The sequence below is a fragment of the Dermacentor albipictus genome, chromosome 8 (assembly GCF_038994185.2).
Source record: "Dermacentor albipictus isolate Rhodes 1998 colony chromosome 8, USDA_Dalb.pri_finalv2, whole genome shotgun sequence".
NCBI classification, from domain to species: domain Eukaryota; kingdom Metazoa; phylum Arthropoda; class Arachnida; order Ixodida; family Ixodidae; genus Dermacentor; species Dermacentor albipictus.
Genome location: NC_091828.1, coordinates 57,383,761 through 57,527,939, shown reverse-complemented (window position 1 = coordinate 57,527,939; position 144,179 = coordinate 57,383,761). Strand labels below are relative to the sequence as shown.

At 46.7% G+C, this 144,179-nt stretch overlaps 2 protein-coding genes and 1 pseudogene across 3 annotated transcripts in view; 1 reads left to right on the top strand and 2 right to left on the bottom strand.

The window, feature by feature from the left end:
* LOC139048442 (sodium/iodide cotransporter-like) overlaps window positions 1–62,864 on the top strand; it is a 77,820-nt gene extending 14,956 nt beyond the window's left edge. For both annotated transcript variants that reach the window (XM_070522829.1, XM_070522830.1), the window contains 12 exons: window positions 2,304–2,371; window positions 14,331–14,488; window positions 15,587–15,727; window positions 31,239–31,368; window positions 35,653–35,741; window positions 42,588–42,697; window positions 43,151–43,218; window positions 44,225–44,311; window positions 45,442–45,623; window positions 53,541–53,644; window positions 62,520–62,620; window positions 62,713–62,864. In XM_070522829.1, the coding sequence (XP_070378930.1) occupies window positions 2,304–2,371; window positions 14,331–14,488; window positions 15,587–15,727; window positions 31,239–31,368; window positions 35,653–35,741; window positions 42,588–42,697; window positions 43,151–43,218; window positions 44,225–44,311; window positions 45,442–45,623; window positions 53,541–53,644; window positions 62,520–62,620; window positions 62,713–62,799 (1,325 nt within the window). In that variant the 3' untranslated portion in view covers window positions 62,800–62,864. The remainder of the gene's footprint in view (window positions 1–2,303; window positions 2,372–14,330; window positions 14,489–15,586; window positions 15,728–31,238; window positions 31,369–35,652; window positions 35,742–42,587; window positions 42,698–43,150; window positions 43,219–44,224; window positions 44,312–45,441; window positions 45,624–53,540; window positions 53,645–62,519; window positions 62,621–62,712) is intronic.
* On the bottom strand, window positions 3,753–4,927 carry LOC139048686 (uncharacterized; annotated as a pseudogene).
* A 10,295-nt stretch (window positions 62,865–73,159) lies between the features above and the next one.
* On the bottom strand, window positions 73,160–120,052 carry LOC139048443 (sodium-dependent multivitamin transporter-like). The gene is made up of 9 exons (XM_070522831.1): window positions 119,941–120,052; window positions 112,397–112,506; window positions 112,217–112,320; window positions 111,876–111,943; window positions 110,057–110,143; window positions 103,044–103,225; window positions 89,477–89,580; window positions 73,395–73,495; window positions 73,160–73,302 (listed from the first exon to the last, which is right to left on the bottom strand). The coding sequence occupies exons 4-9, from the start codon at window positions 111,921–111,923 to the stop codon at window positions 73,216–73,218; spliced, it is 609 nt and encodes a 202-aa protein (XP_070378932.1). The 5' UTR covers window positions 111,924–111,943; window positions 112,217–112,320; window positions 112,397–112,506; window positions 119,941–120,052; the 3' UTR covers window positions 73,160–73,215.
* Window positions 120,053–144,179: the final 24,127 nt, after the last annotated feature.

The following is a 144,179-nucleotide window of genomic DNA, read 5'->3' as shown; positions in this document are numbered from 1 at the left end:
AAGTTGGGGTGACAATGATAGCACGAGCACGATGGCACAAGGACGACGTTCTGGCATTGGAGGCATGATAGCGGCGGTCTGGCGATGACAGCAAGAAAAGGGTAGCATAATCATGATTACACTGCAGTATGATTACAATGCAATGGCGAAGGTTGACGTCAAAGGAAAGATGAAGGCGGTGTGGCGTCGACTGCATGACGACGGCGGGATGACATTACTGAAGTGACTCCAATAATTAAACGACAACGTGATGGCGACGGCATGACGAGCCGGATGACAAAGCTGAAATGACGATGACGCAACGAGTACGGCAGCATCACGGCCCCAAGTACATACGAGTACCTAGTGGCCTAAGCTATTAGAGAACTAGGACCACTCGGTCGGAGTAGCAAGACTGACGACGGACGCATAAGCAGAATAGAGCCACTAAGCTGGAATCACGACTATTGAACGACCATCACTGTATAACTATGTTAGTGTAACAACAAATTTTCGCCAACTGTATGACGACGATGGAATGCGACCACGGCATGACGAGTGTCGGATGACAAAGCTGGAACGATGGCGATGCAATGACCGCGAAGGCATCACGACCACAAGCGGACCACAGGCCCAGTGGTCCAAGCATTTGAATAACTTGGGGAATCTAGAATGGTGACAATGAAACGACTATGATGCATCACGACCCCGAGCACGTACCTAGTGGCCCGAGCCGGTAGGCTACTTGGGTCACTGGGTGGGCATAACAGCATGGGCTCAAACCGGATAAGTGGGCAAATAATGCTATTTATATTAATGTTCGAAAAGGAAGTGAATCACAATCTTAATGCATTACATTCTGTGGGTACATCAAGCACTTTTCGGGGGGTCTGTCTGTCTGTCTGTCTGTCTGTCTGTCTGTCTGTCTGTCTCTGTCTGTCTGTCTGTCTGTCTGTCTGTCTGTCTGTCTGTCTGTCTGTCTGTCTGTCTGTCTGTCTGTCTGTCTGTGTAGTTGAGTGAAGAAACTTTGTTACAGGTCTGGCGAGGACGCGAACTCGTTGCACACGCGGCTGGTCCCACGTCGGGACCGGCAAATCTAGCCCGCTCTAGTCTGGCTGTCCGGCCCGGTCGAGGGCACGCCGGACAGCCAGAATTTGCTTTTCTAGAGCGGGGCTAAGCAGAAGCGTGTCCCCCTTCTCCTTGATTAACTTGGGGTATGTCGACCGGCACTCCCAGAGCGTGTGCGTGGTCCGATCGGTACAGCACATCGGGCTGCTGGACTGAGGTAACAGGGCTTGATGCCAACCATCGGACGCAACTTGCCTCACTGAGTATGTCGCAATGTATGCACACTGCCGCTCTTCGGTGAACCTCTTGTACCCCGACCAGTGTCACTGTAGATGGGAGACTGGGTACGTACTGCTGTTCGAAGAGACTCTGCGACGCTTACTTGGAGCACTGGGCATGCACCACGCGGCCATTGCTGTCCTTCAATGAATCCCCTTCACGTCAGCTTGGGTCACTGGTCATGTGGCATCAGGTGCGTGCTTGTCCTCAATGAATGTCTGTGACGCGAATTTGGGTAACTAGCTATGTGCCACTGGAAATGTGCCGATCTACAATGATGAAAAAGATCCGTTAAACCCAAGTCACAAGGGTTCCCGAAGGATAGCAGTCCGACGCAATTGCTGGCTGTGCCGAAATTCCACTGAGTATGTGCCGGTTTTAGAATGAATGCCTTTCATGCCGACGTTTCAGTGAGCTGCGCCATGAATGCACTGGGTATGTGCCCCTCTTCATCGACCGTTTCACCAAGATATGGCACTGTGTTCGGGCCACTGAATGTGCGACAAGCGAGTGAACAGATTTCAGCGTTCGCAGGCACCGTAACGCAAGGCTTGTCCTCTCACAGGCCCTGCGCGGACTTATCATCAGCGCCACTAGTGTGTCCAGAAAGAAGCGCGAGAGAAGAAACCGGTTGTCGCATGACGTGTTTGTTTGCGTTCGCACGCACCGGCGCGCCGTGCATGCCGGAGGTCACGCGCAGGCTGCGCGGCGGCGGCGCTTGATAGCACCGAGTGTTTTAAGGGAAGTGAGTAGTCCCGCTGCTGTACATGCCTCATGCATAGCTGGTTTCCACGAGAGAATTACATTTAGTCGCGATATTGAGTTTATCCTAACGCATTACTGTCCAGTCATCGCGAGATGCGTTCCGGTCTAAGTTTTTCTTTTCCGATGGTGATTTCGTAAGTACCAGACTGTGTGGTCATCGCACTGCACAACTTTCGCTGCTCTTACTGAATTGCATTCCAACTATTTTTCAGTGTTCCATGCACCTGTCCTCTGGTGCAACATCGCAATCGGATTATCAGGAACTGTTTATACAGCACTGGTAAGACCTCCGTGGACTGGTTCTACCAGAATAGATTTATAGCTCTGCTGAATAACAGTGACATAGCAGTAGTGCATTTCCTTCTTTAGCATATTAGATGCTAGCAAACAGAAGAGTTAGCTGTATCAACGTACACATGAATTTTGGGCTTCCTAACTGGGCTGACGTGTTTAGCACGTAAATATTTATGCGCCAATAAATAAGACTCCTATTTAAACGCAATCTTCTGGCGCACAAAAGAAGTAACCATATTGCTCATTTGATGGAAAGCAGTTACAGATAAAAAATCAACGGAGACGGCAAAATGCTTGCCGGTATGCTTTTTTTGTGAAGAGTTCTGTGCCTTATTTGTTTACTGTGCATGTCCCTGTCTTCCGATCTATTCGGAAACTGAGTACCGATAAAAAAGAAGAGGATCAACATGGAACAACATAAGGCGATAACCTTGAACTGCTTATTTCGAGAAACGTACCCATTTTTTATACGAATCTAATTGAAATGTTAATAATTTTGATTTGGATGTTTGTTTATTATAATCGAAAGGGGAAGCGAAGGCAAAGGGAGCTAGGCCTGACTGGGCCTTGGCTCCCTCTTACCGACAGTAGTACACACATCCTGTGCATATATAATAAAATACGCGTGTATACCAAATGCACATCTTGATATAAAATTAAATACACTAGTTCTGTGCATAGAAAACAACTATGACAAGGCGTCGATACATTCACTGAATATACATAGAAAATATCACACAAAAAACTCGTCCTACAGCATCTTCAATACTACAGTACTACATGAAGGTATATATTATTGAAGATGGCGTGCGTACATTGCCATTCCATAAAACCAGTTTTGTTGCAAACAGGGATACCAACAGCAGTACTCACTGTCTGCTAAATGATGTATGTTTACTGCTTCAATAGGTGATGTCTAAACATTGCAGGCTCCACAATCGCTTTCAGAGAATGCAGCTGGCAAGAGCATAATTTTCGATATCCGTTTTAGTTCGAAAACGTGAAATGCCCCATTACGCGAAAATACGGCGTCGTAGTCGACGGTGATCATCACCGAATGATAGTACCGAAAATGACCTACGTCGCAAAGAGCAAAAACAAAAATGCTCAGATTGACGTAAATTTTCGCAGGGAGGTTCCTGTAAATAAAGAATGGCTTTGAAAGGAAAGTTGCTGAATTGGGTTGTGGGTGGGAATCGAACCAGGGCCTCCGGGGCGCGAGACGCGCTCGCTTCACCGACGCCACTGCGGCTTTTTTTCTTTCTTTATTGCATGGAATTTTCGGTAGTGTCAAACCAATGCAGTTACATAAGATATGAACGTACATACGAAACAAATTCACACATAGTATGCAGTGCAATGAGAGTTCAAAATTCTGGCAAACAGACACAAGTGTCCAGACGCGAAATCCATTCAAGTATGGGATCATATGTAGCCACCACACTACGGACTTGAGCAGTCTCTTCTCGGAAGATAGACCTTGTCTAGCGAAGTGGCTCGGCATGTCTGTCGATCATTCGGCTTCTCCATAATGAATAAAGTCCTAATAACATAAACAAATCATATGGTGTATTGCTGGCTGTCTTCTTGAAAGTAAGGAACCCGATACCATAATATGTGAAAGGAAAGTCTTTTGTGATAGTTCTTTGTAAGATATCCCAAAAATGAAATGCATCACGACAATGTTAAAGCAATGTTCTATTGTCTCGGGTTGATTGCAAAGACTACAATTTGTATTCCAGGGTATGTACAGCCCTTTTTCCTGAAGCCATGTTTTAACTGGCTGTGTGGAAGTGTGCAGCTTAAAGAAAAACGTTTTCGCTGCTGGCGCAATGCACATTCTACGGACACGGCAAAGAACATCTTGACCAAATAGAGAGAGATACGGCTTTCGGTACAGAGGTTCAGGGAAAAGGTTATCTATAAGTGCTACATTTAGCGACGTGCGATTAACGGTAAACAAATATTCAAGGGTGAAGCTGGATTTTAAGAATGAAATAGTGTCGACAAGTTCCTTTAGGAAGCCCCATACCGCTAGTTCTTAAACTAAGTTTGTCGTGACAAACAGAAAAGGGAGGTGTGACGCAAGACGTGCCCGATTAACTGCGAGAAGGAATGGATGACGGAAAGTTTTAAGGTAAAATAAGCACATGACCAAATGTCGCACAAACAAATGCACAAGACCCAGGCCTTCCTTTTAAAGCGGGAGAAAAAGGTTGTCCCATCTGATGGCTTCCCATGATGAATGCCAAATAAAATACGCAAATATTCTAAGAAATGCCTTGACGTGGACACGTGAGCAGTGGAAGACCTGCAGAACATCAAGAAGCTTAGAAGCGAGAAATGTATTGCCTGCCTTAGCTCTCGCAAAAATGGAGAGATTACGTCCCTGCCAGGCTGTCACCTTTCGACGGATAGTGGTTATCGTGGACGTCCAATGAGGTCGACTATTACGGAAGTTATCGAGAGGTACTCGAAGATATCGCAATGAAGACTGATTCCAACGAATATTCGCGAATACAGAGGGAGTGAGCGCGCACATGCCTAGCCAAAAGCCTCTACTTTTGTCAAAATATACAGTAGCTCCTGCAGACTCACAGAAACGCAGGGTAGCATTTATTGCCTTGGTAATGCTTGGCTTATCGACGCAAAAGACGGCAATATCATCTGCATAAGCTAGCACTTTAATTTCCTCATCGGCATACCTGTATCTTTTAATGCTCGAGGCGCAAAGTACGCTTAAGCAAAGCGGTTCTAAGTATATGGCGAAGATTAAAGGCGAGAGCGGCCAACCCTGACGAACGGATGACTGTACCTGTATTATATCTGAGAGGGTACGGTTCACAATTAACTTTGTAGTACAATGTTTTTAGTACAATGTAGGCAAAAAGCAGGCTGGAGACAAGGCAGTGGGGGAATATGGCATAGGCACTAGGAATAGCAGGGGAGAGTTATCAGTAGAGTTTGCGGAGCAGAATAATATGAGGATAATGAACACCTTCTTCCGCAAGCGGGATAGCCGAAAGTGGACGTGGAGGAGCCCGAACGGCGACACTAGAAATGAAATAGACTTCATACTCTGCGCTAACCCTGGCATCATACAAGATGTGGACGTGCTCGTCAAGGTGCGCTGCAGTGACCACAGGATGGTAAGAAATCGAATTAGCCTAGGCCTGAGGAGGGAACGAAAGAAACTGGTACATAAGAAGCCGAATAATGAGTTAGCGGTAAGAGGGAAAATAGAGGAATTCCAGATCAAGCTACAGAACAGGTATTCGGCTTTAACTCAGGAAGAGGACCTTAGTGTTGAAGCAATGAACGACAATCTTGAGGGCATCATTATGGAGTGTGCAATGGAAGTCGGTGGTAACTCCGTTAGGCAGGATACCTGCAAACTATCGCAGGAGACGAAAGATCTGATCAAGAAACTCCAATGCATGAAAGCATCTAACCCTACAGCTTGAATAGAACTGGCAGAACTTTCGAAGTTAATCAACAAGCGTAAGACAGCTGACATAAGGAAGTATAATATGGTTAGAATTGAACATGCTCTCAGGAACGGAGGAAGCCTAAAAACAGTGAAGAAGAAACTAGGAATTGGCAAGAATCACATGTATGCGTTAAGAGAGAATGCCAGCAGTATCATTACTAATATGGACGAAATAGTTGAAGTGGCTGAGGAGTTCTATAGAGATTTATACAGTACCAGTGGCACCCACGAAGATAATGGAAGAGAACATAGTCTAGACGAATTCGAAATCCCAAAGGTAACGCCGGAAGAAGTAAGGAAAGCCTTGGGAGATATGCAAAGGGGAAAGGCAGGCAGCTGGGGAGGATCAGGTAACCGCAGATTTGTTGAAGGATGGTGGACAGATTGTTCTAGAGAAACTGGCCACCCTGTATACGCTATGCCTCATGACTTCGAGCGTACCGGATTCTTGGAAGAACGCTAACATAATACTAATCCATAAGAAAGGGGACGCCAAAGACTTGAAAAATTATAGACCGATCAGCTTACTGTCCGTTGCGTACAAACTATTTACTAAGGTAATCGCAAATAGAATCAGGAGCACCTTAGACTTCAGTCAAGCAAAGGACCAGGCAGGATTCCGTAAAGCCTACTCAACAATAGATCATATTCACACTATCAATCAGGTGATAGAGAAATGTGCGGAATATAACCAACCCTTATATATAGCTTTCATTGATTACGAGAAAGCGTTTGATTCTGTCGAAACCTCAGCAGTCATGGAGGCATTACGGAATCAGGGTGTAGACGAGCCGTATGTAAAAATTTTGAAAGATATCTATAGCGGCTCCACAGCCACCGTAGTCCTCCATAAAGCAAGCAACAAAATCCCAATAAAGAAAGGCGTCAGGCAGGGAGATACGATATCTCCAATGCTATTCACAGCGTGTTTACAGGAGGTATTCAGAGACCTGGATTGGGAAGAATTGGGGATAAAAGTTAATGGAGAATACCTTAGTTACTTGTGATTCGCTGATGACATTGCCTTGCTTAGTAACTGAGGGGACCAATTGCAATGCATGCTCACTGACCTGGAGAGGCAAAGCAGAAGAGTGGGTCTAAAAATTAATCTGCAGAAAACTAATGTAATGCTTAACAGTCTCGGGAGAGAACAGCAATCTACAATAGGCAGCGAGGCACTGGAAGTCGTAAGGGAATACATTTACTTAGGGCAGGTAGTGACGGCGGATCCGGATCATGAGACGGAAATAATCAGAAGAATAAGAATGGGCTGGGGTGCATTTGGCAGGCATTCTCAGATCATGAACAGCAGGTTGCCATTATCTCTCAAGAGAAAAGTATATAATAGCTGTGTCTTACCAGTACTCACCTACGGGGCAGAAACCTGGAGGCTTACAAAAAGGATTCTACTCAAATTGAGGACGACGCAACGAGCTATGGAAAGAAGAATGATAGGTGTAACGTTAAGGGATAAGAAAATGACAGATTGGGTGAGGGAACAAACGCGAGTTAATGACATCTTAGTTGAAATCAAGAAAAAGAAATGGGCATGGGCAGGACATGTAATGAGGAGGGAAGATATCCGATGGTCATTAAGGGTTACGGACTGGATCCCAAGGGAAGGGAAGCGTAGCAGGGGGCGGCAGAAAGTTAGGTGGGCGGATGAGATTAAGAAGTTTTGCAGGCATGACATGGCCACAATTAGTACATGACCGGGGTTGTTGGAGATGTATGGGAGAGGCCTTTGCCCTGCAGTGGGCGTAACCAGGCTGATGATGATGATGATGACAGTGTTTTTAACAAAGTGTTGTACCATTGTATAATACATCCCCTAACTGAAGATGTCGCAGTAGTTGGAACAAAAATTCGTGTTGAACCTTATCAAAGGCTTTGCCGAGGTCAATCTGGAGAAGAGCTACTTGATCCGTACTACCCTCTATGCACTCAAGGACTGAACGTGCGATGTGAATATTTGTCTACAAAGAGCGGCCTCGAATTCCGCATGTTTGATGATCACCTACTGATTTAGTAATGACTGTCTGCAATCTATTTGTCAGTACTTTTGCAAATATATTGTAATCCACGTTACATACCAATATCGGCCTATATCCGTTTACCCCCTTTATTATTTCATCATCAGTGCTCTTTGGTATTAAGGTTGTGTGGCCCTGACAGAGAAATGGAGGGAGCTCACCATATTGATAGGCTTCCTCGAAAAGCCGCTCAAGAAAAGGACACAGGAATTCCTGAAATTTTATATAAAATTCAGAACGAAGGCCATCAGGACCAGGCGTCTTGTTCTTCTGCATCGTTTAGACGGCAAAATTATTTTCTTCTCTAGTTATTGGCCCATCAATGCTGAGTCGATCATCTTCTTCTAAGTGTGACATAAGCGAAATAAACTGATCAGCTTTTTCTTCGCATCCATTCTGAGGCTTAACTGCAGCGAAAATATCTTTAGAATGACCTTCAAGTAGGCTTATTGTTTGGGACGTTTCTGTGAATATCGACCCACAAGACTCAATTTCCAATATTTGCTTGGAAAGCGCGTATCTCTTTTAATCACCGAGAGCCCTTCTTGTGGGCTGCTCCTCTGTGAAGCGAGTTGTACGTGAACGCAGCATCGATCCTTTGTACACTTCCGTCTCATATTTGTGTATTTGTGCACGAACTGTATTTATTTCATCGCTATACAACCCTGTTTCCTGGCTTTCGAAAGCTTGCAGCTTGTGAAGTAGATTATGAAGGTAATGCTTTTCAGCTTTTTTTTCTTTGAGACAGCTCACATGAAATGGCAATCGCCTCATGTTTTACTCTATTTTTGAACATTTCCCATTGAGCAAACAATGGAAGCTGTTGACATTGTGTTATTTCTAGCTATAATTCTTTCACTCTGTTTACAAAACTTCCCTCCCGTAAAAGTTGTGTATTAAGTTTCCATAACTCCCAGTTTGGAGCAAACTTGCGAAATTTTCGGGGACCCCATGAAACAGCTACTAAACAGTGCTCTGTAAAAAATACAGGCTTCACGGCGTAGTTGTGAATGTAAGACCAGATATTCGTCGAAACATACACACGATCAAGTCGAGCATGGGAGGCTCCTTGAAAGTGCGTGAACCGCACCCAAGATGGTGTGTAGGCGCCCACGTCTATTAGATTGTAATCTTGCGTTAACTAATGCAGGAATGTAGCACTTGCATCATAACGATTAGTTAGGTACGGGTGATCTCTGGAATGACAAACACAGTTGAAGTCTCCCAAAAGTACCAAATCTCTGTCAGTATCTAGAAGCGGAGCAAGTGAGAGCAAGAAAGCCTTCCTCTCACTCACTTTTGAGGTAGCATAAAGCAAATAAGCAGCCAATTACGGGAATGAAAAGAGCGGTCACAGCATATGAGGCGGCCTTCCCCATCAACACGTACCGACAATGAAGAATGATTTAACTGCTTTCTGACTAACAAAAAGCATCCAGCGGAAGCCCCACATGCTTGGCTAATACACACCTCATAATCAGGTTGAAACGTTTGCAGCGGAAGGTTCACATCACCAGCAGACGATATCTTTGTCTCTTGCAGTGCACCAACATCAACTTCATGCTGCCTAAGCACGTGGAGTAACTGCTGCTGACGCCTTATATTCCTCAGCCGACGTACGTTGAGTGTCGCTACATATAAGGGGAGGGTGAACGTGGTAACCATATTGCTCACCTAAAGCTTTTGTGTTTCATCGCCCTTGGCCACAGCTAAATCTGTGGTCTTGCTGCCTTTGGACTTCTTTGTGGTACTCTCCTGACTACGCTGATAAAACCGGTGTAGCACATTATCACCAGTAGAGGGAGTTCGCTGAGCACTAGAAGACACTTTCTCGGGCGCCTGTAGTGCACTTTCTTTTGCTTCGTCGTTGCATGGTGCCGGACGTTTCCTTGCCTGACTTATGTCCATCGCCTCTTCCGCTTCTTGCTTATCATCCGGGGGCTTTTCTTTAAGGCTTACTAGGCCAGGTGTGCAAACTGAGTCATCCTCGCCTATAGCTTCGCTAGTAATACTTGCGCTGTTGTGACTGCTTGGCATTGGCTTCAAGGACTCTTGGTCTTCATCTCTAATGCCACCTGTAGTCTCTCCGGTGGCATATACCACCTCTGTAGAATCCATAAGATGGGCCAGTTGTGGCTCGTCTACGGGACATTGCCCAAAACCAAGCTTATTGGCGTAGGTGGACACGCAGGTGTTCGCTGAGTGACCAAACCGGTGGCACTGTAAGCATCTCAATGTTCTGCATTGCCGCCGAACGCTTCCAACGAAAGCGCAGCGGAGGCCTACTGGGGATAAGTACGAGGCACAGGTGTCCATAAATGGACATAATGTGCGGTATTGAGCTTACGGTGATAGTGCCCTTGAGCACCAAGGAAACCTCCTGGTTTGTTGTCACCCACTGTTCCATTCCAGTGCATCTCCATACTTCTCTCTCCACCGACTTCACCTGACCATAGGCCTGGAACGCCTCTTCATGCATCGTGATTCAAGGTGAGGTGGAAGACATAGTAATTTAAGCTTCTAGCTTTTTTAAGTTTTTAGTCTCCGGATCTATCACCATGCACTTCAGGCCTCTGACACGGAGCTCACCGCAGGCGACGAGAGCCTAATTTGCCGCACTACTAGCGCAACTAACCATCCATACATGGCTGATGTGATACTGTCCGACACCTACAATATCGGAAGTATTCACAACCTCAAGCAGAGCGTCTCGGTAGTCAGGAGCACGGTATGGTCTGCCACTCAAGTCCGCGTGAAGGAAAATAGAATTCAAAACATCGTTACCGGTTGCTAGATGCGGGAGGACAACTTTGTAACTTACATCTTCGTTCAAAAACGGGGTCGACGATCCTCGGCCTGGGGCCGATACGCTGTTTCCAGCTGAGAGCATTTTCGAGCACAGTCGTTCCACACGACTTCTTCTTCTTCCACCCCACCGCGGCTTTTCAATTTTTTTATCTGCAGTTTGATTACAAACCTCAGAAGAGTTTGTGATCACAGATCATACTCGTTTTATATGGGTTAAAGTATCAAGCAAGACGAATGACTGTGATGAAGCTATGGTGTCAACGCCACAGCAGTTACGCGGTTCCCGATGTGTACAGGTGTGCCCAGTACCTGCGTCATTGTACCCGTCAGGTAGCAGACATCTGCCTGACTAAAGGTGAGGCAGATGTCTGTGCGTAATGGTCAGGTGCGTCACTGGACACGGTACGTGAGGGGGCGCGACGTCATGCGTGTATAAAATTAGTGTATAAAATGAAGAATTGGAAGTGGCTTAGCTCGGCTATGCCAGGACATACGTAGCGAAAGCTAAGGCATAGCATGGTTAGCCTTGGTTAATCTTGATTCCAAGCCCAGGTTGTTCTGGCTGTGTAGCTATGTTGCAGCGTTTAGCTAGTCGTTCGGCACGCTGTTCATCTGTTTCCTGGGCGATTCGTTTCCTCTTCACCTCGTTCCGATGTCGATTCCAGGCCTCCTCCTGCTTATCAGGATTGTCGCCGTCCATACTGCCGCCTCAACTGTGCTTGCGGCGCACGCGAGCTCTCCTTTTCAATCCTCCGACAAGCTATCAGGCATGTGACGCAGCTGGCGAGGCGAGTGGAGTAGAGCGCAATGCCGAGGAACGTTGTGTGACGAGGAACGCGGTTTGACGTCTTGTGCCTCCTTGGAGCACGGCTTTCGCTTTAAGAAATGGCCAGGCTTAGCTTGGTTAAGCCAAGAATGCGTTGCATATTGCGCGAGTTGGGGCCCAGCTTTTCCTCCGGCTGTCGTGACGTCACGTCACGTGGTTGCGCTAAAGGTCAATGGTGGCTGCCCGGCCGCGCCCAAGGGCTTAATTGAGTGATTGCAATATGCAACGCATAAAATGGCTCATACCCTCAATGGTGGCTGCCCGGCCGCGCCCAAGGGCTGAACTGAGTGATTGCAATATGCAACGCATAATGGCTCATACCCTAAATGGTGGCTGCCCGGCCGCGCCCGAGGGCTGAACTGAGTGATTGCAATATGCAACGCATAAAAGCATTAATGTCCAATTGAACGGCGCAGAGTGGTCCTTCTATTTATGGACTCCGCGCGGGCGAGCGAGCGCGTTGAGACGCTTGGTGCATTTTCATTTGGCCTTACCAAGGCATAGTTAGAAGACAGGCTAGAGCTTGCGCGGACAAGGAATGCGCGGAAAAAGACATATCACAAAAGGGACTAAATGGTTCTGCATACCCACACGTAAGCAGACTTAAGTGCTTCTGCCAATTGTTTTTTCTTGCGAAAGCAATTATATGGACACAGCAAGCGCATTTTTGCCGTCGTCGTGACGTTCCGTATGAAGTCCCAAGGCGATTACACCGTCACTGCGCGTCGTTTGCTGTACGTGCGAGTGAAAGGACGTGAAGGAAACCTACGATCGCGGCTGAGCCTGGCGCACGCGAAGGAGAAAGCGGAGAGCAAACGCGCTGTCTTCCGTCGCGCGATAAACCATGGCGGGACGGGAGGAAGGGCGGGTGTTCGGCGTTGCGCTCCGGCAGCAACTGCGTATTTCGCGGTCGGGCGCAAAAGGACTTGACGATCGCGGCTCAATCTCGCGCGCCATATATGGAAGAAAGTGGGGAGGCAGCTAGGGAAGAGGGGGCGGGGGGGGGTCTTCGACTCCGCCAACAAGTGCGTACATTGGGTGGCAGCGCGCGGACGCGCGCGCCGCGTGTTGAAAGAGTTTTGCACACGGCTCATATCTTTGTGCGCGCTATGTTCTCGCCGCTTTTGAGGTGTGGCGATAGACCGCACGAAGGTCGCTTTGTTCGCTGGTACTGCCGCACTTGCTCATACCAGCGTCCAGCACATTGCAGAGAATGTCCGCGCTCACGGAGTGTGCTGCGTTCATGTTTGCTTGTGGCCGCTGGTACTATGATTGTGAATTAAATTTTTAGGCTAATGTTTTCAAGTTTATTCGGCATGAAACTACAATCTTTACCTCGTAAAGCTGTCTAATAATTTGCCATCGCAAACTTTTGGGAGGAACTGCAACCTTTCTTGTTACGCAGAGTCGACAAAGCGTGGATTATAACACAACCAATTCACTCACGTGTTAGCATTCATGGAGCAGAGTTTCTCCTCAAACGAATAGTTGGAAAGTCGCGCCTTTTTTGTGAGCATTAGCGTGTCCGCCTTTGTTTTTCTTTAGTATGACAAATCAACTAGCCCGAAATAATGCACTCGTGAACTTCCTGCCCATGTCGGATTGTCCCAAGCCCGCGCGCGCCGTCCCGAATTGGAAGACATGCTATTGAACGAGTTCCGAGCGTTGGTGCAATGCTTGCCAATGACATGCACGTGTGATACCTGTGGCACAAAACAGTGAGAGCTGTTGATTGCGCATTCATGAACTGGCGGGCGATCTTCAAGTGAGCGCTTCGGGAACGAGAGAAGGTCGGCCGTGGTTGCAGGAGTTGAGTAGACCTTGCGGATGTACCGGTGAAATGCCGACGCAATAAAATACTCGAACTGAAATTCATAATGAAATTTTCAATGAAGCTTGGAACAGTCAGGAGGCGCCAAGTAACCAGCCGAGATATTTCTTGATGGTTGTAACGGTTTTCACGTGTTCTGGTGGGGCACGGGATCTCTTCGAAGGTTTAACAAAACTGCGAATAATTACATGTGCGACGTTATATATATATATATATATATATATATATATATATATATATATATATATATATATATATATATATATATATATAATGTGTTATTCTTCGTACTTTCTTCATATCTTCATTTTTAATAAGCGAATTTTAGTACTTCTGCATTACAACACCGTAGATTTGCTTCAGTATCGCAAGGAATGGTTGTTACTATTTATGCCGAATATACGCCTTAGATTTTATGATAACCACTGGCTACACAAAGGGCGTTTCTTCATACTGGATTGAATTACAGCCCTTCCATTCCTAAGCGGAAATGTTTATGAGTAAGTTCAAAAATTTTACGTTCCTATGAAAGTGCGATACTCTTGATCTATTAAACTTTCATAGAATGTTTTTCTGCACCCGGCACCGCCACTTTTAATATTGGCGAGTGCTAAAGCAGATGTAGGCGTTACGATTTTCATGTGTGGGCTTAAATGCGTAGAAACTTTAGGCCATTCATTATAAAATGCTATTAAGTGACTGCGATATCATTAGGAGATCGCTATATCACGATGATATTGGTAAAATCTTGTACGGTATTTAGCTACTCACCAGGCTACCTTTCCGTTATTCTTTTTGTCACAGCTACTTTACCTAATAAAACGTACATCTGTATCCTTAAGCACCGTACCACTGACGCGATTAGAATGTTTTTAAGAGTTAACGATAACGTCGCCTCTAAGAAACGAAAAACAAAATCGATACTATTTTTACACTGCACGATTGCTTTCTTTCAAGGGTGGACTTCGAGGTGTCGTTTGGACCGACTGTGTGCAGCTCCTGATGATCCTTTGTGCCCCAACAACCATTATCGCTAAGGTAATAATTGATTTCATGCCACCAGGTGCCGCAACTCATCCGCTCAATGACCTGGACATCAGGAAATACATCGCAGAGTAAGTGCACAAAAAATTGATACAACACCATCTATAATAGCCCACTTCGACTTGTACCTGGTTCTGAATCCCACCTTCTGTGTATAAAACGAACTCGGAGCACTTGCATTCTCACCATGCAAAACTTGCGTCTTGCAAAAGAGATTCATTCTATGCGCCTTTTCAAACTCGGTAGGGCTATTCCCTTACAGCTTCGTAGCTAGGTCACCGAAATGTAGAAAGACGAAACAGTTCAGTGGCACTGCGTCAGTGTTCAGAAATACTGCAGTTTTAGAAAGACATGTCTCTCGTGACGCAATAGACTTTGATCGAAATAAATCAAAAGTTCGCCACTTTGTCGGAAGGGCGACGAAATTGCAGCCATATGCGCGTTTCGCGTTTTGTTTAAACTCCTCGGATGGTGTTGTATTTCTATGCGGGTGCTACAAATTTCGAAGCAGCACGCAAGGCAACTTCCCCTGGACATGAGAAACAGCGCCCTGACAGCTACCAGGCGTCTGAGAATGCTAGCGTCATAAGCCGTGTCAGTGGCGTTTCATGCGGTGCACCTCGGTGCTGCACGAGCGGAGACTGGACGAGACTGACAGGAAGCTGTCGAAATTGGTCAGCGCCCAGTGAAATACCAGGGGCCCGATTCACAAAGCTTTTCATTCGCAAGTGTGCTTTACAATTGGCCGGCCAACTTACCTAATAATATGTCAAGCATCAGGATTGCTGTGTATTTCCTCTTACGAACAATTCTAGGAAAGAGAGTTTTCTGAATAGTGCCCTCGATTCGTAAACAGCACTGACCAGTGATCTTTCAATAATGGTTTAGACTAAAATGCCTCCTCTGTAAACGAAATGCATTGTGGCCTTTCTTTGCGCTCTCCTATTGCGAAAATTCTGAGGAATCAACCACTCAGGGCTATAGAATTTGATTATGAAACTTTGGTGTTTCGATAATACAGTGTCTATCTTTCATGTGGAACAATTCATATGGACAACGTGCACCTCGACGGTGGCAAAAATTCGCGAGCCGTGTCCGTATAGTTGCTATCACAATAAAAAGAGGCAGCCATTCTGAGCCATGACTTAGAAATCTGCTTGCCTCAACAGATACAGCCTGGACTTTACCAGCGAAGAAAATGTATGGAGTTATATTTTCGGTGCCGCAGCTCCAACAATGTGCCGCTTGTGCTTTGACCAAGTTGTTGCACAGAGGTTGCTAGCATCCAGAACACTCAAAGATGCCAAAAGGTAAAATTGCATGCCCAATATTTTCCTTAGTTTAAATAACTGCATAAACCAGAATATAGGTATATATATATATATCTTATTGAAGAAAGGGAGCTGAATTCACCGCTAGTCTAATATAGTGGTCTTTAGCAGAGTGTAAGTAGATGACTGACCACCTGTTAAGTGCATGTTGGCGAGTGCATAGTCCATGCCCAAATGTGACTACTGGCTATTTTTTCGTTGTTGTTGTTGCTTTTGTTTGTGCTCTTTCGATCGAGTTCGTGTGTGATTTCTTTTTTGTTTTTGTCTGGAGAGCGAGGAGTAGCGGCACACGGAGAAACTTTGGATAGGCTTTGAAGATAGCACTTTTAATTCCTACGTTTCTGTATTTGCCTAATGATTTTGAAACGAAGTTGCGACACATGAAAAAGTTATGACGCTACTATTTGCAGCTGGACAGCTGGCACGTCTTACTGCCAGTTCAACTCAATAAAAAAAGTTACGTGAAAGCTAAAGCTCGCTGGTTGTCACGCAAAAATGGACTCTTTTATTACGAACCGCTATTATGGATCATGTGTTTCGAAATCAGAATCTTAAAATGAGATACAACTAAATAGTTTTGACGTCAGCAGAGGGTTGCGGAAGGTAGGGCTTATGACTAATTAGATACTCCACAGTATTTAATTATACGGGTGAATTCAGCATGGGGAACTTGGAATGTATCAGAAAATAGACGACGGCAAACTTTTGCAGAGCTTCATTTTAGGATTCACAAACACGTACTGGTAAATTTGGTTGCAGTGTTGTGGGACTATGCCATAATATTTAACCCATTTAGACAGCGTTGCGCCAATGCCGATTAAACGACAAATACTAACAAAAATAAAAAAGTTGCGTGTAAACAGAGTTATAATTAGTAACCGGTATTTAGTTTGAATTGCATGAGTATAATCCCCGATATGGGCGTCTTGCCCTGGAGTTTGAGGTATAGCAGCGGCGCCTCGTGGCGCCGCGCGATATGTTATCTAGGTAGTACCAGCTTGGGTAGTATTGAGCGCTGGCTGTACCGAAGCGCGTTTCTAGCCCGAGCTTTGCATCGATTCGCCCTTTTTTTTTGCCCTGTTGCGAGTGCGAAAAAGCTCGTCACCTCTCACAGAGGTGCAGGCTGCGAGTTCGCCGCAGCCTATAGCTAAACGAAAACGGACTCTATGCATGTATGTATGTATGTATGTATGTATGTATGTATGTATGTATGTATGTATGTATGTATGTATGTATGTATGTATGTATGTATGTATGTATGTATGTATGTATGTATGTATGTATGTATGTATGTATGTGTGCTTTATTTCCACAAAACTAAATACAGCTTTGCGGGGGTAAAGTGGGGAATAAAGCTGCTCGTAGCAGCCTGACCACCCCCAAATACTCTTACCACAAGAAAAGAAGGGAGCAGCGGAGCGGGAATGCAGTTTCCGAAGTACTTACACATTCAAGCACTACAACATATCATGCATACTCATCGCAAATCAGGCAAGGAAGAACATACAACAAAAGCAAGATGTGAGTAAGCAAGCGAAAACACAAAATCACCCTGCACTTCAAAAGCATATAGGCATTGTACAAATCACATATGAGAGAGAAATCAAGAATATCAGGAGGAGAACAAGTTGAAATATCTATTTTATTAACAATACGATCGTTTAATAAGCGAGGTAGCCTAGAGCACAGCATTTGTGATCCATAGTTTGTGTGCGATTTTGGTACGTGCCAGTACTCTGGCTTTCTTGTGCTGTATGGAGTCTCGTGTAGTTTTAAGTTAGCCATAGAAGTAATGTAGTTTATGTTCTTTTTTGTTCGTTTTAATACGCAATACTAAACGATACTTTAAAAGGGCCTGTACTTTCGGTGTGTTAAGCTTATGAAATAAATGAGCTGAAGGGGAATCGTATGGTTTATTACAAATAGCGCGAAGAGCCTTCTTTTGCAGTATATACAGCCTGTTGATATTTGTTTCAGAAGTGGTAGCCCACACAGAACAACAATAATTTAAATGGCTCAGAAAAAGTGAATTATATAACAAGCACTTAATAGAGTGAGGAAGATAGTTCAAGGAATAAAAAATTCCAGCGATTTATGAAAGCTTACTAGCAAGAAAATCTATATGGCTCTGCCACGTCATAGTATGATCAAAAATACACCTAGTGGTTTTACTGAATGTACAAGCTCAATTTTAGACTTGTTCATTAGCAAATCTTCCTCTAGGGTAATTTGCGTGTTCTTAGCGCGAAGTAACACCGCCTTAGTTTTTTGCGAATTAATAGTCAAACCGTTGTCAAATCACCATGTGTATAGTTCATTCAAAGCTGCATTAGCTCCTATAATCAATTCGGCAGGGCGGTTAGATGGAAAGAATAGCGTACTTTCATCAGCATAGACTAAATAACGTGTATCAACATCAATGTTTACTAAATCCCTATTAAAGATATTAAAGAGGAGGGGCCCTTAAATACTGCCCTGGGCAACACCTACATTGACCGATCGAACTTCAGATTTAAAGCTATTTACTTGTACAAATTGATTTCTATGAACAAGATGCGACCTAATGATGTGAAGTGCATTACCGCGTATACCGTAGTGGTTTAGGTTACTAAGCAAGAGAGCCAGAGTGGTTTAACTTACTAAGCAAGAAATATATACTGTGGCGAGGAAAGCATATCTCGCCTTGAAGAAGACAAGTCCACTTGTCGGAACGTTGGCTCCTGCATTCACCTTGTTTTGCCCATCGTCTTGAATTTCCATCTCCCGCATTCCCCGTCTTTTTTTCTGGATAAGCAAGAAATCGTGATTTATAGAATCGAAGGCTTTTGAAATGTCTACAAATAATCCCAACGGTAGCAAAAGTTCCTCAAAATTATTTAGAATTAATTCTTTCTGTTCAAGCAAAGCTAGCTGTGTTGAGATATTTTTCCGGAAAGCGTACTGATGCTTAGTTATCAAGTTCTGCTTGTCCAGAAAGTCTGATATTCAGCAAGAAATAATTTTTTCCACGCACTTCGATATTATAGGGCGAATAGATACAGATCTATAATTAGGTAAGGCAGTTTTGTCACCTTTCTTGAACAGTGCAACTACTTTTGCCGCCTGCATTTTATACGGGAACACACCGGTAGAAAGGCAGATATTATAAATATGGGCTAGTACTGGAGCGATTATATCTATTACAAATTTCACAGGCTTGATTTTAATGTTATCAGCATCGCAGGAATTGCTATTGTTTAGTACTATTGCGTTCAAAGATACCTGACTGTTTCCAGCATTACGTGAGACGTAATGCTGGCAGCAGAAGGAATCGGGGACGCCGATCCAGAAAGACCTAGCTCATGAGCTGCAGCATTGAAAAAGCGTCGCCGTCGTTACTGCTGCGTCGTAGGCTGCCATGAACAAGAAGACCCGCCGTGGTTGCTCAGTGGCTATGGTGTTGGGCTGCTGAGCACGAGGTCGCGGGATCGAATCCCGGCCACGGCGGCCGCATTTCGATGGGGGCGAAATGCGAAAACACCCGTGTGCTTAGATTTAGGCGCACGTTAAAGAACCCCAGGTGGTCAAAATTTCCGGAGTCCTCCACTACGGCGTGCCTCATAATCAGAAAGTGGTTTTGGCACGTAAAACCCCAAATATTATTATTATGAACAAGAAGGCTTGAATCTGAACATCAGATTCTACCGTTTTCCTCGAAGGCCTCACGGAGCGGAGCGTCGGGCGCCCTGGCTAGCTGCAGTTTGTCGCGCTGGTTAAGCGATACTTCGCGCCATGCTGACTGCTTAGCCTGTTTTGAAGCTTGCTTATCTGCGTTCTAAAATTCGGTCTTGTGCGACTACAGTCCCGACGGCAGAGCGGCATAGCAGCAGGCTACGCTGGTGATTCACGATTCAAGACCGTTGAGCACGTTGAGGCAGCGCAGCAAAGTACTATTGATTGCCGCACACCGGCGTTCTAGCACTGTCATTAAAAGATACATCAAGAGAGTAGCGCACGAGCTCGCGCTGCAGCGCGATTCGCACGTACGTTACTGAGAGCTCATTTGCATTGCATCAGTGATTTATCTGTTGCTAAAGGGAGAGAGGGCCGCTACTGCAGTGCAGGCATAACTACGTCTCTAGCAGCATGCTATCAGCAAAGATTGCAGGAGGCCCACCGTTTTGTGGCATGTCGAAAGACCACTGCCGTCGCGGCGCGTACCGTCGTGCGCTCGAGCAGTTCCGTACACATGCCGTCTGCTTATCGCTGCTGTGAATTCATTTATAGCAAGCATTTCCTCGCGTTTGTGCGCCTGAATTTAGCAGCGTGCCAACATTGCCTGAAGCTCAACTTCGTACGCGACTCGCTTCACTTGCGATTGACACCGCGCTTCGCCGCGTATTTCTTGAGCGGCGTACACGTATGCGGCGTTGCATAATTTATTGAGTTTGCGCAGCGTGCCACCCGTGAAAAAATCTTCGGCGCCCGATATTCGCCGCAAGCCCTGGTACAATAAAACCGAAATTGGCGGGTCCATATTGGAAACGTGCTTTCCGAAGCAGACGACCGAGCTTGGTACTACCCAGTTCAGGATAGGGCGCTTTTTAGCACCATTTTCGCAACGCCCCCTGGGCAATGCAAGAGCCCCATAGTTGAAACGAGGAAACGTTCAAAACAAGCAAGTAATTTCACCGCCTTTAAAGTAGCGTTACCTTTCGACAAACTCTGAGACCCGCAAGCTGGTATCTATTTACTAACGCGCCCAACTGTCGTTTGGTAACTTACCTATTTTTTCAATGTTGCTAGTTCAGGCTTTTTCCTTCAGGGATCACTACTTGCAAGATTTACATCATGGCGGTAGCACGCGCGCTGGTCATTCTTCTTTCCAAGGTTTCTTTTGCTTACTCTTTTTATGTGCATACTACAGCTGCACGGATTCTAAAAAAACTTGGAGGACGCTTAAGCATCGCCTTTAAGTGTGGAACTCGATAGCATTCAAAGATACCTGACTGTTTCTCACGCTTCCCGGAAAGTGGGGTGCATGGAACTGTAATGTTTACCAGCAAACGCTGGCCATGAACGCTTTGCACGGAGGCGGGCTTTCTCGTAGAAACGTGGGCTCTTGTGTAGGCCGCGATGTGACGGAGGCGAGTGCCAGCTCAAGGTATTGCAAGGAACCGGGCGCGCCGCTCCGTGGCCCCCGAGACACCCGCGCGCCGGCGCGCGCTAATGGCGCACGACGCGGCTGGTCTGTGAATGGTAGAAACGCAGAAAAAGGGGCTTACTTGAGTTTGTGCTTAATGGAATTATGTTTTCTCGTATAGCCAAATTCCAATCCGACTGCTACCATGTTTGTAGGTTGCGCGCAAGTTTACGATTTTTTCCATGTATTTTCGCCTGGGTATGCGTGTTTCGAAAATATTTTCGGAAACGGCGCCGGACGCTGGACAACAACGCTGGATCTTCTGCGACACGGGCTCCTTAACGATCTCGCTTTAATATGCACATATGTAGCAATAACAGATGCATACATAATCATTACTTTCAGATGTTGCCATTATGTTCTTGAAGAATTCAATTTGTGGTCGTGACCATATCCTAACATGGCCCAAGTGTAGGTAACTGTGGCGAAACTCAACGACGACGACGACGACAGTGCCGACCTGTGCGTCGCGTCGCGCACAAAAAGAGGGCACGAGGGTGCGGCGGCATGGAAAGAAAAGAAAAGAGGAGGTGGCAGGCTCAAGCGCAGTAGACGCAGGGAATGAAGACTGGTTCTGCAAGGTGTTCGAGCAGCCGGGGTTGGACAGGGCTACCCGGGTGATCCGCTGGGCGGCCTTATGCCAGTTTACTCTCCTGCGGATGTCGGTGTCCAGTTCGGCTACCAGCGAGCCGCGACTGTTCCCGGCTAGTACTGTTCCTGGTCGACTTGATCTATTGCCGTTCCGGAACGTTCGGTCCGCCGCCACCGCTCACGCAGCAGTTCGGCATGTCGAAGGGCTACGATATGCTCAGCGACAAAATCATGCCGCCACGGGCGCAACCTTCTGAAGACGACGAGTACGTGAGCGCAAGCAAGCACTTGTAGCGTAGGGACAGCCAGAACGTGTAACATGTATTTGACTTAATTTGTGACATGGGCATCGTTCAGTTTGTATAGTGTATGATGTAGTACTTAGTCGCAGCATATGTTATTCACCAACCTAAGCGTCCACAGCTCTATCTTTCACCGCACCGCACGTGAGCAAACGTGACTGTCCGCTATCTCTACACTACAGTAACATTCGGCCTTTTTTGTCAGAGGTATTAAGCCGACATTGCTTTAGAGGTTCAGGTTTACCGAAGAGGGTTACCGAATCAATTTCCGAGAGGCCAAACCCGATAATGGGGAAATAGGGTGTCAATTTGCAGGTAGACTGCTTGGTTATTTTGATCATTGGCAACAGCTGGCCAAAACCGAAAGGACATATGACGCTTTGAAAGACAGGGTCGTCTCGGAATAATTTTTGCGTTGATTCAACCAGAAGCTTGCGGTATTTTTGGAGGAGCGAAGTTGTAAGGATGTGGGCAGTTTAGCCGCAACAGTGGATCATTATCTTGAAGTCCAAGGCTTTACACGTGTGGCTAGAGGCACATATGGCTAAAGTGGGGCGGCGCCAAAAGAGCCAACAAGCGCTCAAGGAAAGCCCCATTGCTTCACAGGCAATAAACGGGGCCACAAGCCATCTGTTTGTTGGTTTGGAGCCACAGGAAGTCGATCCGTGAGCAATGTGAAAAGGCAGAAACCGCACAGCTTTCCCAAAAACACGAAGGACCGCAACGAGGCTTTGTGTTCCGGTTATGAACGTGGCCAAACAACGCAAGAAAGCACTCTGCGCGAACACTGCCGAATTGCAACAGACATCGAAGACACCAGATGTGACAAGATTGGTTTGACTGTGGAAAGCCCCGTCGGCCCGAAGGTTCGAACAGAAGGAATGCCGACAGGGCCAGGCTGTCTGGAAGGTGAACCTGTGACCGTTCTCAGAGGTTTAGGTTGCGATACTGTCATCGTAGAAGGCGCTCTAGTTCCATCCGGGAAGCTTACTGGGGAATCACAGACTGTTTATTTATTAGACAGTTCCGCTCAATACCTTCTGGAAGCAGAAGTTGATATTGACTGCCCGTTCTTCAAGGACCCAGTACTTGTCATATGCATGTAGCGGCCACTGTATGATGTTGTGTTTGGCAATATCAACGGCGTCTGCCCCTCTTTCGAGTTGCTTGGAAGCGAAGCCGTACTAAAGCCTGAAGAACGTACAGATGCCTGTCTGCAATGTAAGGACAACACCGATCCTGTTTGCGACGACGCTGTGGCGGCCGTATCACGATTCAGTGGCAAATGATCCCCAAAGTTGACAGTAGACATGCCAAGCCCGTTGGATGTTGGTTCCGACAGATTGACGGCAATGCAAAAGGAGCATCGAAGCCTCAGCGGTTGCTTCGCTGAAGTGGGCAAGACTAAAACGACATGACCGACCACTGCCACATTCGTAAGCATCAATGGACTTCTATATCGGTGTTACAAGCCCGTGACACAGAGAGAAGTGGAACAGATGGTTGTTCCGAAGGACCTTCGAGCATCCGTCCTGAAGACCGCGCACGAAGGCATACTTTCCGGTCACCAAGGGACAAAGAGGACGGCGGATAGGGTTTCAGAATTCGACTGGCCTAGTGTTCAAGCAGGAATCACGCGGTTTCTGAAGTCTTGCGACATTTGTCAGAGGGCCGTCCCAAAATATATTGTAGGTCGTGTACCTCTTAGAAACATGCCAATCATAAATACGCATTTCCAGCGTGTCACTATCGATATCATTGGACCTCTTTCACCCACATCGGCAAGTGCTAACCAATATGTCCTAAGTATGGTGGATTTCGCAACCCGCTATGTAGATGCGGTTGCGTTGCCAGGCATCGCCACTGAAAGAATTGCCTACGCATTGCTTGAGACGTTTTCCAGGGTCGAAATCCCACGAGAAATAGTAACCGACCGAGGTTCACGATTCACCTCAAAACTAATAAAAGAGTTAAGCCGTCTGCTTTCTTTTAAACAGCTACCGACCATGCCTTACCATCCGATGGAGAATGGTCTAGTGGAACGCTTCAACGGAACGTTGAAGTAAATGATGCGGAGAATGTTTCAAGAAAGCCTGAAAAACTGGGGCCCATATTTATCCCCTCAGTTATTTGTATACAGGGAAGGCCCGCAGACAAGCTTGTGTTTCTCGCCCTCTGATCCGCTATATGGTCGCTACATAGGTGGACTAATCCTGAAGGAGCTATGATCATTGAAGTCAACTACATGACGAGACAAAAAGAGCGTACAGCTACGTTGTGGAGCGGCAAGAACGGTTACAGCGAACATGCGAACTTGCCCATGAGGTGTTTCGAAGGTTGAAGGCTACCCACAAACAATATTATGACAGAAAGGCGAAGGTTCAACACCTTGCCATGAGAGACAGAGTGATAGTTCTGCTTCCATCCGACAACAACAAATTAATACTGACCTGGAAGGGGCCTTTTACTATTACTGACAAGAGAAGCGACATCGACTTCGTCGTAGACTTAGCGACACGAGCACGTATCTTCCACATCAGTCTCCTGAAAAAGCATGAGAAGCGGGAGTCATTAGCAAAGGCAGAACACCAAGCTGCTGCCGCGGTCAACCCCCACGAAGGTGTTGAAAATAGCTACCCTCCATTTATTGCACTCAAGCAGAAAGAAACGTACGAGAAGGAAAAAATTGCCACGGACTTGCCAGTAGAGCAAGGCGATCAAGCAAAATATACGATGCGTGCATTTGAAGACATTCTCCGATGTCCCTGGCAAGATGCATCTCGTTGAGTGGCAACTAGGACTGACCACAGAAGCGCCAGTGCACGTGCGCCAATATCTGGTAGCTTTTGCAGTGAAACGGCAATCGAAGACGAAATAGAGGAAATGCTGAAACAAGGCATCACCCAGCCTTCGCACTCACCATACCAGTCACCGGTGGTAGTAAAGAAGAAAGACGGCAGCATGCGTCTGTGCATTGATTTCAGGCAACTAAATCGAGTGCTCATTCCAGAGCATGAACCCATTCCACAGGTTGACATGATGTTCTTCAAGCTAAGAAAGAGTCGCTACTTTTCAAAGTTTAATTTCGCAAAAGGACATTGGCAGGTACCAATGCAACCAGAGAGGAAGCAGACGACCGCCTTCCAGTCAGCATCGGGCCTGTGCCTGTTCCGATTCATGCCATTCGGCATCAAGACCACGCCAGCTGTCTTCACGTGGCTGATGAGTAAGGTAGTGCACGACATCCCAAATATTTACCGCTATCTAGACGACGTGCTAATTGCTACAGAAACACGGGAACAACACGTTCACACTCTCACACGTTTTTTCCAACAAGTGAAGAGCGGTGCCCTGATCATCAAACCCTCCAAAAGTGAAGTTGGGTTCACTTAGGTCGAGCTTGTAGGACATGTTGTAGGCCATGGTGCCTTACGTCCACAGACGGAGACACTTGAGAAAATAGAAGCCGCCACGAGGCCGATCATTGAAAAGGAGGTCCTCTCATTTCTTGGCTTTACCGGTTATTACCGAGACTGTGCCAAATTATCCCGAAGTGTCAGCAACCTTCCCAGAGCTGACTCGTAAACTGGCATCAGGGACGCGCATTAGGCAGCCTTTGATGAAATTTGGCACTTGCTTTCTGTGCAGCCGATCTCTGGTCCCGAGATTTAGAACAGCCATTTATACTACGTACAGACGCCTCATCAAGAAGCCTCGGCGCTGTCCTACTGCAACGTCACCAGGGGTCTTGTCTTACACTCGGTTACATATGCAATGCGGAAGCTACTACCCAGAGAGACACGCTACTCCACCATAGAACGGGAAGTCTTCGGCCTTGTATGGGCCATTCGAATGTTCCACGTGTTCCTCTACGGGAAGCATTTTATTTTGGAAACTGACCACGACCCACTTTCATACATTAATTCCGCAAAGCATGTGAACAACAGAGTGCTCCGCTGGAGTTTGCTCGTAATGGAGTATGACTTCGCTGTAGAGTATATCAAAGGCAGTGATAACATTGGCGCCGACTACCTCAGTGGGGTCTCGTGGATCTCAAATATGATACCGACTATTCTTTCTCTATATGCTGATGTTAATGCTTGTGTGTATTGTGTGTGTGCGCTTCCGAAATGCGTGAACAGTGCGAAAGACTGATATTTCACATGTGTGCGATAAGTGCCAGTGAAACCATTGCTTTTTCTGCAAGCCCTCTCCTCAGAGGAAAGTTCAGAGCAACCCCCACCCAGGAATGTTCAGAGCAACTTTCCTTCAGAATGCTGGAAGAAGGACCACCACAACCACGACCCGCTGTCCCGGTGACTACCGTGGTCTGCCCCAGCCCATTGCGGCAACGCGACCCACCCATCTTCAGTGGTACCGAAGACCATGATGTAGAAGACTGGCTCGCTGACTACGACCGGGTGAGCATCCACAACCACTGGGACAACACCAAAAAACTTAATTACGTGTCGTTTTATTTGAGCGGTGTCGCCAGCGTGTGGCACCGCAACCACGAACGTGATCTGACGACGTGGACGGCCTTCAAGACTAACGTGACAGAGGTATTTGGGCGCCTCGCGGTTCGCAAGTTTCGCGCCGAGCAACCTTTGCGTGGCCGCGCGCAACAGTGCGCGGAGACATTTACCAGCTATATAGAAGATGTTGTCGACCTCTGCAACCACGTTGACGTCGCAATGGCTGATGCTGAGAAGATCCGCCATATCTTAAAAGGCATTGAAGACGACGCCTTCCAGACGCTGTTGGCAAAAAATTCCTCGACAGTCTCTGAACTGGCCAGTCTCTGCCAAAGCTTCGATGAACTCCGCAAACATTGCATAGCCACCCGCCAATGTCCTCCTCAGGAGACTTCGATGTCGAGCTTGGCTGTTTCCCGGGATAACACGTCGCTACTGCTACAGATCAAGGAGTTCGTCCGTGGAGAGGTGGCTCGTCAGCGTTCTCTGATTCTCCTTACACAGGGCCAGTCGAATTTTCCGTTGGCGCCCTCTCTCCAATCTGTCATCAAGGAGCAGGTAGCCGACCACATACCACCTTCTCTCCAGTAGACTCCGGTTGCCGCTCCCCTACGTACGCCGAAGTCACATCGAGGCCTGCACCACTGACCTGCGGTCGCCTTCGCCCGGCTTTGTGCCCGCCCGTATCCGCTCTAGTCTGGCCACTAGTGCAGTATGCATGACCTCAAGATCATTCGCGCACGGAAGACAATCGCCCGATTTGTTTTTATTGTGGCTGTGCTGGACACGTAGCACGTCACTGTCGCCTCCTTACACCAAACGTCCCCAACAATGTGCATCCATATGCTCCACGTTTCCAACAACGCGTCAACAACATCCGGCGCCTGCACTGCTCGTGTCGTAATTCAGGAGGTCCTCTATAGCACAGAATTCATCATGTTGCCATCATGTTCACACGACGTCATATTACGTTGGTACTTTCTCTCCACACATCATGCGATCATTGACTGCGCCCGTGCCGAAATCGAGCTGTTTCAGTTTTCGACCGATATTATCACTGAACATCAGGACCATTGTCGCAAAATCTCCGTTCCAGAAGACACCGTTATACCTGCCTTGTCTTCCACTCTTGTCAGTATCTCTGTGACTATGTAGATGACGGCACAGTACTCTTCGCTCCGTCTGAACTCTTAGTTCGCCGCCGTTCACTACCACTGCCGTTCGCCATCCTCGAGTTCAAAGCTGGGGCCTCTCTCATGTGCGCCTCAAACCCATCGGCTGAACCAATTACTTTACGCCGTTGTGAAAGCCTTGGCAGAGCAGAGCGACTGACCTCATCCTCCATATTTGACACGATGGACGACTCCACTTATAGTGCTGCTCTCGAGGCATCGCATCCTCAGTCACTGCCGCGTTCTTTTACGCCAGTTATTGCCAATGACCTTACGATGACGCAGCGCGACGAACTTCTTCGCTTGCTCCAAGGCTTATCTTCCTTTTTTGATTGCCAAGCAACATCACTCGGCCGCACAACGACTGTTTCGCACACTATCGACACTGGGAGCCATGCACCAATTCGACAGCGTCCCTACCGAGTATCGGCGACAGAAAGACGCGCTATCAATGACCAGGTGAACGATATGCTCAATAGCGGTGTCATGCAGCCTTCTAGTAGTCCTTGGGCCTCACCAGTCGTCATGGTTAACAAAAGACGGCACCGTACAATTTTGCGTCGACTATCGAAGGCTTAACAAGATTACCCGAAAGGATGTATACGCGTTGCCACGTATTGACGACGTACTTGACTGTTTGCAAGGAGCGGAGTTTTTTTCCTCCTTAGATCTCCGCTCTGGCTACTGGCAGGTGCCCATGGCTGACGCTGACTGTTCGAAAACGTAACACCAGACGGCTTGTATGAATTCACTGTAATGCCGTCCGGTCTGTGCAATGCACCCGCCACCTTCGAACGCATGATGGACGGCATCTTACGCGGCCTGAAGTGGCATACTTGCCTCAGCTACCTCGACGACGTTGTCGTCTCTTCCCCTGATTTTCCGATCCATCTTCGGCGTTTACATCAAGTTTTGACCTGTCTCCGGAATGCTGGTCTCCAGCTTAATTTAAGAAAGTGCCGATTTGCAGCTCGAAAACTGACTATATTAGGCCACGTTGTCACCAAAGAAGGCATTCTTCCTGATCCTGATAAACTTCGCGGCGTATCCGAATTTCCGAAGCCCCCTAACTTGAAAACACTACGCAGCTTCATCCGCCTATGCTCTTATTTTCGATGTTTCGTTCGCAATTTCGCTACTGTGATCGCACCACTTAACCAACTTCTCCAAGGCGACAATGCACTTTCTGCTTGGTCCGAAGCCTCTGATCATGCCTTTACGGCTCTTCGTCACCTACTCACGTCCCCGCCAGTTTTGCGTCATTTTGATCCAAGCACACCTACAGAATTTCACACTGACGCCAGTGGTGTCGGCCTTGGTGCCGTGCTCGCACAACGCAAGAACACTAATGCTGAATACGTAGTCACTTATGCCAGTCGTGCCCTCACGAAACCTGAGGCCAATTACTCAGTCACAGAAAAAGAGTGCCTGGCTATCGTATGGGTTCTTCAAAAATTTCGGCCATATCACTACGGTCGACGATTTGACGTGGTGATGGATCATCACGCTCTTTGCTGGTTGTCCTACCTAAAAGACCCGTCGGGCCGCCTCGCTCGGTGGGCCCTCCGAATCCAGGAATATGACAGCCGTGTCGTCTATCGTTCTGGACGCACTTTGACGCCGATGTCCTCTCGCGCTCCCCAGTTCAGACAGCAGGACTTTTACCTACAGACATGACATCTCACCACTTGACATCCTGGACATGGCATCGGAGCAACGAAAAGACCCATGAATCGTCATGATACTCGACTTTTCGTCAAATCCTCCGGCAACTTCGGCACGTCGAGCGTTACGCCGACAGGCGCCGCATTTAACAATCCGCGACGGACTTTTATACCACCGCAACTACAACAATGACGGCCGAAAATGGCTCTTAGTAGTGCCTCACCACCTACGACAAGAGTTCTGCTCCGCTTTTCATTCTGACCCGCATTGTGGTCACGGCGGAGTGCCAAAAACGTACACACGGCTTCGCCTACGATATTATTGGCGAGGGGTGTACACCTTCGTCCACAAATACGTACGCTCCTGCATTGCCTGCCAGCGACGCAAATGTGTCCCGCATCTCTCCACCGCACCTCTCCAACCACTTCCTTGCCCAGCTCAGCCATACGACCGTGTCGGCATTGATACATACGGGCCTCTTCCATCTACAGGCGCTGGCAACCGATGGATTGTCGTCGCCGTAGATCATTTGACACGGTATGCTTAAACCGCCACCTTGCCTCGTTCAACACCGCCTCGTTCATTCCAAACAACTTCGTTCTTCGCCATGGCACCCCTCGTGAACTGTTGAGCGATCGGGGCCGCGTATTCCTCTCGCACGTCGTGCAGTCACTCCTATCTGAATGCCAAATCATTCACCGCACTACTACTGCTTATCATCCACAGACCAATGGCTTAAAAGAACGATTTAACAGTACTCTTGGTGACATGCTATCAATGTATGTTGCATCTGACCACTCCAACTGGGATCTTGTACATCCGTTCGTCACTTACGCATATAACACTGCCTCTCAAGCCACTACCGGATTCTCACCGTTCTTTCTGCTTTACGGCCGTCATACCTCCAGCCCCATTGATACTGTTCTCCCGTACCGGCCGGACCCTGCTGAATGCTCACCTGTTTCTGCGATTGCTCAGCACGCCGAGAAATGGCGACAACTGGCTCAACAGTGCCGCCAAAAAGAGCGCCATCACCTCAATCCTCCACCTCACCCCTTCCCCGTCGACTCACTCGTGTGGCTTTGGGTCCCGCCTGTTGCTGCTCCTGGCCTTTCGTCCAACCTCCTCCCGAAGTACCACGGGCCCTACCGCGTGGTTGCACAAACATCACCAGTGAACTACGCGGTCGAACCCGTATCGCCATCTCCCGATCTGCGTCGTCGGCGGCGAAAGACTGCGCACATTGACCGGCTGAAGCAGTATTACGATCCACCCACCTCTTCGTAAGTCGCCAGGATCGCTACTATTCAATTCCAGGGGTGATTGTGAAGAAGATCGGCAGGCTAAAAAGCCCCGTTGCCATCGCGTGGCTCGTACTCAGCTCGTTCGCTGGCTGCGTCCTACTGCTGTTGCCGCGTTGGTCGCTGTTTCTCTACGACCCGAATAAACCCCTTTTACACAAGCATGTTTATTCTCTCTTTCTCTCTCTCTGTCACCGTCTTTGCAGCAAGTCTGTCACTCCGCCCATCATCACCACTTGGTGTCTCTCCTTCATTTTCGATATGGCTTTCCTAATCGGTTTCCCCGAAACGTGATAATCTGCACTCGTACGCCTGCACCTACGATTTCTGTAATCACCGGTTCTACCTAACGCATGTTTGAATCACAAACAAAGACAACTCGACGCTCTCCTTCCTCCTCTCTCGCTGCAGAAAGTTGCACCTGCACCTTATTTCTCGTTTATTTCTCGAATAAATTAAGGCGTTCTTGCACAATCAGGTAAAAGTGCTTTAGTAGGCGCAATGAGCTACTGAATTTTTTAGAAAGTTATTTTCTCAGTATGTGACCCTGAGGGTTAAAAATTCACTAGGCGTAAGAAAATGAGTATGAAATATTCTAGCTTCATGTTCTACAAGGAAGGAGCGATATGCTGCCCCCATTTGTCAATTACTGTAATGATGCAAATATAGGAATCAAATCGATTTTGCTAAGCACGAGACTTTTGGCACGTACTGGTGAAGAATAAAAGTTTACGCATGCCACCTTCAAAGCAAGCTTCATAGAAGGTAAAGCTCTGACGCGCTTCCTATGTGTGCTTTACAGGAATGCGATTACCAGTTCAGTCCTTTTATTTTTGGTTTTTGTACCACTCTTTTCAATGGGCGTGGCACTGACGATATGGTTTCGAGGTTGCGATCCAGTCTTACTGGGCGCGGTTGATCGCATTGACCAAGTGAGTATTTTTCGCATTTTCTTTGAGAATATTTGTCATTTTAATGCGCGATACGGCACTGGGCCAGTTTGTCAACTGCATAAGCGTCCATACTAACCGTTTGTCAATGAATAATTATCCTTGTGTTGAGGCGGCAAGGCACCTCTAGGTGTGGCAATATATAACCACATGACACTCACACCGGCATGGATTCACGTAAATGAAAATTTCGCTTATATTCCGTAAATATCAAACAACCATGTTTTAAACATTTCCATTTGGTGCGCGCGAACAAAAATTCCATGGCCGCTATGCGTACTTGGCTTGCCTCACATCTTCGAGCCAGCAAACTTTCGCGGTTTGCACCACGTTTCGCTGCGTAGCAAAGACGCTCCTGTTCCGCGCGATGCTTATCTCGGGCCAGGGTGTCTTCGACGCTGAGTGCACGCTTTGGAGCCATTTCGGTGGCGTGTGTATGCGCGCTCGTTATGCATACGTGGCCAGCATGCTGTTGAGAAAGCAGCTCCAAACGCTCTCTTCAGTATATGACGATTGTAACGCTTACATATAACAGCCCAGCACGCGACCTCCACAGCCCAGCGCGAGCATTTCTGTCGCATAGCAAAGCAAGAACAGCACGTGCGATAGGCATAAACTGTGAACGCTGCCGCAGCGGCGCACGCCGGCATGCGCGGCGGCGAGCGCCATCTCGGGGTCTTGCAAGAAACCCAGCGGCGCTTGCGACCAAGACCATAAGAGCAGCAGCAGTGTTCCGAAACGTGGGAGAAGAAGCACAAAATGCTTCGCTTTAAAAATGATAGCTTTTCAAGTGTCCGCGGAAATCCAAATGAACATCATTTACAGTTATCACTTCTTTCTGTACTGAACTCGTGATTTTTGGCACTTGTTTAGCAGGCGACAAGCGAGGGCATTGAAGCGCGAAGATAATTTTTGCTTTTTAACTGGAGGGCTCTCCGAAAGTTCACCTTGGCAGATTGATACACGAAGTATGCCTAGGCTTTAATTAGTGGTTTGTAATAGGTGTGACTGAAGAATGTTAGCCGTTGACCTTTTCCTGTTTTGTCAATAAATAAAAAAAATGCGCTGCATCGTGGGCGTAGATTTTCCTCGACTGTGAGTGATGGCACGGTAGCTGCTTTGGCTATGGAAAGCCGTTTTTCCCTTCGGTGATTAACTTTGGGCTCACAACCTCCAAAGATGGGTCGCAAGAAGTAAATAAATGAATTAAAGCACACGAGGAGCTTACATTGTAGTCCGTACCTATTATTTCAATGCCGGCAGTGCTTGGTGGACGGAAGATATTGCCCTTGCACAACTTAATCAAAGCCAGCGGTCACATCAGCTCCAGCAAGCCATCCCTCTCATATTGGGAACTACGATAGCGCTAGAAAGAAAGCGACATACGTGGAAGTGACAGCATGCGGCGCTAATTTCTAACAGTAGGAAGTTAGTGCCGTGTGTTGTCATTTCTGTGCCTGCCCCTTTCTTTTTAGCGCGATTGAGGTTCCTAGTATGACAAACAAAGTAGTACAAATAAATGCCTGCCTCCAATAACAGCGCGCAAAACGGGGGACGAACATACAAGAGCGATGCGCAGCTCCTTTGCCTGTGCTCGTCACTCGTTTTACATGCTGATATTGTTTGAATTTCACTACAATCCTTATTTAAGACAGCCGCTATCCAGGAGCCTGGGGCTAAACACATCATATCTGCTTGACGTAATCCCTCGCCCCTATCGACAATCTTGCGATAGAAATCGAGAAACACCCAAGGTGACATACCGCAGCAGTGGTAATAGCGTGGCTATATGTCAGAAATCAACACGTTCTTAATAAGAGTACGCAGATACACAGGAAGAGACTGTGGTAACAAGTGTTACAGTAATAAATAATAAACAAGTAAATATGCACAATAATTAAACAGATAACTATGAATAACCTACTATCACGAATGTCTTTTCTATTGGCGGCGAGGAGTTACGGAGCCGCCATCTGTCAGAAGCGCCTCCCTTGCGTATGAGGGATCACGCGGAGTGCTCCTCATAGATTTTGCTTACGGCGCTCAATAAGAACACCACGCGTTAACCCTCCTGGACCTTTATATAGGTACTCTCAATAAGAGGGAAGTTTTTGACTGTCGATCTAATAATCTTGGGCTAACTGAAAGCGGAAAATTGCTTACAGACGCTATCTCTTTACCGAATACGTACAGTGAACGTCACTGTGCGCGGCCGCCGCGATGGAGTCTCCCAAAAGGGCGTCTTGCGTGAAAGGTAGCCAAACGCTGAGAGCGAACTATGTGATATGTGTTCCTATAGTGTGCTGTCTGTATAACGGAATGGGGCATAACAGAATGAAGCCTCAATCTAGCGATGACACGGCTCGCAGCGACCGACTGCGCGTCTGCATGCATGTCCGCGCACAATGTTTTGGTTTCGCTGTGAGCGCGTTTTCGCACCGTGCCGTGAACTTTGGGCCGTAGCATTTGACATTACACTCGAGCAACCATTGTTGCATGGACGCTATCAGAACTGTTCAAAAATAATTCCGTTATACAGGCTTCGACGCCTACGGTGACTGTGATGTGCCGTCGCGACGATTCAATCTTTTTTGTCTTCTAAATTCTTTGACACTTCAATATTATTTCTCAAGTTTCGTCACAGTGTATGTTTATCGGTCTTCTCAGCGTGCGATTTGCCTCTGCTTCTTTTTCGTAATTCACTGCATTAATTCGTAACGTAAACGTGACCATATGCGGTGCCTTTTTTTAATGTGCGTCTTGCAGCTCCCTTTCCGTTCCAGTGACCTTGACAGTATCTAGCATCAACAAGTTCATAGACCAAACCATCATGGCATTAGCCGGGCAGCGGGCGCGGGCGAGCGTCTCAGTGCGCGTTTTCTGCTACTCACCGAACATCGCGGAGTGCCGGCGCCGTAGCAGAAATGTTCCTCGCGTCTGTGCTTGCTGCATACCCGAGTGGTAGCCGATGGCTGTCTGCCGGTTCTAAGTTTCGGCAGCCAAGCTTCGCGCAACTCCTTGCCCTGCGGCTACGTGTGAATAAGGCTGATACCGGGCTCCGTTGCGTACGTCCAGCACTGCGGCACCGAGAAGTAGCCTACCATGCTGCACGCCTCCAAAGGCAGCCACTACCTATTATAACACTTTCAAATGTTGTCAAGCAGACACCCAAGGCCGTAAAGCCTCACCACTTAATCAGAACCGCGGCGCAGGTGGGACTTTAAAGTTTCGTTTTCTGCTCGCTTCGGTGCTTCCGAAGCAGCCGACGCGGCCGCTGTGTCCACGTGATCTCTAATGCCACGTCACGCTGACGGTAGCGCAGCATGTCCAGTGTTGGAGCTCGTCCCCAATACTGAAGTCCTCGCACGACGTCCCGTCCTTGGGCAGTTTTTTCACAATAATACACGTGCTAACCAGCGCAGGTGAACACAATCTTGAACCCAATTGTGGGTTACCGTAGTACAAAGGCCTTGCTCTCTCAGAAATCTCCAGTTGTCTCTGTCTGACGCTATTGATTCATTTGGTTTACCGCCTCAAAGCAGCGCATGGCTAGAGAGAGAGAGAGGCGCAGTGGTGAATCCTGGATAAAATTTGAGCACCTGGGGTTTTTCGTCGGGCACGAACATCTGGTTGTGCAAGCTTCCTTTTAGCAGCTTCCATCGGAATGTGGTCTATTTCTAGACATTATATCAGTGATGGTTGACTGTAGTTCATAAAGAAAAGAAAGTTAAAAAAAGTAAACTTTTTCTATGCTTATTGGAAACGTTCGCCAAAGTGTTCACACGTATATAGCGTAATAAACAAATACAGTGAACCATTCAAAGCGGAGCTCTTGCTGCGTTTACTCATCGAGACAACTATCTTGATAATGCGAATGATGACTGAAACTGAAGGTCACCTTGTGCAAGCACGCATCTGTGGGCGAAATGTTGACGTTACTTCAAGTAATCAATTGTAGACAAAAAATATTGTTTTCGAGTTCCGCCATACTGTGCCATATACTTCGAGTTCTGCCATACTGTGTTTAATAATCGACTACTATTTACCACGATACATTTATTGATGTTAAACAACATCCATTAGACAAATTAAGTGAAACGTTTAAAGAAAAGCTGTTGATATTTTTAATCTTCAAACTTGCCGTGACGACCAAAAATGAAGCAAGGTATGTTAAAACACACAGCTGCGCTCTGTTGAAGTGAATTCAAGAATTAATTTGTGACGACGAAATCGCTTCGTTCTTTCATTTCTCGAGCCTGTTTTCAGATTTTGCCGTACTACATTACCACTCATCTTGTGCAAGTTCCTGGACTTGTTGGTATTTTTCTCGCGGGTGTCGTCTGCGCTGCAACCAGGTAATACTGAAAATTGTTCATGTGCTGATATTGCGTGCGCACTAAGGCCCGAGTTAAAAATGAGACAAAGATATGCATCGTTGCAGATAGAAATACTAGCGCACAGAAAGAGCTGTGCTATGGACAATATTATTGCTAACGTTTTTCTTGGATAATCAGCGCTATCACCTTCCTTACCACGATCCACAGTGTGCTCCTTAGAAAGCTAATTTGTCTGCAAAATCTCAACCCACATGAGCTTCTGAAGCTTCACTCACAGAGCTTTTCTGGGGTATGAATTTCAATGATGCCAAAATTGACAGCACCACAAATGTCGTCCTAAGGCTTGTTTCAAAAGTTATGTCAAGCCTAAGTCACCGCGAATGACTCACATCATTGCCTGTAATGCTTGAAAGTTGCTCACTCACTGACTATACATGAGCTTTATACATTTTAAAAAAGAAAAAAACATTAAATATGCATATCGTTGACACTACAGAAAAAAGAATTAGACGCTGAAGTTTAACGCTTATTGTAACGCTCGACACACGATGCTCAAACTTCCAAACGGAATGTAACTTAGATTAGGGACATGAAACAGAAAAATCTAGTGAGTTGTATTAGTAAGCAAATCATCTACAGTAGCAAAAATGGCACTCTTATTGTGGAAGGACTCTTCATTAGCCAGAAATGACGTAAAAGAGGAATGGAAAGTGGCTCCGCCACCTTTAAACTTGCCGCACCACATTTGGCTCAGTTCATATTCTACGGATAAAGATGGACGACTTTGTACTCTAAAGGAGACAAATACTGAGCTTAGCAAGTTTAGTGTATCTATATTGCATCAATTTGGCCTCAATACTCGAAGATACTTTGCATTCTCTGACCTGACGCTGACGTAACGGGGCTAGAGTTCGGGAGTGAGAGAGGGAAATAAACGTTATTTAAAGAGCAGTTACCGATGGTCGTTCCCAAGTGGACGAAAGCTCTGCTTTCATTTTCTTAATTGTTAATCAAGATTTTCGAGCAAGCCTTATAAATAATAGAGTTCCGGTAGAGTGCTTTATCAGTCTGAAATGTTCTGGGACTTTTATTTATTGTCACTTTAAAAAACGTCTTAAGAGGAAGCTTTAGCTGGGGCCCAACTCCGACGCGGCCTATTCCAATACATGTAAAACGCAAAAAACACTTTTCTGAGAACACCTGAACCGATTTTAATGAAATTTGTTGCATTTGAGTCAAGTTGTAGTCACTGTCGAAAGCGGATTTCCAATTTAGGGACTGAATTGTGTTACGAAAATTTTCAAAAATTCCAAAGTTTGGAAGAATAGAAGCACAACGTTCAAAAATAATGGCTTTGCATCAAGAACCGATGTCGTGGTTCTGTAAACAGCATCCTTTAGATAATTAAAAGCACACAAATTCGATATCGCATATTATTTCTTACGTGAATTTGTTACATTTTGTACGAGGGCTCTGCAAAAGCTGTATTTCCATGTAGGTAATTTTTTTAGATTCGTCTGTAGCATAAAAATTTTGTATGGTTTAGATGTGCTATTATTCGCAATTCACAAAATTGTGGTATCATTTCGCATTGTTGAGTTAGAGACTTGTAAACTTGAATGTTCTGTATTCTGAAAATTTTTCGAATTTTCGATGAAGAGAAGTTGACCTAGTCACTAGATTTCTGGTTTTTGTTTTAAATACAACAAGCCTCGCCAAATTTGGCGCTGTGGTTGGTGAGAAAAACGAATTCTCCTTTACATGTATTTAAATGGGAACACACGAGCTAAAGCTTCCTTTTAAAATGAATGCGAAGTGCCGTCGCATACGGCCACATATTAAAAAAAAATTCGACTGCTCTATGATTTAGCCTTGCCGCTTCTTGCTATCACGATCGTTGTAAACAGTGCAGTTTTTTAACCGCGACAATCAACCCTCATGTTGTTACTATTTCTTTTATCATAGCTTGGCTATTTCTTTCTGGCTGTCAAGCGGCAGCAGGCGCTAGAGCCCGGAACTGTGGCAGAACTGCAATGCGGTTTAGAAGTAATGGCGTATTATCTCTATTCCCTCTTTCTTTCTGCAAGTACAATTTCATAACTTGATCGAACTTCGCAAAGGAAAGGGATTGTTGAGTTACATTTGAGTGCTTGTGATTGTGGACAATTTAGCTCGATGCATTGGTCTCTGACGTTGAAACAGCTATGTTCGAGATCTCGACCATTTGCAGCCATTAATCGAACATTTCCTGCCTGAAATCAAACCACTAACGAGGCGAAAGTCCTGCTGTGTTTTTTTAACCTAGAACATCATCTATGTCATTGCATAAATCACTGACATATTTCAGAATTTACATCTAACATATGAAGTTGTAACGCAATGTAGCGCAATAAAACACAATCAGATAGGAGAGTGATTATACCGAAATACTTTTGAAAAAAAATGTTTACAATAATTCCCATTTTTTTGTAATGCCTTTGCGCCTTGATAGTACTAGCCAAACAACTCAATGAATCTTGAAAGTCATTCCAATTATTCACTCACGAGTGTACTTTGAGGTAAAGAACTAAGCGAACCTGTGAACCTTAGGCGAGACTTGGACCACATTAAGTGGCCATAGGATGGTAAGAACTCGAATTAGCCTAGACTTGAGGAGGAAACGGAAGAAACTTGTACATAAGAAGCCGATCAATGATTTAGCGGTAACAGGGAAAATAGAGGAATTCCGGATCAAGCTACAGAAGAAGTACTCCGCTTTAACACAGGAAGAGGACCTTAGTGCTGAAGCAATGAACGACAATCTTATGGGCATCATTAGGGAGTCTGCAATAGAAGTCGGTCGCAACTCCGTTAGACAGGATACCAGTAGGCTATCGTAGGAGACGAAAGATCTGATCAAGAAACGCCAATGAGTGAAAGCCTCTAACCCTACAGCTAAACAGAACTGGCAGAACTTTCGAAGTTAATCAAGAAGCGTAAGACAGCTGACATAAGGAAGTATATTATGGATAGAATTTAACGTGGTCTCAGGAACGGAGGAAGCCTAAAAGGAGTGAAACAAAACTATGAATAGGCAAGAATCAGATGTATGCGTTAAGAGACAAAGCCGGCAATACCATTACTAATATGGATGAGATCGTTCAAGTGGCTTAGGAGTTCTACAGAGATTTATACAGTACCAGTGGCACCCACGACGATAATGGAAGAGAGAATAATCTAGAGGAATACGAAATCCCACAAGTAACGCCGGAAGAAGTAGAGAAAGCCTTGGGAGGTATGGGAGGTATGCAAAGGGGGAAGGCAGCTGGGGAGGATGAGGTAACAGCAGATTTGTTGAACGATGGTGGGCAGATTGTTCTAGAAAAACTGGCCACCCTGTATACGCAATGCCTCATGAATTTGAGCGTACCGGAATCTTGGAAAAACGCTAACGTAATCCTAATCCATAAGAAAGGGGACGCCAATGACTTGAAAAATTATAGACCGATCAGCTTACTGTGCGTTGCCTATAAAGTATTTACTAAAATATTTGCAAATAGAATCAGGAACACCTTAGACTTCCGTCAACCAAAAGACCAGGCAGCATTCCGTAAAGGCTACTCAACAATAGACCATATTCACACTATCAATAAGGTGAGTAATAACAACAAGTTCTTAGTTATATTATTCAGAGCATCTTTGTTAAGCGCGAAAGTGCCTGAAGATTGGAAGATGGCTCGAGTTGTTGCGGTCTCTAAGAAAGGCGACCGATTATTGCTTGTTGCTTGAGAATTACCGTCCCATATCATTAACGTCATCTTGCTGCAAACTTTTCGAGCACATAATTGCAACTCGCATTAATGAATTTTTAGATGGACACTCCATACTAACAAGGGCTCAACATGGATTCAGAAAAGGTTGTTCCACTACCACACAATTAGTAACAATAATTGATTCAATTGCTAAAGCTTTGGATGCCAACGGTCAAATTGATGCAGTATTTTTGGACTTCAGTAAAGCATTCGATAGGGTAATTCACCGAAAGCTAATTTTAGAATTAAGGAACATTTTTCTTCCGGACACCATAATTACCTGGATTACAGACTATCTGGTTAATCGCCAACTGTATGTGTCAGCTGATGATCACACCTCCGGATATCTACCAGTCACTTCAGGTGTTCGCCAGGGCAGTGTCCTGGGTCCATTGCTCTTTCTTCTATATATTAATGACATTGTTACCGTCGTCAAACTAGGAACACAAATAAGGCTGTTTGCAGATGAGTGCGTTGTATTCCGTACTATTAAGTCCGTGGATGATCAGAAGGAACTTAACCCTAGCTTGAATAATATATTTTTGTGGTGCGAAGAATGGGGGCATGACTGCAAACATAGATAAAAGTGTCTCTCTTCGCATAACGCATAAAAAGAATCCCCTGGAATACACGTATCAAATGGGATCTGTTTCATGAAAGCAAGTTGAGAGTTACAAGTACCTTGGCGTAACGTTCACTAATAAATTTTCTTGGAGCCTTCACATTGACAACACATGTTCTTCCGCCTTTCGGAAGATAACCTATCTGCGACACAAACTATGAAATGCCCCTTCAAACGTTAAGCTACTCCCTTACCTAACCTATATCCTGCCAAAACTTGAATATGCTGGCGTTGCATGAGATCCCTATACTAAAGTCAATGTTAACAAACTTGAGAGAATACAGAGAAAATCTGTTCGTTTTATTTATTTTAGGTTCAAAAGTTCCAATTACCCGTCAGAGTTGATGTTGGCTAAAGATATTCCTTCGCTTGAGCAAAGAAAACAAACACAGGCTAGAATTTTTACATAATCTAATTAATCACAAATTGGCTCTGGACCCTTCACTATATGTAAGTCATCTCTCCACTAGGTATACACGACACCTATCTATGCTAGGACAGACAGCTATAAGTTCTCCTTCTTTCCCCGAACTATTCCTGAATGGAATTCGCTGCCCGCCCCTTACAACATGTGACTGTGTTTTATGTAAGTTTTTATTGTCTTGCTTTTTCGGTATAGAATGTGTTCTATACTGAATTAGCGGGGCAGGTCCTCGGCTCTCAAGCTCCGTTGCCTTTGGTGTGCAATTCCCTTGCCTTTTGTTTTACATCGTTCTGTTTGCTACAATAATTGATTTAGGTATTGCGTTTTGATCTTTTTACTAAATGTTTCTGTGAGCAATATACCATTGTAAAGTCTATATATTTTATGAATGTATACGAACGTATCTTGTATATGTCTTGTACTCAATGTCTGCCCGTCCTGCAAGGAGCATAATGTGGTCTTCAGTATGTACTAAATAAATAAAATAAATAAATAGAGAAATGGGCGGAATATAACCGACCCTTATATATATATATATAGCTTTCTTTGATTGTGAGAAAGCACTTGATTCAGTCCAAACCTCAGCAGTCATGGAAGCATTGCGGAATCAGGGTGTAGACGAGCCGTATGTAAAAATACTGAAAGATATCTATAGCGGCTCCACAGCCACCGTAGTCCCCCATAAAGATAGCAACAAAATACAAATAAAGAAAGGCGTCAGGGAGAAAGATACGATCGCTCCAATGCTATTCACAGCGTGTTCACAGGAGGTATTCAGAGACCTGGAATGGGAAGAATTGGGCATAAGAGATAATAGTGAATACCTTAGTAACTTGCGATTTGCTGATGATATTGTCTTGCTTAGTAACTCAGGGGACCAACTGCAATCCATGCTCACTGAGCTGGAGAGGCAAAGCGGAAGGGTGGGTCTAAAAATTAATATGCACAAAACTAAAGCAACGTTTAACAGTCTCGGAAGAGAACGGCAGTTTACGATAAGCAGCGAGGCACTGGAAGTTATAAGGTAATACATCTACTTAAGACAGGTAGTGACTGCGGATCCGGATCATGAGACTGAAATAATCAGAAGAATAAGAATGGGCTGGGGTGCGTTTGGCAGGCATTCTCAGATCATGAACAGCAGGTTACCGTTATCCCCCAAGAGAAAAGTATATAACAGGTGTGCTTTACCAGTACTCACGCATGGGGCAGAAACCTGGAGGCTTACGAAAAGAGTTCTACTTAAATTGATGACGACGCAACGAGCTATGAAAAGAAGAATGATAGGTTTAACGTTAAGGGATAAGAAAAGAGCAGATTGGGTGAGGGAACAAACGTGAGTGAATGACATCCTAGTTGAAATCAAGAAAAAGAAATGAGCATGCGCAGGACATGTAATGAGGAGGGAAGTTAATCGATGGTCATTAAGCGTTACGGATTGGATTCCAAGGGAAGGGAAGCGTAGCAGAGGGCGGCAGAAAGTTAGGTGGGCGGATAAGATTAAGTTTGCAGGGACAACATGGCCACAATTATTGCATGACCGGGGCAGTTGGAGAAGTATGGTAGAGGCCTTTGCCCTGCAGTGGGCGTAACCAGGATGATGATGATGATGATGATGATGATGATGATGATGATGATGTGGCCAGCGGGTGGAATAAAGCGCCTGGCATTATATCTGCAACGGTATGAAATTACACGATTATAAGTGTTGTGCGTTCCGATTTTCAAAGACACAAGAGAACGTGCCTGCATCTTGAGCCTCTCGCCATTCCGGCTTGAAAACCTCTAGCCATTCCGGCTACAATGCAAAACACACTTTCTAATAAAAAAAAATTATGAAAGTGTCTCACTTTTTGCTACTTCTTCCTGTTCGGCTTTGTGTACACAACATCCGCAGTATAGAACATATGCAATTCTGTGCTCCTGAGTCGATTAGCCACTGACCAAACGTTCACTAAATAAAATAATGAGCACGTTAGTTGCCCAAGACAGATAGCAATGTTTTTTTTTTCTTTCTTGTTTTTCAGTACGACATCATCCACGATTAATTCGCAAGGAGCCATTCTCTACGTGGATGTGATTGCGCCTCGGTGGAAGGATTCCACACGTCACGTACTCTTGATTACACGCTGCATGGGTAACAGTGCTTTGCACACGGCCGACTAAACCATTTGTCAGGCAAACAGCTTCTGTATGAAGAAATGTTTTTAAGACATCTGGGAAATCACTGCGACAACACTGTTTTATATTTATTTAATGTGAAGCCAGCAGCTAAGTCTGAAGCTGCGCGTCATTTTTAACCAGTGCGTGTATTGCGCTGGTTAGTATTTTTGTGTGGAAATCTGTTTAGACCACAGTTTAGCCTATATTTGGCGTATAAATCGAGAATGCCGAAAAACTACCGTAGCTTATTGTGCTACAAAACGAATGGCGCTGCTTTCCCACATTTTGAACCTTTTAGCGGCACTGGCACTTCTTTAACGTCAATGACTTGGAATACCTCTTGCACCGTATATAATATGAGAAGCCTAAATATATTATTTACAAAAATATTGGTGTAAGCATAATAAGTATTTTTAATTTTTTTCAGCACTAGGTTTAGGCATAACCATGACAGTGTACAGTATGGTATGCGCATATATGGGATCATTGTGTAGGGTGAGTATGTCTCGATAGAATTTACGTCTTCTATGATCATCATGCACTGAGTACCTTGCTCTGATCAGCTTAAATTTATCCTTGGACTCAAAATGGCGTAGTAAGTTCCCCAAAATCATGTACTGCTAGGAGCCATTACACACGTGCATTATCGTGTGGCATAATCACTACCAATGAATTGTATTATATTGAGAATAATGGTCGCCAAAATTTTTAAAAAAATTTCGGGCGCTTCATTAACCGAAACCGCGACGTGATATCTTGTGGCACACCGTAATTTTGATCACCTAGGGTACTTGAACGTGCACCGAATGCACGGCATGACTGCTTTTGTCATGAGTGAAACAATTTGTCAGCAAGCTGCTTGCGTCAGCGCTGACGGCTTTTGCGTTTGGAGCTTAGAAGTTGAGGTTTAACGCCATTAGAAGATGTGAATACTCGAACCATGGCAAAAGTTCAGTTTTGTCTGGATAAACAGATGAGTTCCAAACGAGCATCTATGTTTAATTCTGACGAAAAATTTCATTTTACGGACGACTCAGAGCAGCAGAAAAAACGCATGACAATTGTGCGAGAAAATGATTATTTTCAATGACAAAAATAGAGCCAAGCTCTTTCATCCTGGAGCACACTTTCTTCGGAACAAGCGAAAATCTTATACCGCTGCCGAAGGAAAAACAAGCGACTGTAGTTCAAAACTCCATTTCGAAAAGATTGCGTTTGAGTAGCACTACACCAACGTTAATGTCACAGTTAGCTAGCAGGTTCAGCCAAAGGTAATAAAAACTCGAGAAGAAACAGAGGACCAACTCAAAAACAAAGGTATCACTGTATCAGAAGCCCACAGGCTTGTAGAATCATTATTTCCTGTCGCGAAATTAACGATTGCTTCAAAACAGTGTTTTATATAAAAAGCTTTCTCAGAAAAAATGATGCCTCACAAGCGCAATTATGATTTTGACCGCCTTGCGAGGACCATTTAAATGTGCTTGTTTCTTCTCAATAGGTATTCCTGATGATGTACACATGCCTAACTTCGCCTTATGTAGGATTATGTCTACTGGCCGTGCTATTTCCTTTCGTCCACTCCAAAGTAAGTAGCTGTTATAGGGACATAACAAGTTGCCACCCTTATCTGCATCCAGAAATAATTACGTTATTTGCGATACTGGAAGTTTAAACAAGGAGCAAACGGGAGTCATTGAATGTTTTGGGTAATACCTCCTACACGTAGTGTAATGTAGGCGTCTCAATGAAAAATAAAAGAAAGCGTGACATAACATCGAGACGATACAGGGTGTCCGAGCTACGACGCGTCGTGTTTGATATAAAAAAGAGGCGGGCAATCTTACGTGAAGATGACGAAGATGAAGTTGTTTACCGTCCAGTAGAGCAGTGGCCACTAACTTTTTGTCGATTCCATTTGATTTAATAAATTATGTCAATTAGCTAACTTTTCACTTACTACTATTACTTTTATTAGGCTGAGAAGAATATGTGACAAAGTTAGGTACCTGTCGGAATAATATAGCAGCCATTAAAATTGCGGTATTGGAGTGATGCTCATCGGAATATTGTATTTTTATATTGGTTACTGGTGCTATACACTATTATCTTGGGACTAAAAGGTGAATTTCTGACGTCATTGCTATTCAACACAAGCTAGATACATAGTCCAGTTGAGAAAATACATAGGCAATATAACGCTGAAATGCACGTATAAAGCCTATTCAAAATCCTGAATATTGTTATCGACAACAAAGTTCGGTAGTGCATTCCACATTTTTATCATATTTTGAAAATTGAGTAAGGAAAGCGATTCTTATGAGAAATAAGATTGAGGGGTTCTACTTAACTTTTTCGCACATTCGTTCTTGCCGCATCTAGAATATGCTCGTTTTTATTTTTACACCTGAGCGTTTACATTGTTCGCTTCCGATTGTATGAGCTGATTTACTGTGCGGTGCAATAAGAAGAAGAAGAAGAAGAAGAAGAAGAAGAAGAAGAAGAAACTTTAATAAAACTACTGTTTTTAATTTAGATGTTATGTTTACCAGCATGACCTTGTCGTATTTGATCCGGCGAAATCGCCCTGACAGGATTCGGTCGGCTTTTTTAGGGAAGGGGGGAGGGGGGCGGGGGCATGGAATTCTCACACACCAAAGTACTTAGAGGTCTATCAATATATTCGGCTCACCAATGATGCTGCCTTTTTATTTTCAGGGTGCAGGCGTAGGCACGATTGTCACGGTTATCTTCCAGTTATGGCACATCACAAACTCGATGCAGAAAGGCAGAACACCACCCAAGATGCCGGTTTCCTTGGATTACTGCCCTGCAAATGTTACATTCCATACTTCAACGTCGAAGGCATTCAACATAAGCAGGTCCTTCGAGGCTCCAGGGTAATGGCGTAATTATTTGATTTTGCTTCCCTGCTTCCGAGCCAAAATTTTGGGTGTAGGATCTTCTTCATTTAGGAGTTGGTGCAGACAAGGAAAATTATACATCTTGTTCTTCTAAGACAAAGTATCACCATACACGCTCATTGATAAGTGGGAACGTTTGGAAACAACTGAAAGTTCATGAAAGCGTTCGTTTAGAAAAAGCCCAATGTTAAGCAAATTGCAATGCACACGAGAAAAAAAAGATAATGCTTATACCTACATTTCCAGATGACAGGAAACGTGTATGGCATACTGCATGCTTTTGAGGACTACTATTTATTTTACCTACCTTTCCGCGCATAGCTACGCAAGCTGTTCCTTTCATTTTGTGTGTTTAAAACCACAGCGCACACATTATCCCACCGTAAACGCTCTGCAGAAACTTCAGCTATATACTTCTACCGATGAATGAATGAATGAAGCCAGCAACAAATAATCAATCAATTAGTATTTAATACTAATATAACAGTAGTGATACGTAGCAAAATATTCATAAGGACATCTAAAGTGACAAACACTAGGTCGGGCCTTCTTTATCATTAAAGCAATATTAATAAACCAAACAAATATTACAGTGTAAAAGCCATATTTCAGTAGTTACAATTACAGCATGAAAAACTGTAGTGGCTACCTCGAAAATAACCATCACACGCAAAGAGGTAAAGAGTGTTATGTGCGTGGCGGAATTTAAGGAATAGCTAGACTGTTCTTGCATTTCCTCGAATTTGCATTAGGGAAACGCATGACAAAAGACTGTTTTAGCTCTGTCTGTGTAATTAGCGTGAAGCTATTCAAAAAAGGCTTTCGAAAATAAAAATCAGATCTGCAAAGGCAACGAGTCTACAAGAAGATCAGGAACGCGGAGTTCACAAAGGGAACTGACGAAAAAATCTTTCGTAAGAAAGACCTTACGAAAAAGTGCAACCACAAGACTAAACGTGTTCGTAACATCAGCAACCTTGCGCTGTCTGCCACTGCAGAAACGAGCGCTGTAGTCGATAAAATACGTATATTTAAGGGTAGCACAGAGGTGAAGTTTAGCACTTCCACCAATAGCAAGCGTAAGTCGACTCACAAAACCTTAACCGCCGTCCGGAAGATGACTTCAGAAGAAATTTCAACAATAGGGGTGTAGCGGTCTTACGAACATAATCATGTCTATTTGCGCCATTCGAGCTGACGCGGGTAACCATCGTAACGCGCCGTTGCGGATGATTGGCCAGGGGCCAGAACTGATAGCTGAGGATGGCGCGTGCTTATATCTTTCTGACATGCTGCGATTTGTCATCTCAAAGTTTGCTGAGATGTTTCAGTGCACTTCTGGCGTGCACTTCTGGCGAAAGCAGTAACATTAACGATGCGTAGTGAACTGCTGCATAATGAGCTGCGTTTCTGTGTGTGCGCAAAGCCGAAATTTTCATACCCGTCATGACACTCTATTGAGTGTTACCAAATAGAAGTGTAGTGTCTGTCCCTAGCAACTATAAAGTCTGTTATTGATGTGTTTTGGGCACTTCTATCGTGTTTTTTGTCTTGTTTGAGCTTTCTATTGCTCATAGGGCTGCGGATGATTATATTTTTCCAACGCTTTGGGGGCTATAACTTTCCATGCGATAGGAAAGAATAAAAAAATCGTTCTAATTATCATAACTTGTTGCTGTTGCACAATTCGCTGTCGTCTGTACGTACGTCACGGTGGCGGGCATTGTACTGACGCTGCTGAGTGCTTTGCGAGGCCGTCAGTCGAGAACGGGCAAGCTGGTGTGCATGGTCCGCGAGGGCGATGGCGTCGCGCGCATACTCGCTTGTTGTGATCGCAGCAGGAGGAAGTGCCGTGTCAAGGGGCAAGGTCGGTTCGCGACCGTACAGTAGGTAACATGGCGAAAAGCCGGCGGTGTCTTGCTAGGAAGAATTGTACGCAAAGGTGACGTAAGGAAGGGCAATGGTAGTCAATGGCAGTCGTGGTGGTCCTTGGAAACGTACTTGGTGAGCATATCTGTAAGAGTACGGTTTAACCGCTCTGTCAGGCCATTGGTTTGAGGATGGTATGAGGTAAGTGAGCTTGTGTTAAGTGGAGCAGGAACGCACAATGTCGGGAATAACTTTAGGTAGGAAATTACACCCACGTTCAGTAAGCAGCTGTGGCGGGGTGCCATGAAGTAAGATAATGTCACGCAAGAGAAAGTCCGCGACGTCAGTGGCGCAACTGGTAGGGAGAGCCCTCGTGATAGCATATCGGGTGGCGTAATCAGTTGCGACGGCTACCCATTTGTTCCAAGAGGATGACGTGGGAAAGGGACCGAGGAGGTCTAATCCAACACGAAAGAACGGTTCCACAGGGACGGTGATCGGCTGGAGATGACCGGCGAGTAGCACCTGTGGTGTTTTCCGACGCTGGCAGGGATCACACACAGCAACCTAGCGTCGGACGGAGGGAGCGAAACCAGGCCAATAGAAGCGGCGGCGGACGTGGTCGTACGTGCCGGTTACCCCAAGATGTCCTGCAGTGGATGCGTTATGCATCTCAAAGAGCACAGTCAGCTGTAGAAGTTATGGTGCGGCAAGAAGAACATCAGATTCGTCAGGGAGGAAGTTCCTTCGGTACAGAATGCCACCCTGAAGGACATATCGGTGAACGGATGCGTCGGTAGGTGTAGAGCGCACATACTCGATGAGTGCTCGCAGCGATAGGTCTCGGTACTACTCATCGGCGATGTTAGCGAAGGCAGACAAAGAAAATGCCGCTGGCGGTACTACTATCGGCATCGTCAGGCTCGTCTACCGGGTAGCGAGACAGGTAGTCAGCCTCCTTGTGCAGTCGGCCAGATTTGTAGGTGACAGTACACGAATATTCTTGGAGGTGTAAGGCCCAGCGACCATGTCTTCCTGCAAGATCTTTCAGTGAGCATAACCAGCAAAGCGCGTGATGATCTGTGACAACGGAAAAGAGTCGGCCATATAAGTATGGGTGGAACTTCGCAATCGCCTAAACTAGGGCCAGACACTCACGCTCAGTGATGGAATAGCTGCGCTCCGAGGGTAACAGGAGCCTGCTGGCGTAAGCGATAACACGGTCGTTGCCACGCTGGCGTTGGGCCAGTGCTGCGCCAATTCTGTGACCGCTGGCATCAGTACGGGCTTCGGTAGGTGCAGAGGGATCGAAATGGGACAGAACAGAAGGCGTGGGAAGGTCGATTAGATGCGAGAATGCAGAGGGCTCGTTATAGCCCCACTGGAAAGGGGCGTCTTTTTTCAAAAGCTCAGTTAGTGGTCGTGCTATGGCTGCAAAATTTTTCACGAAAGGGCGGAAGCACGAACAAAGGCTCATGAAGCTGCGCACATCGTTGACACACTTCGAGACAGGGAAGTGCGTAACAGCATGGATCTTGCCTGGGTCCGGTTGCACTCCGTTCGCGTCAACGAGATGCCCATGGACGGTAATCTGGCGATGGCCCAATTGGCACTTCAATGCGTTCAGTTGCAGACCGACTCGACGATAAACGCCCAGGACTGCTGAGAGGCACTCGAGGTGCGTAGGGAACGTTGGGGAGAATACTATAACATCGTCCAAATAGCACAGGCACGTCAAGCATTTGAAACCGTGAAGAAGGGAGTCCATCATGCGTTCAAAAGAGGCAGGACAGTTACCGAACGGCATCAATTTGAATTGATAAAGACCGTCTGGTGTTACAAAAGCAGTCTTCTCGCGGTCGAGATCGTCCACGGCAATCTGCCAGTAGCCGGAGCGAAGGTCAATAGAGAAGTAGCGAGCACCGTGGAGGCAATCAAGGACGTCATCGATCCGAGGTAGGGGATACACGTCCTTTTTGGTAACCCTGTTAAGGTGCCGATAATCCACGCAAAAGCGCCATGAGCCATCCTTCTTTTTTGCCAGTACAACAGGTGACGCCGATGGACTACATGATGTTTCAGTAATGTTCTTTGCAAGCATTTTGCGAACTTCTGCGTGAATGACTTGACGCTCAGCCGGTGACAACCGATACGGGGGGCGATGAATAGGAGGGGCATCGCCTGGTATTAGTGCGATGTTTAACAGCTGTAGTTTGGGCCAAGGGACGATCGTTAAAGTAAAAAAAAATATCGTGGTAGGAAAACAGAACGCGGTAGAGCTCACGAGCATGGTCGGATGGCGTGTCGGGCGCAATCATTTTTTGTAAGTCGGCGATGGTACGATTTGCCGACTACGATGGTAGAGGAGGATGAGATGAATTATCGTCTACTGCAATAGATGCTACTGAGTGATCCTCGAATGAGCAAAGCTGGGCCAGAGACATCCGGCGTGGCAGCACTTGATTCGTCAAGCCAAAATTGACCACTGGCAGGCAGACGCGATTGGCCGTGTTATATAAAACTGTATTATGTACTGCGATCCCGTATGTAAGTAGGACGTCTTGCATAGGAGCCGGGATGTAGTGACCGTCGGGCACTGGTGGGGATGACACTAAGTTAACGTAAGTCAGTGCCGAAGGTAGCAAGCGAATGAAGTCGACGGAATTGAGGCGACTGGGGTGTGGTTCAGGGGATCCAGAACGGGCAAGTCATGGCGGAGAGTACTGGCGGAACAATCGGTGAGAGTAGAATGTGCGGAGAGGAAGTCTAAGCCAAGGGTGATGTCATGGGGACAGTGGGCGATGACTGTAAATAGCACGATAGTGGAGCGATCGGTGCAGGAGACGCGGGCGGCACACGTACCAAGTACAGGGGCTGTTCTGCCTTTGGCGACATGGACAACAGGCGTCGTGGCAGGCGTGATTATTTTCTTCAGGCGGTTGCGAAGGTCAGCGCTCATTACCGACAAATGCGCCCCAGTGTCTATAAGAGCAGATGCTGAAACACCGTCGACTTGCACGTCAAGAAGGCTCAGATGAGTGGGCAACGTCAGTACAGGATTTGGCGGCCTAGGGAGCAATGCAGCGTCACGTCGAGGCGCTGCATCATCTAGTTTTCCGTCTGGGAGCGCCGTCCGAAGGGAGTCGGCGAAAAAGAACGACGGGGCTGGGGAGAGCGAGATTGTCGTCGTTTGGGCGAAGGCGAACGAGAATAGGGGTGGTGAGGCGCAGGAGAAGCAGTGGCAGCATTACCGGAGCGTGCGACATAGGGGCGAGAAGAGCCACCTGGGGGGCGAGAGTAGTCAGTATAAGCAGACCGGGTCGGGGAAGTCCAGCGACTACGACAGTGCCGAGAAATGTGCCCGATTCGACGGCAGTGAAAACAAATGAGCGTGTCGTCAGCAGTGCGCCATTCAAATGGGTTGCTGAAACATGGTGCGTAATAAGATGCGGGACGTGGCGGAATCGATGAAGCAGGGTGGTTATCAGGGCGACGGGCCGAGCAGATGGTTTGAAGACCCATGTTTGCGAATTCCTGGCGGACAACTGCCTGGATCAGGGAAACCGTGACTGCAGGTGCGTTGGAGGGGCTGGAGTCGAAGGCAGTCGGATAGGCGGCCTCGATCTCACGCCGGACGATCCGGGTAAGATCGCCAGTGTTGGTGGGACGAGGAGCGTCGGCACAGGAAGATGTCGCTGGGGTGTCGGGCAGACGGGCAAACTGCTGGTCAATACGTCGGCTTTTAGCGAGTTCCACGGGGCGGCACTCTTTTATAACTGCATCCACCGTCGCCACGTTGTTAAAAACGAGCAAGTGTAAGGTGTCATCGGCAATGCCTTTGAGGAGGTGGGAGTCCTTGTCGGACTCAGTCATGTGTGCGTCAACTTTAAGGCACAGAGCCATGACGTCCTGAATGTACGGGACGTAGGGCTCCGTTGACGTCTGCACGCGGCCGGATAAAGCCTTCTGCGCGGCAAGCTGGTGACCGTATGGGTTGCCGAACAAGTCTCGGAGCATTTGCTTAAGCGAATCCCAACTGGTGAGCTCATCTTCGTGCGTCCGAAACCAAACTCGAGGGGTACCACCGAGGTAAAAGACCACGTTGCCCAGTGAGATAGTATAGTCCCACCGGTTACTGCGGCTGACGTGTTCGTATAGGCTGATCCAGTCATCGACATCTTCCTTATCTTTGCCCGAGAATACGCCAGGATCACGGGGAGCGGGGAGAGTGATATAGGTCATCGAAGTGGCAGCAGGTGTCGGAGCCGGCGGAGTCGAGTTGTCGTCGCTGGGAGCCATGAAGGAAGGCTCGATGTACCGTCCACTGCGAAGCTCCGTGACGAGGTACAAGGAACGTCCACCTCCACTAGATATGTTACGTAGGAAGACGCCGACAAAAAGCTATATACAAGTAGATTTACAAGGCAATATGGCGCACTTGGTCAAGACGCAACAGCCCGTGCTAGCCTCTAATCGTCGTCCTCGTCTTGCCCCTGCTGGCCTCTTCGTCATTCTAAACACTGTTCCGTAGCAATGTATCCATCTATTTCTCCGAACACAAAGCTTCTTTCATGACAATCAAGAACTGGGAATGCAGTGTTCCTTGAAGAAGGAATATGTGTGAAGAATAAAAAGTTGTCTGTAACTGTATATACATGTCTTGCTCGAATTTTTTGCCTCAATGTATCGAAAAGGCGAAACAGCTGAAAACCTGCGCTCGAATTTCGCATTAGGAAGTAACTTAATCGTCGGCAATTTTTATACGTTTCTTTCCATACTTGATGTACACCATTATCTAAAAATGTGGTATATATATGCGCCTGAAAGCCACTATTATCGCTATTATTATTTACTTGAATATTGATGGCCCCTTTCTGTAGAAACGTAAGCAGTAGAATCAAATAGCTAGATATAAGATCTGAGCGGACACACCGCACGGTAGCACAGTGGATAATGGCGGTGCAGAGCTGAGCTCTAGCTCAAGCGTTCAAACCCGGCCTCACCGGCCCCATATCGATTTAGGTGGAGCGCAAAAACCTTAGTGTGCGATGCATTGGATGCACTTTAAAGGAATCCAGGGTGGTCAAAATGAAATGAATTCGACCCATATCTGGCTACCACTGCAGTGTAAGAGGAAACACAGCAACAGATCTGCATTCACGTACAGGCCTTTCTGCCAGTTTATCACTTCTGAGCCCAAAGTATCAGTTTTGTTAAGCTTATTTTGATATCGTTAAACTCTGATTTAAGCGTCAGAACGTCAACGCCCACAGTTAGCGCTTTTGGTATCCTAGCTTTCATTTGTGTGTAGTTCAGGCAAATTATTACTTAGTAAATAATTGCTATACTATTAATTTTAGCTCGAACACGATTTCACTGTTTCTTTTGCGCATGTACTCTCCATAGCCAGATGCTATGATAAAGAACTCATTATAGTTTTATTCCGTAGCGCCTCATGTTATCGTCCACTGTTCATTGAAAAATATATTGTCTGCGGAGAAGCCAGCGATGTCATAGCTGCCAACATTTCCCATTTCATTTAAATAAGTTTCTCGCTCCTTCTGCAGTTTCAAGACGTGGAGTGGTGTTTCTGCTTTGTGAGATTAAGTAGGTGCCGCCGCATGACAAAGGATTAGTGCCTCGGTGCGATCTAAAACGTATATATCATGTCGCGTTTCCCTGTTGCTGTAGGCGAGACTATTTTCGGCTTTTCCACCTTTTAGTCTTTCTGTGGTGGTATTGCTACCGGCGGGGTTAGCCTGGTAGATCTTGCCCGCAACCACTCCCCCCTTAGTGTTCTTTCCCGTTCAAAATTTCTCATCACGTGTTTATCAGCCCTATCTGTCAAAAAAATTTGAGAATAACGCAGGACACTTCCTTGCTCGCTATCCACGCTCCTTCCGGTACGACTAAGTGTTTGACAAGTTCATCAGTGAAGCCCCGTCTCACGCGACCTAGAAGCAACCCAGTTTTACGACAGAAGAGCTTGTACTGTGACATGAAATGTTCTATTTCTTCTTTCAGATCCGAAGAGTCGTTTTACTTATTGCGGATGTCATACCATTGGAGCAGCTTCTTCGGCGTTTTCGCAACAATTGCCATTGGTGTATTGGTTAGCGCCTTGACAGGTAATGTTTATATTCGTTTGATCTCAACGAGTAAATGTGTTTTGCTTTCATACGTCCAGGAACTTGTTTGGAACAGGGAGTTAAGCAAGGCTCACCTTATCTCTACTCAACTCGTGTATACACATAGTCCCTAAAAAAGTCCACCTAACGAACCAACTTTTAGAGTGTGTTTATTGCAGCACACTATATGAAAATAATTGCCAACGTTTTGCTGATGTCCCTTTAATTCTGAATATAGCGAGGGGAAAGAAATGCCCACCGATATTAGTTTCAGCGCGTCCGATGTTCGGGTAAACGAAAGCGGATGGGGCGTTTCACCGGATCAGTGGAGGCGCAAACGTGAATTCCGTGGACGGGGCAGCCCCCTGGTGGCGGAGAGGTCAACTAGACAGATAGCTAATGTTCCAGTAAACAAATGTATTCTATTTCATTGCTGGTGTAAATTTTTGGCAGCGGCGTAATCGTGTTGCTGCCGAAAATTTGCACCAGCAGTGAAGTATAACGCATTGGGTTACTGCAGTGTTAGCTCTGTCTTTGATGATGATGATGATGGATTACTGACATCCCTTTTGAAACGGGGATGGGAGAAATCGCCACCAAGACTTCTTCAATTACTCAGGTATGCTGTCAAGACTTTTCCTTCGAGAATTCTTGAACACATTTCTTTATTTTTCTGTATCAACAATGTACCGCTGCCTACTGCTGTAATGATCCGCTCGTACCAGTCTCTTCGCTGCTTTTTTTCCACGAATACCCTAACGTATCTTCCTTACTTCTGCTACAGACCAGTTGATACTTCCACCAGCTTTCAATCCAACTGCTTCTGGAACTTGTGCGTTACTGGGTGAATCCCTTCTCATTCCATTAAAATGTGCACTGTGGATTTTGAGTGCAGCATATGCATACCTCATCTAATTGCGAATATTTGCTCCGGTTTGTTTTTGTCCTTAAGCAACCAGCTCGAGCATCATATAGGAATGCATTTCCCTTAGGGCTATCGTACAGCTTTTTCCCTCGAATTTCTCTTTTCTCATTCTTGTCAACATCTATGGTCTTGTTCGTCTTAATTTTTTTTTGCATCCTATTTGCTGTATATGTTTTTCTCACTTTCTTTCTGCTTACCTTCTAGTTGCCTCTCTACACTTTCAATTACCCTATACATGATTGTCAACTTTCGTGACCGCTTCCTACATTCTGTGTCCACGCTTTTTTAGCTACAGATACTTGTGCACTTAAGCTGCTCATTTATTTAGATCCATGTTCCTGATTCTTTCTTCAAAACTGATCTTGATCTGCGCTTCTGTGACTTCAAATGAGGCCCAGCGCACGTCCCCTTGCACTGCCTCATTTGCGGCTTTGCCGTGGGCTCTCAAAGCCAACCGGCGCATCCATATTTAATTAACTTCCAACCCCGGCAATGTATCCAATTTTATGGACAGAATGGCATTTGCGAACGTCAGCGCTGGCACCATGACTCCTTTTCAGATTCCATGAACCACGTCGTATATATTGCGGCCCCAAAGTACCCCATAATTCATTTTTGCTGCATTCCGCTTCCCTTTCATTTTCAGATTATTTTGGTGGGTGCTTGCGTAAGCCTTTCTTTCGTATATGTATACTCCGACGCATTTATAATCCTTGACTGGGTAAGACTGGCTGTTGAATCGACACCACGTAGCTACTCGACTGTTGATTAAAGACCACATGCGCGATTTCTTGGTCCTAAATATAAGGCCTATATTTGCCGTTGTGTTGCCACTATATGGCCAGTGTCAGTGAATCCCTTGCATTGTCCGCCAGTAACACTGTGTCATACCCATACATCAGTGCAGAGATGTTCTGTTGCACCATTTGCCCATCACGCGTTTATCATAACTGAAATCCTAATTGACTGTTTTCCAGTTGTCTTTCTATGCCCTTAGCATAAAGCGTGCACAACGATGGAGACAAAGGGCATCATTGCTCCACTATTTGGTGAATTTCCAGAACTTCATTAAAGTTTCGACCTTCCCGTGTAATTTTGACTCAGTTGTCTCTATATATGTCCATCAGCAGCTCCAACAAATCACCATCTATTCTTTTGTGCTTGAGAATATCTCATAGCAATACCTGTCTACGTTGTCGTACGTTCCCTTAAATATATAGAAATACTATACATAAAGCTCTATTCTGGGCTACTGGAATCTCTGTACGCTGAGCTAGCACAAGAATATTATCTGCTAAGCGTCTGCCTGCTCTGAATCCATTCTGTTTTTCCTCCAGTTCATAATTTGTTTCCGTGAATCTTGACCGCTCTTGTTTTATGGCTTGCATTGTCATTCTAAATAGTACTGACGTTACTGCAACTGGCCTTTACGAGCTCGTCCTATCCTTATCACCATTGTCTTTGCGTAGGAGGTTTATCTTGCTTTACATTATACAACTGGAACTTTCTTCGTTTTAGTCACTTGATCAATGACATTAGTCAGCAGTGCCTTGCTGTTTGGACCGCGGTTTTTGATGAGGTGTATTGGGATTTCATCGGGGCCTGCGGTGGTGTTATTAGGGACATTTTCTTCTCCTTTTTTCCTGTATATCTTTTCTCTGGTGACATTTGATTTCTGAGGCTTCTTTGCTGATGCTAGATCTGTTTGGGTTTGAACTATTCTTTCCTATTGTGCCGAAGTTAGCCCTAACCGTGTCTGACATGTACCGCAGCGCATTATCTCCTCCGAAGATGTTACCGTCTTCAACCTTTATAAGGGTCTGAAAAATATTTATTTGGAGCTCAGGTTGCTCTTACGTGGTTTCTGAATCTTTTTCGTGTGCCTTTGTCTATTGGGAAAAGTTATGCACCTAACGTTCACTGGTGTATTCAATTTTCTCTTTTATGGACTCACTCGCCACCCTTTCCTTTTCTCAGTATTTATTCCATGTAAGGAGCACCTCGTCCTCCGCTAATCCAAACTTTTTGACTTTGCGATGACCCCTAGAGGCCCGCTTACGCCCTTCTGTTGCTTGCTTTATTTCTTTGTTTCGACCACTTACGTGGTTACCTCTTTTCAATCCGACAGTTTTTTCCTTATCTGTCTTATATCCTTCTGCATAACGTCTACCGGTTCCCTATATACATATCCAAACGCCTCCATTTTCTTCTCCATGTTTTTTGCAATCTCTGTTATTTCCTTTTCATTCATTTTCAGAATTTGTGATCTGATTGTTTCTTGTTTTGCATCAGTATCTCTCCAACATGTTCAGGGCAAACGTTTATGATCACAACCCAGGCTATCTTTTCCGTTTTCACCTACCATCATTTGTTCCGGTCTTTCATAAGCCGTTTCTGAGACTAAGGCGTAGTCTATGCATGACTGTCAGTTTCCGCAGTGCCAGGCTACTTGTCCCTGACACGTATTCTCCCGGTCAACTGCTGTAAGTTAACTGCGAAGTTCTTGTTCTGAGAAACGCGTATTGGGTTCCTTTGTAACTTGGAGCTACAGTCGGGTGGATGACAATTGTTATTGAAAATATGACCTTTGTTACTGAGTTTCATTCCTGGTTCTTAAAGCCTTGATTCATGGAAAAACTGACAGTATTTGTTTTCCACGAGCGTGCGCTGCAAATCTAGGGTAACTGAGCATTCTTTTTTAGTGTACTTAAAATGAAGTAGACTGGAGCATATGTGGCGTCGAACCGGATTATGCTATGCTTCGTTGGATGTCCAAGTATTAGTGAAAGCTTGCGAATTTTGGTATAGAGAAGTGCGTCTCGCTTGAATCGTTGTGTTACGCAATTCGTGCTGTGTTAAGCTGCTATTAAGCTGCTGTTAAGCTTTTGTGACAATTCTTTGTTAGCCGATCTTACACATCCCTGGCACGCGCAGGCCTCTGCGAGCCCCAACCCACGGATCAGTCCAGGTTGCAGCTTTGGTATCCCCGTTGCCGCTTTAGTGTCCTGGAGGCGCCACCAATAATGAGAAATAATGATACCTTGTTAGAATTAGTAAAAAAAAACACGATTGAGTAAATATAATTACACCAAGGCGCCAATTCGTGACGCTAAGTTCAGCAAAAGCGCACCCCACGACTTCTGCAGTATCAGTCAGAACTTCGCCCTTGAAGGTACGTACATCCATTTACATCGGACACACTTTCTCACGCGTGCGTCGCTGGTGCTGAGTCAAGTCATCGTCAATGGCGGCATTTGAGTCATTTGCGTTCACCCGCGGTTGTTAAGGGGCTCTGCCTTTGCAATGTATGCAGCCCGCGCTCTACTACAGTCGCTTCTGCTCCCGCTGAAACCTCTGATGTTATTTACAAGGTACGTCGCCGTAAGGCGCGAGAAAACTATGATCCGTCACGATTGACTTAGCACGAGCGCCGCAGGTGCGAGACTTTCCATCGGACACAGCGGTCGCCAAATCGGCCGTCACTGCCCGCTGCTTCAACTATTTTACAGCGCCGGCAGCTAGCGTCCGTGCGTAAACTTGATCCAACTCCGAACCACTTAGACTAGAAGAAGGCCTCCGCACTCGCCTGGACCTATCCTCTGACGTCACCCCATTCTTCCCTAGCAGAACCACCTAGACTATTCTCCTAGTCTAGGTGGTTCTGCCCCACTCCGCAATGCCGGCACGTCTAGGGACAAACGCCTACATAGAAGCCTCCTTCGTAGAGCCTAGGCAGACTCACATATTGAAGGATCGAAATTCCCCAGATTTTCTCTCTCGCGCCCGCTCCTATTCGCGACTGGCGATCCCTCAAACAGCTGGCCATCCCTCAAATGAACGTCTCGTGGTCGTGCCTAAATCCCCTCCAGCCACGCGCCACCGCCGCTGTCGTGCCAAGCCTCAGCTAGTTGGCACCCTTCACTACAGATGGCGGTAGTTGTCTGGTCGGTCTGATGGGTGCTTTCAGCGTGCCAGGCAACGGCCGGCGAAGTCGGATACGTGATAACGAAGGCACTAAGATCGCTAAAAATTTATCCTCCGCTTTAAACGTGACCTGCACCAGTGCAGCGACCACTTGTTGCTGCAGCGCTGATGGTCAATTGCGCGGTGAGCGAGCGCTTATTTGTTTGTCGAAGGCGCAAGCGCAACGCGCTCGCTTCAGCGAACGCGAACACCATGCTGCTGGTCAGCCTAAAGCCCCTGCATCTACGCGCCACCGCCGCTCTCTTTAGTAGCGCCAACCTTTGTGTGCGCCGCCTTTTCCCCTTACACCAAATCCGGTTCCGGCATTTCCGCTTCCGGTATTTCCGGTTCCGGCGTTTCCGCTTCCTGGAGTTGCGCTGCCAGAATTTCCGCTCCCATTGCAGACGATGGTGAGGCGCCCGTGCTGAGCAACCGGTGCAAATCTGAGTTGCTCGCACTAGCCATTCCACCAAGCGTCATTCGCGTGCATCTACGCGCTTGTTTGCGTACGTTGCGCCCACACGCTTCACGCCGGAAGCTAAGGGGGTGAGAAGAGAGGAGCGTGGAGGAGGAGGGTAGGTTGGCGGTACTTAGCTTGGCCGGCGGTGGCGCGTAGATGTAGGGGCTTTAGGTCAGCCAAGCTAGCGCGCGATGCACCCTGTTCCAGTTGCTGCGGCCTGCGATAGGACATCTGCTATTCCCGCGCCAACCACACAAAACTGCAGAGCGTCCAATTTTCGCCAATTTAGCGTAACTGCGAGACGCGTTAGACTTGGCCACCCCAATACGTTCTTTTTCGAGCACAGGCAGAACGCATCGAGGCCCTACTGTCGAACGTAGACAACCAGATATAGACAACCGGCTGGACTCGGAGAATACTTCGCATTAAAAGAACATCGCGGAAGCGCAACAACCTTGCCACACCGCACTGCAGGACTCGTTCATTGATACACCTGTACGAAATACAGGCAAGGAAAGCAAAGAGCACAGGCGCTGGTTCTCTACATTCTTCACTGTACGTCACTTCCGCCGCGTCGTTTTTTTTTTAGTTTCGGTATGAAAAACTTCGATTTTTGCGAGCTCTTTGTGACGGATTGAGCTGCATTTCAAGCGTAAGATTTTGCACAGAAGCTACTGTATGTCTAAATTATCTGAAGCTAGGCTTTTTACGCGGTGGAGAACTTCGTCGCTGTTGGCCTTGAAAGGCTGATATGGGGTAAAACCCCTCCATCCACGCACCACCACCACTTTCTTAAGTAGCGACAATTTTTGATATGCGCCGCCTTTTCCCCTCACACCAAATCTGGTTCCAGCATTTCCAGTTTCAAAATTTCCGGTTCCGGCGTTTCCGCTTCATGCATTTCAGCTGCGGGAATTTCCGCCTTGACTGCCGATGGGGAGACGCCCACACGTGCTTAGCAGCCGGCGCTAATCTGAGTAGGTCGCTCCAGCCCATGGTGCAAGATCTTACACCATGCTCTAGGCACTTCACCAAGCGTCATCCGTGTGCATCGGCGCGCTTGTTGTGCGTACGCTGCGCCCGCACGCTTTGCCTGTCGTCTCCTGTCGCTGACAAAGCGCGGAGAGCCGTAGGCCGGGTCTGCATCATCGGCTGCTGCATGTGTCCGGGGTGTCGGAAATCGCCCGCCCCGATGCCTCTCCGCGTTAACGACCTGGAAAGTATCACCTGTCCGGAGGAAATCGAGGAGATTCCCGTTCCACTGTACGTTGTGTCCCGTGGCACAACCCGTCGCATGTGGACGCGTAGCAGCGAACAGGACCATATCGCCGATTACAATAGGCGGTGGTTCTTGGATGGAATCGCATTAACGGTTTAAACCGCAGCTGGTGCAATTAATTCCTCTTCATCGACGCGAAATAAACAACGCTAAAAAACATAGCATCACTTCCAGTCGGAACAGGAAGCTGAAGTACTTAAGATCCGCTTGACGCGGGAAGCTAAGGGGAGTGAGTGGGATGAGTGGGGATGAATGGGGGTGAGCAAATGCAGTCTGGCGCTGGGCCAACTTGAAGTTTTGGGGTTGGCCGACGGAAATTTGAGAAACAAAAGCAAACCCTAGCAGCCAAGCCAAATATTGCTACTCATTAGGAAAAAAAACTGATTTTGTGCAGCTTTTTTCGTTATTACATGTGAGCAGGATGAGCAATGCAAGAAAAACAACACACCACAAAATGTTAAGATGAATGAAAATACATTCAAAGGTAAGACAAGCACGCGCAAGTGTCCAATAAAGACATCAATAAAGTCTAGCCCAGCGCAAGAAATACCGCCAGCCTGGGCTGAGCACCCACACGCGCAGACGTGAATATATCTGAACCATACGAACGTCTGCTACCGCGTTGCCTGGGTTCACGCGCAACTTAAACAGATAAGAAGTCAATGAGTTGATGAGTAACAGTGAGGGGTTATATGGGTGTTATCGCGGTTGATAAAGGTTAGACGTTGATGGATGAGGAGCTAAATAGCGACCAGCGCTTAAGGTTGATGAGAACCGATAAAGGTTAATCAGGATTGGATCATGTCCGATAAGTTTTATAAGGATAGGTTGGTAAGGTATGCAACGTCGCCTTATCCCTTTAAGGGTGATAACGACCGATAAGGCTTGATAATATTAGAGTCGAGTTCGGTAAGGTTGATAACAATCGACAGGGGCTCATATGGGTCGGATAATGTCGGATAAGTTTCATGAGGGCAGATAAAATTGATGCGGGTTTGAGCGATTGCGGTAGGGCTGATAACGACAGATAACGGCTGATAAGGGATGAATCAAGTCGGGTAAAGTTGATCACGACCGATAACCGCTGGGTTGAGTCCGATATAAGTTTGGTAACGACTGATGAGCGTCGATAAGGGTTTGTAAAGGTAACATCAGGAGCCAAAACAGAATTCAAGGCCAATAAAGCATACGTTTATTGAACCGTCTGCTGCTTCGTCAATTGCGGTAAAGAGAGGAGCAAGTGGCACAATGCCTACACATACTTCGACAACTCCACTGGAGTTTCTGCATATTTTCCGCCGCGACAGCCATCACCACTCAATGGTGCCATGGCAGCTCACGCTGTTTTCGCACGTCTGCTCACCTTTGATGATCTGTATGGGTGCTAGCGAGTCATACCGTGGGAGCGCTAACGACGTACTTTCGTCACATAAGCACTCACCGTCGGATCAGGCATATTTATGACGCCTCCAAGCTTGAGGGTTCTGTTTACACTGCGCAGCAGGACAGGGCTCGCGTTCTTGGTATAGACGTCGTTGTTTCACTGTTGGAGCGAAACAATTATTAATAAAAGACCGTGTGCATTGTGGTCTTGTGTTTGGAAATGTACAATAAAGCAGAAGCCGCTTTAAGAATACACATTTCGCTGTCGTGTTTTGATGAATTTCATTGCAAGATGGATCCAATGGTGTCTGTCTATGTATAAGAAGCAGATTAGTGACCTCATCAGTGGTATGTGTGTCGTCGTAAATTCCTCTTTTTTTGCCAGTAATATAAGTGATTGTGCACGGTGGTGTGCCTCACTTGCCATGTTTATTACCGGGTGTCGAACAACTTAAAGCCACCTTTTGCAACGCTTCATTGTGAAGTTTCTTTTCCTTCATTTCTTATCGGAAACAAATTTCAATTTGGAAACCTAGCTATGATGATGGTTAGGCTGGTTTGTGTTCTACGTTGTCGTTGATGCTTTTGCGCCGCGAAGCATAACTTAAATTGATGATAAAAGACAGAACAACTGCTTTCCCTGCTTCATTTGGGATTCTCAATTCTGCATTGTTTAAGTAAAACATTAACGTAGATACAAGCATGAGCGCTATTGTTTCAGGGTAGGGAAGAGTGAAATACTATTACATGTTTTATAAAATAAACTTGTAATAGCCAGTGATTAGCAACGTGCTGCAGGATCCGCTTGTAGCGTTTGCAGAAACATAGAGAGAATTTACGGGGTACGAATGCTTTATTATTCTAGGAGAAATGTGGAATAAAAAGGAGCAGCCGGAGTTATGCAGTGATTTGCTTGTCAAAATATGGCGGAAACGAACGCACCTCCGTGATGGATCGGAACTCGAGGTAGCTATTCTTGCTGCATGTACTACTCCAAGAAATGAACTATGTTTTGGTCAGACAATTCAAGTTCCCTCACAACGGTTCTGTTCTTTCAGGAAAAGAGGACATCGAAGATCGATGAGCACAATTCTAACGCAGAAACTCTGGACCTCCTGACGGTTAAAGCAGAGAGCCATGTTTAGGTAAAATATTTACGTTAAAGAAGCTCTTCGAAAGACAAATAAAAATAAAAGTGTTATTTCGTCCATTCGAAGACTTCCCATGAGAACCAGGCGCTTGCTTAAATATGAGTGAGTGAGTGAGTGAGTGAGTGAGTGAGTGAGTGAGTGAGTGAGTGAGTGAGTGAGTGAGTGAGTGAGTGAGTGAGTGAGTGAGTGAGTGAGTGAGTGAGTGAGTGAGTGAGTGAGTGAGTGAGTGAGTGAGTGAGTGAGTGAGTGAGTGAGTGAACTTTTAATTCGGCCCAGAGGAGATGCAGGGGCGACCCCGCGCCACCCGGCTAGTCCCACGTAGGGACCGCCAAGCTGAATACGGCCCTATTGCGGGCAAACTGGACGGCCAGGGTTTGGTCGTTGAGTTCGGGGCTGCCCAAGAGCGCAGCCCACCTATCATCGGTGAAGGTAGATCCGATCGCTTGACACTCCCACAGCACACGGTCCAATGTTTCCGTTTGTGCACAGGCAGGGTGTTCTGAACGGGGATATTTTTCAGGGTATATAGCATGAAGTACCGCAAGGTGAGGATTCTCACGGCCTTGTAAAAGTCGAAGGGTCACCACCCGCGCCCTGCATAAGGCGCAGTGCGGGAGGGTGAATGCCCCTCTTTAATGCCCGCGACGATCTCACTCAACGTGAGCAAGGGTTCCCCGCGGAGTTGGGCGACTGTGGAGGCGGCACGGTCAGTGAGAAATGGGGAATATTAATTTTAAAGACTGATACGCGACCTTTCCTGAGGGTGAAAACACGGAATGAGCCCCTACATTTCACAGTGAACACCTGTTTAAGGCCAAAAGACTGCAGTAACACCGCCGCCAGAGGCCCGCTTTCAATGACCGCGGACATAAAAGGTTATTGAAATTCGCGAACACCAATTGCTTCTTTGTGCGAGCTTTCACAAAAGAGCCAATGCAGATTTCACAGGCCTGCGGCTTAAGTTGTCATCGAAGGCTAGGGTGTGAGTGTTACATTGGAAGGGTATATAACGCGAAGTGGCAAAAAGAAGACGAGAGAAGATTTATGTGGAAACGCGGGTGTTCATAAACATTAGCAATAAATTGTACAGCATAATGGACGTGTCAAGAAATCGGTCTTTCAAGGAAGAAAACTGACGCAATAATGTGCGAGATAATAAAAAAGAAATATATATGGAAGCGCAGGGGAAATTGTATGCAAAATAATTGCAATAGCTAAAGGCACACGCCAGCACCTCACTTTTCGCGATAGGGACACAGGTGACTACTAACACGAGCACACATTTGCATAATTGATTCAAACACAATGGCATCTCAACTAACCCAATCTGGCACACGAGTAGGGTGAGCGCCATGCTCTCGTCGTGTAGAGAAATTTTTTAGCCTGGTTATATGCTCAGAACATTGAGGCGTAATATTCATATCTTATTACTCGTGCCGACATTTGAAAGTTCATAATCCCACCGCATGCACATCATCTTGTTCAGAATTCGCACGGAGCCGAATTATCGAGCAGTGCATTGTTTCTACGTCGACCAAGTCGCAGCACTCTTGTCTCACTCTCTTGTATTGCTGTGCTGCAGAGTGTACAGCACCAGAGCGACGCTTAGCCAGAAGTTTTCCTTACCTCAAAACTGTCCTTACCTCAAACTTACCTTCCTTACCTCAAACTTATTTATTTATTGATACTGCGGCCCTGTTTCCAGGACCTTATCAGGGTGCATACAAAGTGAAATTGAAAAAATCTAAGTACGAAATGCAGCGATACATAACATAGGTCACTCGCGATGTGCAAATGCAAACAGTGACTGGACAACACACAGTAAATCACTCGCTACATAAACATAGGTGCGACTCAAATAATGGCAGTGAGCATTGGGTTACAACGTCATCAGTAAGATTATTCCATTTACAGATAGTTCTGGGGAAAAAGGAAAATTTGAAGCAATTCTTTTTAGTAATTACAGGTGTTATTGTCTGTGAGTGTGGATGACCTGTAGCATAACCGGTAGAGAAAGCGATAAAGCGTGATGTATCAATGTTGTAATGCCCTTTTATGAGCTGAAATAAAACTTTTAAACGGCATGTTCGGTTAATTTGTGTCACAGTTGGCAATCCACTTTTCATGAGAAGCTCTGTAGCTGAAGTGCGGCGAAACTTTTTCTAGTTTAGTGATGTTTCTTTTATTAAAGGGATCCCATATGACAATCGCGTATTCCAACATTGGTCGAATGATGGAATTGTAAGAAAGAAAACGCACAGGAGGTTTAGCGAATTTTAGAGAGCGTCTTAGTAAAAATAGTTTTCGAAGGCAGTTTCCCGTGACAACGTCAACATGTTTGTTCCACGAGAGGGTGTTAGTAATCCAGAGGCCAAGGTATTTATATGCGGTTATCTCAGAAAGCATGATGTTTTTGGCATTGTAGTTATACAATAAAGGCTTATTTTTTAACGATATTCTCATAAAGACAGTTTTATAGAAGTTAATTTCCATTTGCCAATCATTGCACCATGTTACTATGATTTTAAAGGCATCATTTAGTCTAATTTGATTGTCAACAGAGGAAATGTTTTCGTACAGAACAGAGTCATCAGCGTGCAGCCTAATACCCACAGAAATCTGATCCACACAATGTAATTTATGTAAAGTAAAAACAGAAGCGGACCAAGAACTGATCCTTAGGGGACGCCAGAATCAACGGTCACCTTATCTGAACTGGCTGAATTTAGTGTTACAAACTGACGTCGGTTAGTAAAATAATGCTTTATTCAGGCGAGTAGTTTGTTATTTTGCAGAATGTAGCTTAGATTATGCAGCAATTTGTTATGCGAGCCTTTATCAAACGCCTTACGGAAATCCATGACAATTACGCCTGTTTGTTTACCTTCGTTTATGGCTGCTGCAAAGTCATGAATGGTTTCTACAAGTTGGGTATTAGTTGAAAACCCTCGCCTAAAGCCGTGCTGCATACAGGTTAGTAGCTTATTTTGTTCTTCAATAAAAGCAGTTATATGTTTGTGAACAATATGCTGTAACATCTTACAAGCTGTTGAGGTTAGCGAAATTGGACGGTAATTCTGAATGAGTGTTTTGTCACCAGATTTGTGCAAAGGCACGATTCTGGCATCCCGCTAATCATCAGGTACAGCAGCTTCGTTTAAACAGCTTGTGTACAGAGCATGTAAGTATTTTGCACACCACTCAGCATAATGTTTCAAGAAAGCATTTGGGATATTGTCTGGTCCAGTAGATATTTTAGAGCGCAGCTCTTTGGCGTCAGTTCCTGGGTTTCGCGTCGTCGTCGTCGTCGGCGTTGTCGTCGGCCTCGTAACCAGCTCGCCGACGAATCTGCTCCGCCGCCGCGCATGCCCGGCTCGCTCCCCATCATCCTCCCTCGCCCGGCTCTCCGGGCGAGGGAGGATGATGGAAGGGAGGAGGAGAGACTGTGGAGGAGGGCTGGCTACACAAATGGCTCTTTGGCGTCCGTTGCTCGGTTTCGCGTCGTCGTCGGCGTTGTCGTCGGCCTCGTAACCAGCTCCGCCCCCCTTTCATCCCCCCAGCGCTAGCAGCGACCGACTGATACCGCTTTCGTGAGTCCGCTACCGCACTCACGAAAGATGTCGTGCACTTCCTGCAACTCGCATTAACCGTCCATCGATCCACACCGATGTTAGTAGTGGGGGACTTTAATGTTGACGTAAAGACAAACAGCAATTTCCTAACACTTATGCGGGAGAACATCCCGTTCCTCTCGCTCGTAACGCGTCCCACGGCTGTGACAACCTCGCGATGCACTTGTATAGATCTCGTCTTTGAGAATCAAGCATTGGTGTACCAAGTCGAACATATATCAGTCTATTTCTCCGACCACAAAGCTTCCTTCATGACTGTCAAGAACTGTTAGTGGAGTCTTTGTTAAAGGAATACGTGTGAAAAATAAAAAAAAATTCTGTGATAGCACATACATGTGTTGCTCGATTTCTTTGCCTCAATCTATCGAAAAGGTGAAACAGCTTATTTGCTGCGCTCAAATTTCGCATTAGGAAGTAACGTAATCGTCGGTAATTTTTTACCTCAAGGTTCAACAGCAGATTTAAAATGCCATGTTCACTTATTACGACATCAGGAATAGGAGGTACGGACACTTCAAAAGGCGCAAGATGGCCTTCATCTTGCGTAAATATGTCTTTGACATTTTTATTGAATGCCGTCAAAGCCCCTGCATCATCTTGCACGCAACCACCATAGACTACACGTCCGTCGTTAGAGCGCGACTACACGTCCGTCGTTAGAGCGAGACGCAGTGTGCTGCGCGCGCTAATGTGTGCGGCGTCCTTCGCGCTAATTGTGATGTCCCTATAGTGTCGTTATCGAAGTCTGCCTATCTCTGGCTACAATTCGTGAAATCTGCGACTGCGCCAAAGCTGGTCACATCTCATCACGTGAACGTTCGAGACGGCATAAAAGGCTTCGACGCAGCTACTGCAACCAGTGGGCATGGCAGTGGCCCATCAGACATGTTGACGAACCTTTTTCGCTACGCTGTGCAGGTTGCTGTTTACTTGCCTACACAAGGCTACCGTAGTGATGACCACTTGTTGGTGTTGCTGCCGTGCCTACCCGATATTGGAGATTTCTTTTCATGTATTTTGTCATTTAAACAGAATCTTTTGCTATGTGCTGACGTTGAGGCCAAACCAGGCCCAACTGAGCGTGAAATGTTCATGGAACTTCTTATGGGGCAGAGAAGCATTACTGCATCTATCAATGATGTTCTGGCAAAACATGGGATAATGGAAGCTGACTTGCAAGCGTGTCCGAGAGAATCAGTGGTTAAGAAGCACAGATGAACGTAATAGCTGAACTAACGGCAGCAATGAAGGAATTGAAATCTACGGTAGTAGAACTTGAAAGTAACGTGTCATTCTTGACGTTCAAGGTCGACCAACTAGAGAACAGAAGTCGAAGGAACAATTTAGTTATATTTGGCATACAAGAAGAAACCACTGAAAACCCTGATGAACTTACAAATACAATAAGACACGACATTTTTTTGGCGAAGCTCGGCCTCACTGTTAACAATATTGAAAGGTGTCATAGAATTGGTAAAAAGAAGGGAAAGACTCGTCCAGTTATATTCAAGCTGCTCGACCACCGAGACAAAGTGTCGATACTGAACGCTTGTCCGAAGCTAAAAAGGAAGTGAGTATTCAATATCAGAGGATTTTTCGAAAAACTTGCGCGAAGCAAGAAAGAAACTTTTGCTGAGCTCAGCAGAAGAACGAGCAGAAGGCTCGAAAGTTAAGCTGTTCTTTGACAAGCTCATCGTAAATGGCACATTGTACGGGTGGAATGACGAGAATGGAGGGCGTTTCAATATAGCAAAAAATAAGACGTGACCTATAATATTAGATAGGCGGAACATCACCATCCATAATCTTAACTGCCGCAGCATCGTGAATAAAATCGAGTCCCTCGAAGCGCTGTTGGTCTGCCACGATCCTGATTTAGTTGAGCTCACAGAAACGTGGCTGAACGAAGAGATTTTTGACAGTGAGTACGTTCCAAGAAACTACAACATTTTTCGAAAAGATCGTGATCGAAGAGGAAGAGGTGCAGTGGTTCTTTCCATATCTTCATTACATGTTATAGCAATGCCTGACGTAACAGGCGAGGAAAGCCTATTTTGCAAACTTTACATAAACAAAGTGTGCTACCTTTTAGGAGCAGTTTACGGGCCTCCGAATTCATCTGCCACAATATTTGAAGAGCTTAACGAGTATATGCATCTCCGCATGAAGCCTGATCTGCTCTGGAACACCTTTTCGATAACTAGTGCCAAAAGTGTGGAGAATGAAATGTTAAACATTGTGTTCTATTTCGACCTCTTGCAAGTTGTAAATGAGGCAACCAGAATTCCAAACGGTTCTGAGTCAATCCTTGATCTGTTCCTTATAAGTGGGAATATTAAAGACAAAGTGATCTGCAGCGTCACCTCCGACATCTCAGATCACAAAGCAGTAGTCTTGACGTTAGAAGGCGTCGCATTGGAACGGCGAGGCGATGTCAAGTTGTTTTCTAATTTTTCTAATGCAGAAGACGAGTCCATTCTTGATGCTCTCAGTTTTAATTATGAATCTTTCAGAAACAACACTTGTTCAGTGAATGATTTGTGGCTTTTTTGTAAGGGGGTAATTCACAAATGCATTCAGCGTTTCGTGCTAAGGATAGCTAAAAAACATAACTTTCGAAATCCATGGAGAAGTCGAGTAGCGCTGCAGTTGCAGAGAAAATTAAAACGCCTAAAGAAGAGAGCGAGAGCGACAAACATGTCTGACTTGAAACTAATGATCGCACAGATATCGGAAGAGGTGAAGAACAAGATTGCGTATGATAAGAAGAACTATTTCGATATAACACTGCCATCCATTATCAAAACGTCATCCGAAAAATTTTGGAGATTGGTGAGACCGAAGTCTCGCTCTAACGACGGACGTGTAGTCTATGGTGGTTGCGTGTAGGATGGTGAAGGGGCTTCGACGGCATTCAATAAAAATTTCAAAGACATAATTACGCAAGATGAAGGCCGCCTTCCACCTTTTAAAATGTCCGTACGTCCTATTCGTAATGCCGTAATAAGTGAGCATGGCATTTTAAACCTGCTGTTGAACCTTGAGGTAAAAAAATCTCCTGGACCAGACAATATCCCAAATGCTTCCTTGAAACGTTATGCTGAGTGGTGAGCAAAAATACTTACATGTTCTGTACACTAGGTGTTTAAAGGAAGCTGCAGTACCTGATGATTGGCGGGACGCCAGAATCGTGCCTTTGCACAAATCTGGTGACAAAACACTCATTCAGAATTACCGTCCAATTTCGATAGCCTCAACAGCTTGTAAATTGTTAGAGCATATTATTCACAAACATACAACTGCTTTTACTGAAGAACATAAGCCACTTACCTGTATGCAGCACGGCTTTAGGCGAGGGTTTTCAACTAATATACCCAACTTGTAGAAATCATTCATGACTTTCCGGCAGCCATAAACGAAGGTAAACAAACAGACGTAATTTTCAAGAATTTCGGTAAGGCGTTTGATAAGGTCTCGCATAACTAATTGCTGCATAAACTAAGCTGCATTCTTCAAAATAACAAACTGCTCGCCTGGATAAAGAGTTACTTGACTAGCCGACGTCAGTTTGTAACACTGAATTCAGCCAGTTCTGATAAGGTGCCCGTTGATTCTGGCGTCCCCCAAGGATCAGTTCTTGGTCCGCCTTTGTTTTTATTTTACATAAATGACATTGTGGATCAGATTTCTGTAGGTATTAGGCTGTACGCTGATGACTGTGTTCTGTACGAAAAAAATTCTGTTAACAATCAAATTAGACTGAATGATGCCTTTAAAAGAATGAGTAACATGGTGCAATCATTGGCAAATGGAAATTAACTTCCATAAAACTTTCTTTATGAGAATGTCGTTAAAATAAGCCTTTATTGTACAACTACAATGCCGAAAACATCATGCTTTCTGAGATAACCACGTATAAATACCTTCGCCTTTGGATTACTAACACTCTCTCGTGGAACAAACATGTTGACGTTGTCACGGCAAACTGCCTTCGAAAACTATGTTTCCTAAGACGCTCTCTGAAATTCGCTACACCTCCTGTGCGTTTTCTTTGTTGCAATGTCATCATTCGACCAATGTTGGAATACGCGATTGTCATATGGGATCCCTTTACTAAAAGAAACATTACTAAACAAGAAAAAGTTTCATATATTCATATATAATTCGTGTCGCTGCACTTCAGCTACGGAGCTTCTCAAGAGAAGTGGATTGCCATCTGTGACACAAAGGAACCGAACCAGCCGTTTAAAAATTTTATTTCAGCTTATAAAAGGGCATTACAACATTCATACATCACGCTTGATCGCTTTCTCTACTGGTTATGCTACACGTCATCGACACTCACAGACAATAACATCGTTAATTACTAAAAAGAATTGCTTCAAATTTTCCTTTTTCCCCAGAACTATTGTTCAATGGAATAATCTTACTGATGACGTTGTAGCCCAATGCTCACTGCCATTATTTGAGTCGCACCTATGTTTATGTAGCGAGTGATTTACTGTGTGTTGTCCAGTCACTTCTTGCATTTGCACATCGCGAGTGACCTATGCTATGTATCGCTGTATTTCGTACTTGGATTTTTTCAACTTTACTTTGTATGCACCCTGCTAAGGTCCTGGAAACAGGATCGCAGTATCAATAACTAAATAAACAGATAAATAAATAAACAAACAAATAAATAAATGAATAAGTAAATAAAATATGTGCCTTCAAGTAATTCATTGAGAAGTTAATGATTTTTTCTTCAATAGCTGAATATGTGTTTTGATTTCTCGTGCTAGTAATATCCTTCTCTTCGGACAATGCAGCTCAAGGAGAAGGATTGCGCTATCTGCCACAGGCCCTTTTTCAAAATTCCGCAAGACACGAAAATGAGCACCCCGTATAACAGCCCGTTTTAGCGTGGCCTGCATTGTCTGCAGCATGAGTGCAGTGTCAGTGGTTGTCTTACATTCTTTTTTTTTTGGCGCCCTGTGGTGAACGTAACGCTAAGCATTCATGACGTGGTCTGACGATGACACGATAACCGCGACGACTTGACGATGACGACGATGTTCACCGTAAGCGTAAAGGAAAGGACGGACCGATAATGTAAACTGTTGGGACGAGTTTCTCTTTTCTGTCACGGTATCAAAAAAATATATTACAAATTTTGGGGTAAGGGAAACTTACGGGTAAACGTCGCTCTGGCGCTATACACTCTGCAGCACAGCAATACAAGATAGTGAGGTAAGAGCGCTGCGACTTGATGAATGTGGAAACATTGCACTGCTCAATAATTCGGCTGCGCGCGAATTCTGAACGAGATGGTGTGCAGGCGGTCGGATTATGAACTTTCTGATGTCGGAATGAGTGATAAAATATGAATAATATGTCTCAATGTTGTGCGCATGTCACCAGGCTAAGAAACTAACATTTCTCTACGCGACGAGAGCATCGCGCACACCCTAAAGGTGTGCCAGATTGGGTTAGTTGACATGTCATTATGTTTCATTCAACTATGCAAGTGTGTGCTCGTGTTAGTAGTCACCTGTGTCCTTATCGCGAAAAGTGAGGTGCTGGCGTGCGCCTTTAGCTATTGCAATTGTTTAGATACAATTTCCCCTGCACTTGCATAAATATGTATTTTTGCTGTTATCTCGCACATCATTGCGTCGGTTTTCTTGCTTGAAACACCGATTTCTCGACACGTCCATTATGCTGTACAATTTATTGGTAATGTATATGAACACCCGTATTTCCACATGTATCTTCTTTCGTCGTCTTCTTGCCACTTCGCGTTATATACCCTTCCAATGTACCACTCACACACTGGCCTTCGATGACAACTTAAGCCACAGGCCTGTGAAATCTGCGTGGCTAATTGGCTCACTTGTGAAAGCTCGCACAAAGAAGCAATTGGTGTTCGCGAATTTCAATAACCTTTTATGTCAGCGGTCATTGAAAGCGGGCCTCTGGCTGTGGTGTGACTGCATTCTTTTAGCCTTAAACAGGTGTTCACTGTGAAATGTAGGGCCTCATTCCTTGTTTTCACCCTCAAAAAAGGTCGCGGAGTCTGTCTTTAAAAATAATATTTCCTATTTCTCACTGACCGTGCCGCCTCCACAGTCGCCCAACTCCGCGGGGAACCCTTGCTCACGTTGAGTAAGATGATCGCGGGCATTGAAGACGGGCATTCAGCTTCCCGCACCGTGCCTTATGCAGGGCGCGGGCGGTTACCCATCGACTTTTACAAGACCGTGCGTATCGTCACCTTGTGGTTCTTCATGCTATATACCCTGAAAAATATCCCCGTTCAGAATACCCTGCCTGTGGACTAACGGAAACATTGGACCTTGTGCTGTGGGAGTGTCAATCGATCGGATCAACCTTCACCGAGGATAGGTAGGCTGCGCTTTGGGGCAGCCGGGAACTCAACGACCAAACCCTGGCCGTCCAGAGTGCCCGCAATAGGGCCGTCAAGTTCGGCTTGGCGGTCCCTACGTGGGACTAGCCGGGTGGCGCGGGGTCGCCCCTGCGTCTCCTCTGGGCCGAATTAAAGTTCACTCACTCACTCACTCACTCACTCACTCACTCACTCACTCACTCACTCACTCACTCACTCACTCACTCACTCACTCACTCACTCACTCACTCACTCACTCACTCACTCACTCACTCACGCACTCATTTTTAAGTAAGCGCCGGGTTCTCATGGGAAGCTTTTGTATGGACGAATTAACACTTTTATTTTTATTTGTCTTTCAAAGAGCTTCTTTAACATAAATAATTTTACCTATACATGGCTCTCTGCTTTAACCGTCAGGAGGTCCAGAGCTTCTGGATTAGAATTGTGCTCATCGATCTTCGATGTCCTCCTTTCCTGAAAAAACAGAACCGTTGTGAGGGAACTTGAATTGTCTGGCCAAAATATAGTTCATTTCTTGGAGCAGTACACGCAGCAGGAATAGTTACCTCGAGTTGCGATCCGTTACGGAGGTGCGTTCGTTTCCGCCATATTTTGACAAGCAAATCACTGCATAACTCCGGCTGCTCCTTTTTATTCCACATTTCTCCTAGAATAATAAAGCATTAGTACCCCGTGAATTCTCCCAATGTTTCTACAAACGCTACAAGCGGATCCTGCAGCATGTTGATAATCGCTGGCTATTACAACTTTAATTTATAAATCATGTAATAGTAATTCACTCTTCCCTACCCTGAAACAATAGCGCCTATGCTTACATCTACGTTAATGTTTTACTTAAACAATGCAGAAATGGGAATCCCAAATGAAGCAGGGAAAGCAGTTCTGTCTTTTATCAACAATTTCAGTTATGCTTTCAGTTATTTCAGTTAAACATCAACGACGACGTAAAACACCAACCAGCCTAACCGTCATCATAGCTAGGTTTCCACATTGAAATTTGTTTCCGATAAGAAATGAAGGAAAAGAAACTTCACAATGAAGCGTTGCAAAAGGTGGCTTTAAGGTGTTCGACGCCCGGTAATAAACATGGCAAGTGAGGCACACCACCGTGCACAAGCACTTATATTACTGGCAAAAAAGAGGAATTTAAGGCGACACACATAACACTGATAATGTCACTAATCTGCTTCTTATACATAGACAAACACTATTGGATCCATCTTGCAATGGAATTCATCAAAACACGACTGCGAAATGTGTATTGTTAAATCGGTTTCTGCTTTATTGCATATTTCCAAACACAAGACAACAATGCGCACAGTCTTTCATTAATTATTGTTTTGTTTCAACAGTGGAACAACGACGCCTATACCAAGAACGCGAGCCCTGTCCTGCTGCGCAGCGTAAACAGCACCCTCAAGCTACCAGGCGTCCTAAACATGCCTGATGCGACGGTGAGTGCTTATGTGGCGAAAGTACGTTGTTAGCGCTCTCACGGTATCGCTCGCAAGCGCCCATACAGAGCATCAAAGGTGAGCAGATGCATGAAAACAGCGTGAGCTGCCATGGCGCCATCGAGTGGTGATTGTTGTCGCGGCGGAAAATATGCAGAAAATCCGGTAGAGTTGTCGAAGTATGTGTAGGCATTGTGCGCGTTGCTCTTCGTTTTACGGCGATTGACGAAGCAGTAGACGGTTCAATAAACGTATGCTTTATTGGCCTTGAATTCTGTTTTGGCTGTTGATCTTACCTGCATAAACCCTTATCAACCCTCACCAGTCGTCACCAACGTTATATCGGTCTCAATCCAGCGGGTATCGCTCGTTATCAACTTTACCCAACTCGATTCAACCCTTATAAGCCATTATCTGTTGTTATCAGCCCTACCGCAGTTGCTCAAACCCCTATCAATTATTGTCTGTCCTTATCAAACTTATCCGACATGATCCGACCCCTATCAACCCCTGTCGATTGTTATGAACGTTACCGAACTTCACCCTAACATTATCAAGGCCTATTGCTCGTTACCAACCTTAACGGAATAAAAGCGACGCCTAATTACATACCTTACCAACCTATCCTAGTAAAACTTATCGGACATGATCCAATCCTGGTTAATATTGAACGGTTCTCATCAACCTTATCAGAGTTGATCCGACCTACATCAATGCTTATCAGTCCTGATCAACCTTATCAAAACCACTCTGACAATCATGAACCCTGATCGCTATTTAGCACCTCATCCATCAACGTCTAACCATTATCAACCGCGATCACACCCATATAACCCCTCATCATTCCTTCTTATCTGTCTAGGGACTTCTTATCTGTCAAGGTTGCGCGCGAACCCAAGCAACGCGGGAGGAGGCATTCGGACGGTTCAGATATACTTACGTCTGCGCGTGTGGGTGTTTAGCCCAGTCTGGCGGTATTTCTTGTGCTAGGCTAGACTTTATTGATGTCTTTATTGGACACTTGCGCATGCTTGTCTTACCTGTGAATGTATTTTCATTCACCTTAACATTTTGTGGTGTGTTGTTTTTCTTGTATTACTGATCATCCTGCTCTCATGTAATACCGAAAAAAGCTACACAAATTCACAGTTTTCTCCTAATGAGTGGCATTCTTTGGCTTGTCTGCTAGGGTTTGCTTTTGTTTCTCAAATTTCCGTCTGCCAACCCCAAAAATTTGAGTTTGCCCAGCCCCAGATTGTACTTGGCTCACCCCCATATTAAAGCCCCTCCATACACATTCCGCCCACCAGGTTCAGTACCACCAACCTACCCTCCTCCTCCACGTTCCTCTCCCACTCAGCCCCTTAGCTTCCGGCGTCAAGCGGAACTTGAGTAATTCAGCTTCCTGTTCCGAGTGGAAGTGACGCTATGTGTTTTAGTGCTGCTTACTTTCGCGTCGATGGAGAGGCTTTATTTGCACCAGCTGCGGTTTAAACTGTTAATGCGATTCCTTCCAAGAACCACTGCCTATTGTAATCGGCGATCTGGTCGTGTTCGCTGCTTCGTGTCAACCTGCGACGGGTTGTGCCACGAGACACAACGCACAGTGGAATGTAATGTCGCGGGAATCTCCTCGACTTGCTCCGGACAGGTGACACATTCCAGGTCGTTATCGCCGAGAGGCGCCGGGGCGGGCGATTTCCGACACCCGGAACACATACAGCAGCCGATAATGCAGCCCCGGCCCATGGCTCTCCCCGCATTGTCAGCGAAAAGAGACGACATGCAAAGCGTGAGGGCGCAGCGTACGCACTGCAAGCGCGCAGATGCACACGGATGACGCTTGGTGGAGTGGCTAGAGCATGGTGCATGATCTTACACCATGGGCTAGAGCGAGCTACTCGGATTAGCCCCGTCTGCTAAGCACGCGCGGGCGTCTCACCATCGGCAGTCAAAGCGGAAATTTCCGCAGTTCAACTCCAGGGAGCGGAAACGCCGCTTCCGTAAATATTGAAACTGGAAATGCCGGAACCGCATTTGGTGTGAGGGGAAAAGGCGGCGCACATCAAAGGTTGTCGCTACTTAAGAAAGCAGCGTTAGCGCGTGGATGAAGGGGAGTTACCCCATATCAGCCTTTGAAGGCCAACAGCAACGAAGTTCTCGACCGCGTGAAAAGCCTAGTTTCAGATAACTTAGACATACATTAGCCTCTGTGCAAAACCTTACACTTGAATCGCAGCTCAATCCGTCACGAAGAGCTCGCAAAAATCGAAGTTTTTCATACCAAAACTGAAAAAGAAACGACGCGGCGGACGTGACGTCACCCGGCGGAAATGACGTACAGTGAAGAATATAGAGAACAAGCGCTTGTGCGCTCTGCTTTCCTTGCTTGTATTCCGTCCAGGTGTATCAGTGAACAGGTCTTGCAGTGCGCTGTGACAAGGTTGTTGCGTGCCCGCGAAGTTCTTTTAACGCGAAGTATTCTCCGAGTTCAGCCGGTTGTCTATATCTGGTTGTCTACGTTCGACAGTACGGCCTGGATGCGTTCTGCCAGTGCTCGAAGAAGAACGCATTGGGGTGGCCAAGGCTAACGCGTGGCGCAGTTACGCTAAATTGGGGAAAATTTGACGATCTGCAGTCTTTTGTGGTTGGCGCGGGAATTGCAGATGTCCTATCGCATGCCGCAGCAACTGGAATAGGGTGCATTGCGCGCTAGCTTAGCTGACCAGCAGCATGGTGTTCGGGTTCGCTGAAGCGAGTGTGTTGCGCTTGAGCCTTCGGCAAACAAATAAGCGCTCGCTCTCCGCGCACTTGTCCACTAGCGCTGCGGCAACAAGTGATCGCCGCGCTGCTGCAGGTTGTTACGACATCCAACCGGTGCCACCAGTGTTACGAACTTGCACCGCTGCACCACGATTACGGCTTTGTGGTCCCGTAGCGCTCTTCACCCGTTTCGTGACAGAGCGTTGGTAGCGAAGACTCCGAGCCTGGCGTCGATGAGAATAACAAAAGGGACTTTATACATTATATACAGGTTATCATACAGGACATAAACGGATCGGCACTGGGGCCGAGAGCTCACACAAACGCGACTGTTCTCGCACGACGGCGTCCGGCGAAAACGCGTGACACATCTCACCCCAGTCGGGAGCGACCCTCTCTCCAGGTGGGGTCGGCGGATCCTGTTTTCGAGCGGCGTGTCGCTGCTTTTATAATCCCCGAGGCCCATTGTCACTCAAACGGCCCAATACAAAGTCAGCACACGACGGTCGTCCGAGGGGTCCAACCAGCGACCGCGCTGGCCACTCGGTTCAAAGTTCGCGCGCGCGGTGACCTCCCGGCAAGGGAGGTGCGGCGCCGGGCCGTCGGGCACACGCGGACACGTCAAAACACGCTGCTCCGCCGAGGCTTCTCCCGCACGAAGGCGCAGCATCTTGACTTGTGAAGGGAGAATTATGGCGCTCGCAGGATAGATTCTGCATCTTGCAGATTCGGGATCCGGGCTTGTGGTAATGGCACAACAGCATCCCCGCCCTCAGATAAGGCGCCGGGAAGACGAGCTGCCTCCACGTGGCTCGGATGCCAGGCGCGCACGTTCGTCAGGCTCGTCCAAGTTCACGTCCAGTGTCGGGACGCCAGGTAACCTCACGTGCCCAGGTCCGACTCGCCAGGACAGGAGCTCTGCTCACCACGTCGTCGCCAAGGCACCTTGACCAGCTCCGCTCGGGTCGTTCCTAAGACCTTGCTTCTCGCCACTGGTCCCGCTTGGTCGTTCTGCAGCTTGCAAAATCGACCGGCAAAAGGCAACACCCAACACGAACAAGTGCCCTCTGTCTCCCGTCAAACACCAGACAAAGCCATAATTCAAATCAACCTAATTAATCGCTATCCCCTTTTGCTCCCGCTGCAACAAGAGGCAGGTGTACGATCTAGCACACAAGGCTCAAACAATCAGTTTTCAAATCAACAACACAACAAAATAGAAACAATTAATAATCAGCAATAATAATTACAAATAGAATGGTCCCCTTGAAATCGCTTTGGACCGAAAACATACTTCTGAGGAAGCAAATGAGGTCATTCATTTTTCCCGGCGATATTTTCGCGGAATCTGAAGCTGCTTATATTTGCGACCCTGCTTATCCGTGTAGCGGCGGTACAATAAGCCAGGTTCCTTGCCAAATGAAACCCCCTTTTTTTCCACTCCCCGTTTGACGCTCTTCCTCAGATCGGCTAATGAACAATCTTCCTGTTGCTCGCGAATGAGACTTTTTCTTTCAACTGCAGCCTGCTCCTGCCGGCTGGCGGAAACCGGAGCGAGTGCGGAGCCCGCGTCGCCTAATTGCGGCGTCGAGTCTATATCGCGGCTAGCACTGCACGCGTCACTCCCACTCACTTCCAGGACCCGCTCGTCTAGGCCAGCCTCCGAGCTCTGCCTCTCCCGTGACTGCTCGCCACTCAAGTTACCGTGATCGGTCCGTGTGCCGCACCGCTGTTCGCTCACCGACGCTAAGTCAAGTTCCCTCGACAGCGGGCGCGCTTTGGATCGCGTGGGGGCCATGTACGCCACGTCGGCAAAGAATGATTTGCCGTGATCCCTCAGCAACTGCTCCGAGCTATTTGAGAAGAGGTAGGAAAATTGCTCCGGGAGGGCGGCTGACACAGCGGCTTCGGTGTTAAGTTTCCCAAATTCTCCTTCAATGCTAACCGTTGCGATCGGTAAACAGACACTCTCCTTCTCGGCCACTTGCCGTATCCTAACGCACTCTCCCGTAAAATCACTCGAGGAGACGAAAGACGGGTGAACAACGTCCATAGTTGCTGCAGAGTCCCGCAGTGCTCGGCACTTCTTGCCGTTTACCTTAATTTCCTGCACATAGGGCTCCAATAGACGTATGTTCTTGTGAGTTTCCTGTATCGTTGCAAAAGCAATTCTCTCTGGGCAGCTTGCAGCGATGTGCCCTTGCTTTTTGCAATTGTAGCAAGTTAACGGCTTCCGTTTTTCAAAAGAACGCGTCGTATCGTTTCGCTGCTTGGGACCATCGTTAGCATTCTGAGATGCATTCTGTCCTTCCCTTACAGTTTCTTTGGTAAGAGACTCATCTTTCCGAAACTCGCGACGCGTGATTTGCTTCCGTTCGTCGGACTTCCCGGAAAACACATCTCTTCTATCAGCTTTTTCTACGCGCACCGCCTTGCTGTGCAAGCTGCGGCGGGTGTAATACTCTTCCGCTAACTCTGCTGCCTTGTTTAGCTTAACCTCCTTTAGCCTATCTTGCAGCCAGAGCCGGACATCCTCATCAATGCAACGGTAGAACTGCTCCAACGCGATGCATTCGACAATTTTGTCGCGGTCGTCGTAAACCTCTTCGCCCTTCAGCCATTCCACCAAGTCGGCTTTTAGACGAAACGCGAAGTCAACATTCGACTCCTTACCCTTTTTTGCATACCGGAACCTCTGCCGGAAAGCTTCGGGCGACAATTTGTACTTCCGCAGTAGCGCTTCCTTCACATCACTGTAGCTCTCAAACGCCTCTTTCGATAAGCAAGTTATTACGTCTGATGCCTCCCCAGGAAGCAACGCTAACAGATTCTGTGCCCAAAGGGATCGCTCAATGCTATTCCGTTCGCAGACGTGCTCAAATTTCACGAGGTATTTGGCCATATCCTCTCCGACGACAAAGGGTGGAAGTTGATCGCGTATTCTTGGAACGTTAGAAGTGAGACTAGGCGCAGGCGAGCTATTTCGGGTCTCCAACTCTTTCATTTTAAGCTCGTGCTCACGAATCTCTCTCCTTTCCTCCTCGCGACGTTGCTGTTCTCTCCTTTCCTCTTCGCGACGTTCCTGTTCTCTCCTTTCCTGCTCGCAACGTTCCTTCTCCTCCCTTTCCCGACGTTCATTGATACCCGCCCAGGCCTCAGCGGCTTCCTCAGCCGTTACGTCCCCAGTCCTCATGACCTCAAGGATCGCATTCTTTCTTTTGGTTGAGCCCAACTCAATGCCCAACTCCTCACAAATTTCGAGAAGTTCCTTCACCTTGTACTTCTCCATCGTTCACACTGTCCTCCTGCTGTTTACCCTTTTTGAATATACCTGCCGTACGCTACTATAACACTACTAGTAAGACGTATGCAAGTATTTCACACACTGCCCTGTTTACCCCCTCAGCATCCCCTGGTTTTCAAAACACTCTTACTAGGCTTGAAACACACAAGGTTATCACAATGCAACACCAAATCCTTCCCTAAGCTACTATAACCTGTGTCAGAGAAAGTCTGGTGTTTGAGGTAAACTTCAGGCACTCACCGCGCCGAGGTAGCTGATGCCGGTCAATCCCGTAGCTGCCATCCGTGTTACGACATCCAACCGGTGCCACCAGTGTTACGAACTTGCACCGCTGCACCACGATTACGGCTTTGTGGTCCCGTAGCGCTCTTCACCCGTTTCGTGACAGAGCGTTGGTAGCGAAGACTCCGAGCCTGGCGTCGATGAGAATAACAAAAGGGACTTTATACATTATATACAGGTTATCATACAGGACATAAACGGATCGGCACTAGGGCCGAGAGCTCACACAAACGCGACTGTTCTCGCACGACGGCGTCCGGCGAAAACGCGTGACACATCTCACCCCAGTCGGGAGCGACCCTCTCTCCAGGTGGGGTCGGCGGATCCTGTTTTCGAGCGGCGTGTCGCTGCTTTTATAATCCCCGAGGCCCATTGTCACTCAAACGGCCCAATACAAAGTCAGCACACGACGGTCGTCCGAGGGGTCCAACCAGCGACCGCGCTGGCCACTCGGTTCAAAGTTCGCGCGCGCGGTGACCTCCCGGCAAGGGAGGTGCGGCGCCGGGCCGTCGGGCACACGCGGACACGTCAAAACACGCTGCTCCGCCGAGGCTTCTCCCGCACGAAGGCGCAGCATCTTGACTTGTGAAGGGAGAATTATGGCGCTCGCAGGATAGATTCTGCATCTTGCAGATTCGGGATCCGGGCTTGTGGTAATGGCACAACAAGGTGACGTTTAAAGCGGAGGAAAAATTTTACCCATCTTAGCGTCTCCGCCATCACGTATCCTACTTCGCTGGCCGTTGCCTGGCGCGCTGAAAGCACCGATCAGACCGACCAGACTTTTTTTGACTACCGCCATCTGTAGTGAAGGGTGCTAACTAGCTGAGGCTTGGCCCGACAGCGGCGCTGGCGCGTGGACAGGGGATTTAGGAACGACTGCGTTACATTTCGACAATTGCTAGTAGGTACAGCGGGGCGTGGCGTTTCGTGCGGCGCTCGACGTTTCTGCGCAGGTGCGAGTAAGGCGAGTGTGAGAGAGAGAATCTTGGGGCTTTGTTCGTGGAATATGTGACTCTGCCTAGGCACTACGGAGGTTTCTGAGCGCATTTTGTATGCGTTTGTCTCCTAGACATATCAGCATTGCGGAGTGGCATCAAATTTGTTCCCGCTCCGCCGCTGGCTGCCCGCGCGGTGAGGCAGTGGGCACGGACGCCCCAATTGGTGATCGCTGTATCTGAAGCAGCAAGGCTCTGACTGGTGTTGTATAAGTCGCATGTCGCTTTTTTCGTCGCGACCATATACTGCATTTTTTACAAGCACTGCTCCAGGAGGGCACATGTTACAGGCAAACGGAGACCTCAGGAGAGCACCTGAGGTTATAGTAAAGCAGGCGGCGCAGGATCTGCAGGGCACCCAATGGGTAGCGCGGGGATCAAAGCTGGAAGCGGGGAGGCCTGTGCGTTGGGGAAGCGGAGGCCAAAGCAATGCTTGACATGCTGGGCATTGACCCTACTTGCTAGGAGTGCTAAAGAAATCCAAGAACCAACCAACTGTTGTTTTTTAGGGAAAGTTTTCATTATGAACTTCACGGCAGATGTTTAATTACTGTACTGACGAAGACTCACCCGAGAGTAAATCCACGTGCATGCCGTATAATTTGCAACAATATATAGCTGGTAATATATTGCAAACTTTCGCGTATGATCTTGAACATTAATCACAACTATGCTCTTTGTCTCGGCGCTGTATATGCCACCATACAGGTTTTCTTTTTCTTATACCTGTATTATATGAGTTAGAGCGTCTTATTTCTGTGGATACTGTCATTGTTTGTTGTCCCTTCTGTGGTGGGCTATTGAAAATTGCTGCTCTAACGTGCGGGGTTGAGAATCCGTCAAGCTGCGTCATAGGCAGATCTTTCTTTTCACGCCTTCACGTACAGCAATGTGTAAATACATTTATTAGTTGGTTGGTTGATTGATTGAAAAGAACAAACGTTTCAGCCAACCTCAGTGGCGCGCATAGGTGTTATGAGAAAATGGTGCAACCTAACAGAGAATTTTAACAAAAGATTAACAGCAGCTTAATACCAGCTTAACACGGCACAGATTTATAACGCGACTCAAGTGAGACACACTTGAGACGCAAAGCATAGAATGATCACGTTCGACGTCATATATGTTCAAGCCTACTTCATTATCAGTACACTGAAAAAGAATGCTTAGTTATCCTAGATTTGCAGTGCATGCTCGTAGAAAACAAATACTGTCAGTTTTTGCACAAATCAAGGCTTTAGGAACCAGGAATAAAACTCAGTAACAAAGGTCATATTTTCAATAACAATTGTCATCCACCCGACTGTAGCTTGAAGTTACAAAGGAACCCAATACGTGTTTCTCGAAACAAAAACTTCGCAGTTAAAGAAAAGTTCGACCTGCTCCGGCGATTGAATCTATCGCCAGCACCCCGCTGGGTTGATTGCTCTACCATCTGAGCTAACGATGAGGCTAGTAGATCACTGCGCGAGGGCAACATAATCAGCCTATAAAGAAATGCAGAGAGTTTAGGATGAGAACTTTGCAGCAGTTGACCTGGAGAATACGTGTCAGGGACAAGTAGCCTAGCACTGCGGAAACAGGCAGTCATGCATAGACAACGCCTTAGTCTCAGAAACGGCTTACGAACGACTGGATCATACGATGGTATGTCAACACGGAAAAGATAGCCTAGGCTGTCATCATAAACATTTAACCTAAAAATATTGGAGAGATAGTGATGCAAAACAAGAAGCAATTGGATAGAATTTCTGAAAATGAGTGAAAAGCAAATAACAGAGATTGCAAAAGACATAGAGAAGAAAATGGAGGCGGTTGGAAATGGATATACGGAATCGGTAGACGTTATGCAGGAGGATATAAGACATAAGAAAAAAAACTGTCGGATTGAAGAGAGGTAACCACTTAAGTGGTCGAACAAAGAAATAATGCAAGCAACAGAAGAGCGTAAGCTGGCCTCTAAGAATCATAGCGAAGTCAAAAGGTTAGGATTACGCGAGGACGAGGTGCTTCTTACGTGGAATAAATTTACTCAGAAAAGAAAAGGGTGGCGACTGAGTCCGTGAAAGAGAAAATTGAATACACAAGTGAACGTTAGGTGCACAACATTTCTCATATAGACAAAAGCTCACCAAAAAGATTCAAAAACCACGTAAGAGCACTCGGAGCTCCAAATAAATATTGGCAGACGGCTATAAAGGTTGAAGACAGTAACATCTTCGGAGGAGATAGTGCCCTGCGGTACATGACAGACACTGTTAGGGTTAACTTCGGCACAAAAGGAAAGAATAGCTCAGACCCAAGCAGATCCAGCATCAGCAAAGAAGCCTCAGAGATGAAAATTCGCCAGAGAAAAGATATACAAGAAAAAAAGGAGAAGGAAGTGTCCCTAATAACACCGCCGCAGGACCCGATGAAATCATAGTACATCTCATCAGAAACCTCGGTCCAAAGACCAAGGCACTGCTGACAAATGTCATTGATCAAGTGATTAAAACGAAGTTCCATTTGGATAATATAAAGCAAGATAGACCTCCTATTCTAAGGCGATGGCGATAAAGATAGGACGAGCTCGTAAAGGGCAGTTGCAGTAACGTCAGTGCTATATAGAATGACAATGCATGCCATAAAACACGAGCTGTGAAGATTAACGGAAAGAAATTGTGTACTGGAGGAACTACAGAATGGTCTCAGACCAGGCAGACGCTTAGCAGAGAACGTTTTTGTGCTAACTGAGTGTACAGAGATTCCAGTAGCCCAGAAGTCAGCTTTATGTATAGTATTTCTGTATATAAAAGGGAACGTACGACAACGTAGACAGGTATTGCTATGAGATATTCTCAAGCACGAAGGCATGGGTGACCATTTCTTGGAGCTGCTGAGGTACATATGTAGAGGCAAGCGAGTCAAAATTGTACGGGAAGGCCGAAATTTTAATGAAGTTTTGGAAATTAACCAAAGAGAGGAGCAATGATTCCCTTTGTCTCCATCGTTGTGCACGCTTTATGCTAAGGGCATAGAAAGACAACTAGAAAACAATCAATTATTGTTTGATTTATGATAAACGCGTGATGGGCAAGTGGTGCAACAGAACGTCTCTGCACTGATGTATGCTGATGGCACAGTGTTACTAGCGGACAATGCAAGGGATTCACAGACACTGGCCATATAGTGGCAACACAACGGCAAATATAGGCCTTATATTTAGGGCCAAGAAATCGCGAATGTTGTCTTTAGTGACGAGTCGCGTAGCTACGTGGCGTCGATTCAACAGCCAGTCTTACCCACATTCAGGGATTATAAATGCGTCGGAGTATACAAAAACGAATGAAAGGCTTGCTCAAGCACCCACCAAAATAATCTGAAACTAAAAGGGAAGCGGAATGCAGCAAAAAAGAAACATGGGGAACTTTGGGGCCAAAAGAAGTATGACGTGGTTCGTGGAATCGGAAAAGGAGTCACGGTGCCAGCGCTGACGTTCGCAAATGCTATTCTGTCCATAAAATTGGATACATTGCCCGGGTTGGAAGTTAAGCAAATATCGTAAAAAAAACACTAGTAAAACAAGTGTAAACAACAAGTGTAAACACTTTTACACTTCGGAAAAAACACTTGGTCAGTCTCTGAACTACACTTGCCTTTAGACCATGCCGAAACTGTTACTCTCCGCTTATCTAATCATCGATTTTCATTGGCCTTGCTTTCTGAGCACGACTCCACGTTATCACGTTTAGGAACTGATGAATGTATTTGCCTGACAGGTGACATTAACATAGATACGTTACGTGCAACAGTAGGAATAGCTGCTGATTATTTAGATACACTATCTAAATGGGGAATTGAAATGACAATCCATGCAGCAACTCGCGAAGAATTCCTATCTCAACGTCTTGTTTCATCCTGCATTGATCATGTAAATGTTAGAGCCCATAATCTGGAAGTAAATCCTACCATTGCACAGGTTAAGCTTTCTGACCACTACTTCGTCTGCTGTTCACTGAAACAGACTGTGAATCCTTTGTTATCGGAGGCTATTAACTCTGTCAAACAGATTTGTATAATGTACCCAAGGCTTTTTATAAACTAGTCCAGAAAAATGATTGGGATAATTTTTATGCACTGTGTCACCGGAAAACATGTACCGCGAAATTGTAGCTGTGTTTGATGCTTTTAGGCAGGCGGCAACTCGCATTGTCAAAGTCAGGCAACGTAACCTGAGCCAGAAATGGATGACCAGCGAAATCCTAGCTGCTATAAAGGAAAAAGATTTGTTGTGGAACAAGGCCAAGCGGTCGTCAAACTGCAACGACACGCGCTTAAGATATAAATGTGCCAGAAACAAGGTGAATGCAATGATCAGACTTGCGAAGCGCGTTTATTTTAGAAAGAAATTTCAAGAAGCTCGATCTGACATAAAGAAAACATGGTCCCTAATCAATAACATTAGAGGCGGCAACATTTCAACGCCTAAACAGCGCCTTTCATCTTATTTTTCTGCAGACGACGAAACTGTGGCAAACTTATTTAATCAGTTCTTTTCAACTAAGTGTCTCGGGATCGAGGACACGGCAACCATCGGCGTTTACTTTAACAGATAGCTTGCTAGATTCCGCATATCTTCCTTTACTATCGCTTGAAGAATTAAAGTCCATTGTCTTCAATATTAAGACGAACAAATCACCTGGCTTCGACAAAATTTCTGTCAGTGAACTTCAGAGAAATTTTGACGCAATTAAACATGTATTGCTATCCCTTTTAAACTTTGTTTTGGATGGTGGTGTGATTGCAGTTGATATGAAAACCGCAATTGTAATTCCGCTTCACAAGCAAGGTGCACGCTATAGTATTCAAAATTACCGACCTATTTCGATAATTTCCTGTATAGCTCAAATATTAGAAAAAACATGTGGCCCTCACGGTAACACAGTTTCTAGATAAGCATAGTGTTTTGTCATCACATCACTATGGATTTGTACAGGGGAAGGGTACACAAACACTGTTAGAAGCTTTCTCTGATCTTTTAAACGTGACACTAGACCGTAACCGGGTAGCATGTGCCCTCTTTATGGATGCCTCTAAGGCATTTGACAGTGTCTGTCATGAGATTTTGTTGCAGAAATTGTCTCTCCTAGGCCTTCGTGGGTCATTCTTGAATTTACTAACTAACTTTCTGCAGAATAGATGACAGCACGTAAAGGTGGGAAATATTTTAAGTGTTTTCACCAGTATTCATTCTGGAGTCCCTCACGGCTCAATATTAAGCCCCCTGCTTTTTAACATTTATGTGACTGATTTGTCCAATGTAGTAGGTAATTATATATATATCAATATGCCGATGACACTGTTCTTGTATCCTGTGCAACTAATTACTCTGATGCAATCAGCTCCTTACAGAATGAGGCAACTAAAGCAATGGACTGGTTTGCGGCTAATTTAATAAGCATCAACCCTTCTAAAACGCGACTTGTCTGTTTCCATAACCTCATGAAAAGAATCCTGCCTACGACATCATTATTCTTGCACACATCAGACTGTTTTGGATGTACATGTCAACCTGTTCAAAATGCATCTTCTGTTAAGTATCTTGGGTTGCTTTTTCACTGTGATCTTTTATGGATCTCGCAATTATGCCACATCTGTAAAAGGCTGCGCGCGGTCTCCTGTGTATTATACAATATGCGATGTCTTATGCCAATCTCCGTTCGAAAAATTATTGTGCATGCTTTAGTCTACAGTGGGCTACGTTATGGCTTGACTGTGTATGGCCATTGTATTCTTAGGTGGGGCTCAAGAATTAATTCAATTTTACGTTCACTGCTGTCAACAGTGGCTTACGATTTATGTCCAAAGCAAGATACAGACGTCTTTAGGTTGTTGAATTTGCCTAACTTCACTTCTCTGATTATCGAAAGTGTTGTAATTAAGCACTTCTGGAATAATGATTTTAAAACACGATATACGCCTGTCCACTCGTTAAGACCGAAGGAACCCTACGTCATCCCCAAGACAGCGACAAAGTACGGAAGGAGAACGCGGCAATACTATGTTCCAGGCATATTTAATAAATTGCCAGCGCCTGTATTAGAAGCAAACACAAGACGTGAGATTAAGAATCAACTTAGAATTGTCGATGTTTGATGTAACATTTTGTATAACTGTTCAACATTTTGCTCCGACCCGCTAATAGCTGCCTCCGCTGTTAACCCTGCGCAATTTTCTGTGACCGGACTGTCAGGCACTGCCAGTCAAGCCCTCTGAGGCTTTGGTAGGCCTGTTATATGTACTTTGTTTTCCTTATGCACAATAAAGATTGTATTGTATTGTATTATTGTATTGTATGGGTACACCGGTTGGCTTTGAGAGCCCACGGCAAAGCCGCAAATGAGGCAATGCAAGGGGACGTGCGTTGCGCCTCATTGGGGGTAAGAGAAGCGCCGATCAAAATTAGTTTTGAAGAAAGACTCGGGAACGTGAATCTAAATAAATTAAAGGCTAAAGTGAACAAGTATCTGTACCTAAAAAGCGTGGATACAGATTGTAGGATGAGGTAAAGCAATTTGGCAATCATGTACAGGGTAATTGAAAGTATAGAGAGGTAACTAGAAGGTAATCAGAAATAAAGTGAGAGAAACGGAGACAGCGAGTAGGATGCAAAAAAAAATTAAGACGGAAAAGACCATGGATGCTGACAACAATGAGAAAAGAGAAATTCGAGGGAAAAAGCTGTACAATAGCCCGAAGGGGAATGCCTTGCTATCTGACGCTCGAGCTGGTTGCTTAAGGACAAAACAAACCTGAGCAAATATACGCAATTAGATGAGGCATGTGTATGCTGCACCAAAAACCCACACAGCACATTCTAATGGAATGCGAAGGGATTCACCCAGTAGGACCAGTACGTAACGCACAAGTACCAGAAGCACTTCGATTGGAAGCTGACGGAAGTATAAACTGGTCAGCAGCCGAGGTAAGCAAGAGAATTTAGAGTATTGGAGGAAAAAAAGCAGCGAAGAGACTCATACGAGCGGATCATTACAGCCATACGCAGCGGTACATGGTTGATAGAGAAAAATAAAGAAATATGTTCAAGAATACTCGAAGGAAAAGCATTGATAACATACCTGAGTAATTGAAGAAGGCTTGGTGGCGATTTGTCCCTGCCCCGTTTCAAAGGGGATGTCAATTATGCATCACCATCATCATTATCCTAATCAAAAACAGAGCTAACACTGCAGTAACCAAATGGGTTCTACTTCGCTGCTGGTGTAAATTTTCAGCAGCAACACGATTACGCCACTGCCGAAAATTTACACCAGTAATGAAATAGAATACATTTATCTACTGGAATATTAGCTATCTGTCTAGTTGAGCTCTCCGCCACCAGGGGGCTGCACCACCCACGGAGTTCACGTCTGTGCCTCCACTAATCCAATGAAACACCCCGTCCGCTTTTGTTGACGCGGACATCGGACGCGCTAAAACTCTGATATCGGTGGGCATTTCTTTCCCGACGGCATATTCAGAATGAAAGGGACGTCAGCAAAACGTCGCGATCATTTTCATATAGTGTGCTGCAATAAGCACACTCTAAAGGTTTCTTCCTTAGGTTGACTTTTTTAGGGACGATGTGTACAGAAGAGAGATAAAGTGACTATGTTTATGCACGAGAGGTAACGTGACTATGTGTATACAAGAGAGATAACGTGAGACTTGCGTAACTCCCGGTTTACTTAAACAAAAAGTGAAACGATCCGAACAAACAAGTTCCTAGACGTATGAAAGCAAAACACATTTACTCGTTGAGATCAAACTAATATAAACATTACCTGTCAAGGCGCTAACCAATACACCAATGGCAATTGTTGCGAAAACGCCAAAGAAGCTGCTCCAATGGTATGACATCCGGAACAAGTAAAAGGACTCTTCGGATCTGAAAGAAGAAAAAGAACATTTCATCTCATAGTAAAAGCTCTTCTGTCGTAAAAAATGGTTGCTTCTAGGCCGCCTGTGACGGGGCTTCCCTGATGAACTTGTCGAACACTTAGTCGTCCCGGAAGGAGCGTGGATAGCGAGCAAGGACGTGTCCTGCGTTCTTCTCACATTTTTTTGAGAGAGAGGACTGATTAACACGTGATGAGAAATTTTGAGCGGGAAAGGACACTTAGGCGGAGTGATTGCGGGCAAGGTCAACCAGGCTAACCCCGCCTGTAGCAATACCACCACTGAAACAATAAAATGTAGAAAAGTCGAAAATAATCTCACCTACTGCAATAGGGAAACGTGACACGGTATATACGCCTTAGGTCGCACCGAGGCACTAATCATTTATCATGTAGAGGCGCCTACTGAATCTCACAAAGCGGAAACACCAATCCACGTCTAGAAGCTGCGAGCGAGGAACTTATTTAAATTAAATGGGAATGGTTAGCAGCAACGACATGGCTGGCTTCTCCGCAGAGAATATATATTTCAATGATCAAAGGACGATAATATGAGGCGGCACGGAGTAAAACTTTAATGAGTTCTTCATCTTAGCATCTGGCTATGGAGAGTACATGCGTAAAAGAAACGGTGAAATGCTGTTTGAGTAAAAATGAATAGTATAACACTTATTTACTACGTAATAATTTGCCTGAACTACCCACTACTGAAGGCTAGGATACCAAAAGCGCTAACTATGGGCGTTGCGTTCAGGTTCTGACGCTTAAATCAGAGTTTGAAGATATCAAAATAAGAGGAGAGCACGTTGTTGGGCGAGTCGGTCGTACATACTTAAAGAAGGGAATTACGCTAAAAAAGACACGGACGCGCCCGTCCATGTCCTAACTCGTCCGTGTCTTTTTTAGCGCAATTCCCTTCTTTAAATATCAAAATAAGCTTAACAAAACTGATACTTTGGGCTCTGAAGTGAGAAACTGGTAGCAAGGCCTGTACGTGATTGCAGATATGTTGCTGTATCTCCTGTTACACGGCAGCGGTAGCCAGATATAGGTATAATTTTTCATTCTGACCACCCTGGGTTCCCTTAAAGTGCACCCAACACATCACACACTAGCGTTTTTGCATTCCACCTCCATCGATATGGGGCCGGTGAGGCCGGGCTGGAATGCTTGAGCTAGAGCTCAGCTCTGCACCGCCATATCCACTGTGCTACTGTGGCATGTGAAATTTTATATATAGCTCTTTGATTCTGCCGCTTACATTTCTACAGAAATCGGCCATCAATAATAAAGTGAAGAATCATAGCGATAATAGTGGCTTTCAGGCGCATATATATAACACATCTTTAGATCATGTCGTACATCAAGTCTGGAAGTAAATGTATAAAAAATTGCCGACGATCAAGTTACTTCCTAATGCGAAATTCGAGCGCAGCATTTCAGCTGTTTCGCCTTTTCGATACATTGAGGCAAAAAATTCGAGCAAGACATGTATATACAGCTTCAGACAACTTTTTATTATTCACACATATTCCATCTCCAAAAAACACTCCACTCCCAGTTCTTGATTTTCATGAAGGAAGCTTTGTGTTCCGAGAAACAGATGGATATATGCTCTACTTGTGGCACCAATGCCTCGTTCGGCGTAGTTGGTAACGACGGCGGCTAGGCGTTTCGGCTTGTGCAGCAGCACATCATCGAGATCAGCCGGCACAGAGCCGGCGGTCTGATTGCGCCGCACACGGTTGGCATTGGAGGAGGACCGAAGAGAGCAAGGCTCGCGCCGTGCGCGAGAGATGGCGGGGGGAGCGCGCGCAGCTAGAGGTGTGCGCTGGCCCCGGCTACGGAGCTGGTTACGGCGAGGGACAATGGCGAGGCACAACGGTGACGACAACGCGAAACGCAGGAACGCGCGCCAGAGAGCTGCGCTCTAAAATCTAAGTCAATGACAGGATACCTACTAACATATCCAACTTTTTTTGACAATACCGCTCTCCGTACGGTGTTTGCGGCAGCGAAGAGAACGCCTCATTTATTGTGCCACTCTTTTCATTTTCAATCACGTTCTCCAATGTATTACGACGACTGTGCGATCGGCTACTGTCCATGCCGTTGCTACTTGAAAATCGCTCGTCTGCCCACGAGGCAGTGAGACAATATATTGCTTCTTGAGGGCGACTGGCCTGTGTAACATCTTCAACGGCCTCGTGCCGACTGGACTGGGGGCGGGCGCGAATACACCGCTACTTACCTTCCCTCTCTATTTCCTCTTTCGGTTCCCCTCTGTTTCCTTCCCCCACCTGAGGATAGGCAACCCGACACTCTTCTGGTGATAACCCCTGCTCTATCCCTTTCGTTTATCCTACTCCTCCTGTCATGCCTTCTGTATAGTTGTACACATTGCTGCCTGCGTCACTCCAAGATTACTTAAAGCACTGCGAATTCTGACCGCCCATTCGGTTAAAGATGTCGCTCTTTTTCATGGCACCAGTCACATTTCCCCTCCACCTCCCCAGGAAAGAAAAGAACGCTGGTGCTATCGCCGGAATGTGAAGCATTTAAAGTGGCAGCGAGGATAGCGTTACGCAAAAGGCGTCTGAAAATGATGATGACGATTGTCACGAAAATTTATTGGCACGCCCTTAAAATCGCCCGACGACAAATAGTCAACTACCCTGCTTGAGTCAGTCAAGTGCGCTCTAGACGCTCTTCATTCTAGCATTTATGTATACATGTCCTGAGTATTTTTTCTCTTCCTCAAAATTTCTCTATGTAACTTGTACCGCTACCTATTGCTGTAAGAGATCCGGTCCCTTTTTTCAGCTTTTCCTTTTGAATCCATAATCATTTCTATGGTAACCCAACAAGAAAACCGTCCGTCCATCCCTCCTTCGTTTAAGACAATCGCTTTCAAGGTAGAGCGAGCCAGCTGTGGAAGAAGACGACGAGGAACGCGCCAGCAGTGCAACGAAAATGTGGGGGTCGGCAACTTGAAATCTGGGGGTCAGCTGGTCCACTTCAAATGCTAGGGTAGGCCTACTTAAAATGGGAGGTGGGCAAGCTTGAAACTTGGAAGTTGGCAAACCTGAATTCGGGAGTGGGCCAACTTAAATTTGGGAGTGGGCCAATTTAAATTTCGGGGTGGGCGAACTTAAATTCAGGGGTTAGCCAACTTGAAAGCTTCCTTTTTCGGGCGTCGGCTACAGAGCCTACAAGCGCACTCGCGCTCGTCCGTTTACCACAACGCCATCAAAAGAACTGCAGTGAAAGTGTCGCACATTCTTCTCACATTTCTGCGAGAGGCAGATCTGACGGTCACATGGTGAGACATTTGGCGCCGAAAGAGACGCTCAGCCAGACCTATTGCCGGTCAGGCCGGCCAGGCTAAGTCCATCTGTATTCATCATCATCATCATCACCATCACCTTAAGGCAAAGCGACTAAATGTATTTGTTTCGATACTAAGTATGGAAATGAAAAAAAAGCTTAAGGCTTCAAGGCAAGGGGGCCAGCACCCGTGCGTTCATAGGTATGCTATGTGATCGAGCTGGAGACGGTTGCAGGTGTGGTTCTGATTTCGTGCGTAGTATAGACTCAACATCCGCTCCCTCGGCAGCCGGTAAGTTCTAACGTGCTGCTCGACGATGTTATCGACGGCCAACCGACGACTAAACGTGCGTCCCCTTCGTATAGGATCACTGTCGAGGGCACGGAGTGCTAGGATAACAGACAGTAAGAAACAAATGCAGAGATAAGCCGTGGCTACCAACACTCCCAAATTATGACAGAGTAACCTCCCTGCGAAACATCCACACCTACAAGTTTCGTTGCTTATTGCACTTTCACATCGTATCGGCGCTCATCGCTATTTCTTGGCTTCTTCTCAGGTTAGAAAACACGATGATGCCTCGCACCACGTGAAGAGTGAGTGAGTGAGTGAGTGAGTGAGTGAGTGAGTGAGTGAGTGAGTGAGTGAGTGAGTGAGTGAGTGAGTGAGTGAAGAAACATTTATTGCAGGTCCGGCGAGGACGCGAACTCGTCGCGCACCCGGCTAGTCCCACGTCGGGACCGGCAGGTCTAGCCCACCGGCCCGGTCGCGGGCACGCCGGACGGCCAGGATTTGCTTTTCCTTAGCGGGGCTACGCAGAAGCGAGTCCCACTCCTCCTTGCTGAACTTAGGGTATGTCGACCCGCACTCCCACAGCATGTGCGCTAGAGTAGAGGTCCGCCCGCAGGAGGGGCAGGCGTCGTCGCGATACACGTCCGGGTAAGCCTCGTGGAGAACGGACAGACACGGATACGTACTAGTCTGCAGAAGCCGAAGAGAAACGGCTTGCGCCCTATTCAACCTGGGGTGAGCGGGTGGAAAGACCCTTCCAGACATGTAGAAGTATTTAATAATCTCGTTGTGAGTAGCGGGAGCATCCCTGTGGCCATAGGGAGGAGGGGAGTCGGTGCTTCTTGCAGAGGAAGCGCGGTCGGTGAGGTCACGCGCAGCCTCGTGAGCAGACTCATTCAGGTTCTGGGGAGCACCCTCGACCGACCCTACGTGAGCTGGAAACCAGTGGATTGAATGATGCGTGAGAGCATATCGATTCGAGTTGCTAAGAAGACGAGCAGCTTGCTTGGCGATGCAACCCTTCTGAAAAGCCCTAACTGCGATTTTGGAATCGCTATATATCTCGGACCCACGACCGTCTAGCAGGGCGAGGGAGATGGCGGCTTGCTCGGCGACTCCGGGGTCTGAAGTGCGAATGGAGGCGCAATTAGAAATCTTGCCGCTGGAGTCGACCACAACGATGGCAAAGGTCTTCCCATCGCTGTACTCCGCGGCGTCGACGAAGCTTGCTCTAATGTCTCGTTGCTTTATCTGTTTGAGGATGGCTGCTGCTCTGGCCTTGCGTCTGCCCTCGTTATGGACGGGATGGACGTTTCGGGGCACAGGGGCCACTTCGAACTTGTCTCGAATGCACCGAGGGATCGGGGTACTGACCATCGGGAATCCCGCAGGGTGGTAACCCAACTCTTCGAGGATGTGTTTACCTGCCGCTGTGCTGCTCAGGCGAGTGAGTTGCGCACGTTCTTGGGCCTCGGCAATCTCCTCGGCAGTGTTATGCACCCCCAGCTTGAGGAGATCCTCGGTATGGGTCCTGATGGGTAGCCCGAGAGCCCTCTTGACCACTTTGCGGATGAGAGCGTTGAGCTTGTCTCGCTCCGCTCTGAGCCAGTTGTGCATAGAAATTGTGTACGTAAAGTGACATAGCACGAAGGCATTGATAAGCCTGAGGAGATTGTTTTCCTTCATTCCTCGGTGCCGGTTTGCTATTCTGCGAACGAGGCGGAAAGCGTTGTCCGTCTTTGCGATGATCTTGCGGAGAGCCGTTCCGTTCCCGCCGTTGAATTCGACAAACATGCCGAGGACCCGAATAACGTCGACCCTGGGTATCACCCCCCCGTCACAAGTACGAAGACTGATGCTGCTTTCGGAAACTGGCTTCCAATCTTTGGGTCTGCCTCCCTTCTCTTTTCTGTAAAGCGGAAGCTCCGACTTGGCGGGGGAGCATCGAAGTCCGGTGGGGCGGAGATACTCCTCGATCACATCGATCGCCTCCTGCATGGATTCTTCGACTCTGCCCTCGCAGCCGCCGGGGCACCATAAGGTGATGTCGTCGGCGTATATGGTGTGCTTGACGCCCTCTACGCGCGCCAACCTCTCGGAAAGACCTATCATACAGATGTTGAACAGGGTGGGTGAGATGACGGCGCCCTGAGGAGTGCCCCGCCCTCCGAGGGGCACATCGTTGGAGCGGAAGTCCCCAATGCGAAGCTTGGCCTTCCTGTCCGTTAGGAAAGAGCTGACGTAGCTGTGGAACCTGTAGCCGAGACCCAGGTCTGAAATGGTCTTTACGATGAAGCTGTGGAGCACGTTGTCGAAAGCTTTCTCGAGGTCCAGACCGAGCAAAGCCTTGACGTCTCTGGAACGGCCATCCACAATCTGATGCTTTATTAGCTTCATTGCATCCTGCGTCGAGAGTCCGGCGCGGAAGCCGATCATGTTGTAGGTGTAAACCTCGTTGTCTTCGAGGTACCCGTTGACCCTGTTGAGGACGACGCGCTCCATGACCTTGCCGACGCACGAGGTTAGAGAAATCGGCCTGAGGTTCTCGATGTTCGGGGCCTTGCCGGGCTTTGGAATGAGCACCGTGCAGGCCATCTTCCATTCTGCAGGAACAACGCCGCTATTCCAGCACTCGTTGATTTTGTCGGTCAGGAAGATGATCGACGTGTCCTCGAGGTTTCTCAACATTCTGTTGGTGACTCCGTCTGGACCAGGCGCAGACTTGCGGTTGAGTGAGAACATGGCCTGTCTGACCTCGGCAACGGAGAAGTCTTCGTCGAGCTCGGGGCGTGGAGGGCCTCGGTAGTCCGGGAGTTGGGTCACTGGATCTCCATCGCGACAGACGGGCAAGTACTTCTGTACGAGTTTTGAGACGAGCTCATCAACCGTGTGAGACCTGGTGGCTTCGTGAAGGGCCCGGGCCAACGTATGCCTCTGATTTGACTTTGAACCGCTTTCGTCGAGAAGGTGCTTCAGCATACCCCAGGATTTGCCGTTGCGCATCTGTCCGTCGACGGATTCGCAGAGCTCGTCCCACTGCTGCTGGCATAGCGCCTTGCAGTGTTCATCGATGACCTTGTTGAGCTCTGAGATCTTTTTTCGGAGTCTGCGATTGAGCCTTTGGCCCTTCCATCGGCGGAGCAGGGCGTTTTTGGCCTCGATCAGGTGGGCAAGTCTGCTGTCCATCCGCTCGACGTCGAGATCGGTTCCTACTTTCTTGGTAGCCGCGGAAGCGTCGTTCCGGACGCCTTCGCACCATTCTTCGAGGGTGGCGGGTGCCCTGTCTTTGCCGGGTCCTTCGCGAATCTTGCGAAAGCGGTCCCAATCGATGAACGTGAATTCCTTGATCCTACTCCGAGACACCTTGAAGTTGGTCTCGAGAATGTAGTGGTCGCTGCCGAACTCCATGGCGGTGTTCTCCCAGCCCACGTCCTCAACGTTCCTGACGAACGCGAGGTCGGGTGTCGAGTCCCGGGTGACGGAGTTGCCGATGCGCGTAGGAAAATTCTTGTCAGTGACCAGAGTGAGGTCCATCTCGTTGGCGTCTTGCCACAGGTTGCGCCCCTTGGTAGTGTCGTAGACGTAACCCCAGATGCCGTACGGTGCGTTGAAGTCACCGACGACGACTAAGGGTCGAGGGCCGGCCAAGTCGGTCGCTTTCTTGAGGATGGTCTTGAACTGCTGGCGCGAGTCCCTGGGGCTGCTGTAGATATTGAGGACGAACACGCTGTTTCTGCGCTGATTCTGCTGTGGTACGTTGAGCAGAATCTCAACCATGACGTATTCAATTCTACCACTCGCCAGCTTGAGGTCGTGGGTGAGATGAGTCAGCCTTTTATCAATCAAGGTGCAAATCCCTCGCCCCCCGGGCAGGCCCGACACGGCCCTGTAGCCCTGGAGCGAGGCGGCGGAGACTAATGTTTCCTGGAGAGCAATGACTTGAGGTTTGACAGCGAAAGACCTGAAGAACTGCTGCAGAGGGGCTTTTTTGTTAGAATACCCCCTGCAGTTCCATTGCCAAATGCGAAAACTCTCTTTGGACCTATCCATTATGGCGGACCGGATGGACTGCCACCTAATGGGGCAGTTAGGGCTGTGCAAAGACTGGGGCCTCCTGTCGCCGCCCTGGTTGGATATTGAAGTCTAGCTTCCTTTAGTATGGCGGGAACGGTGAGCGGTTGGACGACGGAGGCGGATGAAGCCATTCGCGCCTCAATGGCGTCTATGCGATCAGCGAGAGCTCCGAGGCCCCTGTCGGGGTCTCCGAGTGCAACCTGAATTTGACGAACGTTATCGGTGAGACAACTGACGCTAGCAGTGACCTGCCTGAGGCCATCTGCCAGCCCAATGAGAGTTTGCTTAATCTCGCTGACTTCTGCGGACAACGCTCCCGATTCACCTGTTTGTTTTACTACTGCTCTGCGTTTGGTGGACGTCGCAGTACCGTCTACTGGGGCTGGGATTGGAGTCTCTGTGGCCCTGCCTGGCGCGCCGTTATCCGACACATTCGAAACGAGTTTCCGAATCTCTGCCATTTCGTTAACTAGCCTCTTGATCGTGCTCTTGAGATCGTCGTTCTCTTTGCGTAAACGAGTGACTTCCGCGTCCCTAGCTCGCTCTGGGTGTTGGTCGTTACGAGGTGCCTGAACAGCTTCTACATTGGCACCGGGCTTGGGACGTGCCAGATCGGCCCAAAGGAGGGTCGGCTGCTTCCCCAAATATGTGGAGGCGGGCTGAGGTCCAGATGCTGGCTGGGTTCTGCAACCCGGGCCGCCCCTGGAACCGGATCTGGATCTGGATCGGACTCGGGATCTTGACATCGACCTGGCCCTGGAGGCGGAGCGACTCCTGATGTGACCCCTGGAGCGGCCACGAGACCTGGATCTCCCCCTGAAACGGGAGCGGCTGCGACCGTATTGGCGTTCAGGCGATGCTTGCCGGGCTTGATTCGCGCCTTCCATGGGCGGGAAATGTTCGGCGTTGAGGGCGCGGGAGCGTTCCCCCCGTCTGCGTCTGACGAGATATGGCGTCTGAAATCGTCGCTTGCACTCCTTGGCGGCGGTAAGGTGGCCGCCACCGCACAGCTTGCATTTGGGATCGCACCTATACTGGGCGTCGGGGTTTGCTTCTCCGCATCCTCTGCAGATGGCGTCGTTCGGCGAAGGGCAGACGTCGGAGCGGTGCCCGAGCCTGCCGCAGCTGTAACACACGTCCATTTGCTTGCGAAATAAAGTGCACCTGACAATAGTGCCGCCGTAGGAGACAAAATTTGGCACTCGGTACCCCTCGAACAGGACCACCACGGTGCCGGTGTTCTTGATTCTTTTGGCGCCCAGCGCCGTGGGATTTCTCGGGTTTACGAGTTTTTTGTCGACCACCGCGGGCCCGTTGCTAATGGAGACGCCTCGGATGACGCCCTTGCACGTGTAGTGGGGGGCGGCCTCGTAAGCGCTCACCTCGAAACGTTGACCGGCGACGGAGATGCCCTCGACGCCGACGTAGCGTGCAGCGTTGTCCCTGTTTGGTGTGCTGATCACCATTATGTTTTGTTGAAAGTTAGGACACATCGTGTCCGTGTCTCGCGACGCCGAATCGAGCCCGGCAGCCTGCCATATGGCGTCGGCGACTGCGGTAGGTCCACACTTGCTGATACACAGGCCTCCCCTGGGCCGCACGACGATCTTTGCCTCTTCCTTGGGCATCGGAGGCATCCTGGCTCCTCGAATTATCTTGCTTTTAATGCCCGCGCGGTCGGCGCTACGCCGAGCGTGGGAACTGGCGTTATGCTGAACGTCGGCCGCACTGGCATTGGCCTCGTTTCTCGTGCTCCTTGAAGAACGTCTGGCAGCAACGAGCTGCCACCCTGAGTCTTTAGTGAAGTCCTCGGGGGATAAAAACTCCCCTTCCACCTTCGCCTGTGGCGGCCGCATTCCGCCACAGGCGAAATGCACAAACGTGCGTACACTTCAATTTTGGCGACCAGCGATAAATTATAGGTTGGTGACGTCAGGGCCTGGAGCCGCTAACTACGCTGTCTGTGGTACCCCAAGTGGCAGCTTATAGAGCAGTCAACATCACCAAGATGCTCAGTGCAAACATTTCCAATAATTTATCAGCCTCAGATGAACACATGGTCCAGTTCACATCAGAATACTGCGCAGGACCGTACACGAAGCACATAGCGGCTCAGCATTCTAGCTGGTTCCGGATCAAATTGGTTCAAGTTTCAGAGCAACCACTGCACATATAGTGTGATGCCCAGGAGGACAGGGGGATAATCCAAGTGGTGCCCGAGGCGTTTCCTTAAACATGTGAACGCGGCCTCGCAGTGCGCAGCGATTTGCGGCTGAAGAGTAACAGCTCGCTAACATTCCGCGCGATTTTCGAATGTGGTAAAGCGCCATCAGCGTACGTTTATGTTCACTGCAGGACGAAGGCCTCATCCAGCGGTCTATAATTACCCCTGGCTTGAGCAAACTGACTCCATGTTATGCCTGCAAATTTCCAGATTTCTTTGGTCCACCTCATTTTCCTCTGTCCTTGACAGCAGTTATCTTACCCATGAATCACGCGGCCTACCCACCTCCTATTTTTCCTCTTAATATGACATAACCACTACCCCCTTTGCTCACTGATCCACACGGCTTTCTTTCTCTCTCTTAGCGTTACGCCTAAAAATTTTCGTTCCATCACTTGTTTGAGTGCTCCTCAACTTATTCTCATGCTTCATTGTTAACCTCCAAGTTTGTACCCTATACGACAGTACCTAAAGCATAGTATGATTGTACACTTTTCTTTTCAACGACAGGGGTGAGCTCCCGGTCACGATTTGTTAATCCCGGCCATGTGCACTCCGACTTATTTTTATTCTTCCGTAAATTTCCGTCTCATGATCAGAGTTCTTCGAGAGTAATTCGCCTAGATAATCTTACTCCTCTACACACTCTAGAGGGTGACTGCCCATCACGAATTGTTCAATGGACAAGCCATTAAACATTACCGTTCTCTTCTGCATGTTATGCTGCATACTATTCTTCAACCTACTCTTACACTTTCTTCGTTAAGGTCCTCAATCAATTGTTGCTATGTGTCCCCAGTGTTGATGAACAGGAAAATGTCACCGCCAAGCTGAAAGTTGTTGAAACATTATCTGTTCATCATCGCTTTTAATCCTTACCTGTGTAATAGCTTGCATACTTCTTCTTAGCATGCAATGATTATAATTGGAGACATTGTGTCTCTTTGCCGTACCGCTTTCTCGATAAGTATGTTTCCACTTTTCTTGCAGGTAATTAAACATGTAAAGCCGGAACTATCCCTGAGGCATAGTCAAAGCCTGAAAAGCTGCAGATACGTGCGCTGTCGCTGAACGTAACTATGAAAGTTACACATAAATGAAATAGTTCTTGAGTTGTCAGCCTCATGCTCCAAAGCACCACGGCCTTGATGTGAAGTTCATTCAGTCCTTCTGTACAATCCGTACCCTATGCACTTACACCACTAATTACACACAAATACCGCAGCTTCGTTTAAACGGAACTGCGCGCCGCCGGGAGAGCGTAGAAGGCAGGATAATTCTAGCGCTGTAAATGCTGATCTTGTTGATACGATGCGTTTCTGTGACAGTGCTTAGCGTCGTGCATGCTTCACATTGTTGGTATCGCGATACCAGGCCACTGTGACCTGCTTTTTCATGACGTCATGTCATGCGTGGATCACCGTGAGACTGTCGCCGGCTTGAAGACAATTCTTGCGCTGAATGCACAAACCCCTATGAAGTGTTTCTTGAGTAAGCGGAGGAGTCTATGGAAAGAACATCTCACAAAGTCACTAAAGGACGTGAGTGACGTCATTTCGCCCAGGTATGGTGTTAACCTAGGGTTTAGAATACCAAACGTGAAGCGGCTCCAGTGATACTCATCAATGCTGTTATATAAGTATATATGTACGTCTGTGCGTGGGCGTGTGTGTACGTGTGTGCGCGCATGTGGGTACTCATGGGAGAATCCTTCGCTTCGTTCGGGAGGTGTATTTTATTTCATAGCATCAGTCTTTTTGAAGCCATCCACATGATTTTCGTGTCAGTGGTGGCACGTGATTTCATTCGCTGTTTCTTGTTTTCTATATGTGATCGTATTGATGTCCCGCTTCATATGATAGACACGATTGCCATCCGTCGCAAGCATACGTTCGTTCACACCGCAGGCCACAGAATAAGCAACACTGTGGGCACGGACTCTATGTTTGCTTCGACTTAGTGCTGAACGGAAACTTTGAACTAAGGCCCCATTATGCAAAATAGAAGTGAGCCGTGCAGACAGGACACAAGAGTAGAGAAGTGGACTACCAACTGAAGGGAGCACTGAGGCGAAAAAAGAAATAAGACACACAACTCAACTAAGGCTGACGCCTAGGGCACGAAAGACGACAGCTAATTGTGCAACAGCAACAAGTTATGCTCATTAGAGCGATTTTTTATTGTTTCCTATCGCATGGAAAATTATAGCCCCCAAAGCGTTAGAAAAAAATTATCATCCGCAGCCCTATGAGCAAGAGAAAGCTCAAACAAGACAAAAAAGCCGATATAAGTGCTCGAAACACGTCAATAACAGACTTGATAGTTGCCAAGGACCGACACTACACTTCTATTTGGTAAAAGTCAATAGAGTGGTATGACGAGTATGAAAATTCCGGCTATTGCGCACACACAGAAACGCAGCTTATGATGCAGCAGTTCACTACGCATCGTTAATGTTACTGCCCTCGCCAGAAGCGCACGCTCAACCATTACGCACTTAAACAGCTCAGTGAACTTTGAGACGACATTTCATAGCATGTCACAGAGATGTAAGCACGCGCCATCCTCGGCTATCAGTTCTGTCCCTTGGCCAATCTTCCGCAACAGCACCTTACAAAGGTTACCTGCGTAAGCTCGAATGGCGCAGATAGACATGGTTATGTTCGCACGACTGCTACACCCTTATTGTAGAAATATCTTCTGAAGTCGTCATCCTGACGGCTGTTTAGGTTTTGTGAATCGACTTACGCTTGCTATTGGCGGAAGTGCTAAACTTCACCTCTGTGCTGCCCTTAAATATACGTATTTTTTCGACTACAGCGCTTGTCTCTGCAGTGGCGGACAGCGCAAGCTTGCTGATGTTACGAACACTTTTAGCTTCGTGAATGCGCTTCTTTCCTAAGGTCTTTCTTACGCAAATATTTCTTTGGTTTAATAATATTGCTGTAATGATATAGAAGGTCCGACATGTGTTTTTCACTTTAGACACCCATATGAATATTGTCCTACGTATCACTACTGTTATATTAGTATTAAGGACTCATTGATTCATAATTTGTCGTTGGCTTCATTCATTCGTTCATTCATTCATTCATTCATCGGTTGAAATATATTGCTCAAGTTTCTCCAGAGCATTTACAGTGACACAATGTGTGCGCTCTGATTTTAATCACACAAAATGAAAGGAACAGCCTGCGTAGCTATGCGCGGAAAGGTAGGTAAAATAAATAGTAGTTCTCGAAAGCATGCAGTATGCCATACACGTGTCCTGTCATATAGAAATGTAGGGATATGCATTTTTTTGTGTGCATTGCAATTTGCTTAAAAATGGGCTTTTTTCTAAACGAATGGTTTCATAAACTTTCAGTTGTTTCCAAAAGTTCGCACTTATCAATGAGCACGTAGGTAATACTTTGTCTTAGAAGAACAAGATGTATAATTTTCTTTGTCAGCGCTAACTAATATATGACGAAGCTCCTTCACCCAAAATTTTGCCTCGGAAGCAGAGAAGCAAAAGCGAATAATTATTCCATTACCTTGGAGCCTCGAAGGACCTGCTTATGTTGAATGTCTTCGACGTTGAAGTATGCAATGTAACATTTGCAGGGAAGTAATCCAAGGAAACCGGCATCCTGGGTGGTGGTGTGCCTCTCTGTATCGAGTTTGTGATGTGCCATAACGGGAAGATAACCGTTAAAATCGTGCCTACGCCTGCACCCTAAAAATAAAAAGGCAGTATAATTGGTGAGTCGAGTATATTGATAGACCTCTAAGTACTTTGTTGTGTTGAGAATTTCATACCTCCCTTCCCTAAAAAAAGGCGAACGAAACCTGCCAGGGCGAATGCGCCGAGGGAAATGCAAAAGGTCAAGTTGGTAAGCATAACATCTAAATGAAAAACAGTACTTTATTGCGCCGCACAGTAAATCAGTTCATACAAACGGAATCGGGAACAAATTAAATGCTCATTCGTAAAAATAAAAAGAAGTATATTCCACATGCAGAAAAAAGGAATGTGCGAAAAAATGTTAGTAGAACCACTGAATCTTATTTCGCACATAAGAGTCGTTTTCCTTATTCAATTTTTCAAATCTAATAAAAATGTGGAATGCACTGCCCAACAGTGTTGTCCGTAACAATATTCAGGATTTGTAATTGGCTATATATGTGCATTTCAGCATTATGTAGCCTATGTATTTTACTAACTGGTCTATACCCGCCGTGGTTGCTCAGTGGCTATGGTGTTGGGCTGCTGAGCAGGAGGTCGCGGGATCGAATCCCGGCCACGGCGGCCGCATTTCGATGGGGGCGAAATGCGAAAACACCCGTGTGCTTAGATTTAGGTGCACGTTAAAGAACCCTAGGTGGTCAAAATTTCCGGAGTCCCCCACTACGGCGTGCCTCATAATCAGAAAGTGGTTTTGGCACGTAAAACCCCAAATATTATTATTATTAACTGGTCTATGTATCTAGATTGTGTTGAATAGCAATGACGTCAAAAATTCACCTTTTAGACTCCAGGTAGGGGTGTATAGTATCGGTCAGCAATAAAAACGTACAATATTCCGAGGAGCATCACTCCAATACCGCTATTTTACTGACTGCTACATTTTTACCGACAATTATTTGAACTTTCTGACACATCATGCTCAGGTTAATTTCCGCACAACTTGGATAAAACTTGCGTCAAAAGGGAGATACGTGCGTCTTTAATTATTATGGTTGGAAATAGGTATGCATAATATTTTTATGCGTCAAGCAGGAATGGGGAACTCTTTCTTCACTTGGCTCCCCATGGTCACGTTTCGCAACCAATATACTGCATCACTAACTACCACATTTGTGTGTGTACTGTGATAGCAGCCGTTGGCTATGTTGCCGAGAAAAAAAGATATGGGAGGCAGCTGTAAGGAGATAGCTACATAATTGCTTAACACTGAGTTATAAGCATCAAATTTTTGGCATGCTGGATCTTATGCAGGGGGTCCCAACTATCATCAGTGGAGTGTTTCAAAAAATGGGCTATTCTACGCGAGGATAACTAAGTGCACATTGTTCAGAGTCGAATAGAGTAGCCGCCAGTAATTTTTGGTCGATGTCGTTAAATTTATCAATTATTTGCAATGGCACATTTTTTTTTAATGCTACTCCGAATGGCGTGCTGTCAATGAAGAATCCGTCAGAAATTGAAAGAATCCTGAAGATCGCATGTTTTCAGCCGGGTACTCTTTGCCCGTTTATTTTTTCAGGCTCAGAAAGAAAATTCGTGAAAAATGAAAAATCTCCCTTCACTAAACCTTGCACCCGCATCCCAAAGCAGCAACCTCAAAAACACGCTACACATCCGTTAGGGAGCGCCCTCCTTCGACGACGCACCAAGCACCAATTACGAACACTCTATACGTGTCAACACCAAGGCGCCGCGATTGCGTGGGTGAGGGGCGCCAGACAAGGCGCCAGCTCTGCCACTAACTCCTGTGGAGCTTGTTTGAGGGCGCTGCTTTTTGATGCGGGCGGGCGGTTTGTTACGCGATACGTTTCATTTTCCGCAGCATTTCTGAGACGGATAGAATACGCGGGCGATGAGCATTTGGCTGAACAGATGCCCGCTTTAGGCTAGGTTAGGTTAGGCTTCCGAGAAGCTCGTCATTGACAACACGCAATTCAGAGTAGTAATTAAAAAATTAGGTAATTGACCTCATTTATTAAAGTTAACGGTGTCGACAAAAAGTGAATAGCCACTGCTCTACTCGACTGAGAGAACAATTTCAGCTTGGTTATCTTTGAGTAAATTCGCCCGCTTCTGAATATGTATATATATATATATATGTATATATATATATATATATATATATATATATATATATATACATACAGTAAGCCCTCAGTTGTACGAACGCCGGTTTATCGAATATTTCAGGATAACGACTGTTTAAAAATCCCCGGCAGTTTTCATAGAGATTCTGTGCAAAACTGTTTCACTTGAACGAATTTCGGAAGAGTCACTATTTCAGTTCAATGAAGTTTTGCGCCCTGCACTGCAGGCGCAACCGAAGCCCGGTCTCATCAAACTGCCGCTCCAGCGGCAATGTAACGTCGCTGGCGCTACAGCGCCCCTGGGCCAAAGCGGCGGCATGGAAAACGAACGGCAACGAGGCATGGCCACCGAGATAGCCCGCACAATACGAGCAAGCATCTAATCTCGGAGGCCATGAACAAAATAACATCGCTGGTGCCAGTGGCGTAGCCAGAAATTTCGTTCTTGGGGGGCTCACTTTGCAGCTCGGCCTTCTCCTTATAGAATTAGCCGAGAGATCAATATATATATATATATGTATATATATATATATATATATATATATATATATATATATATATATATATATATATATATATATATATATATATATATATATATATATATATAATTCCCGTCTCATAAAACTCCTTGGGTTGCTGCCTCAAACACCTGTAAATGACTACACGTCATCTTCCGACACGAATCTGGTTCCCTTGAGCAGATTTATCGAATCTTACCAAATCTGGAAGACGCAAGGCAACAGGTCTGGGCTGCATGAAGGATGTTGCAGCGTTTTCCACTTGAACTTTGCCAGTTTTGTATGGAGCTTTTTCATGCTTACGAACGGTTCCCAGAAGACTTCCGGTTAAGCCGACAGGAGCAACAGAAGTTACACTAGCCTATAAACTTACAGGACCCTCCAGCTGGCACCAGCTTTGTTGGGTATTTGACGATGATTGGTATAGTTAAGTGCAACAAAAAAAAAAGCCCGCACCTGAATTCGACGCATTGCGTACGTTCTTTTATCTGAAAACATCAAGAATATGTGCCTGCAGTGTAGTATGCGGCAAAATACTTCTTTTTTTCTTGGCTAACTTGACTCTCGTAAATGTCTGACCGGAAGTTCTCTGGGGTCATGAACGCAGTGCTGCCACATCGCGGATGAAAAAGGTCTATTAACCACATCAGCGATGTGGGAACGGGCAATGTCGTGAAGCAAGATGTTCCCAATGCTCAATTTCCCACGTCGTTTGTTCTTGATTGCGACACGCAGCCGATCCGACCTTTCACAATATCTGAAACGATTTAGAGTCTCTCCAGGTTTAGAACATTGGATCAATAATGGCCCCTAACGATCTAAAAAGACGTCAACAATTTTCCAGCAGAAATGACGGCCTTTGTTTTCCTTGGGAGTGGTGAATTCAAATGCTTCCACTGTAAGCTTTGCCGTAGTGTTTCAGGCTAAGAGTAGCGGCACCATGAGTCATCCCCGGTCACAATTGCAGACAAACAGTCGTCACCCTCATCTGGGGTTCTTTGACGAGCACTTAAATCTAAGTACACGAGTGTTTTCGCATTTCTCCTCCATCGAAATGCAGCCGCCATGACCGGGATTCGATCCCGCGGCCTCGTGCTCAGCAGCCCAACACCATAGCCACTGAGCAACCACGGCCTTTTTAATCGTGTTAGGGATGATTGCACGGTGGCTTTGGCCGGGCCATGGATCGTCTTTGTAACTTTCATGTCCTTCTTTGAACAGTTTACTACAACGCTCCACAGTGGCTAATGAAACGCAATGTTCAACGCATACGGCAGCGATACGGCGAATACTTTCTTCTTGGGAAACATCTTCATTTGTCAAAAACATCACGACACCAAGCTGTTCAATTTTTGGAGTGTCCATTATGTCACGCAAGCATGTTCAATCCAGTGTATGAGCTAGAGCATTAAAGAACATTTAGCCTCACCTCTGCATGTCACTTGTAAATGAGATGCATACGTTCTACGCGCATGCCTCGAAAATAATGAACCAAACCATTATTGCGCGGGGCGGGTTGTCTCACTTTCATTTGATTCGCCTTCGTACATTAGAAATGCGAAGATACAGCTTGATACAGGGCAAAAAATTGTCACTGGAAACAAAGTTCATTGCGCATATGCACAAAACCTCGCAACAAGATATTTAAGTACATGCGTAAGTCATTAATAAATCTACGCTGCTAAGAAAAAGTCACTATATATAATGCGTCAAACAAGGCAAATAAACAGGTTGCGCAACCACAGATTCACAGATCACAGCACCCCCCTCTCTCCCTCCACTCCCAAAATGTATCGCGTGCGACGAAAGGCGGCGCGCTTCCTCCCCGCTTTTCTCCCTTGCGCACACAAGACTGAGCCACCATCATCGGCTCCCCCCTCCCCCTCCCCCCCCCAGGCTTTCACTCGCACATAGAGCATGCGGCGCGCGGTCCCGATGTTATCGCCCTTGGCGTTTATTTATACGGAACATGAGGGCAACGGCAGGAATGCGCCTGGAGTCTTCATATAGCTCCTATTCCAATAATATAGTAGTATCCGGCAACTGAAGCGTCCCGTGGCCCATTATTTCCCGCAAAAGAAGTAACAAAATTGAACTTTCACCACGCGACAATTCGCTGCGCCGCAACAATGTCTTCTTTTTTTCTTTTGTGGGGCGGGGGGCGGCGAAATTGAATAACACAAAGGAAACCATGTTGGCTACAACCGAATGCCTACTTTGGGCACCTAGTGCGGCTACCGAAGGAATATCGAAGAAAACGTGTGACGCTTGGTCCACAGAGAACCATACGCATACTGCTCGGTATCCTACACTGGCGAGACAAAATTTTCCGGAGAGGTTGCGCTCAAGCGAACGCGTTGCAATCAATCGAGTGCCCGCAGTGCTGGCGGCGAGCGATTATGCATGGTTTCTCTTTCCCGTCTGCTAGCCAGAAAGCGTCCAAAACCCTGCCAGGTGAAAATGCAGTCGGCTAGAGATAAACAAACGCGCATCCAAGTGCGCCGCGTGGTTGTCGATGCAGCACGAGAAAAACGCATGCGCTCTGGGTGGATCAGCAGCCCGCGGGTTGCGAGAAAAAAAAAGAAAAAAAAAAGAGAAAGAGGCTCAATATATCCTCGCGAAGAAAAGTCTAGGTAGAAAAGAAATCAGAACTTAGTTACAATGGTGGCTTTAGTGTCTTGACATGGATGCTTTGCCGCAGGTGAAAAAAAAGTGTTCATATTCTTTTGCGACCTCACGGCACAAATGAACCACCATAACGCTTTGTCTCATCGGACCTCGCTGCGTGCTTTGTCAACTTGTCTGATAATTTGTTGATTTGGCTTGTCTCGTTGTATGGCCCGATGTACGACTTTAGAAAAGTCGATGCACCTTTGGCGTCGAATGTTTACAACAGCATTAAACCCACACAGTTCCGGAATTGAAAATCTAAAGCACGACTTTGGAAATGTCAATGCACCTTTCGCATCAAAATGTTATGAGAACTTTATACCCACAAAGTTTCAGAATTGGAATCCAAGCGCTCCGTAGATTTCGCGGCCTCCGCGAGATACCGAGACGAGCCCGCTCGCGATCAAAACACCCTTCAAATTTTGTGCCCGGTGGGGCTCCTTGCGTTACGATATGTCACTCCCGATGCATGGGCGTTGCCGCGAAATCCAGCCCGATTTCGCAATGTTCGCGCTAAAATGCCTTTTCGGGCGTGAATTAAGGACATTCTAGACAAAATCGAGCATGATTTCCGGCGCCGGGAGTTGTTTTGGTCGGCGGCACATGACAGCACGAAAAAATTTCGGGGGGGGGGGGCTGAAGCCCCATAAGCCCCCCCCCCCCCCTGGCTACGCCCCTGGCTGGTGCTTACAACGCCGCCAGAGCAAAGCGGCGATCTGTCACACCGCAAACCACGTGGTGTGTGATTTTCTGCAGAATCTGGAGATTGTTTTCAGTGTTCGTCCTGAAGAAGAAGAGTGCGACGAAGAAGAGGCAACTGCCGAGCCAGTTTCAAGCCCTATAACTCTAGCTGAGGTGGTAGGGTACATTGGAAAGTTGAGAGACGCTGTGTCTCAATAGCAATCTGTGCCAGAAGAAGGGTACCAAAACATTGACTCTTTGGACAGTTTTGTTACTTCCTGTGCTTTAAAAGTACAAGTGCAGAAGAAGATTACAGATTTTTTCTAAGTGAGAAAGGTAGGATTATAAGTGTTGTCAACCTTGTACTTGTTGATATGTACAAATTCCATTTCACACATTTTTAACACCATGGATGCCATGTATTTCGCTCCATGAATTGCACTTCAAACTTTTGACTGTCTATGCCATGTATTATGTTGGTCTAGTGAATATTCAGTTTAGTGAACTTTCAGTTAAGTGAGCTATTCCCTTTGGTCCAGTTATATATATATATATATATATATATATATATATATATATATATATATATATATATATATATATATATATATATATATATAAAACGCGACGCGTCGTAGCTGGGACACCCTGTACACTTCTGATCTTATTTCACGCTTGCTTTTAATGTTCATTGAGGCGCTTACATTACACTGAGTGTAGCAGTTGTTACCCAAAAACATTTAATGACTTCCATTTGCAGCTCTTTCTTTAGACGTCCAGTATCGCAAATAACGTAATTAATTATAGGCGTAGATAGGGGTCGGGTCTCCACTTGTTATGTGCTTATAACAGCTACTTACCTTGGCGTGGACAAAAGGAAATAGCACGGCCAGCAGGCATAATCCTACATAAGGCGAAGTTAGGCATGAGTACATCATCTGAAATACCTATTGAGAAGAAACAAGCACATATATATGGTCTTCGCAAGGCACTCAAAATCATACCTCAACGCGTGGACCATCATTTTTCTAAGGAAGCTTTTTATATAAAACACTGTTTTGAAGCAATCGCTAAGTTCGCGACATGAAATAATGATTCTACAAGCTCGTGCTCGTCTAATACAATGATACCATTTGTCTTTCAGTTGATCCTGTTTCTTATCGAGTTTTGATTACCTTTGGCTTAACCTTCTGAATAACAGTGATATTAACGTTGGTGTAGTGCTACTCAAATACAGTTTTTTCAAAATGGAGTGTTGAATAATAGTCGCTTGTTTTTTCTGTCGCGAGCTGTATAAGATCTTCACTTGTTCTGAAGAAAGTGTGCTGCAGCATTAAAGAGCTTGTCTCTACTTTTTTCATTGAAAATAAGGATCTTGTCGCACAATTGTCATGAGTTTGTTGTGCTGCTCAGCCGTTCATAAAGTGAAATTTTTCATCAGAATACAAAACTACACATTTGCCATGCTTCGACTATGCATATTTTCCAATGGTGTTAAATCTACCAGTCAACTTCTAAGCTCCAAACACAAAAGCAGTCAGCGCTGACGCAAACAGCTTGCTGACAAAGTGTTGCACTGAATATTGTCCCTTCGTGACAGGTGCATGTAGGCGTAGGCAAAGCATAAACCATTAGTTAGAGGTACGATTGCGACGTGCACGTTGCAATTACAAACAGCTGCCGTTTGATTTCTTTGGAGGCTCACATTTTCCTTCTTCCTGACGAGGCCCTCTTTGCGCAGAATCATGAAGGAAATTGACGCTGACCAAGACAAAGGAATTCATAAAAACAATGTTTCTGCCCCAACACCGCCGCCTTGTTCATCATGAAGGGCACACCAGTATGAAAGGGTTCCGTTGAGACATTTACGCAGGCTGCGAACGTTGATAAGGAGCGGCTTGCACGAACATTTAATAACGAAAATGATAACGAATTTAAGACCGCCTTCCTAAATGTCCCCTAGAAAATTCATATCCCGCAGTAGAAGGCGTTATTAAATTCCTTAGTATTTTCTTTATTATATGTTGGTGCAAGCCGCCTGTGGTTATAATTTTCGTCGCTTCCATACAAAGTTGTTGCAGCAGTGCACATATGCGGTGACTCAACATAAGCGCGCTAATTCAAGCCATTTTCTCACAAAGGCGCCCGTCCACCATGTGTTCGGTGCACGTTCAAATACCCGAGGTAACCAAATTACATTGTGCAACAACATATCCCGCCACGGTTTCGGCAAATGATGCGCTAGAGTTTGTCGTTTAAGTTTGGCTACCATTATTCTCCATATTATGTGATTCACTTGTTAATGATTATGCCACATGATAATGGTTGTGTGTAATGAGCAGCACATGCTGTCCAGGAACTTGCTATGCCACTTTGATTCGGAGAATAAATTTCAGCTGATCAGAGCAAGGTGCGCAGTGCAGAATGATCATAGAAGACGTACAGTCGCGGACAGAATATTATGGGCCATGAAATCTAAGAAAAAGCTGAATATCTCCGCAGCATCACAACGCAATCTGGTTTTTGCATTTTGGACCTCGACTAGAATATGCTAACAACGTTGTCGTGGGCAGTTTTACTGGTTACTGCTCCAGGCTGCTCGGGAATTGAACGTTTTCGGAGATCCCGTGGTCCATTTTATTCTGTCCGCGACTGTATATTCTCACGAGACATACTCACCCTACTCAATGATCCCATATATACGCACAGCATACTGTACACTGTCATGGTTATGCCTAAACCCAGGGCTGCAAAAATAAAAATAAATATTTTATATAATCATACCAATATTGTTGTAAGTATTATCTTTAAACTTCTCGTAATATATACAGTGCAAGAAGTATTCCAATTCATTGGCGTTAAAATAGTGCCAGTGCCGCTAAAAGCGTTAAAACGTGGCAAAGCACCGCCATTCATTTTGTAGCACAATGAGCTACGGTTTTTTTCGGCATTCTCGATTTCTACTCTAAATATGGGCTATAAAATGTGCTCTAAACCGCTTTCCACTCAAAGATACTCACCGGCGCAATGCACGCACTGGAGAAAAATGACGCGCGGCTTGGAACTTAGCTGCTGGCTTCACATTAAAAAAATATAAAACATTCTTGTCGCAGTGATTTCCCGCCTGTATATTAAAAAAAAAACGCTCCTTTATACAGCACCACAAAAGGTATAGTCGGCCGTGTGAAAAGCACTGTTACCCGTGCAGCGTGTAATCAAGAGTACGTGACGTGTGGAATCCTTCCACCGAGGCGCAATCACATCCACGTAGAGAATAGCCGCTTGCGAATTAATCGTGGACGATGTTGTACTGAAAAACAAGAAAGAAAAAAACATTGATATCCTTCCCGGGCAACCAACCCGCTTGTTATGTAAATTCATGAACGTTTGGTCAGTCGCTAATACCATCAGGAGCACAGAATTGCAGATGTTCAACTGCAGATGTTTCGTACACAAAGCAGAACAGGAAGAAGTAGCAAAAAGTGAGACACTTTCATAATTCTTTTTTTTTGTAGAAAGTGTGTTTTGCATTGTAGACGAAATGCCTAGGGGCTTTCTTTTTGCGTGGAAAGACGCAGGCACACTCCCCTGTGTATTTGAAGATCGGAACGCACAGGACTTACGATCACGTGATTTCATGCCGTTGCACATATAATGCCAGGCGCTTCTTTCCATCTGCTGGCCACGTAATGTGGTCTCGCGTAAAGTTCGCAGGTTCGCTTAATCCTTCACCTCTAAGTATACTCGTGAGCGAATGATTGGAATGATTTTCAAGATCCATTGAGTTGTTTAGCTAGTACTATCAAGGCCCAAAAGCGTTACGTAGGAATGGCAATTACTCTGAAAAGTTTCTTTACAATTATTTTGATATACTCACTCTCCATTGTGATTGTGTTTTATTGCGCTACTTTCCGTTACAACTTTATATGTTAGATGTGAATGCTGAGAAATGGCAGGGGTTTATGCTATGACATTGATGGTCTTCTAGCTTAAGAAACACACGGCAGAACTTTAGCCACGTTAGAGGTTTGATTCCGGCAGGGAAAGTTCGATTAAAGACCGCAAATGGTCGAGATCTCGAACCTAGCTGTTTCAGCATCTGAGACTAATGCATCGAGTTAAATTGTTCTGAATCATAAGTACCCAAATAGAAATCAACAATCCCTTTGCTTTGCGAAGTTCGATTGAGCTATGGAATTGTAGTTGTACAAAGAAAGTGGGAATAACGATATTATGCCATTACTTCTAAACCACATTGCAATGCTGCCACAATTCCAGGCTCTAGCGCATGTTGTCGCTTGACAGCCAGAAAGAAATAGCCAAGCTCTGATGTGAAGAAATAGTAACAACGTGAGGGTTGATTGTTGCGGTTAAAAAGCTGCACTGTTTATAATGATGTGGATAGCAAGAAGGAGAAAGCGTAAATCACAGAGCAGTACGATTTTTTCTAAATATATGGCCGTATTGCGACGGCACTTCGCATGCGTTTTAAGAGGAAGCGTTTGCTGGGGTGCTCCTATCTAAGTGCAAGTTAAAGAAGAATTTGCTTTTCTCGGCAACGACTGCACCTAATTTGGCGAGGTTTGTCGTATATAAAAGGAAAACTGAAAGTCTAGTGAGTGTTAGTTTCGAACTTTTAAACTAGGTCGTCAATGCTTTATTAAAAATTTGCGAAAATCAAAATTTTCAGGAAACTAAACTATCAAGTTTACAACTCTAACTCAGCAATGGTAAATGATACCACAGTTCTGTGACTTCCATCTAATAGCATAGCTAAAGCGGACAAAATTCACATGTTACACATGAATTCAAAAACATTTAGCTACATGGAAATACAGATTTTGCAGAACCCTCGTACACCACGTAACAAATTCACGTAAGACATAAAATGACATGTCGAATTTGTCCGCTTTCAATTATCTAAAGGATGCCGTTTACAGCCTCGCGATATTTGTTCTTGATGCAGAGCTATTAATTTGTAAACTTCGTACTTCTATTCTTTTCCAACTTTCGAATTTTTTGAAACTTTTTGTAACAAAATTCAGGCCCCATATCGGAAATCGCCTTGGAACAGACATTACAATTTAACTGTTCCTCTCAAATGCAACAAATTTCATTAATATCGGTGCAGGTGTTCTCAGAAAAACGTTATTGCGTTTTACACGTATTTGCATGAATTGGCCGCGTCGGAGTTAGGCCCGAGCTAAAGCTTTCTCTTAAGACGTTTTTTTAAAGTGATAATACAGAGAAGCACTAGAACAATTCAGGCTGATAAAGCACTCTACCGAAACTCTCTTATTTATAAAGCTTGCTCGAAAATCTTGACTAACAAATAAGAAAATGAAAGCAGAACTCTCGGCCACCTGAGGACGACAAGGTTGTCTGCTCTTTAAATAACGTTTATTTCTGTCTCTCTTTCTCTCTCTCACTCCCGAACTCTAGCCCCTTTACGTCAACGTCACGTCACAGAATGCAAAGTACCTTCGCGTATTTAGGCCATTGTGACGCAATATAAGTTTTCTAAAGCTGCTAAGCTCAGTATTTGGCTCCTTTAGAGTACAAAGTCGTCCATCTTTATTCAAACAATATTCACTGGATCCAAGCTGGTGCGGGAATTTCAAGGTGGTGGCGCCACTCGCCATTCGTCTTTTACGTCATTTCTGGCTTATGAAGAATCCTTCCACAATAAGAGTCACATTTTTGGTATTGTAGAACCTCTGATTACTAACACTACGCAACTTATTTTTCTGTTTAATGTTCCTAAGATTAAATCACATTCCGTTTGGAGGTTACAGCATCGTGTGTCGAGTGTTACAATAAGCGTTAAATTACTGCATGTAATTCTTGTTTCTGCAGTGTCAACGATATGCATATTGAATTTTTCTTCTTTTTTCAGTGGAGAAACCTCATGTACCGTCAGTGAGTGAGCAACTATCAAGCATTATGGGCAATGATGTGAGTCATTCGCTGTGACTCAGACTTCACAGAACCTTTCAAACAAGCTTTAGGAGAACATTTATAGTGCTGTCAATTTTAGCATCATTGAAATTCATGCCCCAGAAAACCTCTCTTAGTGAAGCTTTAAAAGCTCATGTGCATTGTGATTTTGCAGACAAATTAGCTTTCTAAGCGGCACACTGTGTATCGTCGTAGGGAAGGTGATAGCGCTGATTACCTAAAAAAAAAGCGTTAGCACTCATATTATCCGTAGCACAGCTGTTTCTCTAGGCTAGTATTTCTATCTGCAACGATGCATACCTTTGTCTCATCTCTAACTCCGGCATTAGTGGGAAGGCAATATCAGCATATGAACAATTTTCAGTATTACCTGGTTGCAGCACAGACCACACCCGCGAGAAAAATACCGACAAATCCAGGAATTTGCACAAGATGAGTGGTAATGTAGTACGGCAAAATCTGAAAACAGGCTCGAGAAATGAAAGAACGAAGCGTTTTTCGTCGTCAAAAATTAATTCTTGAATTCACTTCAACAGAACGCAGCTCTGTGTTTTAACAAGCTCAGCTTCATTTTTGGCCGTCATGGCGAGTATCAAGATAGTTTGTTTGAAGATTACAAATATCAATAGCTTTTCTTTAAACGTTTCACTAAACTTGTCTAATGGATGTTGTTTAACAACAATAAATGTATCGTGGTAAATAGTAGTATTTTATTAAACGTAGTATGGCAGAACTCGAAGGCAGGCACATAAATTAGCAAACATTATTTTTGTCTGTAATTGATTACTTGAAGTAACGTCAACATGGCGCCTGCAGATGCGTGCTTGCGCAAGGTTACCTTCAGTTTCAGTCATCGTTGGCATAACCTTGATGAATAAATGCAGCAACAGCTCTGATTTGAATTGTTCACTCTATTTGTTTATTGCGCTATACGTGTGAACACTACGGCGAACGTTTCCAATAAGCAAGAAGAAAAGTTGACTATTTTTAACTTTCTTTTCTACATGAACTACAGTCAACCATCACAGATATCATTTCTAGAAATAGACCGCATTCCGATGGAGGCTGCTGAATGGAAGCTTGCACAACCAGATGTTGGTGCACGACGAAAAACCCCAGGTGCTGAAAATTTACCCAGCATCCACCACTGCGCCTCTCTCTCTCTCTCTCTCTCTCGTTCTCTAGCCGTGCGCTGATTTGAGGCGGTAAACCTAATGAATCAATAGCGTCAGGCAAAGACAACAGGAGATTTCTGAGACAGCAAGGCCTTTGTATTACGGAAACCCACTATTGGGTTCAAGATTGTGTTCACCTGGGCTGGTTAGCACATGTATTATTGTGAAAAAACTGCCCAAGGACGGGACATCGTGTGAGGACTTCAGTATTAGGGGCGAGCTCCACCACTGGAAAAGCTAGCGCCACCGTCGGCGTGACGTGGCATGAGGGATCACGTTGGCACAGCGGCCGCGTCTGCTGCTTCGCAAGCGCCGAAGCGAGCTGAAAACGAAAGTTTAAAGTCCCAGCTGCGCCGCGGTTCTGATTAAGTGGTGAGGCTTTACCGCCTTGGGTGTCTGCTTGACAACATTTGAAAGTACTATAGTAGGTAGTGGCTGGCTTTGGAGGCGTGCATCATGGTAGGCTGCTCCTCGGTGCCGCCGTGCCGGACGTACGCAACGGAGCCCGGTATCAGCTTTATTCACACGTAGCCGCAGGGCAAGGAGCTGCGTGAAGCTTGGCTGGCGAAACTTAGAACCGGCAGGCAGTCATCGGCCACAACTCGGGTATGCAGCAAGCACAGACGCGAGGAAGATTTCTGCTATGGCGCCGGCACTGCGCGATGTTCGGTGAGTAGCAGAAAAGGCGCACTGAGACGCTCGCCCGTGCCCGCTGCCCGGCTAATGCCATGATGGTTTGGTCTATGAACTTGGTGATGCTAGATACTGGCAAGTTCACTGGAACGGAAAGGAAGCGGTAAGACGCACAATAAAAAAAGGCACCGCATATGGTCATGTTTGGGTTAGGAATTAAAGCACTCGATTACGAAAAAGAAGCAGAGGGAAATCGCACGCTGAGAAGACCGATAGACATACAGTGCGACGAAACTTGAGAAATAATATTGAAGTGTGCAAGAATTTAGAAGACAAAAAAAAGATTGAATCATCGCAACGGCACATCACAGTCACCGTAGGTATCGAAGCCTGTATAACGGAATTATTTTTGAACAGTTCTGATAGCGTCCGTGCAACAATGGTTGCTCGAGTGTAATATCATATGCCCATATGCTGCACATAAAGCTCCCGGCATGGTGCGAAAATGCGCTCACAGCGAAAGCAAAACATTGTGCGCTGACATGCATGCAGACGCGCAGTCAGTCGCTGCGAACCCGTCCGATTGCTAGATTGAGGCTTCATTCTGTTATGCCCCATTTGGTTATACAGACAGCCCACTATAGGAACACGTATCACATAGTTTGCTCTCAGCGTTTGGCTACCTTTCAAGAAAGAAACCATTTTGGGAGACTCCATCGCGGCGACCGCGCGCAGTGGCGTTCACTGTACGTATTCGGTAAAGAGATAGCGTCTGTAAACGATTCTGTGCTTTCAGTTTGCCCAAGATTATTAGATAGACAGTCAAAAACTTCCCTCCTTTTGAGAGTACCTACATAAATGTCCAGGAGGGCTGACGCGTGGTGTTTTTATTGAGCGCCGTAAGCGAAACCAATGAGGAGCGCGCCGCGTGATCCCTCATACTACGCAAGGGAGGCGCTTTCGACAGATGTAGACTCCGCAATTTCTCGCCGCCAATACAAAATACATTCGGGATAGTAGGTTATTCATAGTTACCTGTATATTTTTTTACATAATTACTTGTTAATCTTGTTAATCATTTGTTACTTTCACACTTGTTACCACAGTCTCTTCCTGTGTATCTGCGTACTGTTAGTAAGAACGTGTTGATTTCTGACATATAGCTACGCTATTATCACTGCTGTTGTATGTCACCTTGAGAGTTTCTCGATTTATATCGCAAGATTGTCGATAGGGGCCAGGGATTACGTCAAGCAGGTATGATGTATTTAGTCCCAGGCTCCTGGACAGCGGCTGTCTTAAATAAGGATTGTATTGAAATTCAAACAATATCGGCATGTAAAACGAGTGACGAGCATAGCAAAGGAGCTGCGTATCGCTCTTGCATGTTCGTCGCCCGTTTGGCGCGCTGTTATTAGAGGCAGGCGTTTATTCGTACTGCTTGGTTTGTCATACTAAGAACCTGAATCGCGCTAAAAAGAAAGGAGCAGGCATAGAAATGACGACACTCGGCGCTAACTTCCAACTGTTACAAATTAGCGCCGCATGCTGTCATTTCCATGTCTGTCGCTGTCTTTCTAGCGCTATTGAAGTTCCCAATATTAGAGGGATGGCTTGCTGGAGCTGATGTGACCGCCGATTTTGATTAAGATGTACAAGCACAATTTCTTCTATCCACCAAGCACTGCCGGCGTTGAAATCATAGGTATGAACTACACATGTAAGCTCCTCGTGGGCTTTTATTCATTTATTTATTTCTTGCAACCCATCTTTGGAGGTTGTGAGCAATATTCGATCACGAAAGGCAAAAAAACGGCTTTCTATAGCGAAAGCAGCTACCGTGCCATCGCTCACAGTTGAGGAAAATCTACGCCCACGATGCTGCGCAATTTTTTCTTTATTGATTTATTGACAAAACAGGAGAAAGCCAACGGCTAACATTGTTCAATCACACCTATTCCAAAACACTAAATCAAGCCGAGGCATACTTCGTGTATCAATCTGCGGAGGCGAACTTACGGACGAGCCCTCCAGTGAAAAAGAAAAATTACCTTCGCACTTCAATGCCCTCGCTTGTCGACTGCTAAACAAGTGGCAAAAATCACGAGCTCAGTAGAGAAAGAAGTGCTAAGTGGAAATGCTGTTCATTTGGATTTTCACGGACACTTGACAAGGTATGATTTTTTTAAAACGAAGCTTCTTTTGCTTCTTCTCCCGAGTTTTGGGGTACTGCTGCTGCTGTTATGGTCTTGGTCGCAAGCGCCACTGGGTTTCTTTCAACACCCCGAGATGGCGCTCGCCGCCGCGCATGTTGGCCGGCGCCGCCGCGGCAGCGTTCACAGTTTATGCCTATCGGACATGGTGTTCTTGCTTTGCTATGTGACAGAAATGCTCGCGTTGGGCTGTGGAGGTCGCGTGCTGGGCTGTGATAGTGTGAGCGTTACAATCGTCCTTATATTGCAGAGAGCGCTTGGAGCTGGCTTCTCAACAGCATGCTGGCCACGTATGCATAATGAGCGCGTATACACGCGCCAGCAAAATGGCTCCAAAGCGTGCACTCAGCGTCGAACACACCTCGGCCCAAGATGAGCTTCGCGCGGAACAGGAGCGTCTTTGCTACGCAGCGAAACGTGGTGCAAACCGCGAAAGTATGCTGGCTTGATGATATGAGGGAAGCCAAGTACGCGTGGCGGCCATGGAATTTTTGTTCGCGCGCACCAAATGGAACTGTTTAAAACAAGGTTGTTTGATATTTACCGAATATAAGCCAAATTGTCATTTACGTGAATGCATGCTGGTGTGAGCGTCTTGTGTTTATATATTGCCACACCTCGACGCGCCTTGCCGCCTCAACACAAGGATAATTATTCATTGAGAAACGGTTAATATGGACGCTTATGCAGTTGACGAACTGGCCCAGCGCCGTATCGCGCATTGGAATGACAAATATTTTCGAAGAAAATGCGTAAAATACTCACTTGTTCAATGCGATCAACCGCTCCCAGTAACACTGGATCACAGCCTCGAAACCATATCGTCAGTGCCAGGCCCATTGAAAAGAGTGTTGCATAAACCAAACATAAAAGGACTGAACTGGTAATCGCGTTCCTGGAAAACACGTATAGCAAGCGCTTCAGAGTTTTGCCTTCTATGAGTTTTACTTTGAAGATGGCACGCGTAAACTTTTATTCTTCACCAGTACGTGCTAAAAGTCTCGTGCTTAACAAAATCGATTTCATTCCTATATTTGTATCATTACAGTAATTGACTAATGAGCATATCGATCCTTCCTTGTAAAACCTGAAGCTAGAATATTTCATACTGATTTTTTTACACCAAGTATATTTTTAACACTCAGGGTCACATACTTAGAAAATAATTTTTTTTAAAAATTCGATTGCTCATTGCGCCTACTCAAGAAATTTTACATCATTGTGCAGGAACGACTTAATTTATTCGAGAAATAAACGAGAAATTAGGTGCAGGTGCAACTTTCTGCAGCCAGCGAGGAGGAAGAAGAGCGTCGAGTTGTCTTTGTTTATGATTCAAGCATGCGTAAGGTAGAACCTGTGATTACAGAAATGGTAGGGGCAGGCGTATGAGTGCAGATTATCACGCTTTCGGGGAAACCTATTAGGAAAGCCATATAGAAAATCGAGGAGAGACACCTAGTGGTGATGATGGGCGGAGTGATAGACTTGCTGCAAAGTCGGGGACAGAGAGAGAGAAAGAGAGAATAAACATGCTTGTCATATAAGCGAAGCTTTGTAGATGCGTCCTCATTCTAGAATGCACTGAGGAATCGCTAAGCAGATAGCCAAAGGGGTTACCGACGTTCGAAATGTTTCAAAGGAAGTTCAAATTCCAGGATGCAAACAAGGGGTAAGGCGTGCAGACACGGGCACAAGAGAAGTGGACAACACGAACACCATGTTGTCCACTTCTCTTGCGTCCATGTCAGCACGCCTTGCCCCTTCTTTGCATTATGAATCCTGACCATCTAGCTCAGCTTTCTCTTGTTCCAAGTTTGAAATTCAAGTGTGCACGGTGCCAGAGGTTGAAAGGCAGAAGTATGCAATTAAAGGGGCGGTGCTTGCAGTAAACTGGGAAATTTGAACGCTATCTAAGGAGATGAACGTTAGGGTCACTGACACAAACCGAGAAGTGCAACGAGTAGGCCGCGAAAGCGGTACACGCCTGAGAGTGTCCGTATACATTTTAGCAATAGTGTAAGAATGCCAGTTGGGCGTCGATTCGCGACGCGGGCAGTAGTAGCCTTTTAGGTGGGCCCAAGGCAATCGGGAAGGATGATTAAGTATTGAATGTAGTGACACACCTGCAAGGAACAGATTTCTATTAAAAAAGTAAAGAAAAGACTGAAAAATATTGCTACGGCACAATATGTGCGATCACGAAAGGCCAGCAGTGTGAAGACGACGACGACGATTTAGAAGCTAGCGCGGGCTGTTGCCTCTTGGCCAAGCGCAGCGTATTTTCCTTGTAAATATATTTGTACATAGCTTGTCGTCTGCGTCTTCCTACGTAACATATTTGGTGGAGGTGGACGTTCCCTGTACCTCGTCACGGAGCTTCGCAGTGGACGGTACGTCGAGCCTACCTTCATGGCTCCCGGCGACGCCAACCCGACTCCACCGGCTCCGACACCTGCTGCCACTTCGACGACCTACATCACCCTCTCCGCTCCCCGTGATCCTGGCGTATTCTCGGCAAAAGATGGGGAAGACGTCGAGGACTGGATCAGCCTTTACGAACACGTCAGCCGCAATAACCGGTGGGACCCAACTATCATGCTCGCCAACGTCGTCTTTTACCTCGGTGGCACACCTCGAGTTTGGTATCGGACGCACGAAGATGAGCTGACCTGTTGGGATTAGCTTAAGCAAAAGCTTCGAGACTTGTTCGGCAACCCCTACGGTCACCAACTTGCCGCGCAGAAGGCGCTTTCCGGTCGTGTGCAGACGTCAACGGAGCCCTACGTCACGTACATTCAGGACGTCTTGGCTCCATGCCGCAAAGTTGACACCCACATGACTGAGTCAGACAAGGTTTCCAACATCCTCAAATGCATTGCCGATGACGCCTTCAACTTGCTCGTTTGCAACAACGTAGCCACGGTGGATGCTGTTATAAAAGAGTGCCGCCGCCTGGAACTCGCCAAAAGCCGACGTATTGACCAGCAGTTTGCCCGTCTGCCCAACACCCCAGCGACATCTTCCTGTGCCGACGCTCCTCGTCCCAACAACAGTGCCGATGTTACCAGGATCGTCCGGCGTGAGATCGAGGCCGCCTATCCGGCTGCCTTCGACTCCAGTCCCACCACCACATCTGCAGTCACGGTCTCACTGATCCAGGCAGTTGTCCGCCAGGAGTTTGAAAACATGGGTCTTCACACCATCTGCTCGGCCCATCGCCCTGATACCCGCCCGGCTTCTTCGATTTCGTCCCGTCCCGCATCTTCTTACCCACCACGTTTCCGCAACCCATCTAAATGGCGCACTGCTGACGACAAGCCTATTTGTTTCCACTGCCATCGCATCGGGCACATTTCTCGGCACTGTCGTAGTCGCTGGAGTTCCCCGATCCGGTCTACTTATACTGCCTACTCTCGCCCCTCAGGTGGCCCTTCTCGTCCCTATGCCGCACGCTCCGATAATGCCGCCACTGATTCTCCTGCAACGAACCGCCCCTGTTCTCGTTCGCCTTCGCCCCAACCACGACAATCTCGCTCTCCCCAGCCCCGTCGCTCCTATTCGCCGACTCCCTTCGGACGCCGCTCCCAGCCGGAAAACTAGACGATGCAGCGCCTCGAGGTGACGCTGCATTGCCCCCTACGCCGCCAAATCCTCCACTGACTTTGCCCACTCATCTGAACCTTCTTGCCGTGCAAGTCGACGGTGTTTCTGTGTCTGCTCTCATAGACACTGGGGCGAATTTGTCCGTAATGAGCGCTGACCTTCGTAACCGGCTCAGGAAAATTATCACGCCCGCCACGACGCCTGTTGTCCGTGTCGCCGATGGCGGAACAGCCCCCGTCATTGGTATGTGTACCGCCCGCGTCTCCTTCGCCGATCGCTCAACAATCGTGCTATTCACAGTCATCGCCCACTGTCCCCACGACATTATCCTCGGCTTAGACTTCCTCTCCGCACATTCTGCTCTCATAGATTGTTCCGCCAGTACTCTCCGCCTTGACCTGCCTGTTCTGGATCCTGCTGAACCACACCCCAGTCGCCTCAGTTCCGCCGACTTCGTTCGCTTGCCACCTTCGGCACTGACCTACGTTGACCTAGTGTCATCCCCACCAGTCCCCGACGGTCACTACATCGCGGCTCCTATGCCAGACGTCCTCCTCACACACGGGATCACAGTACCCCATACAGTTTTATCTATTACGGCGAATTGCGTCTGCCTGCCAGTGGTCAACTTTGGCTTGACGACACAAGTGCTGCCACGTGGAATGTCTTTGGCCCAGCTTTGTTCATTCGAGGATCACTCAGTAGCATCCATTGCAGTAGACGACACTTCATCCGATACTCCTCTCCCATCGCAGTTGACAAATTGTACCATCGCTGACTTACGGAAACTGATTGCCCCCGACTTGCCCTCCGAGCACGCTCGTGACCTCTACCGCGTTCTGTTTTCCTACCACGATATTTTTGACTTTAACGATCGTCCTTTAGCCCAAACTACAGCTGTCAAACATCGCATTAATACCGGCGATGCCCCTCCTATTCATCGCCGCCCGTATCGAGTGTCACCAGCTGAGCGTCAAGTTATTCGCGCAGAAGTTGGCAAAATGCTTGCCAAGAACATTATTGAACCGTCATGTAGTCCTTGGGCGTCACCGGTTGTGCTGGTAAAAAAGAAGAATGGCTCATGGCGCTTTTGCGTGGATTATCGGCACCTTAACAGGGTTACCAAAAAGGACGTGTATCCCCTACCTCGGATTGATGACGCCCTTGACTGCCTCCACGGTGCTCGCTATTTCTCCTCTATTGACCTTCGCTCCGGCTATTGGCAGATTGCCGTGGACGATCTCGACCGCGAGAAGACTGCCTTTGTAACACCCGACGGCCTTTATCAATTCAAGGTGATGCCGTTCGGCCTATGTAACGCTCCTGCCACTTTTGAACGCATGATGGACTCCCTTCTTCACGGTTTCAAATGGTCCACGTGCTTGTGCTACTTGGACGACGTTATCGTATTCTCCCCAACGTTCGCTACGCACCTCGAGCGCCTCTCAGCAGTCCTGGACGTTTTTCGGCGAGCCGGTCTGCAACTCAACGCATCGAAGTGCCACTTCGGCCGTCGCCAGATTACCGTCCTTGGACATCTCGTTGACGCGAACGGACTGCAACCGGACCCAGGCAAGATCCATGCTGTTACGCACTTCCCTGTTCCGAAGTGTGTCAAGGATGTGCGCAGCTTCATCGGCCTTTGTTCGTACTTCCGCCGTTTCGTGAGGAATTTCGCCGCCATAGCACGACCACTAACCGACCTTTTGAAAAAAGACGCTCCTTTCCAGTGGGGCGATAACGAGGCCTCTGCATTCTTTCATCTAATCGACATTCTCACAACGCCTCCCGTTCTGGCCCATTTCGATCCTTCTGCGCCTACCGAAGTCCGTACTGATGCCAGCGGTCACGGAATTGGAGCAGTACTGGCACAACGCCAGCGTGGCCACGACCGTGTTATCGCTTACGCCAGCAGGCTCCTCTCACCCGCGGAGCGCAACTATTCCATCACTGAGCGTGAGTGTCTGGCCCTAGTTTGGGCGGTTGCGAAATTCCGCCCATACTTATATGGCCGATCCTTTTCCGTTGTCACAGACCATCACGCGCTTTGTTGGTTATGCTCATTGAAAGAACCTTCAGGAAGACTTGGTCGCTGGGCCTTACGCCTCCAAGAATATTCGTTCTCTGTCACCTACAAATCTGGCCGACTACACAAGGACGCTCACTGCCTGTCTCGCTACCCGGTAGACGAGCCTGACGACGCCGACAGTAGTACCGCCGACGGCATTTACTCTGTGTCTACCTTCGCTAACATCGCCGATGAGCAGTACCGAGACCTATCGCTGCGAGTACTCATCGAGCGTCTGCGCTCTACACCTACCGACGCATCCGTTCGCCGATATGTCCTCCAGGGCGGCATTCTGTACCGAAGGAGCTTCCTCCCTGAGGGCCCTGATCTTCTTCTTGTCGTGCCAAAACATCTACGACAGACTGTGCTCTTTGAGATGCATGACGCACCCACTGCAGGACATCTTGGGGCAACCCGCACGTACGACCGCGTCCGCCGCCGCTTCTATTGGCCTGGTCTCGCTCGCTCCGTTCGACGCTATGTTGCTGCCTGTGATCCCTGCCAGCGTCGGAAGACACCTCAGGTGCTACCTGCCGGTCATCTCCAGCCGATCACCGTCCCTGTGGAACCGTTCTTTCGTGTTGGATTAGACCTGCTCGGTCCCTTTCCCACGTCATCCTCTGGGAACAAATGGGTAGCCGTCGCGACTGATTACGCCAGCCGATACGCTATCACTCGGGCTCTCCCTACCAGCTGCGCCACTGACGTCGCGGACTTTCTCTTGCGTGACATTATTTTGCTTCATGGCGCCCCGCGACAGCTGCTTACTGACCATGGTCGAAACTTCCTCTCGAAAGTTATCGCTGACATTGTGCATTCCTGCTCCATTCAACACAAACTGACTACTTCATACCATCCTCAAACCAATGGCCTGACAGAGCGGTTAAACCGTACTCTTACCGATATGCTGGCCAAGTACGTTTCCAAGGACCACCACGACTGGGACATGGCCCTCCCTTACGTAACATTTGCGTACAATTCTTCCCGGCACGACACCGCCGGATTTTCTCCCTTTTATCTACTGTACGGTCGCGAACCTACCTTGCCCCTAGACACGGCACTTCCTCCTGCTGCGGTCTCAACAAGCGAGTATGCGCGCGAGGCCATCGCCCTCGCCGACCATGCACGCCAGCTTGCCCGTGCTCGACTTACGGCCTCACAGACCACTCAGCAGTGTCAGTACAACGCCCGCCATCGTGACGTACAGTTTTCACCTGGTGCGCTCGTGCTCCTGTGGTCGCCCTCTCGTCACGTCGGACTTTCCGAGAAGCTTCTTTCGCGATACACAGGGCCCTACCGCGTGCTGCGCCAGGTGACGCCTGTGACTTACGAAATTGCTCCTGTGGGCTCAAGCTCGTCCTCTCCTGTGGCATCTAGTGATGTCGTACACGTCAGTAGGCTCAAGGCCTACTACACTGCTTCCGGGTCCGATCTTTAGTCGCTCCGGGACGGCGCTTTTGCAGCCGGGGGTAGTGCTACGGCACAATATGTGCGATCACGAAAGGGCAGCAGTGTGAAGACGACGACGACGATTTAGAAGCTAGCGCGGGCTGTTGCCTCTTGGCCAAGCGCAGCGTATTTTCCTTGTAAATATATTTGTACATAGCTTGTCGTCTGCGTATTCCTACGTAACAATATTCTAGAGACGGTGAAATTTGTTACATAAGCATTCCAGGTGGCCTCAAGCCCGAAAATTGACTGGAAATTCCAAAGCAGCTCAATGAAGAAGCTATTAGCGTGTACGCGTTGACCAAAACGCTTTTAGAAGATTTGCAGTAGCCACCTCTCTTTCACAAATTTGTATGGGAGGGGTGCCACAGAATGACTGCGTCAAGGAAAGTCGGATGCGTAGACAGGGTGTGAAGCTACACAGTATAAAAACGACATGAAAGGAACACTTACAGATAAAAACGCATAATGCCAGAAACGTCAGCCGAATTGGATTATTTGAGGAGAAGCACGAACGCTAGAACGATTTGCATGTCATTTTACCAAGCAGCCAGAAACACAAACGTCCCTGCCTCGTTTTCACGTAAGAGCCTACGCAAAAAAAATTGCGTCTGCATTCATAATTCCTGCCATCGCATGTAACTTCGCAAAATGTAAGTAGCTGAAAGACAGCCAGAAAAGCAAAAGCAATTGAAAACTTATTAAGTCTCGTACAAAAAAACATGTCGAGTGTTACCGCAATGTAGAGATAGCAGACCATCACGTTTGTTGACGTGCGGTGCACTGAAGGATGGAGACTTGTACGTTTATGCTGGTAAATAACATACACTATTACTAAGTACTATATCATACATTGTAAAAACGGAATTATGTCCAGGTCACAAATTTACTCAAATACATGTTACACATTCTGGTTGTGCCTACGCCACAAGTCCTTGCTCGCGCTCACGTCATCGTCGTCTTCAGCAGGTCGCGCCCATGGCGGCACGATTTGGTCGCCTAACAGGACGTAGCGCGTTGACTTGCGAAAGTACTGGGTGAGCGGTGGTGGCGGCCCGAACGTTCAGAAAAGGATATAGATCAAGTCGAACCGCATTGGTACTGGCCGGGAACAGTCGCGCGCAGGCGGTAGCCTCATTGGACACCGACACCCGCAGGAATGTGAACAGTCAGGAGGCTGCCGAGCGGTTCGCCCGGGTAGCCCTCTAGAAACCCGGCTGCTCGAACGCCGTGTCGAACCAGTCTTCTTTTCCCTGCCTCCGCTGCCCTCGAGCTTGCCACCTCCTCTTTTTTCTTTTCTTTCCCTGCCGCGGCCACTTCGTGCTATCTTTTGTCCACGACGCCACGCACAGGTCGCAACTGTGGTCGTCGTCGTCGTCGTCGTTGTGGTTAACCACACTAAACCTCACACAAGAAAGTTGCTTCTCTTTCGACAACTTTCCCCGGAAGAGAGGGCTTGCAGAAAGAGCAATGGTTACACTGGCACTTGTCTGCACATGTGAAAGATCACAGTCTTTCGCACTGTTCACGCATTTCGGAAGCACACACACACGATACACAAAAGTGTTAACATCAGCATATAGAGAAACAATAGTCGGTATCGTATTTGAAAGCCACGAGACCCCACTGAGGTAGTCGGCACCAATGTTATCACTGCATTTGATACAGTGTACTTCAGTACTTCATACTTCAGTACGAGCAAACTCCCGCGGAGCACTCTGTTGTTGACATGCTTTGCCGAATTATTGTATGAAAGTGGTTCGTGAGCAGTTTGCAAAACGAAACGCTTCCCGTAGGGGAACACGTGGAACTTTCGGATGGCCCATACAAGGCCGAGGCCTTCCCGTTCTATGGTGGAGTAGCGTGTCTCTCTGGATAGTAGCTTCCGGCATGCATATGTAACCGGGTGTAACACCCCGTTTTGACGTTGCAGTAGGACAGCGCCGTGGCTTGTTGATGAGGCGTCTGTACGTACTACAAACGGCTGCTCTAAATCTCAGGACCGGAGAATTGGCTGCGCAGAAAGCAAGTGCCGAAGTTTATCAGAGGCTTCCTGATGTGCGTTTCTCATCTGAGCTTGTTGAGTGCCAGTTTGCGAGTTAGTTCTGTGAAGGTAGCTGACACTTCGGGATAACTTGGCACAAAGTCTCGGTAATAACCGGTAAGGCGAAGAAATGAGAGGACCTCCTTCTTAATGGTCGGCCTCGTGGCGGCTTCTATTTTCTCAAGTGTCTCCGTCTGTGGACGTAAGGCACCATGGAATACAACATGTCCTATAAACTCGACAGAAGTGAACCCAACTTCACTTTTGGAGGGTTTGATGATCAGGCCAGCGCTCTTCATTTGTTGGAAAAAACGTCCGAGAGTGTGAACATTCTGCTCCCGTGTTTCTGGAGCAATTAGCACGTAGTCTAGATAGCGGTAAATATTTGAGATGTCGTGCACTACCTTCCTCATCAGCCGTGTGAAGACAGCTGGCGTGGTCTTGTTGCCGAATGGCATGAATCGGAACAGGTACAGGCCAGATGATGACTGGAAGGCGGTCGTCTGCTTCCTCTCTGGTTACATTGGTACCTGCTGATGTCCTTTTGCGAAATTAAACTTTGAGAAGTAGCGACTCTTTCCTGGCTTGGAGAACATCATGTCAACCTGTGCAATGGGTTCATGGTCCGGAATGAGCACTCAATTTAGTTGCCTGAAATCAATGCACAGACGCATGCTGCCGTCTTTCTTCTTTACTACTACCGGCATCTGGTATGGTGAGTGCGAAGGTTCGGTGATGCTTCGTTTCAGAATTTCCTATGGTTCGTCTTCGATTGCCTTTCCACTGCAAAAGGTAACGGATATTGGCGCATGTGCACGGGTAGGGTGGCTAGAAGGGGAGGTGTGAATGCCGGTGGCGCTTTCTTTCGGGCGCGGGTGACCCCCATGCGCACCGATGCCACCAGGGGGAATGTGGCGCTGCCCCTCGCGGCGGGGGACTCGTAGCCGTGCTGGCCTGCGCCTCCGCTGTCAGTTGGTCTCGGCGCCCCTTTGGGAGTGTTCCTCGCGACAATCCGTAATTCGAGGGCGAGATGCAGTCGGCAGCGAAAAAGAAGACGGAGCTTTGTGCCCGGATGTGATACTGGGTGCAAGAAAACCCCAGAAAAGGTATCTCTTCCGTGCCCCTGCCTGCAAACAAGCGTTTGCCACACGGGATCGAGTGGTCCCAATGGTCAGGCCAGGCTCATTGAAGCTATGACGTCCCTGCAGAAGTCATGAGGTTATTTTAACATAGTTTTTCTCTCAAAATGGTGCGTGATTGTTCTCTTTGGTATTCCAGACGGGGCAGCAAGAAAGAGGCCACCGTTGATAAAACTCTTCCGTTTCTTGATGAATGGAAGGCTCACTCCAATGGGTTTGGCTTTCTTAGTAACAGTATTTCTGAGGGGCTGACGATGACCATCCATTCAACAAAACACCTTCTAAAGTACCTTACCGACAATGATGACATCATGTACATGATGACTTCGAAACTGAGCCAAGACCGCCTAGAGCAATGTTTTGGCGTTGTGAGACAAGCGAGTGGGGCAAACAATTAATCATCCTACCCCACCTCATTTCATTCTAGTCATAAGGCATGTATACGTGCAAGCTTGGTAAATAGTACCTATGTTTTGCAGAATTCGGCATGATTACGTAACAAATGTTGCTTGTGCACATCCAGGTGTCTTAGCTTCTAGAGCCTCACAAGGAGACCCAGGGACGGCAATGTGTCGTCGGATGCCGTGGAGTTGTTATCTGTTGAAGAGGTGCTGGCTGAACAAGAAAGCCACAGTGAAGACAGCGTGAAGGCTGTGCCAACAGATGCCGTGCAAGTGGCTGTGGACCACCAAAGTTGTGTAGAGCACCGCAGCGACGCACGGCTTAAAGTTTATTACATTGCAGGTTATGTGGCGAGAAGGCGTGTTTTGCCCACACATTGTGAAGACTGCAAAGCAGCATGTCTTAATGATAAAGGCAATATCCCCAGAGAACTTCCATCACAGGCATCCAAAGAGCGGGACCTTGGGGGTATCTTATATCCCCCAGAATCGTCCTATAAGCTGGTAAATGCCCCTGAAAAGAAACTCACTCGTTCATTCAGTGTAACACGCTTGCATGCCAAAGCTGTGGCCGAAATATTGCAGTCAATTCATGATATGCCAAAAATTGATTGCCTGGACCGTTCTGCTACCCTGACAGCCTGAGTTACACGTTTTTATTGCCTCGCAAGGATTCAGTTTTTGCTTAAAGGTGTCAATCAGCAGGGCAGTGAGAAGAAATGGAAAGCACTGAAACCTTGTGTATTGCGAAGTTTTCACTATTTTTTTCCTCACTTGTAAATAAACGATTTCGTGACCAGGGGTGCTATGCAGGATGCGTCGAGTTTCTCGTTCACCCGAGTTTTGCCCGAGTTTGCTCGACGGCACTCAGTGAACGGAGATAGCGCGGAACGGGCCGAAGGTGTAGGCAAAAAAATATGTAGACAAGAAGTCGCGTATGACAACATGAGCGCACCCTGCGCGGCACGCTGCTTCCACGTTTCAAGCGCAGAAGGCTGCACAACGAAACGCGCCAGCGCCGCGTGTTGTTATCAACGGATTATCGCAACTTAGCGATACCGTGACTGCCCCGCTGTCTGTCAGCACACTTGCCGTGAGCCGTTTGCCACGCCTTTCCCAGGCGCGTCAAGGGCGTGCCTCATCTTTCGGGCGCTATCTATCTATCCTCCATCGAATGTGAACGGGGTACATGCGGCGCATTCTTGCACCTACACTTTCACTCAAACGAATACGTTAAAATACGACAAATAAAATAAGGCACATTTTTATTTCTTTAGGTATCTGTTTTTCGTTTTCAATGCTAGAAATTTGTGATGACAAACGGAGATCGAGCAAATGATTAAATTTTGCACTTCTTGCCGTGAGTGGCGACAGGGAGGCGAAAGCTTAGAAGCGGTACGTTGAAGCGGGTCGCACGCACGAGGGCGTTCATACGGTGATAAGTCGCCTAGGGGCGCTGCAGTGCTCTTCTCAATGAAGTCGGTCATGATCCATGGAGGGTCATGGCCACTCTTTCTCTATTAGGGGAATAAAAACGCAGCGCCGCGGTACGGCTGTTCATCGCAGGCGCTTCACTAGGCTTTAAGGCCCCCGCTTTACCGACTAAAAACGACACAACAGCTGTCGCTGTAAAAGGGCGGTATGTTATTTTAGAGTGCGTAGTGACGCAGTTTAGTGAAAATGTACCAGTTTATCTTTGTGCGCGAAGCCTCTGCGATACATTGCGAAGCGTGCGTGCTTCCCCAGCGACAGAATTCATCGCTTGTCATCGCTTGCCCAGTGAAGGCGCCTCTGAGCGCATGTACGCAGTATATGAGTGTGTTGTGCAGTCGAAGGTGCTTGCGGATTACCTCTGCTGGAGCCAGCAGCGATCGCAGATGGATATCGTAACGACACCGCAGCACTCGCATTTTGGCAGGTGAGGGCTCTTGTGTGCATTTATGAAATCAGATTTCGAACGGAGAGAGGTGTTGGAACTGTTGAGTGCGCAGTGCTTGTGATGAAGAAATGCCATTGCACTGGGCCTAGAAGAGCGAGCGATTCTCGGACGCTGATCGTGTTCACGACGTTGTGGCTCCGTTTCATCACCGATGACAGAGCAGCCATCTGAAACGACTGCTGCAATAAGCACTCCTCAGCATCGTCGTCCCCCTCGACGCCTCGACGCCTTGCAAGCACCTACAGTGACGTGCCGATAATTATTTACTGTGCCCTACGCGCCGCAATGCAGGCAGTGAAACCGTGTTGTGCGGCCATCTCAGCCCGAGAGGATGTATGCCAGCGACAGTCAACGCTTTGTTTTCGATAGTGGTGCTCAGTACATCACCGATGACAGTGCGTTGTGCGTGATTTATGTCGGCGGTCAAGATTGTTGATGCCTCTCAGCTCGACACCGCGTCGCTGTTGCCGGAAGATAAGTTGGGCGTGGCCCAACTGTAGTGGGTGCGCGCGCAATAGTTACATGCCTCGCGCGGGGCGTGACCTCTGGTTTTGATTGACAGGCGAACTCGTGCTAAACTCGTACATCGCGAAACCCCCTCCGAGTTCAACTCGGGAACATGGCGGCGGCAGCAGCAGCCTGTTTCATTGCATCCAGCGGCAGCAAGCGTCAGTATGACCGTCCGGACCTCTTTACCTGCATGACCGACGGGGAGTTTCAGCGTCATTTTCGCCTGTCGAAGACATCAGTGTGCTGGCTGTGTGACGAGCTAGGCGAAGACTCTCGTCTGCGGAGACAGCGTGGCGGGCTTCATTCGCTCACCGTCGTAGAGCAAGTCATCTGTGCCCTCCGTTTCTACGGGACTGTGAGTTTTCAGGGAAGCGTCGGCGCCGAGCGTTACATCGGACGCCATCAAACTACTGTTAGCCACTGTGTCAGAGATGTGTATGACGCGCTTATCGATGCGGCAGTGCGTAAGCGGTGGCTAGCTTTCCAGAATACTGCGGCGGAGCGGGCATATATAAAAGAATGCTTCCCACATCGTGGGAACATTACGAACGTAGTCGGGTGTGTCGACGGAACGTACGTAGGAATTAAGGTGCCTTCAATGTCAGCGTTACTGTGATTAACAGACTTTTTCGCTGGTTGATCACTTTTTGTCGATTGTTCTACTTATCTGTCAGGGTACCTTCCAAATGGCTCACTTTCTTGGGAAAGGGGTTAAGTATAAATAGATAAATGGATATCACTAATTGTGTGAAGTAACCTATGAATCCTAATCTCATAAACAACTTGGGGTTCTTCATTGGTGAAGTTACTAAGTATGCACAATGCTGAATTTTTGGTCATGCGTAATCTATCGGCCGCACTATGAAACAGCGAGGCATTGCACAATTTGTTGCAGCGCGAGATGTGGATGTTGCGCCAAGCCGGTTGTGCCTATGCATTTGTGGCGAAATGAAAATGCATTGAGAATCTTAGTGTGTTGGCTTGCATGAAGAAAATACTTCAGATTGTTTGCTGTGTTCACTGACGATGCATGTGCCAGAGGTTCAGTGCATCTTCTTTTTTTTGGGGGGGGGGCGGCGTTATTCTGGATGGATAAATTGTATATTTTCGTCTCATAATGGGGCTCTAATTCTTAAGCATTACAACAATGCACATCCGATACTCTGCAGAACTCTCTGTACGTGAAGATGTCATGAACCACCAAGGCATTATTACATATCGGAAGAAATGTGGTGCAGATGCCAATGAAAAGTGGGTCTTTAACCTACCATGATAAAAATAAAACTTGCAGAGCAAATAGACCATTTGTACAGGTTTAGAGCAACGATTACACAAAACGTGATATGCCCAAACGAGTAAACACTTGCCGCATTGCCAAAGTAGGCTGAGCGACATGCAGCATATATTGGCATTGAACATGTCTCGTAACTGTTATTTTTATTGTAAGCCCTCGCTGTCACACCTTTCCCTCCAGCACTCCCTTTACTGAAACGTGGCACTGTCTTTCCATTGGTGTCATGATGATAATGGTAACGGCAGCAGCAAGGCTGGTTAATGCTTGCCTCTTTGATTCCTGTGAGCTTAGTGGTAAAGAATATGGCACGTTCATACATACAGCTGTGCTGCAAAATTTTACATTTGTGATTTTTTGGGGAACTAATTTGTGTTGGGAAATTTCAAAGATGTGCACCATTGTAGCCTAATAACTAGAGCATTGGTGAGGTTGAAGACGGTGTATTGGTATAGAAGCTTGAAGTTTAATTGCACAACAATTCGACGGGACACAAAGAGAAATACACACAGCAGAATGCTTTGCTGTGTGTGTTACACTTCTTTGTGTGCCGTTGAATTGTTGTGCGATCCAACTTAAAATAGAGAATTGGGCTTCTTTGGTGCAGGACCGAGGAAGTGTGAGCTATTCGACAACATGCCAGTGCCTTGCCACACACTTATGGAAGTCGGAAGGTTTGCAAACAAAGCTTTGCTTTCAAATCCAACTGCTCATGTAATACAAGCGCTGATTGAAAGAACCATCACACAAAAATAATGGTGAAATCAATGGCCTGTGAAAAGTGTAATTTGTATATAGACACTGTTGACATAATAGGTGCCATACCGGTGCCATAATAGGTGCCATACCGGCCTCAAAATTGTACTGGACAGAGCAGTTTGTTTCCTATGTTAAGCTCGACCTCCCATTACATGCTGTGCAAATAACCAAGCTCAGTTTGTTTTGACGTGCTACACAACATTCAGTGTAATCTGTTTTTGATTCTAAAGAAGTGCCAAACACCACCTCTTTTTCAAGGACGTCATGGGAATATTTGGCGAGACCTTTTTCAGCCCCTCATAATGGAAGTGTGGTCAGCCAGCTTTGCTTGGATGCCTTTATAGATTTCTGCTCCTGATCATTGTGTGCTATCAAATTGCAGAAGTCTATGCAACTGGTGCAAGGCATTACGTGTTTCTATAGTCGGATACAACTTTAGGAGGCTGCGGAATCTGCACTTTAAGGCAGGTGAACACAAGCCTGCACCAATGGGCACGCACTCGAGACTGATATCGTGCCGCCAGACAGACTAATATTGCTCATTGGAGAGGGACTATTTCTTTAGACGTGTAGGCAATCGGCTGCTGCGCTTTGGTCATCTGGTTGGGGCCTCTCCTGTCTTCTGAAGTTTTATCCGACTGTAAAGGATGCTGCTTTTCGTACAACACAAAAGGACAAAGTGTACAATTATTTGGCCTATGAAATGGATACTTCAGAAGTGTGCTATGCAAGGGCTTAAGATGTGTGAAATATGGTACATGCAATTATAAGACAATGTTAAAGAATATGTGGTATCGAACATGCATGTAATGGCACATTTGAATCGGGGAGTGTTGCAGTCATATGCACAGTCTATAGGTGATAGCATTATTAAGCTCCTGCTGTTTCCTTTCTTCATTGTGAATTACACACACCGTTCATCTTGTGGCTAATGAACACGCACTGTATTCTTGCACATAGAAAGAACAAACAGCATGATGACGTGTATGCTGCATTAGTGCATTTTTTATTTACATGGTCCAAGAGTGGCACAGGTTGTCTTACGTTTTTGCCTATGCCTATTTTGAAGGGACACAAAGTGCATGTTATAAGTCTCCTAATATGCACAGCACAATGTTTACTGCAATAATTTTATTCATGTTCTTGAATAATAAACAAAATATTAAACTGAAAGCTCCTTTATAAGGTGCCTTCTGTGGGCTCAACAGGACAGCAGTGAGGGCACCGATACTACTGTTGCGGAGCAGCCCTCTGGACCTTTGCCACACTCTCAAGAGCACGTGCCTGGCGCTCGCCTACTGCCACCAGGCGGTTGAGTGGCTCCAGCAGCAGAATGTTTTGCTGCAAAAAAGTGTATTGGAATGAATCAGCCACATACAAACCATTATTTACAAAGAAAAATGCTCGTTGCACTATTAGTACTAAGTGCCCTTAAATGTGGAAGCCTCTAGTGTAGTATGCTTAGTAAAACAATGCGTTGGGACAACATTGCTTTATTTTTCAAAACTGGGGTTTTCTTTTTCAGAGCCAATTGTCATGTTGATTAGTGTGCCAGCCGCTGAGGTGGCCCTGCACCTTCACGAGTCTCTACTGTCAGCACTACAAACCTATTTTTGTTCGCTGCAAAACAAATGCCTCACCCTACAATCCCGTCTTATACGAGCTGATTGCATCCTATGCCTACAAACATCATATTCTTGTCCCATTACGCAATTTTCTACCATCCTTGGCTGTAGTTCTCTCTCCTTGACATTCATTCTGTAATGCTTATGTAATCACCTGATATGAATTGGCAACAAGTGATCGAATACGTGCATGGCCTGCCTGCCGATTCCTTTCTTTTTTAATCTCAACTAGCATATCAGTTGCCACGGTTTACTACGCCACTGTCTTCCTGCCTTAATGCTATCTGCAACAATTTTTGTTACTTCGCTTTCTACACAGTCCTTGACATCTCAAGTTTCTTTGTTAACCTCCAGGTTTATGTCCCATATTGCATAACCGGTGGAATGCAATGATTCTAGACTTTTTTTCAAGGATAGCGGTAACGTGGCGATCACGATTCGGTAATGCCTTCCATGTGCTGTTCAACCCATGAAATTTTTGTATAAGTTTCCTCCTTTATATCAGTACTTGCTATTGATATTTCACTTGGATAAAGATACTCTTCCATAAATTTTCTAGCTTAATGTCACTCATGAATTTCTGCTGCCTCACCAAGTTAGTGAAGGTTACCTTCATCTATTCCATAATTTCGCGGGCCCACTTGCACGTAAAAGCACGAACACTCATTGGTTCTCACTGCCTTCTTTAAACTGCTGGACATTCAGTTCGTTACTACGAAAGTGACTTAATCCGTGCACTCTTATTATGCTAAATATGAAACAGTAGAAATATACTTATCTGCAGTTTGTCGAAGTCTCCTTCACTGTGTTGGTAGCGAGATCCATCGTCGGTACCACCTCGTCGCATCGTAGCTATATAGGATGTCTACCTTTTGCCCACACTATGTAATGTTCGTGACGCTCGCAGTCACGCAGAGTGGAGGAACTCAGCGCACTCGCAGAAGCAGCACCGGAAAAGTTGTTTCTTCAGCACTTCGCCGTGAACAGTAGGTGCGCGTTGCGATCTGTAAAATCGCCGAAGCTATTGGCAGTCTTACCGGGTGCACGGGAAGATTGCCCACGGAGGAACAGAACTATCCAAGAAATGGTGGTCATCGTCGAGCCTGATCACTACGTCACGCACTGCAAGCTCGTTGTACGGGTTTGTTTACACTGGGCCTCTCTGATGCTTAGCCGCCATGCTTGCCCGGTGAATGGATGTGATGACGCCACTACAGCGCTCCCTCGTGGTATAATGCGAAGCGTACTAAATTACAAATTAGTCTAAGACGCATTCAGTGCACATCTCGTAAGCTTCAAAATGCTTCTAAACCACGTTAAAGTAACTAATAATATTGTACTAAATGCATTTGTTTTACAACTTGCTTCTGCATGTAATGCACTCGGTGGAAACAAACAAGTGAAAGAAGGCACGACCATGCACCGACGGTATGATCACGTGAGCCCCAGTTTGTCGACCGCCCAGAAGGCAACGCCCAAGGAATGATAGCCAGCCAGAGTGAATCTAGATAAACCAATGAAACTGGAGGCTTGTCGAAAGATAAACTGTGTCTCGGTACCATTCGTGCTTTCATCTTGGGGTGTCGCCAGAGCTCGTGAAGATCCCGAGTTTCGCCAAACTCGACGCATCCTGCATAGCACCCCAGATCTGTTGCTTCACTGTCTGCAGTCATGGGGAATTGCTTATATGATCGTCAAAATGACATGCTACAGGTGTGCAAGTGCAGACAGAAAGTGGCTTGTAAATACGTCGAGACGAGTTATCAGGTAATGTCTCTTAATCTGGAGACATTACCTGATACGCATAGGGTGATTGATTACTGTGCGTGACTACGTCATAGGTTGATTGCATAGGGTGAATGACTACTATGCGTGCGTCACGCATAAGGTGATTGACTGCGCTGATCAAGAGGACGACGGTCGCATTTTCAGGGAGGCGAAATGCAAGGCGCCCGTGTGCCGTATGATGTTAGTGCGCGTCAAATAAACCGAAGTGGTCGACATTATTTCGAAGCCGCCCACTAGCCCGTAACACCCTGAGCCGCTTCACGAAATGTCCACAGACAAAACGCGTTTGAATCTCGATACAGTTGCGAACTGGGCGCGTAAAATTTCATAGGAGTAATGATGTGGTCTGACGTAAGATCGTTTTCATGATAAATATTTATTCTTTGGCGCTCGCAGAAAGCCCGGGATATCTGAAACGGGCTCACTTTCACTTCGGTTCTAGAGATGCAGCCGACTCGAGGCTGGCGAGGCGCTCAGTTCGGCTGGCTGCTTCCCGCGCCTCGGTCAACAGCGCCACCCCGCGGCATCGGTGCGCTGTGGGGTCACGTTTTCGCCGCCGGTATTCACACCTTCCGTTCTAGCCACCTTAGCACGGGCGCTTCAGTGGTCAGTCTTAGTTGGCATTCAACGAGATGCATCTTGCCAGGGACATCGGAGAATGTCTTCAAATGCATGCATTGTATATTTTGCTTGATCGCCTTGCTCTACGGGCAAGCCCGTGGCAATCTTTACCTTCTCGTACGTTTCCTTCTGCTTGAGTACTGTAAATGGAGGGTCGCTATTTTCAACACCTTTGTGGGTGTTGACCGCAGCAACAGCTTGGTGTTCTGCCGGCGCTAATGACTCCCACTTCTCATGCTTTTTAATCAGATTGATATGGAAGGTGCTCGTGTCCCTAAGTCTACAATGAAGTCGATGTCGCTTCTCTTGTCAGTAATAGAAAAAGGCCCCTTACATTTCAGTGTTAATTTGTTGTTGTCGGATGGAAGCAGAAGTAACCCTTTGTCTGCCACGGCAAGGTGTCGAACCTTCGACTTTCGGTAATAATATTGACGTAAGATGATTTCAAATTATGCGCGCCAGCCGCTTCCTGCGCCCGTCCAGATGCTTACTGCTACCTGCGAAAGATAGCGCCAGTGAAGCGGGCAACACGGGCTCGCAAGGCACGCGCAAGCGGAGCAACCTGCCATCAGCGCGGGACAAGAGGAAAGAAGAAGAGGTGCGGGAAGCTTGCAAAAAGACTGTGGACGTTCTAGCGGGGCTCTCGTTTAGCTGTTTGTCGGGCACAAGTTCGCCCCAGGTAAATTGATTAAAGCACCGTCACTCAGCTGTGCGTTACAAATCTGGTGGTGTGATTTCAAGCCCTTCTCAAGTCAGAGAAAGGAGCCCGGACTCATGGCTACTTGGACCCATCGAGTTGACTCCTGTTCACCAACGCAGCAGTCGTCGCCTACGTGGTGAGCCTCCCGAGTTTTCCCCTTTGCTGGTTTCTATCGGAGCGGCAGCATCTGCTAGCCGAAACGCTACCGAGATGACTCGCATCGTAGTCAACTCGCCAATGACACCAGAGCCTTTCCACGGTGGCAAATTTGAAGACGCAGAGGACTGGCTGGAACGCTTTGAGCGCGTCGCTGAGTTCAATGTATGGAACGGAGAGTGCAAGCTACGAAACATTTACTTCGCATTAGAGGACAGCCCTCGAACGTGGTTTGAAAACCACAGAAGCGACGTTTGTGTCGTGGGATGCTTTCCGACGGGAGTTGCTGGCAACTTACCCGAGTACCGACCGCAGGGAGAGGGCCGAAGCTGCCCTGGAAGCAAGAAACCAGCGTAATAACGAAAGCGTGGCCATGTATGTAGAAGACATGTCCCGCCTATTCCGCCGAGCTGATCCGAACATGAGCGAGGACAAGAAGCTACGCCTTCTAATGCGGGGCGTAAAACAGGAATTGTTTGCAGTGTTAGTTCGGAGCCCGCTGCGCACCGTCGCTGAGTTTCGTTCAGAGGCGACAACAATAGAAAGCACGTTACAATAGCGATCAAGGATGTACAACCGGGAGATGAACATCGCCTCTATAGACGCAGTTCCAGCCGTCTTTGGAAATAGCTTGGAGATCATACGAGAGCTCGTGCGATCTTTAGTGCGAGAAGAGCTCCAGCGGCTACGGCTTGACCAGAACGCTCCAACGCCCTCTTCACTGGTAGACCTGGTTCCTGAAAAGGTCAGACAGGTGGTCCGGGAACCACAGCTCAGTGCGCAGCCCCATGCGCCACGACTGCGCCAACCGAGCGTCTCATATGCTGATGTGCTGCGGCAAACTCCCGCACGTGCTGACATCGCCGCCACTTCTTCTATGAATAGCTCGATGCCTCGAACGACGCTGCCGACGCCCGGGGGAAGATTCAGGAAGGTTGATGTATGGCGCACTCCTGACCGAATACCTCTCTGCTACCAGTGTGAGGAGGCTGGTCACCAGTACAGAGTGTGCCACTATCGCCAGGCAGGGCTTCGTGGCTATCCGGTGAACGCACCTTGCTCCCGAAATGGTGAGCGTCCATCGGAAATGGAAGAGTACCTGTCCACTCGTCAGAGCACCCCATACACCTACCAGCAACACCAACCTCGACCAGCAGCGCCGTTTAGGCATCGCTTACCGAGCCCCCGCCCGTCTTCAAGCTCCCCAAGACGCCGTTCACAGAGCCCGCGTCAGGAAAACTAGAGTCAGCGACCTCAGGAGGTAAGGCCGCTGCCGACGCGAAAAGACAAGAACCTCCATCGATGACTCCGAGCGACGACGAGGAACTCATAAACCAGTGCCGTAAGAGCGACGTTGCCTCCAATTTACGTGTGTTTGTTGACAGCTACGAAGTGAACGCGTTAGTGGATACAGGTGCAGATTACTCTGTAATAAGTAGTGAGCTTGCCAGGAAACTGAAGAAAGTGCTAACTCCTTGGAAAGGGCCACAAGTTCGCACCGCAGGAGGACACCTCATCGACCCCACTGGAAAGTGCACGGCTAGAATAGGAATACGAGGCTTCACGTACGTCGCTAGCTTTATTGTCCTTCCCGAGTGCTCAAGAGACTTGATTATTGGCATGGACTTCTTGCAGGATAATGGCGCTGTCATCAACTTGCGGGAATCATGTGTTTCCTTTTCAACAAAGCACGCTGTCGCAGCATTCAACACTGAAGAAAAATTCGACTCCCTTTACATTGCCGATGACGACGTGACGCTTCCTCCTAGATCCAGCGTAGCCGTCGCAGTAAGAAGCAAGGCGTTCAGTGACTACGGAGGAATTGCAGACAGCAACACCAGTCTTCTACTCGAAAAAGGGATCTGCATGGCAAGAGGGCTTGTTTAGCTGCGTGGTGGATGTGCCAACGTTTTCCTCACTAATTTTGGAAATGAGGTGCAATATGTCGCGAAGGGAACCGTTATTACCAGCCTTAATAACTTCGTCCAAGTTACAGACCTGAACGTTCCAGAGATCTCAACATAGAAATTCCAAGATGTGGATTCTGGCCTTGCAGCCATCGACATCGAACCAGGTCTATCGCCCAGACAGAAGGAATAAATAGAGGCCCTCGTAAGAGAGTTTGCCGAATGTTTTTCAATATCATCCAAAGCCCGACGGACATCTATTGCCAAACATCGGATAATTGTCGACGAATCATTTGCCAGCATCCCTACCGAGTGTCACCAAAAGAGAGAGAAGTTATAGGAAGGCAAGTTAAGGAAGTGCTGGAAGATGATGTAATTCAGCTGTCGGCAAGTCCGTGGGCCTTGCCTGTGGCACTTGTAAAGAAAAAGGACCAGACCTTGCGCTTCTGCATTTATTATTGAAAGCTGAACGCCGTCACAAAGCGGCATGTGTACCCACTTCCAAGAATCGATGACAATCTAGATAGACTACGAGATGCCAAATTCTTTTGCTCGCTGGACCTCAAAAGCGGCTGCTGGCAGATAAAAGTGGACGAACGAGATCGTGAAAAGACGGCGTTTGTGACGCCAGGCGGACTATATCAGTTCAAAGTGCTTCCATTCGGCATTTTTTCCGCACCTGCCATAATTCAGCGGATGATGGACACTGTGCTCACCGGTCTGAAATGGCAAACCTGTCTCGTTTATCTTGACGATGTCGTGGTTTTTTCTACCACCTTCGAGCAGCCTGTAGAACGACTGCGGGCTGTGATGGAAGCTATTAGATCAGCAGGTCTGACGATAAAACCGCAGAAATACCATTTTGGCTTTCGCGAGCTTCTTTTCCTCGGTCATGTCGTCAGTTCAGAAGGCATTCGCCCGGACCTTGAGAAGACTGCGGCAGTGGAGAAATTTCTAAATCCAACCGACAAAAAGGCTGTTAGGCGATTCATAGGACTTTGCGCCTACTACAGACGCTTCGTCAAAAATTTTTCAAGGGTCGTCGAACCACTAACGCGGCTAACAAAGGAAGACGTACCTTTCGTCTGGTTGAATGAGAAGGAGAAAGCTTTCAATCAGCTCCGAAAGCTTCTTCAGAACCACCCAGTTCTTGCTCATTTGGACGAGGAAGCCGAAACTGATATTCACACAGACGCAAACAATTTAGGCCTCGGTGCCGTCCTCATTCAGTGGCAAAACAGAGGGGAACAAGTCATTGAGTATGCTAGTCGAAAACGTTCGAAAGGTGAGGTGAACTACTCAGCGGCAGAAAAAGAATGCCTCGCGGTGATATGGGCCATCAGCAAGTTTAGACCATGCTTGTATGGCCGACCATTCCGAGCAATCAGCGACCATCATTCCTTGTGCTGGCTGGCGAATCTCGAAGATCCATCTGGACGGCTGGCAAGAAGGAGTCTACGGCTGCAGGAATACGATATAACAGTCTTATACAAGTCCGGTCACAAGAATAGTGATGCTGATTGCTTGTCACGTGCACCGATTGAATACACGGAATCTACGCTAGGAGAATGCCAGCAAACTTTAGAGTAGGAAAAAATCGAGAGGCAGACATAGACAAAGAGACAGGAAGGTGGCTGGACTAACAACTGAACTTTATTCATGAAAACGACGTCCCCCAAGTCCGTACTGAACATGCGCAGGCACAACAAAACAAAAACACGGTCAACACCTTATCTATACACGTCTACAGTTATCAAGAAATAAAAGCTCTTTCTTGGTTAGGAACACAGATGGGGCGCTTACACACTTCTCGGGGCCAAGTTTATAGTTGCGATAGGCTTCAATCAGTTCTCTTTCTTGCTGAGTCTTCGCCTTCGCCAAGATTGAAACGTCATTGAAGATAGGATCACAACCGCACTCCTTACAATGCAGCGGAAGATTACCTCCTGTGCCTGTGGGTATTAGATTTGCATGCTCACGCATGCGATCATTGACACAGCGACCGGTTTGTCCTATATAATCTCTACCACATGTCAAAGGGATACTGTACACTACACATGTGTCGCACGTGCGGTGCTTCACAACATGCTTGGTAGTGCACGTACTCTTTCGCGAACTGTGCTGTGAAACCCTACTGCAAAGTTTTGCAAGCTTACAAGGCGCAGAACAAACCAAACTGACGTCGTTTTTTGCCGCGATCTTTTTCAATCGATGAGAAATGCCATGTACATACGGCATGACCACCAAGTTCTTCTTTATTTTGTCTCGCACTTCGCGATCCTCCGTGTTTTTCTTTTTCAAACGCTTGTACACAGATTCAGCCACTGCAGTGATCAAAGTCTTTGGGTAGCCTGCCGCTAACAGTCTCCTTTCTGGCTGGCCGGCACTGTCTTGCATTAGATGCGTACAACTCTTTTCCACCGCATTCGACAAGCACAAAGAGGCTATGCCACGCTTGACCAGTTTCGAGTGAGCCGATTGGTACGGTAGCAACGTCTTTTTAGTTCTTGGACTATAAGCCCAGCAAATGTGACCTTGAGGGTGAAAGGTTAGAGTCAAATCTAAAAACTTGATGGAATTTTCTTGTGGTGCCTCGTGGGTGAAACTAAGATGCCGAGAGCAATGCTGAAAAACTGATAAAATACTGCAAATGATATCAGGGAGACAATCCCTTCGTCTGATATTTAAGAGAACCAGGAAATCGTCGACATACGTGAACACCCGGGCAACACGGTTATCGGTAATGGCGTCTGACAAAGACTTGTCGAATTTCGCTAAGAAAATACCACACAGTATCGGCGCAACACTTGACCCAATACAGATACCATTCTTCTGTAAAAACATCTTGCCATCGAATTTAACAAAAGTTGCCGACAAATAAAAAAGTAACAGTTCCATAAAACTCTCAGTCGAGAGGCCGCAACTACCTTGAAAAGAAGTCTCTCCTTGGCATTCGATAGCTTCCCGCACTGCCATAAAAAGTTCTTCATGTGGAATAGAATAA

Coding starts and splice junctions, on each gene's coding strand:
- LOC139048443 (XM_070522831.1), bottom strand. CDS start 111,923: ATGACAGTGTACAGTATGCTGTGCGTATATATGGGATCATTGAGTAGG. Junction 110,144..111,875: donor ATATGGGATCATTGAGTAGG/GTGAGTATGTCT, acceptor TCTTCTCAATAG/GTATTTCAGATGATGTACTC. Junction 103,226..110,056: donor TTCCTTTTGTCCACGCCAAG/GTAAGTAGCTGT, acceptor TTTTATTTTTAG/GGTGCAGGCGTAGGCACGAT.